This window comes from Ambystoma mexicanum, chromosome 1p (assembly GCF_040938575.1).
Source record: "Ambystoma mexicanum isolate Mex_15411 chromosome 1p, UKY_AmexF1_1, whole genome shotgun sequence".
Classification (NCBI taxonomy): Eukaryota; Metazoa; Chordata; class Amphibia; order Caudata; family Ambystomatidae; genus Ambystoma; species Ambystoma mexicanum.
In genome coordinates this window covers 1443238709-1443382887 of record NC_090921.1, presented here as the reverse complement: position 1 = coordinate 1443382887, position 144179 = coordinate 1443238709, and positions in this window count along the sequence as shown.

Genomic DNA, 144179 nt, shown 5'->3' with positions numbered 1-144179 from the left:
TGACGGGCCAGTTGTTTGCATCCTGGTCTGCTCGCGGGACCCGCTAAGGACGCCTGGTTTTACCAGGCGTCCTTAGCGGGTCCCGCGATGAGACCTCGTAATGAGGTGGTAGGGGGTTAAAAGGGCCTCCAGCTCTACCGGCCCAATTAACCCCTTACCGCCTAACGTGTAATGAGGCCCTAGATGTTTCCCACCAAAAATAGGAGCCAATGAGGTAGGGCGATTGCTCTTCGCTGACGACATAGTTTTGGTGGATCCAGCACCAGTGGATCTTCAGAGGCAATTAGACGCCCTTCAAGTTTATGTTTCATCAAATGCCTTGTTGATGAATCCTATAAAATCTAGGATTATGTCCTTTGGAGAATCCATGAAATGAGGGATGGAAAAATCCAAAGTATGGTACCTAATGGGAGAGAAAATACCTGTAGTGAAATCATGTACCTACCTTGGAGTTTGCTTAAATAAAAGCAGATGCGATGCTCCAAGAATTGAATCCTTGAGAAGGAAAGCAAGGAGTTTGGCTGGTCAAGGCAGATTACTTCTTAAAAGATTCAGCAGATTCTCAATGGGCCGCATTCCGAGATTGGAGGTAGCAATGGCACTATTTGCGCCAGGGCTGCCTCCAATACCGGGTCCGGCACCCGTCTGGTTCAATAGGGACTTACCGGTGCATTCCGACCCTGGAGGGACCGGTAAGTCCCCTTTGAACCAACCATTCTCCATTCCCATTTGAGCCCCGATAGGGCTCAATGGGAATGTGTAAGGCGCTAATTAAGGGCCTGCTCATGGCAGGCCTGTTATTAGCACCCTGGGCCCTTAGCGGGACCCATAAAGGACGTGTGGTCCGACGACGCGTCCTTTACGGTTCCTGCTAAGGGACCTCGGAGTTGGGCGGTAAGGGATTACCGGCACCGGTGTCCTTACCGGTGCCGGTAATCCCTTACTGCCCAACTCAGAATGATCCCCAATGACTCCATTGATCTCTTTTTATCGGATGAAAGTGACGCTCATCTTAACCTATGGATCAGAGAGCTCCCTGAATGTTGGGGTTAAGAACTGGCCAAAAAACAAAGCTATCTTCTACAAGAAAGTACTTGGCCTACCAAGGAACACCCCAATACAGGCAATACGAATGGAACTGGGCCTAACATCATTAAAGGCCATAGCTATTTGGCAATATCTTTCGCTCTTTAGGAAATGTATTGAAGATCAGCCAAAGGGTGGATTCATGGTACTAAACAAGGCACTGAAAGAAAGGTCGGAGTACTCACTCGTAGAATGGGAAGCTGCCTGTAAGACTGTAATATCTGACCTCAGAGAAACACAACAAACTCGCTTACACAACCCTGACAAGATATTAAAAAAAAACAATATATGCAAGATTGAATACATACACAAGATGAAAGGCAAACATAAAAAAATATATGGAAAACCACTACAAGAATCGAGAAGTTTGAAAAGTCTGCTGAAATATCTATAACTCTTTCAAAAAAATGTTTTTCAGGGCACAATTTTTGATATTCTGCCTTAATTTATTTCCTAGTAGGGAAATCCTGAGACCAAGGAAACTAGAAGGTGGAACATTATTATGTACACTATGCCAAGTGGACTCATCGATCGAGTCACTGAAACATCTTGTAATGACCTGTTCGGCAACAAAGAAATTAACACTGAAACTCATGACAGAAGTGATCAATAAATATGGGCCTAGGACAGTGGATGATTGGTGGAAAAGACTTCTGACACGCAACAGCGTTTCGATTACATTGGCACTTGTCAAATTGATCATTGTGATTTTTAAGAAGATCAATGCTTTAAATTATGAACATTGGACCAGACTGACGGGAAGCCAGACTAGTTGTTGATGATACTGTATTTTTATGAAAGCATTTCTTAGATGATGGATTAAATGGCTAAAAGGTTTTTCTTTGTATAAACATGTACAGCCAATATAAAAATAAAGGCCCTAAATATCCCATAGCCTTGTTGACCACATGTCCCCAGCTAGGAAACACAGGTCCTCAGATGAGAAACTGTTGACAATTCTCAAATTCAAAATACAAAGACATGGGAAGGGGAAACATGTGATTACAGCCACATCAATTTCAATGAACTACCCATTTTCCTGTGAACTGAACCCGACTAACACAGGTTCAAGATAACTTTAAAGTCTGTTCTGCTGATGCCAGAATCTCCTGCAAATTTGAGTGGCCTGAGGATATCTGTAGACCTGTCGGGTAATCCTACCGGATTCCTGTATAAGCATTTCCTACTAGGATGGCACCGTTCTCCCAGTTTCTTCCACAAGACTGAACAATCTGAGAGTGATCCTACCCCTTTTTGTAACACAACAGGATGTCAATTTGTACTATCTATTATTGAATGATGTGTCACTATTTTACAATTTACTGTCAAATTGGAATGTTCAGTACTCTGTACTGTACCATGAGTGTTTACATTTACTACCCTTTTCTCCCCCTATTTTGCTCAACACTCTCAGTGCTTTCAAATGACAATATGTTAAGATGGTGTGGTACAAAAAATAAATAAAACAATATAAAATAAAAATTAAATACAATGCTTAAATTCTCAACTGAATCAAAGCTAATGAACATGTCTGAAAAATCTGTTCATTGTTTCAAAATTAAAACAAATTAAAAAATAGTCAAAAATTGAAAAAATAAATGTATCTGTCTAACTGAACAAAATGAATTGTCTTTTGTTGGTTAATAAAATGTGATGACAGCGTGAAAACCAACCTCATTATGCCACTTACGTGGTGCAGCCTCAGGTGTCCAGCCAGCGGAGGTATTCTAAGAAAGGGTTGTTGTTATTTTCTTTTAAAGAACATGTTCAACTTGTGTGTCTTTCTGTTTGAATGACTAGTGTTATTTTAAATATTGGTAGTGAGGAAATATTGGAATATTGATGTGGCTTCATAACCTAGAATGAAACGATGACAATATGACATTAGTACCAAACTCACGGGTAATATGTTCACCTGCTTCAGAGGAATGACCCCTTGTGACAACCATGCCAGTGTTATGATTCAATGTTCGTCTCATCAAATCAGCCACTGGCACAAAAACGAACGTACTGTGTCTGTTGTACGAGGTTGATAGAATTAAGTCTATGTCCTGCTACTACAAAAGAGAAATACTAAGTATAATGACCATCTATTTGTGTCCAGTGAAGAGAGCAAAATTAGCGATCTTCAATAACAAACCCTTTCACTAGCCACACTGAAACACACATGAATGCACACATTTGAATGTCATGCTACAATAGGCATTTCCCCATTTAGAACTTTGAACTAGCTGAACCAAAATTAAACCTGAGATGTATTATCCAGGTCTCAGCTCCGAAGAGCTATGGAATGTAAAGGGCAGCTGTCTATAAAACAGGCCCCTTCATTATACATTGACTAAACCGTTAACAGTGATAAATAGACACAGCTGTGTGTATTAAGATGAAAAAGTCATGTAGGTATACTACAACAAAAATAGGAAACAAATATTCCAAATTGTGAACTCTCATGAATGGACAGATTTTACAAAGGAAGTCAGTTTGGAGATCCCAGATGTGGAAATTCAGTAAATGGTCACTTCAAAAGAACAGATGTCCATTTAAAACACTGAATTGTAACCTTCATTGGGCAATAAGGCATTATCCATTGTACGTCTGCTTCATGAAAATCCCCATTAAATAGAGCTTTTTGTCACAGAATATTTTCTCAGCATATTTTTTGAGTAATGTCAAAATGCCAATAAACTTGTGAGGCAGTTTCTGAAATTGAATCATATGTTATACCAACTAATTAAAACACATATCCACTCTAACTTGTTAACCTGTTGCAGGATATAAAAAACAAGGTCAGATTTGAATTCAGCAACGCAGCTTCTATCACCTACATGTTAACATAATAATTTAACATAAAATAATTATTAATGCACTGAAATATTTTAATAATAGCTGCAAGAACATGGTGGACGTCTGTGAATTCAGCATTTTTCTTGCACTTCGAAATATATAAACCGCAACAGCGCTGCAGGCCCATAGGAGACATTATGAAGGAAAATCATATTTCAGGCCAATCACTCCCTGGGAGAGGAGTAAAGCACACCCTCTTGTGACATGGCAAAATACATTGAGCCAATTGAAAGAAAGGGGGTGAATTTTGTGTATCTCATTGTATGAGGGGTACCTATCTCAGGCCCCATCCAATCAGAAATTGTTGTACAAATGCAAATGAGTGGATAGGTAGTTGGGAGGGTTTGTAGGAAAGCTGCAAAGGAGGAGAGCCAGTCCAATAAGAGAAGGCCTGATTGGGGTTCCCCCTGGATATTGCTATTTGAAATCCTCTTTAAGAAAGGCCTTTTCAGAGGAAGCCAAATGCAGAATCCTTTCCCAAAACAAAACCATATTGCATGAGCAGGGTTTGGGAGAAGGAAACAGACAAAAATAAAAAGGTCCACCTAGAAGAGTTGCCTAGAGCTAATGATTTCCCTACCTGTCCTGGGCCCTTAAAAAGACAAACTAAGTGAGTGAAATAACCCCAGTGCATTTAGATTCATGTTGCAACCAATTAGGTAAAACCCAGCTAGCATCTGAAATTATTTTGGGGAACCCTGTTTACAAGGTATGTCACTAAATGGGGGCACGGCGTATATGCATATCTTTGTGAAGTATATTTAAACTAGAATGCCCTGGGACATATTGTGTGAATGGAGTATTATTCTCAGACATTAGCAAAGTATTAACTCTGAGTTATCACAGGGTCAAGTTATGCCTGGGTTTGGAAACATGTTGTACTATACAGCTCATAGTATTTCAGGGATGTATAGAGTTTTTGACCTGTGAAAGCCATACTTGACATAAAAAGGAACATTCTAAATAGAGTATTCGATCCTTTAATGTGGAATTGGAAGAAAGTTAATTTGTTATCGTTATTTCTGAGAAAATAATATCACTTTAAATAGCCACTGCCATTTTTCCAAATAACGTGATATGGTATAGACATAGAAGGATTCTGAATTACGTGGAATCATACCTTCAATTAAAATACAGTGCTGATTCAATGTTATACTCTCATGCGTGTGTGACCCTTTAAATAAATCAATGAATTTTTATCTTCAAAATAAAAATGTTTACCAATAGCGCAAGCCTGTAGACAAAGAAGCCAAAGGTGCCTTAAGACACACACTTGCCTCTACGTAAATAAATTGTCTCCAACAGTTTAATACGAAACAATTCACACTTGTCACTGGTGTTAGAGAACAGCATGTCAATTGTGTCATTGGAGTCTATTCTAAAAATTCCATTCCACACTAGCACATTTAAATCCTATATAAGACACACATTATGAATACTATCTTAGCCACCGATAGATAGCAATTGGTCAGACATCATAGAATATCAAACAGCAGAACATTACACATCTATAACCAACTTACATAGGACACTCCATGGTATTGCATTCTAGCAACAGGACACACGATTCTCCCCCTTTTGACACAAATATCTTTATGCTCTTGACACAAAAGAACTAAACACAGACTCGCTTGTAGATCTCATAGCACTTCTTGTCTGCATGCATCAATGCAACAGAAAACGTATGTTGCATGTATCATCTTTACCAAATATCTTAAAAAAACTCCCCTTTATTTCAATTTCAATAAAGCGCCTACAGACTATCAATTACAAATCCGAGGGAATCCTAATGATGGCAGAACTATGAATTTGTAAATAAAGACTTGGTAAGCAGAAAAAGCTGATTGTTTTATTAATGGAAACACACATTGGGCCTGATTCATGGAACATTTTCCTATGGGATTGCGCCATTATAAAACACTTTCATGAATCAGGCCCTAAAAAATAGTTATTTGTATATAAATTAGGCGATAGAAAGGTCACAAGTTGGAAGACTGAATAATATCCAGTGGCAGGGAATTTCAGAATCATTGTGCCAACTTGAAGGGCCATTTTGCTGCAGGTGGAGTCCAGATCCTCAGAGATAAACAACTTGAATTAGCTTATTGAATTTAAGGGATGATTTATTTGATGTTTAAACATGCTCAATTGCATTACTGTCAGTATAATTATAATTACATTTTATTTTGCACTTTGGAGGAAAAAAGTGGGGATACGCACATGTTGGATTCCATGAGAGAAGCCAAAATGATCTTAAAATCATAGCTAACAGCATATTTATCATGATCTCCATCTGATGGGCTTGCATCATGTCTGTTATGGGTGATTATGCGTGAACACAGACTTCTTCTTTTGAATTCTAGGTTAAATATTCTTCCTGTAAGGACAGTAAAACAGAAATAGATGAAGGTTCATTCACATGCCATTGCATCTGTGGGGAAATTGAGACAGACTCACTTCATTTTGTTCTGCCCAATCTATGCAGACATAACAAAACACCATTTACTTTGTTTAGTTATAAAAGGCGGAATAAGGTCCCATCATCCGGCAATCACGTTCCTGCTAGGTTCATGGTAGATGAAGGTTAATTGTGTCCTTGCTAGTTATTTGATGAAAGCCTTCAAGGTTTACTACATTGATGCATTGTAATGATCGGCTATTGTATCACTTTGGCATTCAATATTTCGATTATGAATGCATTTTTTTTTACATTATTCTATTGTCATTTTGGGTCCCTTCCAGATGGGCTTGCTCCATTTCCTCACTTTGCCTCAGAAGCTCAATGTCTCCAGAGCCCTGGTCCTCTCTAGGCTTGACTACTGCACCAGTCTCTTCCTCAAACACCCCCTCTCCTCCCTATGCCCCCTTCAGCTAATCCAGAATAGGGCTGCATGGGCTGCAAGACATATTCTTGGCCACAAGCCCAGAAACCATATATCTACAGCCCTAAAATCTCTCCACTGGCTACCTGTGATCGCAAGGATCAAATTCAAAACCTTCAGCATGACCCACTAGGCTTACTGGGGACTGGGATGACACTATCTCCAACTTTTCCTCCCTAAATACTCCCCTGCTGCAGTCCATCGCTCCTCTAATTCCAACTCTTTGATTGTTGAACGCTTCTCCGAGCAGAAAGTGGGGGCAGGTCTCTCTCTTTGGCTGGTGCTTCCCTTTGGAATAGCCTCCCTGCCCCTCTCAGACTTGAGCTAGACCTCCTTACGTTCTGTAAACTTCTAAAAACTCTTCTCTTCCCTACCTCTTTCCTGCTTCCCCTTTCCTTGCTAACTACCCCACTGCCGCAGAAACCGGTGGTCAATGGTTTACTGATTACATATATGCTTTTGGAGTGAAACCGTTTAGAATTTAGTCTGAACTGTGGAAATATTTATGAAAGTATTTTTTGTTTCCACTGGGGTGGCACAGCTAAATTTGTCAAACTGATATACAGTCAACAATCCTGGATAAGAAAAAGAGACAGTGAATTCAAATTCAAAATTGAGGTTCATCTGCCACAGGTGGTCTCCATCTTTATACTATGGACATCACTACAATTTTATTATTGGTACAAAAGAGCATAATCAATTCTAGGTATATGTTATACTCTAAAACATATTAGGCATTTTAAATACACTTCCACTATTATTTCATCTATATAAACAACACAGTCTACTTCAATGAAATGATTACCCCTTTTAACCCAACATATGAATATCTTTAAATGGAAACATTTCATAACTCTTCTAAAAAACGTGATTTTCTTCAGTAGGACAGCATGTTTTGTATCAGAAGAAACTTACGTGAACATATAACCTGTATAAACATATACTATATCTACTTAATTCCCTATAAAAGTGTTGGGTTTTGAATGTATTGGCTACGTGAATGTCATTTAAATGTAGAGAAGAACCGATTGCATCTAACTAATACCATTTTGTATTAGGAACATATAGTTCTTGGGGATTGAGCACTCTTCCCTGAACACATATGTTCAGTCTTCAGCTTTCAATGGACATATTGATGTGTTGTTTCAATCTATTCCTATTTATTTGCCATCTTCTCTATAGGTTTATGTGCTGGAGGTATACTATGTTCCAGTAACAGTGGCACGTTAAAGCACCATTTCCCTGTCACATTACCCATGGATCTACCAAATACATTTTTCAGGATAGCGATAGCATGGATGTTTACAAGTGCATGATTTTCATTGAATAGAATGAATTCACTGTTTATATTTATGTTCTGCAAACATACAATGTATGACTTGGCTTCACTCTGACTGCCAATTCACATGATATCTCATTAGGCTATAGTTGTCATGCCTACACTACAGGCTGTGTGATTCTATGCTGTCAGAAGCCACAGATTCTATTTAATTGCACTTCTTTCTACAAAAAAATATGCATTAAAGAGTCCAAAATTATTTCAGTTTTAAGTTGCCCCTCCCAATACATTGCGTTGAATTAGGTACTAAGGAAATTACATATCACGTGATGCTCAATTTAACTGGGAGACACAGGGCAACACGGTTAACACTACGCTTGTATCTGTCAATTAACCATACCCTTGATTCCAGGCCCCTTTGATTACCGGGATTTTACCATGGATAATACTATTGTCAATTTGGATTTATATTTTGGGGGTTCATATACTAACATTTTAAATATGGCTTCACATTTTGGGAACTCAGTTTAGGCCCACAATCTGGAGCTATTGCCTCAACGAGGACCCTTTTTCATCTGACTATCTAGAACCCAGTTGCTAGTATGGGTTGGCCACCTCTCTCTGGAATAGCTAGTCTACAGCGTGCCTAGGAATCAATCATCCAAATAGTTTTAGCTCTGCTCACACAGGCACATACATCTCCAGTTGTATCCAGAAATATTCTTAAATGTTCATCTCCCAATTCACAATAATAATCCCTATTTTGGTGTCTTCAAGTTGTATTACAATCCTCTGCTCCTACCCACATATTGTGACTGATGTGTGGCTTCTACCAGTCCCATGACTGCAAAGATTGGAGGACAATGCACTCCTCATTTTATATAGAGAGGTATTCATTGCAACAACCTTGAATGTGACTGTGCGAGTTTAATAAAACATTGAAAAAATCTGTTTGTCAGAAGGAATAATTCAATATGTTGAATGCCACTGCTTGTTGTGTAGTTCCAGAGATAATTATTTTTCCCATCAATCTTCCTTTTTTCCATTACGCACTAGGCAATTTTTATATCAAGATATCATTTTTAGGTATACATTACAATGTATTTGAAGTTGGTAAGAACTTTCTTTCTAAATATATGAATTTTCAAATGTTTACATTTTTTATTTGAATTTCACACAAAAAACATTTTCTTTAGTTTGATAAGAATTATAAGTCAAATAAATGCCGATTTTGTCCTCCAGATGATACTGGCGGTGCATGTGAAATCTTCTCTTTGGGCCTCATCGCGAGTCTCGCGGTAACCCTTAAATGCGGCAGTAGCGCTATTACCACTGCATTTAAGGGTCTGCCAGATCATGGGCTTGGCGGATTTGCCCCCAGCTCTCAGCTGGGGACTAATCTGCCGAGTTTTTGCTGATTTTTGTTGCTTTTACCGCTGGCGCTAATACCACCGGTGGTAATAGTACGAAAATTCTCTATTGGGCCCAATGGGGAATGGGGAATTCCCAAAAGGGCCCAATGGGGAATGGGAACCAACCGTTCCACCAAACCCGTGATCCGGCGCTGATAGCACCGGGGGTTTGGCAGTAGGGCTAACAGCCCCGGTAAAGCCCAACTCGTGATGAGGCCCAAAGTAAGCTCAACGTGACTTTAAACATGGTCTTATGACAAGAGCCTTGATAAAAGATTTTGAACAAACCTTACTCTTGATGTGATTCTTACTTGAGCACAGTAAGAAAATCTCAGCTCTTGACCAGTGCTGCTTTGAATGAGCTGAATCCAGTTACTTGTTCATGCATGTTCCATTTCAAATAAAATAAATTAGAGTAATATTCAGAATGGAGATAAGTGCATGCCAAAATACAATGGTACTTTGAATAATGCCTCATTTCTAACTAAACTTTCCATTATTTTATATTGGAATTCACAAGTGCACCTGCACATTAATAAATGTATTTTCACATGAGTTCTCCATTAAAAGGAAGGGAACACATTTTAACATTACAGGTATATTTTCTCTGAGCATAGAATAGGTAGGAATATATTGATAAATTAAGTTCTTTTTAAGTTTCAGGGCTGCAAAACTAAGTGATTGTGGCTCAGCCTGAGTTAGTTTCTGATAGCCACATGCCAAATGTGTAGGCCTTAGTATTGTTCTAAATGTGGCAGAACTTCCAACTTCCATATGAATTTTTCAAGTGTACGGCTGTGTCTGTTAGGTGAAATCAGGCCTTTTGCACTTTTACATGTAGAAACATTAAAACATGTTGAAATGTACACAGTTCTTGATTATTATCCAGTCCATCTCTACATTCAGTTAAAAGGCCTTAGAAATGTTTGCAATTTATCTCTTGAGTGTGGAAGCAGTTATTTGCTTTTGACTTTTTTACAGCGGCACCCTTATTATCATGACAGCAAACAAGATGTGCAATACAACCAACACAGAGCATACTTTTGTGAATGGCACCTCACCCCTTTTTCAGAAAGACTTTTCTGTTGTCAGTTTGCTTTACTCCATTATCATGTATGTCTAAAGTTGGTACAACACCAGTAGTAATTGACTGCATTCCAAACATTCGGATTGGCTTAGAGGATATCTACATTGCCCTCCATGAGAAAATATAATACAATCATTATTGAATGCAATTTTCAGGTGGGACAACTGTGTACACTGAGTCAAATCTGCCAATGTGTTATATTCTTATGTGCTGGAATATCTACTCTATGTTGTATATTTACACGCACCTTCTTGAGGGAAAAAAGCATTTGTGGGCTCTCTGCTTTGGACATATTCTATGCACAGAATATTTGGTACAACTGGCCTATGCAGCAGATTCTCTGCAGCGCATGGACACAATACTGTTGTTCATGGGCACATTGTAATCCTTCTTGTAATCCCCCTTCTATATATAAACTTCTCTTCCTCAGGGATTTCAACATCCACTTGGACTCCTCTGACCTTTCCGGGCCTTTCTTCAATGTCTTTTCAGCCTCTAACAGCACGGCCAAACTTTTTAGAATCTGAAGGAGTTGGCAAATCTGCTTTCCGACTCTACCTCTTCTGTTATTTTCCAGTCCCTCTGTACGGCCCTGGCCTCTCGTTTCACCACTAAAACTCAGGACATACTGTCCATGCTACCCTCCCCTCCTCATATCTCTCCCTCCACCTCTCACAGGTCCCCTCTGGCCACCCTTCCCGCACCTCTCCTTCTCTCCTCTCTCTCTCCTCTTACATCTGATGATGTCTCTAGACATGTCCAGACTTTGAAAGTTTCATCCAAGCATGTGATCCCGTGCTCCTCCAGAATCATTAAGGACAACAGTGATTCCCTCGCTCCAACCCTGGCTGATTTCTGCAATCATTCCTTTGCCACTGGATCTTTCCCCTCTATTCTCAAACAGTTCCTTGTGACCCCCTCCTGAAAAAGGCTTCTTCTGATTCTTTCTGCCCGGCCAATTATCGCCCGATCTCTACCACTCCTTTCCTGGGCAAAATCCTTAAGAAACTGGTCATCTCTCACCTAAGCCTCCACACTGAATCTGCTGGTTATCTCCATAACCATTGGTCTGGCTTCAGATCAGCCAGAGGCAAGGAAACTGCTCTCCTGGACTCCCGTGAAGATCTGCTCTCCAACCTTGACTCGAGCTCTCACTCTGTTTTCATCCTCCTTGACCTCTCCTGTGCCTTTGACACAGTCAATCACGCCACCCCACCATGATAAACGGTGTCAGTGTGAACCTTGGTATCACTGGTCAGGCTCTGGCGTGGCTGAACTCCTTCCTCTTGGACCAATGCTCCCAGGTCCAACTTCGGTCTTTTCTCTCCACCACCTCTCTTTCCCAGGGCTCTATCCTACCACCCTGGCTCTTTAATGTCTATCTTGCCCCTCTGGCCCAGCCGATCTCTACTTTCTCTTCTAACATTCAGTGTTATGACACTTAGCTCTCTTACAGGCTACCCTCAGCCTCCTCTCCCTCCTCGCTCATTCCTGACTGTCTATCCACTATTCAGCGATGGCGCACCTCTAACAAACTCTATCTTAATGCCAGTAAAATAGAGATTCTTCTCATTGGGACCCCTACTCCCGCTTTTCCTCTCTCCCTCTGGCCGCTCTCCTTGGGCCCCCTTCCCTTACCCTCCTGAGAGGCAAAAAACCTTTGCGTCATCTTCGACTCCACTCTCTCTTTCTCTCCACACATCACGGACCTTGCCAAGAGGACCCACCTCTAGCTGCACCTCCTCAGAGGTATCCTACCTTTTCTCACCTTTCCGCAGAAGCTTGCTGTCTCCAGAGCTCTGGTTCTCTCCAGGCTAGACTACTGCAACAGCCACTTTCTTAATCTTCCAATCTCTGCTGTTTGCTCTCTTCAACTAGTCCAGAAAAGGACTGCAAGTCTTATCCTTGGCCTAAAGCCCAGGGACCACATCTCCCCTTCCCTGAAATCTCTACTGGCTCCCTATGGCCGCAAGGATCTAGCTCATGACCCTCTGCATTGTCCACAAGGCTTTCTGGGTCAGTGGTCCTCTCTATATCCAACACTCTCTTCCTAAATACCTTCCTTCTAGAGCCCTCCTCTCAGCTGCCTCTGATGCTTTTTCAAACAGAGGTTCGGGGGTAGATCTCTCTCCTCTGCTGGTGCCTCCCTCTGGAATGGCCTCCCTGCCCCTCTCAGACTTGAGCCAGATTACCTGAATTTCTGGAAGCTGCTCAAGACCGTCCTCTTCTCTTCTTCCTTCTTTCTCCCTCTCCCCTGCTACTCAACTGTCTACTGTCTACTGTCCGCTCGTTCTGACTGGTGGCATGGTTGCCCTCAGAGTCACACAAGGTACCACGCCCACCCCACCTCTTACCAGTAATGTTGCACTGCCTTCTGGTCTACCCCGCAATCCGGTCTGGAACTACACCCATGTAGCCCTCTGCCGTCCTCACACTTACTCAGAGCCCTGCTGCCCTGACTGCACTTCCCCCGTAACCCCTTCCTTGCACTTCTTCCCTCACACTTTCCCCTGCACTTCAAGTTTCACTTGCATGATCTGAATGCCACAAGGCCTAGTAAGATTGTTTGTCTTGTCATCCCGCTGTCTCCCCTCCTTGTCCTGTGGCGCCTAGCAACACTTGTGTATAGGCGTGTTATAAATACCAAATCATATCATATCATTCTCGCCAGGCGTGCTGTTCTTCCTGGAGCTGCTCTCGATACTTTATGAACCCAGCAATCTGTTTGCAGCATGATCGCAGAAACAAGCAAATGCTACGTCTTGAGAAAGAGAAAAAAAAAGAATTGTCAATTTCTAAAACATCTTTGATCTTTTTGTACTTCAGATATCAACCCGCTTAACAGATATTCCGAGCATGTATTTAGTATGTCAGACAGTGGTGTCCTGAATACACTATATATTTCTGCACACACAGACTGCTAGAAACATTTGCTATGTATTTATGTGATACAATTGCAGATGAGCCATGATGTCATTCCATCAGTGGTCTTCATTAACGTGATGTTGAACGGGAAAGGCTATTGATTCAAATATTTTCTGAGCTAGAGCACCTGATTTATAAACATGAATGTAAGAAGCAAAGACATTTATAACAGCCATTTCCCTTTTCCATTAGGTATATATTTCACATGTCACTTACAAGAAAGAAATAGTATTGCTCATGATACTGAACATATTCCTTAATATAATCTGAGATATTTGAAGCCAAACTGCGTTTGTAATGGATGTATTGACAGTAATGACTGCATCCCAACGTAACAAATACAGTCATTCGTTTTCTTTTCTTTTTAGTGAAACATTTCAAGGGGTTGTTCTAGGCCTGCATCACTTCGGGTCATGCTCCTGGTACTTTCTGAATCCAGTTAAGAAATACCCTTCTTGCATTCCGTGGAAAATGATTGTATGTGTGTAGTCCTCATTTGTGCCAGGATGGCTACATGGCATGTGGAAGTCATTGGAGGCGGTGGGGTGACCACTACGATTACTCTCATTAACTTGCTGGTAGAGTGAAGATACTGTTTTTCGTTTTTCGTTTTCCTTCTGCTGTGCTCGCATGTTTAGTTTGGTTTCAGAGATTGTGCTTGGACATGACTTGTCAATGGTCCTGCATGGGCTAGCATGCATTCACAATTACTTCATGCTGACACAGAGGCGCAGCCAGCATTGTCTAACAAGTGGGGCCTGAAGCTAATACGTTGGCCCACCCCAGGGGAGCATGTAGAGGCAAGGGGGCGTATTCTTCCCCTGTCACAATGCACAGATGCAACCGAGAGTGGGGATGGGGCCCGAACCACCCTAGACGGTTTTAGAGATTTCTTCCCCCACCCCTGAGAACATGTTTTAGTCCTAATTTCTGTCAGGGAGCCAACATTGCATGTGGAAGTCATTGGAGGTTATGGGAATGGCCGCTACCAAGCCCCTCATACGCGAGCTGGTACAGAGATACACAGCTGGTGCTGTGCGTGTCTATTTAGTTTTGATTCAGAAATTGTGCGTGCACATGACTTATGCTAGCATGCATTCACTATTACTGTATGCCGATGCAGAGCCATAGCGAGGATAGGGCCCACCCCGAGGGTAGCCTGCAGAGGGACGGGGCTTTGCTCTGCCCCTGCTTTAAAACCCAGATAGCTTTGGTTTCAGAGACTGTGCTTGGCCACGACTTATTCATGTTATGGCCCTGCATAAGTTAGCATACATTTACTACTTCTATACGCCGACGTGACACATTATTAAAATCCCATTTTACTAAGAACTAGAAGCAGTCTTTTGTCTGGTGCACCCAAAGGCAGTATTGGGTAAATGTGAGAGAAGAACAGATGGCAAGGTCTTATACATATCTGCAATAATTCAAAATGGTGATTGTGAATGCACCAATTCGTACCTTAACCAATGCTGTCCTAATGTTTCCAGCACCATCATCATTAATAGAAAACCACACATTTATTACAAGTCAGAACTTTTTGGGCAGAGTTTACTTATTTTATTCCTCAAGACACACAGATTCAGAAGGACATTCGTGTACTTTGCATTGAAAGTTTGGTGTCACCCTTCCCAGTTACCATTACATAAGTCTGAAACCAGAAAGGATCTCAGTTACGCTTCCTTAATGTTGATTATTAACTGCTTATTGTATCAGATGCATATCCATGTTTGTTAAACACTGTATGGGCATTGTCAGAAATGTGCATAATTATGAGCATTGACTATAATATTTATTTCAGGGTCTACTCAAAGAAAACTTTGTAAAATATAACATTAAACGTGAAATACTATGGCCTAGGTCATGAGTTCCGCAGTATTGGTTAACATTGCTGTTATTATTGTTTGATATAGCAGCAGTTGTGACTGCTTGAACAAGGGCATGCTGAATACAATGCATGGGGTATTCCATAGGAGTACCCCATACAGCCAAATTATAAATTAAATTGTATGCATATAATTCTGTATGGATTTCTGAGCATCAGGGACGGCACATTAGCAGAACCCATATGCACAAGCATCCTTACTATGGAACCAAGCATCTATTCTTCTACAATTCTCCAAGGTTCCCAAATTGGGAGGCAACTGTCACAGACATTTTATCATCATATTCAAATTTGGTTCATCCTTTCAAACACTTTAATGATAGGAAATGTTGGTGAAAAATTAAGAAGGCACCATGATCAATGAGGATTTGGTACCTAGTGATATATTAATCAAATATAACGGTCTGTGGCTATGCTCATGTTCCCAAAATGATTTTTGACATTAGGCCAAGGAGCCAGGAATCCCCATCAGTGCTATTGTATTTCTTCCCATTTCTCATTGAGTAGTTCAAAAAAGTTAAAAAGGAGTGTCCCACATTGTCAACCTTAGAATGATAATTTCGTACCAGAAAACAATCAATAATGTTATTAAATAATAAATAAAGTTTGCCCTTATAACAAAGTATAATAATCACAAACAAAAAGGCTGGATGCCTAAGACCCATTGTGCTCTAGAAACAGCCCGAAAGAAATTGCAGGCCCACTATGCAGAAGTAACAGCACACATGGTGGCCAAACCAAACGAGGCTACTACACCAAAAACAACAAGGCAAATAGACTCCTGGTGGTTAAACTGGCTAAGGCAAAGATAAGGAACATCATAATAGGCCCACATGGTCCACATGGCAAAGTCTACTATGCCGAACATGCTAAGCTACAATTGGCAGCAGCCCACCTCTCCGAAACAATGCCAGCATCTCCCCGAAAGAAAGCAGAACAAATGAGTTACCTCCGGGATGCCACCCTTCCACGACTCGAGGAATCGGACAGGGAGGGGTTGGATGCCCCAATTACAGGTGAGGAGGTGGAGGCGGCCATTAAGTCCCTAAAGCCTAGAGCCCCAGGCACGAATGGGTTCACAATGAGCTTTTACAAAGTGTTCCACCCTCAATTAATTGCCCCGCTACCAGCCCTCTTTATTTCCTTTGGCACATCAGGCTCCATTACTTAATCTATGCAAGAATGTGTAACCATTCTCCTGCTTAAAGCCGGTAAAGACCCCACAGAACATTTCTCATATAGACTCATCTCTTTATTAAATATTGACGCCAACATTTATTCAAAAGTTTTGGTAAACCACCTAGCAGCTATTCTTCCTAAACTGATCGATGCAGTTCAAATGGGATTTATAAGAAATCAACCGGGGATAGTATTTGGAGAGCCCTCGAATTTATAGACATAGCAACTGAAGATTCACACAAACTGGCCCTATTGGCTTTGGATGCCTCCAAAGCCTACGATAAAGTATACTGGTCCTTCCGGATTAGGTCGAAATTACCTAAAAAAAATGGTTGCATTAACCAAAAGTTCTGAAAATGCTACCACCAAAGGTTCGTACACCAAAAGTTCGAACCTTTGGTGCTAGCATTGAAAAATAAAATGGTGGCTGCTGGGGTGTCCCCTGCATCACCCCGCTCACTATACTTCATGGTATAGTGAGCGGGGATTGCGGCGGACACCCCGAAGCCTTCCATTTAAAAAAAAGAAAATGGGGGCTGCGGGGGTGTCCCCCGCATTGCCCCGCTCACTGTGCTGTATGGTATAGTGAGCGGAGGCTGCGGGGGACACCGCCGAGGGGTAGGACCTGCAGTCTTTGCAAACTACTACAAGACGACGAGGCCCCCATATATGACACAGTGGGAAACAGACCTGGGGCACTCACTGGATGACCAAACCTGGGTGGACATATGGACTAGAGCCCACTCATCCTCCGTCTGCATTACTTACCGAGAATGTGCCTATAAACTGTTCCTTCGCTGGTATTACTCCCCAACACGTCTTCATCAATGTAATCGTTCCCTTAGTCCCCAATGTTGGCGCAAATGCGGACAGCCCGGGTCAGACCTACATATGTGGTGGACCCAGGGTCGTACTGGCCCGTCGGCCAATCGACCCATGGCCGGTCCGATCCGAGGCCCCCTGGGGCCGGTACCGCCGTTTGCTATAAGTGGGCCAGTGTGCACAGGGCTGGCTGGCTTGCCCGCTCAGCAGCCAGCTCGCGCCTCACGACGCACAGCGGATACATTCATTAAAGAAAGGTAAAACGAAAGTGTTACCTTTCTTTGATGAATGCATCACGTGGGCGTGCTGACCTGGCTGTGCCCAGGGCCCTGAGCCCATCCGGCGGCGGCGTAGCACCAGCATGGCGCCAGTTGTTGCAAATGCAATGATCCCAACAAAAGGAGCGGCTCCTAGGCATGGAGCCGCTCCTTTTGTTGTGATTCATTGCGGACCCTGCACTATGTCCTGGGCTCCTCTGCTCGTGAGTGTGCACTGGTACGTGGTACCAGCAGAAGCCTGGCAGCACCCCTCAGTTGGCATATGATGATGACAGTCACAGCAGGCCCTCGGGGGTCTGACCATCCCAGCGTGATTATCTGGCTCTGGAGAAACGGCCACATTAAGCATCGCCGAGGACGAGGCTGGGTATTGTCTGTCAGACATGGAATAGTGATGCTGCACAGTGGCACATAGCGATGGGTAAGTGAGGCAAAAGCCTGCCCTGTATACTATTGCCCTTCTTGCAGCAGCCCCCTCAAATACTCTGCACTAGTGGTGAGTCGGGTCATGAAGCCCCGTAGTTGTTCAGCTATGCGATGGTTAAAAACATTCTTTAGGTAGCATATGGCGACAGCGATTTCAGAAGCACCTCTCGATATTTAGTGGTGGAGTAAATTACAGCGCTGCGGTTAATCATGCGGTGCTTCATATTAGGACGAGACTGATTCTCCCTGTTGCTCAGATGGACCAAACCTGTTGGCATATATGTTATGGGAAGCAACTGAACGCTTTATCTAGAGGGCACACCCGTGTGGTTACAAGAAAAGGCGTCGGGTAGCAGGGATGCATGGGGGAGCAGACGAGGGAAAAACAGGGGGAAGGTGGAAGGAGCGATTTTCAGTGCCCATTTTAGCATTATAAAATAAAAGAGTTTGTGGTCATGGGACAGCCCAATTATACAAGTTCCTTTTTTTCTTTCCTGATGCCGAGCCAAGCTTTCAATTACAGCCTTAATGAGTGAGTCTGGCATCACCTATTTTCAATCCAGCTGTTACCACCCATAAATACCATTGTGTCATTAATTATGGTGATACATTACCTGACATTGATCCATGTATTTTATTGGTGCACATTTTATAGTAATTCCTGGTATCTTGACCCAAGCATATATTCATTATATAAAAACTCAGACGTTTTATCGGGGGCACCTGCCAACTAATTAAGCCCATAGAGGTGGAGATGTGAAGCATTATTTACACTTGAAGCGTGGGGTCTGCACAGTTGGCCCCTAGATGTTTAATGTACATACTTTAACCCTTGCTTGTGTCAGCTGGGGGCGTGAACTCAGAGACCCAGTGCGCCACACCTAATACACAGGTCAGCGTCATTATAGGTCGACTGCATACAATAAGAGGTTATTCATGAATGTGAACAGGTCTGTGAAGGGCTGTTACATAGACACTAAACAACAGAAAAATACAAAGAGAATAGATTTGTGGATGGGGTAGATGAAACAACACTGTATCAGAGTGATGTGATGCGTGTGATGTGTGTGTTTGACCTATGCCTCCCTCATACGCACAACGACTGCATTGCATGATAATGAATTAAAACCTGTTTTGCACATCTGGTTCGTGAAAACTAAAGTTTTTATGAAAGCAATTTTAGGGCATAGATCATAATGCATGTTTACTATTCCACACGCTAAACAGATGGGAGGGGCCTTTTTGAAAACGATGCGAATGCAAGAACCACCATCCATGCTGTCTTCGGCAAATAACAGAAAGGAATCACCCAAAAGCCAATAAGCATCACAATAGTTGCATTACCCATCTCAGCCATTCAATAACTTAATAGTTGTAATCTACTATTCTGGATGGGGGTCAATTAAAAAAAAAAGGTGTTTAATTATCAACATTAGCTCACTGAAGCGATTTTGTGTGAAAAAAGAACACACATTAAAAATCACATGTAGCACTGTTTACATAGGTTCTAAGCTGTGATAGTCGTATGATAAAAGGGGTGCACATAAATTTGCGCTCCCAAATCACAAAATAACTATGCCACAAAAGGTAATTCTTCATAAAGAGAACATAGACAGAGGACTGACGGAACTGATCTATTGATGCATTGTTCTCATGAATCCCCATCGGAGCCAACATGGCAGCCGCCAGAAGGATCTCTAGCTTAACATATCTTCTATTGCACTCATCTTCCGCTCGGCTTCTCTCGTTTTTAGTCGATAATTTCCATTTTGAATTTGAAACGCACATTCTACTGGACAGGCAAGGTACATATGCATGTTTTTTTTTATTTTACATTTTTAAAGCGCTCACACAGCCCACAGGCATCAAGGCGCTGTTACAGGAATTGTTTGTTTTTTGGATGTGTAACTGTTTTTTTTTTTTTGTCTTAGTTGCGTATTTATAACACGCTTAAACACCCAGAGGTTTCTAAGCGCGGACCCGGAGATCGAACCTGTGTTGCTTCGTGTCGTCTTCCTTCCAAGGCGCGCATGTTGCCGCTGAGCTTTCCTCCCAGGACATTGAATACCTGCTTTTTCGCATTCATTTCTATAGCTTCGAGGCACATAAATGTAATTACATTGTTCTCGTGTGCATGATTACACAATGAGAGGGTTGGCTGCTGCACATACAGGTGCATGTGAGTGTTCTCCTGCAATGTTTTAGAGAGGTTACTCGTCAACAGCAGTGTGCCTCTTCCATAGCACATCAAGTGGCCATTGACTTCATTGTGCCACAATGAATGCTTTTCTGTAATGTGTCTATCTTTCCCATCTCCCTGGCATGCTGTTTAGGATGTTTGCATGAATGAGGTAAAGAGTGCTCAGAGTATGGGATGTCCTGTGAGTGTGCTGCTTTCCCTATTTTGCCAACCTCTGTAGATGCACGCAAGCTTGACATGTGGCCAAATTTGCACCAGACCTGCAGATGAACATAACTGGTCTGCTGTTAAATCTCAGTTACCAGTTTAATGGTATATATACACTACAGAATAATTGCTCATTTGCTATTGCCGATATGTTAGCTCGGTGGGTTGAGCGCTCGCTGCTGCAATTTGTGTGTGATCTGCAGGTTGCAGGTTGGAATCCCAGCAAGGTCATCTCAGCCTTTCATCCTTCTGATGTCGATAAATGAGTACCAACACAGGTTGGGTTATATTGCATGAATATTTGTTCTTTAAAAAATAGCTTAAGTGTAAGGGCTATACAATAACATATTGGGCCTCATTACGAGTCTGGAGGTATCCGTGCCGTTTATAGTGGCATGGCTATCCCCAAACTGGGTACCAGGTCCGGGTTCCAGAAATAGGGAATTACCGTGCCACGCCGACTTTGGTGGGCCCAGTAATTCCCATTCTCGGGACCAGGACCCGGTACATCCCCATTCCCATTTGAACCTCCATAGGGCTCAATGGGAATGGGGAGGATGCTAACAACGGGCCCGTTAATGATGGGCCCGTTGTTAGCATCCTGGTCTACTAGCGTCTGGTCTTGTCAGGCATCCAGAGCGGGACCCACTGTAAACTCGTAACGTGGCGCCCCGGAATGAACGGTGCCGGTCCCTTACTGGCACCATTCATTCCGCGGCCGCCTTCCTCGTAATGAGGCCCATTGTCATTTGGCTTTGGATGTCTGCTTGCATTCACTGTAATTTGACAGTATGGATCTATACACACAGATATTAATGATATATATAGTGATCCATTCTTGTATGCAAAGTTATGTTATTTTATGAGTTGTGTTGTAATGTAAGAGTGAACCCTCCATAAGTAGCATTTTCTGTAAAGTTGTGAATTGACGTAATTCACAGGTGATGGTTTGAGGGCCACTTTTTGAGGCGAGGGGTGGGCCACTTTTGTTTGGGTGTCCGGGCCTATTTCTTGTCCCAGTCCGACCCTGGGTGGACCTGCCCTACTATGCAAACCTTTTGGAACCAATGCATTTCCACTATAAAAGATATCACCAAAGTGACAATCTCCAGTGAACCAGAAATTATATTAATGGGCGCACCAGCACCAGCGTCTTATCCAAGGACTGGGAAGATCTTCTTACGCAAATGCTATTAGCGGCAAGGTTCACGGTGGCCCATACATGGAAAATCACTCAGGCCCCTTGTTGAATCTGTGGTAGACCAAACTCTGGGACATCTTGGTGGCGGAAAAGGTCAAGGAAGTCAAAGCAGGCCTCCTACACCGGTTTACAGACATTTGTGCCCTGCTCATAGATTACGATCAGATGTTGCCAGCACAGACTTGTAAACCTCGGGCTGCCCGATTGGCCCTACGAGACAACGCCTAATTAGCACCGAATTTCCCTGACCTGTGCGGCCAAGAGGATGCCTGAACTGAAAGAGTGAGGGGGGAGAGGGGATGGGGGGAGAAAAAATGGGAGAGCTAATGACTAACTGTTCAGTCCTCAAACAGTTTTTGTGTTATGACAAGATGTATGCATTATATTCATGTATTATCTCCACTGGTGCAACCGTTTCAAAATAAACATGTTAAAAAAAATGGTATGATATGATATCATATGATATGGCATTTATAACGCGCCTATACACAAGTGTTTCAAGGCGCGACAAGGCAAGGGGGGAAAAGAAAGGGAGGACAGACAACGATCCTACTAGACCAAGTGTCATTCAGATCGCGCAAGTGCATGGAAAAATGGTGGGAAAGGAAAAGTGCGCGGGGGAAGGGAGAGGGGAAAGTTCAGTACATGGGAAAAAGTGGAATAAATAAGAAAAAAATAAACGGCCACCTGGTGGCAAATGCAAGGAAGTGCAGACAAAAGTGCTGGTGGGGGACTGTAGGGCTACAGAACAACAGTCCCCTGGTGCAGGGGTTGCCTGGGAGGCAGTGCAAGTGGGCAATTGACGGGGCCTGGGCCAGCGATCAGAAAGGGTGGCCAGGTAACCCGGGCAGTTCCAGTCAGGAAATAAGCAGGGGAAAGGAGAAGAGAAAGCAGAGGCAAAGAGGAAGGTTTTGAGGTGCTTCCGGAACCGGGTTTTAGTACCCAGTTATGTGTTTCTCTGTGGAGAGTAGTGTTTAGAGATGTAGCAATGAAATTTGTGCACGAAATGGTAGGAATGAATGTCCTCCCCATTTTTTTGCATTCGTAGAAATCAATTAATGATCTGGCTACTCAGAAATCGCTGAACTAAATGGAAAGAGCTGTACAGGTATTTGTGATTTGATAAATATATATATATATTTTCATTCCTGCACGCACCATGTTTTTGAATTGTAATTTGTGGTTTTGTGTTTTTGTTTATAGTGGGTAAGTGGCCCTGAGGATGACTAGTCCACATTGTCCATGTCATTCAAACTAGTCGCTTGCCATTAGAGTTGGGAGGAATGGAATGATGTGTAGCGTACATCCCAGTGGTTTTGTCAGACACATTTGTGTTTTCACATCATTATATGAACTGTATTATTGTTCATGACTAGTTGGCCGTCTATGTGTAATTTTGGAATGTACCTCTGACTAGGTTGATGCACACCTAGGGATAGCGCCCCTGCTCTAGACATGGAGTGCATTTAGCACTTTGCACTCTTCAGGCACATTGTAGCACTTTATCCATATTTGCACTTTTCCTACATGTTTTTAACAATTCTTGTGCTGTACATTTTTGTCTTTTGCATTGTTGTGATGATAAATATGTGTGTTTAAGAATTGTTGATGAATAAACGTATCTCTGTGACCATTGGTATGTGGAGGAACGTTAATGATATGTTTGTCCTGCCTTTCGTAACTGTTCAAGACCCATGGTTTATCTTTTCTTACATTAGTAGCGCTATGTAGCTCATAGGGGGAAGATATTCCTTCAAGGCTGGTTCTCATTATGAACACCGAAACTTTATCGTATACAGAGGAACACATTTTTCCACTGATTTGCGGTCCTTCATTTTTTGATAATTTTACAGTAGAATGCAACTATGCCTCTAAAATTAATAGTGACAGACTTCTTAGGCTGAAGAAAGACAATTTAGGACTGGGATGCATGGACACTTGTTAAAAGAGCATTGAAAGGGGAATAGTATCCCACTTGTTTACAGATTGAGAAAGAAAATGTTTCTTTTACAATAATGTGCAATACAAAACCTAATTCTGTCAGATGTCAACTGTAGGGCAACTCTCTGGCAACCAGACCAAGAAAATAAAACCAACTAGGGAAAAACGCTAGGTGCACCCTTTTTCGAGAAGAACAAGAGCTGTATATTGTATACAAAATGGAAGGGTGACAGGGTATTACAGATCCACTGCCACAGAACTCTATCTTCCTCAAAGATGGTGACTAACTCATAAACGTGCAACTTATGCAATGTTTATCTCCTACCTTCATAGGCTTCCGCCTATATACATGCTAATAGTTTCATATAGCCCATCTTCTAATTGGTAGCATTGCCTTCTCCTCCATCTTCATCACACGAGGGTAATGACCTCTCCCGTCCTGAAGCACTGCAAGGCAATTGGTATGACAAAATGACAAAACAGGGGGTTCTGGGAGTCTCTATACTGGCATTGGTCACTAGAGAGTCTCGACCAGATGTTTTAGCTCACTAGCCCATTCACAACAATTCCGTCTTTAACCTGCCCAAGGCAGTCCAGCACCAAAATGCTAGAAAATTATTTTCTAAACTAAAATACCAACAGAAACCACAGACACGTGTTTCAGCATGGCCTCATCAGTGAAGTGGAGCTGTGCGTCACTATAAACAGTAAGCAAGGGGTCCACGTCTGGATTATCCTAGTAACTTAGGGTGTGACCCAAAGTTACTTTTTAATATGAAAAAGAGGGGGTTCTGGGAGTCGCTCCAGTCAGCCTCAGTCGGGGGAGTCTCAAGTAGATTTATTTAACTCACTAGCCCATTCACAGAAGAGAAATATCCATAACAAATCAGTCTTGTCCTACCCAAGGGCAGTCCAGAACCAAAGTGCTAGGAAATTCTGCCAGAACCCACTGTTTTGCATATTAAAAAGTAACTTTGAGTCTCACCCTAAGTTACTAGGGTAATCAGATGTGAATTCCTAGCTCACTGTTCTTAGACAAGCACAGGTGCACCTCACTGATGATGCCCAGCAAGGCAGAAACACGTGTATGGAGATGCTGTTGATGCTCTTTTTCAGAAGCTAAATGCCTAGCATTTAGGTGCTGGACTGCCTTTGGGCAGGACAACAACTGATATGTTGTGGATATTTCTCTTCTGTGAAAGGGATAGTGTGCTAAACAATCTGGATGAAACTCTCCTATGACTGAGGCCAGTAGAGAGACTCCCAGAACCCCCTGTTTTGCATATTAAAAAGTAAGTTACGGTCTCACCCTAAGTTATTAGGGTAATCCAGACGTGGACCCTTTGCCCACTGTTCTTAGAGAGACACAGCTCCATGTCACTGATGAGGCCCAGCCATGCCGAAACATGTGTCAGGGGTTGCTGTTGGTACTCTTGTTCGGAAGAGAATTGACTAGCATTTCGGTGCTGAACTCCCCTTGGGAAGGACAAAGGCCCTCATTACAACCTTGGCGGAGGACCATGGTGCAATTAGCACCATGGTCCATGCCGCTAAGGTTACGATTCCGCCATGGTGGATGGCGGAATTACCGCCCCATTACAAGGTGAGTGGGGCGGTAATTCCCCATTCACCAATGGCCCCTTCCCCATTGCCATTTTTGCCCCATAGGGCATAATGGGAATGGGGAAGGCGATAATTACGGCACCGTAAATTACGGTTGCCGTAATTATCGCCAAGGTCCCTTAGCGGGTTGGTTTTTAATGCCTGCAAAAAGCAGGCGTTAAAGTCACCATCCCGCTAAGGGACCTTGTAATCAGGCGGTAAGTGTTTAACGCCGCCGACGCTCTTTACGGCGCCGTTAAACACTTACCGCCTGGGTTGTAATGAGGACCAAAGACTGATATGTTGTGGATATTTCTCTTCTGGGAAAGAAATAGTGAGCTCAAAAATCTGGTTGAGACTCCCCTGTGACTGAGGCTGGTAGAAAGACTCCCAGAACCCTCTGTTTGGCATATTAAAAAGTAATTTGGGTCTCACTGTACGTTACTAGAGTAATCCAGATATGGACGCCTTGCTCACTGTTCTTAGAGAGGCACAGATACCCTTGAGGCGCAGCCAGGCCAAAACACGTCTCTGGGGTTGCTCTTGGTTCTCTTGTCCAGAAGAGAATTGCCTAGCAGTTCAGTGCTGTACTGCCCTTGGACAGGACAAAGACTGATATGTTGTGGATATTTCATTTCTGTGAAAGGGATAGTGAGCTACAAAATCTGGTTGATAAACCAGCGATTGAGGCTGGTAGAGAGACTCTCAGAATCCCCTGATTTGCATATTAAAAAGTAACTTTGGAACTCACCTTAAGTTAATAGGGTAATCCAGACATGGAGACCATGCTCACTGTTCTTAGCGCGGCACAGCTCCACCTCACCTATGATGCCCAGCCAGGCCAAAACAGGTGTCTGGGGTTGTTGTTGGTGGTACTCATGTTAAGAAGGGAATTGCCTAGCATTTCGGTTCCCTTGGGCAGGACAAAGACTGATATGTTGTGGATATTTCTCTTCTGTGAAAGGCATAGTGCACTTAACAATCTGATGAGACTCCCCTATGACTGAGGCCAGTAGAGGGACTCCCAGAACCCCCTGTTTTGCATATAAAAAAGTAAATTTTGGTCTCACACTAAGTTATTAGGGTAATCCAGACGTGGACCCTTTGCTCACTGTTCTTAGAGAGACACAGATCCATGTCACTGATGAGGCCCAGCCATGCCGAAACATGTGTCTGCGGTATCTGTTTAAACTCTTGTTTTGAAAAGAACCACCTAGCATTTCAGTACTGAACTGCCCTTGGGCAGGACAAAGTCGGATATGCTGTGGATATCTCTCTTCTGTGAAAGGGATAGTGAGCCAAAAACTGAGGCTGGTAGAGAGACTCCCAGAACCCACTGTTTTGCATATTAAAATGTAACTATGAGTCTCACCCTAAGTTACTAGGGTAATCCAGACATGGACACCTTGCTCACTATTCTTGGCAAGGCACAGCTCCACCTCGATGATAAGGCCCAGCAAGGCCAAAACAGGTGTCTGGTGTTGTTGTTGGTGGTACTCATGTTAAGAAGGGAATTGCCTAGCATTTTGGTGCTGGACTGCCCTTGGGCAGGATAACAACTGATATGTTGTGGATATTTCTCTTCTGTCAAAGGGATAGTGCGCTAAACAATCTGGATGAGACTCCACTATGACTGAGGCCAGTAGAGAGACTCCCAGAACCCCCTGTTTTGTGTATTAAAAAGTATGTTTGGGTCTCACCCTAAGTTATTAGGGTAATCCAGACGTGGACCCTTTGCTCACTGTTCTTAGAGAGACACAGCTCCATGTCACTGATGAGGCACAGCCATGCCGAAACATGTGTCAGGGGTTGCTGTTGGTACTCTTGTTCAGAAGAGAATTGACTAGCATTTTGGTGCTGAACTCCCCTTGGGCAGGACGAAGACTGATATGTTGTGGATATTTCTCTTCTGTGAAAGGAATAGTGAACTAAAAAATATGGTTGAGACTCCCACGTGACTGAGGCTGCTAGAGAGACTCCCAGAACCCCCTGTTTGGCAGATTAAAAAGTAATTTGGGTTTCACCTTACGTTACTAGAGTAATCCAGACGTGGATGCCTTGGTCACTGTTCTTAGAGAGGCACAGATACCCCTCACTGATGAGGCGCAGCCAGGCCGAAACACATGTCTGGGGTTGCTCTTGGTACACTTGTCCACAAGGGAATTGACTAGCACTTCAGTGCTGTACTGCCCTTGGACAGAACAAAGACTGATATGTTGTGGATATTTCTCTTCTGTGAAAGGGATAGTGAGCTAAATAATCTGTTTGGGGCTCCCCCATGACTGAGGCTGACAGACAGACTCCCAGAACACCCTGTTTTGCATATTAAAAAGTAATTTTGGGTCTCACCCTATGTTACTAGGGTAATCCAAATGTGGACCCTTTGCTAACTGTTCTTTGTGAGGAACAGCTCATCCTCACTGATGAGGCCCAGCCAGGCCAAAACATGTTTCTGGGGTTGCTATTGGTACTCCTGTTCAGAAGAGAATTGCCTAGCATTTCAGCACTGGATTGCTCTGGGGCAGGACACAGACTGATATGTTGTGGATACTTCTCTTCTGTGAAAGGGATAGTTAGCTAAAATATCTGGTTGAGACTCAGCCATGACTGAGGCTGGTAGAGAGACTCCCTGAACCCCCTGTTTTGCATTTTAAAAAGTAACTTCGGGTCTCACCCTAAGCTCCTAGGCTAATCAAGATGTGAACCCCTTGCTCCCTGTTTTTAGAGAGGCACAGCCAGACCAAAACAAGTGTTTGGGGTTGCTATTGGCAGTCTTGTTCAGAAGAGAATTGCCTAGCATTTCGGTGCTGGACTGCCCTTGGGCAGGACAATGGCTGATATGTTGTGGATATTTCTCTTCTGTGAACGGGATAGTAAGCTAGAAGATCTGGCTGAGATTCCCCCGCAACTGATGCTGGTATAGAGACTCCAAGAACCCCCTGTTTTGCATATTAAAAAGTAACTTTGAGTCTCACCCTAAATTACCAGGGAAATCCAGACATGGACCCCTTGCTCACTGTTCTTCGAGAGGCACAGCTCCAACTCACAGATAAGGGCTAGCCAAGCCGAAACATTTGGATGGGGTTGCTGTTGGTACTCTTGTTCAGAAGAGAATTGCCTAGAATGTCGGTGCTGGACTGCCCTTGGGCAGGATAACAACTGATATGTTATGGATATTTCTCTTCTGTGAAAAATGATAGTGTGCTAAACAATCTGGATGAGACTCCACTATGACTGAGGCCAGTAGAGAGACCCCCAGAACCCCCTTTTTGCGTATTAAAAAGTAACTTTGAGTCTCACCCTAAGTTACTGGGGTAATCCAGACATGGACACCTTGATCACTGTTCTTAGCAAGGCATGGCTCCACCTCACTGATGAGGCCCAGCCAGGCCAAAACAGGTGTCTGGGGTTGTTGTTGGTGGTACTCATGTTAAGAAGGGAATTGCCTAGCATTTCGGTTCCCTTGGGCAGGACAAAGACTGATATGTTGTGGATATTTCTCTTCTGTGAAAGGCATAGTGCACTTAACAATCTGATGAGACTCCCCTATGACTGAGGCCAGTAGAGAGACTCCCAGAACCCCCTGTTTTGCATATAAAAAAGTAAATTTTGGTCTCACGCTAAGTTATTAGGGTAATCCAGACGTGGACCCTTTGCTCACTGTTCTTAGAGAGACACAGATCCATGTCACTGATGAGGCCCAGCCATGCCGAAACATGTGTCAGTGGTTGCTGCTGGTACTCTTGTTCAGAAGAGAATTGACTAGCATTTTGGTGCTGAACTCCCCTTGGGCAGGACAATGACCGATATGCAGGGATATTTGTTCTCTGTAAAAGGGACAGTGAGCTAAAGACTTGCTTGAGTCTCTCCCAGGGGCCATCCACCAAAGAAAGGGTCAATGGGCTGTGTTCGTGCTGGTAGAGAGACTCCCAGAACCCCCTTTCTTTTGCATATTAAGTAACTGTGGGTCTCACCCAAAGTTACCATGGGAATCCAGATGTGGACCCCTTGCTCAATGTTCTCAGACAGGCACAGCTCCACCTCACTGATGATGCCCAACAAGGCTGAAACACGTGTATGGGGTTGCTCTTGGTATTCTTGTCCAGAAGAGAATTGCCTAGCAGTTCAGTGCTGTACTGCCCTTGGACAGGACAAAGACTGATATGTTGTGGATATTTCTCTCCTGTGAAAGGGATAGTGAGCTACAAAATCTGGTTGATAAGCCCACGACTGAGGCTGGTAGAGAGACTCCCAGAATCTCATGTTTTGCATATTAAAAAGTAACTTTGGATCGCACCGTAAATTACTAGGGTAATCCAGACATGAACATCATGCTCACTGTTCTTAGCCAGGCCAAAACACGTGTCTGGGTTGCTGTTGGTACTCTTGTACAGAAGAGAATTGCCTAGTATTTCGGTGCTGGGCTTCCCTCGAGCAGGACAAGGATTGATATGTTGTGGAGATTCTTTTTTTGGTTTACGTTCAAACCTCTCATCTTGTTGTCTACTCATCTGTTTGTTAGTCAGACAAAAGACGCGAGTATGGCTCCGGTTGTATCTTTCTTTGTGGTTATTAGCCTTTGCTTCTGCATTTGCTTTTTTGTATGTTAGTTTCCTTATCCTGTTTGTCTGTTGTTCATTATGTTGTTCCAGAATGATATTAGGGCAAAAAACATTTTTTTTTCATTTCCAGCAATCATTGTCACCCAGCGGTCTTCAGGTGATAATGTCGTTTGATTTTTCATAAACCATCCGCTGGAGAGATGCCTTTTTTCATTCAGGCTAGGGCATATCATAATTATGTGATGTAGGCTCTCAATCGTCATTCTATCCTTGCAAAATGGACAATGTTTTTTGGTTTCCGGGATTTGCTTCCTCGCTGCCATTATTTCTTGTGTCGGTAGGATGTTTAACCGTAATCTCATGAATGTGTCTTTTATTTTAGATGAGGGAAAAATGTTCAAGTACAATGGCAGTTGGTTAATTGATCTAGTATCAAGTGTACAAGGTATGTCATGTCGGTACTTAACTTTGGTTTTAGTCATTTTTATCCAGTCATTCTCTTTGACTTTTATCTTTGCTTTTTGGGGTCTTTCTATCAGCATTTCTTGTGAGATGTCGTGTTCTTCTCTTTTGGTTTCAAATGATCTTTTCAAGATTTCTAAAGCTTGTTCTGTGTTATCAGTTTTTTCAGATCAGAGTATTTCGAGTGGTGAGGCGTAAATTTTACTTATGATTTTCCGATATAGATCAAATTGTTTCCACAGTACGATGGATTCCAGTGATTGGAGGGCAAGTTCTGCTCATATGCGTGGTATGGGAAGCAACATAGGTAGGTTTAACACTTTCTTCCAGAATCTTCCTTCCAATTGGGCCCAGATGGATTTGTCGATGTTTATCATAGTCTCCGCTCCGTATGTTAATACAGCAGTTACTTTTTGTTTGTAAAATGTCACAACTGGAGTCAAGGAGAATTTTCCGTATTTCCGATGTATTGTTTTGGCCTGTCGCGCTAGGGATAGGGCTTTTTATTTAAGATCTTGTGCCCATTCTTCCTCGGTTGGAGATTGAGATATCCATACTCAAGGTATTTTATGTTCTTTGCTTGCTCCACTTTTATTTTTCCTATGTGGAATGAGAGCGACAGTCCGTCTTTTCTGGTTTGTTTCTTTAATGACATGATTTTGGTTTTCTGTGTGTTTATTTCGAGCTGGTTATTTATCATGTATTCTTCTAGTTTTTGTAGCGCAATCTGCAATCCTCTGGGTGTTTTTGCCAGTATCACTATGTAGTCTGCATACAAGATTCAAGGTATTGCTGTGTTGTTTATTTTCGGCAGATTCATTTGTGGCGTGTGTATGCTATTTTCGAGGTCTGCCATATATAGGTGGAAAAGGGTGGCTGCCAGGGGGCATCCTTGTTTCAGCCCGTTCCATGTCCTGATTTGATCCGTGAGTGTGCCGTCTTTTGATAATATGATTCTTATACTGGTGTTTATGGTATAGAAGTTTGATGGGTTCAATGATGTTGGTCGGGCACATCCATGTATTTAGTTTCTCCCAAAGAGAGTCTCTGCTCACAGAGTCGAAGGCCAGTCTTAAATCTACGAATACAGCATAAGTCTGCGTTGTTGTTCTTATGGCTTCATGTTTCAGTAGATTTAATAAAAGGAGATTGACATTGGTTCCTATCGTTTTCACGAACCCTGTGTGTCTGGTTGCGTATTTCTTTTCTTTTGTTGCCCACCTGTCCAGTTTCCCTAGTAGTAGTTTTGCAAAGATCTTCCCCAAAGGGTCAAGTAATGCCAGTGGTCGATAGTTTTGCAGTTCTTTTGTGGATCCTTGCTTGAATATGGGTGTTATTGTGGCTTGCCTCCATGTGTTTGGGATCGATTTTGTGCTCTGTATAATCTTGAATATGCTTTTGCTTATTGATGGTTTTGTTTGATTATCGTATTTGATAGGCCGTCCAGGCCTGGGGCTCTAGAAATGTTTAGGGATCGCATTGCTTTTTTTATATCTTCGGGATCCCATTCCCATTGCCATGTTATGTTTTTCGTTGTCTGAGTTTTTTCTTTGAAAGATTTGTTCTTTCCATATAACTCTGAGAAGTATGCCGTCCAGCTTGCCTCTGGTACATCGATGATCATTGTGTTTTGCATTTGGCTTTGTTCATGCAATAATGCCCATAGTTGTCTTGTATTTCTTTTCTTTAAAGTTTGCAGCATTTTCTCTGCATCTTCTTGCATTATTGTGTGTCTGTTGTTCTTTATCCAGTTTTTGTATTTTTGTTTTGCCATTTTGAGTTGCTTGAATTTATCGCCTGCGTTTTGTTTCATGATCAATTTTGTTTTTAATCTCAGTTCCTTTTTTTTTGTTATTATTTTCTGATTGTAGGCATGAGAGTGCTTTTTTGTTGCTAGCTCTTGGTTTGTTTTGTTCTGGCATTTGAAGGGTCGGAGTAACCATTCGTAGTTGATTTTTTTGGTGTCATCTAATATTGAGATTTTCATTCTGTTTGGTATTTTTTCTATCATTTTTTGTCCAATTCTTAGTCTGTTTCCACCGTTGTTTATCTCCATTTCTGTACATTTCTTTTTTTCATTAGCATTTTTCGTGGTGTTCCATGCTCTCTTCATTATGTAGTGATCCCTGTTTTCTGTTTTGATGTTTTGAGCATAACTGAGTTTGTCATGTATACCTTTGGTCATATAGATATAGTCGATTGTGGCAGTAGAGTTTCCTCTTGCCCAAGTTTCCATCATTCTTCCCGTTGTTATATCAATGCTGTCCGACCTTCTCATGTTCCTGCATGTTATTTATTTCGACCAGTTTTTAGCACGGGGCGTGAGATAATGTTCGTCTGTTTCCTTGCCTTCTTTGTCAAATATGTGGATGTTTAAGTCACCACATATTATAAATTCTTTATAAGTATTTTTCTGTGGCATTGTCTATTGCGGAGAATACCATGTCTATAAATTCTCATCTGTTATGCTTACTGGGTTCCAGTATAGGTTCATTAGGCCCCATATTTGGTTCAGTCTGTAGTTCTTGATTGTTGTTTCTTTCTCTGTTTTCTGTTTTTCTGTTTTGCTTCTGATTGTAGTTATTTGTATCCACGGATTCAAATTTTCATATTCGATCATGTTGATCTTCCACCTATTTTTGATTATTGTTAGGAGGCCCAATGAGGGTCGGCCCTTTTTCTTCTGGATTGCTGGATTCATTATTACAGTGTAGCCGTCACATATGGGTTGCTCTGTTATCAAAGATTCCTGTATACAGATTATGCCAGCCGACACGAGTTTCTGATTTGTTGTGTTGAATAAATGGCTATGACCCCGTGTGTTCCATGAGCATAGCGTGGTGTTAGATGTGTTTTCTTCGTTTGGTTGTTATCTTCTTTGCTTATGTTCTTCTTCACTCTCCGAAGTAGTGTCATCCCATTGTCTCCAGTTTCCGTAATTTCTGTATAGCTCATGCCGGTTTTGAAAATCTTTGTCTCTGTTTCCTTTTTTCTTATTCTTTCCCTTTGTGTTCTCATGGTCCGGCGAATTGCTCTGATGTTCAGGGGCATTAGTATATATGCTTTCATTGTGATCAGAATGTCTCCTTCTCGACTGTGGCAATTGTTTATTCTTTTCTGTGTTTAGTGTTTCTTCAAGTAAAGTTAGCTCAAAACCTATCTGCTTGAAGATCGATTTGTTATCTATCATTCCGTTCACTACTTTTTCTGTGCTGAATTTGATCTTTACTTGGTCCGTTGTTGTCTCATCGCAAAATTCGACGGTGTGTTTGTCTTTTGTTGTTATTTCCTTCATGTTTGGTATTGCTTGTGTCAATCGTAATACATTGGTGCGATTCATTATCAAATTGTCGCTTTTTGTTGCTATTCTTGTTAGGCTTATTTTTTTGTCCTTTTTTTTTCCTTGTTTGCTTTGTGGATGAACAAAAGTTGGTAATTTTATTGTGTTTTCTATTTGCCTTTTGATTGCTTCGTTCTGGTCTTTGTTGTTTCCTTGGTTCCCTGTTGGTGATGGCTCTTCGTTCAGGCATATGTTTTCGGCTGGTGTTAGTTATTCATCTTCTTCCTAGTCTACTTTTGATATCTCGTCAAGGGTCAGTTCAATCCTAGAGCTTTCTTGAATTAGGTCTTCTTCTGATTTCTCTTCTTCATATTCGTCCAATTTGATCATGGAATCCTCAGTGATTTTGATTTGTGCTTCTTCTAATTCGTCTGTCCCATCTTCCATGTATGTTGAGAGGTTGATTAGTTCTCCTATTTCTGCTTCGTCGATATAGGAGACTGGTGTTTGCTTCTTTTACTTGGGTTTATTAATTTCTAATTTCGTCTGCTGCAGTGATTTTCTATTTTTCAGTATGTTATTAATCTCGCTTGTCTGGGGCTCTTTTGCAGGATTTGTCATGTTCCTTAAAAAGGCGCAAGAGCCTCTTTGCTTTTTTTTCCTCTGGGTTATTCCTTTTTTGGCTGGTTCTTTTTTTGCTTGTGTCTTGTTTCCTTTGGAGAAGATCTCATAAGTTTCTAGGCCTTTCAGTTTTTGTTTTGTTCTGTTGCTGTCTACTGGCATGTGGCCATCTTCTTTCTTTCTCAATGTTAGGTTATCGGTCTTTGTTGCCATGAGAGGTTCCTCACTTAGGTCTATCAGGTTTGCTTCATCGATAGCTGTCTTGTTTTTGTTTCTTTTCTGTGAAAGGGATAGTCAGCTAAAATATCTGACAGAGACTCCCCCATGACTGTGGCCGGTAGAGAGACTCCCACAACCCCCTGTTTTACATAGACTCAAATGACACCACCCTACCTTTACTCCTAACTATGTGATGGTCATCAACATAATCTCGCAGACAACTTTGAGGTCAGTCTGTTCCTTGCGAACAAAGCAACCATTTTCTCATCCCAGACATGACGGCACCCCCACCATGCCTCCCCTCTGTATGGGCATCTCTCTGGCTCTCCCTGGTAAAAATCACAGATCATGTTGTTTTCTGCTCCCCCGTGTATCAGTTCTCCACGCAAGGGGTGAAACTAATGCCCACTAATCAATCCAGTTCACAAAGGATTTAAGACCCATTTTTCTAAACATGTGGTCATTTCAATAGAATAACCATCTGTCTGGGGGGGTCGCTAGCGTCTTAAATCTTGGTTTGTGTTTTGGCAACCCAAGACCTCTTCCTTGACTCTCAAGAGTATGTCCTTCATGCTAGGCTGCAGTTGTTTGTCTATCTGCACACATTCCTGCCTAATTGTTCAAAGGCCTAACTGAATATATTGATATGTGGGTGTACGTGCATGTTCCTTGCTGCACCTGGGAATCAGAATGTGATGGTGAAGCAAGGGATGAGGCCTCCTTGCTCTGTGTCTCCAACAGGGCCTGTGAGGATTCAGGCCTACTCTTAAATGCAGCACTATATAGCGATCATGCATATATAGTATATTCTACGTAACTCTATTGCAACACTACTAGTTAGTTCCACCCTATGTGATTTCCCTCTCCCGCCAGTTATGTCCATCCGTAAAGCACCCTCTCCCCTCTACACTATTGTGTACCCATTCTCCATATTTTAAAATATTTTCTGCAATGTAAATTGTCTAGGAGGGGGGTAATCTGAACATTCATCCTAACACCACCACCTGTAGTCGATATCTCTTTGTCCCCATATTATGATAGTACAATCAGAAAGCTGTAAGGTTTTGACAGAGATACAACTAGCAGAACAAGCATTCAAAACAGATCCTTTGATTACTGATCTAAAGGGCAAATTAGCAAGCATTCCAAAACAAACTGATGAGTTCAAAACACAGACTACGTATAATAAAATTGACAAATTGAAATAAGACTTGGCACATTTAAAAAAGTATTTTTTATTCCCTTATTTGGCGGATGATTTTCAACCCAAACCAAGGTGATCCTTCGCAGACTTCCAAAGAAACTACCAGATCAAAAGGAATTGGGGGACTTTTTCCAATAGCTCATCTAATTCTGAGCAGGAATATGAAGGTCCATCAACCTCCAATGTCCCTACAGCTACAAATTGAAGAGAAGTGGGTCTTACTTCCCTTAATACTTAATGGAAAATCCAGCAGTGTAAACTATATGTGAGACTTACGTATATTAGATCTTTCGAAGATTCTCTCATGAGAGTGATGAACAGAGAATACCAAGGTAATACATGTAATCCTTTAATGGATAACATTCAATTAACCTCTGAAGCCCTCTTACAGAATCTTTGTTAATCTCTGCGTATGGGCCAGAACTGATGACAAGCTTTTTTATAAGAGTACAAAATAAAGTGAGAGAATGGGATATCTCATTGAACATAGATCAGCGTGTGCTTAAAAAGCATTGCAAACAATACATTACAGTCTGGGAGGCATGCACAACTACCTCATGAAATTGTGTAGTCATGATTTTAAATGTTTTATAATGTATTTAAGGTTTAATAATTTACCATGCATTGAATATACAGGTGTGTGGGTAGGTATGCCTCTTGAGGATAGAAAATGTCATTACTGTTAATCTGACATTAAAACCTCAAAGGCACCTACTCAACTGCTGTCATTCACTGACCCAATATTATCTAAAAGTATACGCAGACTTGGTCAGTGATATTTCCTTTATATCTCACGATCAATTTTGGAGTTCAATATACTCTGCAAGATCCTTGGTTATAAATGGGGCAGATTATTAGATCGGGAAAAGAGTGTTTTTTAACAAAAGTAGAAGGTGACATTAAATAACTACTTTCAAATCTATAAATGGGTAATCGTGACCTATCATCCCTGGACCAAATTGTGTTTGAGCAAGAACATAAGACTAATCTTGATGTATCACATTGAAATGTGGTGGAAAACTTTATTGTGCGATTGACATATGAATAGTTATTTCATAGTTAGCAAACTGATGAATAACTTATGCTGTGTAATGTGATTGATTATTGATTATGAATTTTTTAATGTGACCTCATTTTTTTTCAATGTTAACCATATGCACGGAAATAAATACAAGATAAATATTTAAAAAATAGATTGTTTAGAACATATATTTGGAGAAAGTGATATATGGTGCACCTTTTACAATGTGATTTACCCTGAGCACTTCATCATGAGCTTCTAAGCACCTTGTCCCTCACCCCATTGGCACTTGCATGTTCTGAGCACTCACAAGGCATATCAGGTTTATCTCCTCTCCCCTTTTTTCCCATTATTTGTTGTACTATTAATTCAATTATTTATCCTTGCTGTATTACCTTCCCCTGTCCCCACCCTTTTTGTCCTGTGGGCGCTTTTAAACAGTTTTGGTAATTGTATAAGTGCCTAATAAGTGAACAATACAATTTAAAAAAATGATGCCTTGCTGTTGTAAAGCTTTTTCAGAACTGAACCTGGCTATTCGAGTTCTAAATTGACTTTGAAAAGTGCCCTAAAATGATATAAAGTGTGTTCATTTTAGATTTGTTTTTGTTTAGCATTTTGCCGAGATAGAGAAGCTGGGTAAACAGGGAAAAAGAGTAAACTTATACATTGAGATGTGGTAATCAGTATGATAGCTAGTTAGAGGAAGGTGAGTTTTTCAAGTAAATTTTGGATTGTTTTGTTTTTAAATGTATATGCATTTTTTTAAATTGCTTTCCAAATTAAATTAAAATGTGTACGGTTTGATAGTAAGGTGATTTAACATCTCACGTTTTTGTACTGAGATCTAGAACTGTGTTTTTTTACATTTTTGTTATATTTTCATGTTTTCTTTTTTTTTTTAACTGTCATCGAAAAACAAACCTGAAAAGGGGAATAAAAAGCGACCAAAAAACAAAAACAAAAAATGATTGGGAATTTCACCCATGCTCCACCCAGCAATCCTTGATTGAGTCAAAAAGTTGCTGCATCTAGTTCTATTGGCATATAGCACTTCCTTGCGGTGAATTTATCTCTGTGCCCACTGCTTCTTTCCCAAAACTAACAGCACTACTCGACCCCCTTTATAGCCCTTATATCCACCCTAAATAAAACATTAAACTATCCCAAAAGCAACTTTTCAAACTTCTGTACTTCGAGAACCACCCCATAACCCTTTTAAAAAAAAGAAACATCGAACAATCGTAAAAGCATATTTTCAATTTTTAAAACTTCTCTACAAAATTCTGGCTTCAAGAACCAATCCAAAAGAAACACCGGATTAAAAAGCACCTTTGAGACCACCAGGGGGCGCGGAACATGCTGGACGTGTAAGTCCTGCACTCCTGAATGCACCGCAGGGCCTAGTGGACACAACCAGTCCCCGGCATGGATTACCGAGCCCAGCCAGTAGGGAGCTCCTCTGAATGCAGTGGGCCCCACCCGGAGACCCGCAGCGAAGACCTTCCGGGGTGAGACCGGGAAGCGGAGCCCCAAGAAAGGCCCACAGAGCGCTTCCAAGCACCGGAGGCTAGTGTGCACCGGAGACGCCAGAGGCCCAAGACACCGAGGCCGACCGACCCCACGGCACCGCGACGAGGATTAGTGGAGCCGCTCGCCCCCACCCTGCGCTCACTGTGTCGGACAGTCGGGTCCCGGAGGAGGCGCGACGACAGAAGAGATAGAGAGCCGCGGGCTCTGGAGAAGCGCTTCTTGGTCCCGGGGAGACCCAGGGCCCCACCCGAGGACCCGCAGACGGCTGACCCCACAGGAGGAAACGGCCAACCCAGGATACTGGACCAGAGCACCACTTAGGGATACACGGGGCGAGGACCCTCCTCACGTGTTCCCTGCCGACACGGGGTACTGGACGGGTGTTGCGGTCCCTGGGGGACATGGCCCGGGTCCCCACTGGCTACGGAGAGGAGCAGTTGAGGAGCAGTTGAGCGCCAGTCAGCACTCCGGAGATAGCCCACCCAGAGTCCGATCTACCGCAGCCCTCGACCCCCCCACAGTGACTGGGAAGTGAGGAGGTGAGGAGAGCGTGGGCGGGAAGAGACAGACTGGATGCCGTGAAAGCGGGCTCCCCTCAAGCGCAATCTTTCCATTGCAGCACCCCCGCTCCCCACCTAGTTGGGGAGTAGGCCGGAGGCACCGAAGGGGCCGGGGATCGGACACCCTACTCCCCGAAGGTCCCACCTGTCGACACAGCACAGCCCCCCCACACAAGGAGCTCCACGCAGGACCTTAGGCACGGGAGGGGCCTTGTACACCATAGAGTCCCCCGCGAGAGGACCCCAAACGGAGGCACCACCCCTGGATGCGTCAAGACACCCAGATCCTGGAGAGCACGCCGACATTGGGGGCGATCTCGTCTCTCCAGCGCTTCCGACGGCCCCACTCAGCCACGAGGGAGGCCCACAGAGACACCATGCCCTCAGGCGGCGAACCCCCCCTGCACCTCTCACGAGGGAGGATCTCAAGGACATCCTCCACGAGATCAAGGCAATCCGGACAGATATACAAGCGCCCATAGTGGATCTCAAGGGGAGGGTGGACACCTTAGAGGAGAAAATGGAGGGGATGGAAAAAAACAACCCCAGACGGACCTCCTGGACATGAAATATGAGGCAAGGCTAACGGACCTAGAGATGAGGACATAACCTTGAAGATAGACGATTTGGAAAACAGAGAGCGCCGGAACAACCTGCGTATCATGGGTGTGTTGCAGGAGAGAGGGGAGACAGCGACTGATGTGGGGAGGAAGGTCCAGGGCCTGATAAACCAGCTCTTCACTTTAGAGGGGGCAAAAAGGTCCAGCTGGAGAGAGCGCATCGAGGTGGAGGGGGTGCGGGTGGAGGCCCGAAGTCCATCGTGGTGAGGTTCCTCCGCTATAGGGAAAAAATGGAGGTCCTGGAGAAGGCAAAGAGGCTGGGGAGCTTTATTTTTGAAGGCGACACAATTAAGATTTACCAGGACTTATCGTATCTTACGCTCACCCGCAGAAGAGAATGTCGTCCGCTCACCCAGTGGCTAACTGCTCAAGACATAAGATACAGATGGTCCTTCCCCTTCGCCCTGTCCTTTGAACGTGCTGGGGTGGACTACAGAGTGACCAGTGGCAAGGAGGCCTCGCAAGTACTGCAAGTGATCCAGGGGGTCGCCCTGGGTGAGGAAGACGAGGTGGGCACCCAAGCATCGGGTGACACCAGGAGAGAACCGGTTGGCCCTTGGGCCACGAAGAAGAAGACAAAGGGCAGGAGGAAATTCAGGAAACCAAACACCCCGACATCGGAGGCCGAAGGGGACCAGGTGGAGTAAGACAAACCAACGTGGAGACCAAGATTATTTTATTAGCAACTCCGGCCGGGGACGCGAGTTTCATCAAGAGAACTGCGGTGCAGGAACATGTTCACACCCTGGTGGCTTGCCCGTTGGCAGGCGTCATGCAAGAGGGAGAGAAAAGGGAGGGGGGAGGTGAGGGGAGGGGTGACAAAGTCCTTGGGGCACAGGACATATCCAGTGTGGTAAAGAAGTGGGACGGCTCTTACAGGACCGGGAAAACAAATAACCCATCAGAGAGAAGCAATGGCAGACAATGAAGAGAGGGGCCGGGTCGAGTCGCTTAGGATGGGCTCCCTCAACGTCAAGGGGCTTAACTCCCCAACAAACCACTCCCTCCTAGGAAGGGAAATGGGAAACGGGAGAGTGGAGATCATGTTTGTACAAGAAACCAGGACGGTGAGGGGGGAGGAGAGGGCCATCCCTGGTCCACACGTGGGTCAGACCTTCTGGGCATCCGGCCACATAAAGAAAGGAGGAGTCGGTATCCTGCTCCATAGGAATCAGAAATTAATGGAAGTGTCCACTTGGGAGAGGGAGGATGGGAGGGCCCTGGTAGTGTCCGGTAAGTTACATAATACCAGAGTCACCCTTGCAACAATATATTGCCCCAATACGGGTCAGAGGGAATTCGTCCAAGAGGCCCTGGGGGAGGTGATGGCTAAAGCAGATGGCCTTTTGCTCCTGGGGGGACTTTAATATGTGGGCGGACCGAGAGCTGGACCATAGTGGAAACGCAGGCCCTCTGAACAGCAGTGGGGGAACGCCTCACGGGGCGTTGCGGGAAATAATGTGGGCGCAGGGGCTGGTAGACATATGGCGGGAGCTGCACCCGAGGCGCAAGGGATACACTTTCCACTATGCGGCCGACAGCACCAGAACTAGAATAGATTATCTTTTCATTGGAAACTAGCACATGAGCAGAATAGAGGTCTGTGAGATTCGGCCCGTTAGCTGGTCAGACCACGACATGGTCTGGTCAGACGTCTGTATGGCAGGCCTGAAATCCAGGGAATCACTATGGAAATGCAACGATTTCCTGTTGAGAGACACGGTCTTTAAGGAAGAAATGGCAACAGCGATCAGGGAATTTTTTGAGGTAAATGACACGGGGGAAGTCAACAGGGAGATTGTGTGGGAGGCGGCAAAGGCAACCTGGAGAGGTAGACTAATCAGTGAAGGGGCCTCCAAAAAAAGGGTTAGGACCCTCCTGACCCACAGATTGAGATCGGAGATAATTATGTTAGAAAGGTCGGAGGGGAAGATGGAGACGGAGAGAGAGAGGGACCTGGGCATCGCTAGGGAAAAGAGACAAGAATTGCGGGAAATGGAGATGGGCAAAATTGTAGCGGGACTCCAACATTTACGCCAAAAATACTATGAAAAAGGGGACAAGGCGGATGCCATGCTGGCAGCAAAACTTCGAGGCCAGAGGGCGGATAGATGAGTGGCGAGGTTAAGTAGTGGGGAAGAAGGGGACGTATCCAACCCGGAAGAGATTGCAGAGAAATTTGCGTCCTTCTATGAGGCTCTGTACGGGAGTGAGGGGGAGACGGAGAAGGAAGCCTTGGATGAATATCTCAAGGGGGTTACCCGCCCAGCTTTTGAACCCCTAGAAGCATCAATCCTCGATGCCCAGATAACGGAGGAGGAGGTACTAAGAGCCATAGCGGGCCTGAAGAGGGGTAGGGCCCCAGGAGAGGATGGGTTTACGGCAGGCTTTTACAACGCCTTCTCGGGCCTCCTGGCAGGGTTCCTGGCAGGTCTCTTCTCGCACATAATGGAGACAGGCAGAGCGCCCACATCCTTTGGCAAAGCGCTAATTACGGTAATCCCGAAGGAGGGGAAGGACCCGGCGGACAGCCGCTCCTATAGACCCATTTCCCTCTTGAATGTGGATGCAAAGCTATTCACCAGAATTATTGCTACTAGGCTGGACGGTCATATGCCGAGGCTAATTCATCCCGATCAGGTGGGTTTTATACAGGGTAGGCAGGGGGCGGACACAATGCGGAAGACCCTACATCTGATGAGGGAGGCAGCGACAAGGGGTGGAAACCCAGTTCTGGTCTCTATCGACGCAGAGAAGGCGTTTGACCGGGTCGCCTGGGGATTCCTCCAGGGGGTACTCAAGAAACTGGGGCTGGAAACTGGGATCATACGAGCGATCAAAGCCTTATATGTGTCACCAACCGCCAGAGTCACAGTCAATGGGCGTCTGTCACGAGTCTTCCACCTCCAAAGAGGTACGAGGCAGGGCTGCCCTCTTTCCCCAATCCTCTTCGCCATGACAATGGAAGTATTAGCAGAGTATGTCAGGGGCTCCCCAGAGGTTCAGGGTATTGAGGTGGGGGAACGTACCTTTAAAATGGGTCTTTACGCAGATGATATCTTGCTCCACCTCCAGGAACCGACAAGGTCGGTCCCGGCAGCCCTGCAGGAAATTGAACGGTATGGTCGATTTTAAGGCTTTAAGGTGAATATTAGCAAGTCCATGATTTTCCCATTTGCCTCTGATACGGATAGAAATGTTACTGAGCTTATCCCGCCACGCCTGCAGATCTGTACAGAAGGGATAAAATACCTGGGGATTAACATAGTACGCCCCGGGGAGGATCTGAACCAGGCCAACTACCCCCCACTAAAAACTGTTCAGAGAAATGGAGAGTTGGGGGAAGGGACAGATCTCCTGGATGGGAAGGATAAATGCTATAAAAATGAACCTGCTCCCCAGGGTGCTGTATGTCTTCCAGATGCTCCCCCAGACACATACCTCAGAGAAGCCAAGAGGCGCATAATGAAGTTTATATGGCAGGGCAGGAGACACAGAATTGGGTATGAGACCCTCACCCTCCCCAAAGAAGAGGGGGGGTCGCCTTGCCGGACCTGACAGTCTACCATAGGGCAGCCCAGCTCAGGGCCTTGGCCCCACATCTTAGAGAGGACCCCAATAAACAATGGGTATACATCGAAAATCACTACCTGCACCCAGTCACTGTAGGCGAATGGCTATGGGTCCCCTTAAAAAAGCTCCCCAAAAGAATCAGGGATCACTCGATACTGGGTACAATGTGGAAAGCGCTAGCGGGTAAGGGAAATAGAGAGAAAGTCACAACATGGCCCTCGCCACTGAGCCACATCTGGTCCACTCCAGTGCTAGAGGACATCCCAGGCCACGAACACTATCAGTCATGGTTTGACGCAGGCCTCTGCAGGGTCGGCCAACTGGTGAGGGAGGACACCTTCATAAGCATCCAGGAACTCGAGGAGGCTCTGGGGATTGACAGGCTCTCCCCACTTCTATACCTTCGCCTTAAGGGAATTCTCATGAAACCAAAGATAAAGCCCTGCATACAAAGGAAGCTCACCCCAGTCGAGAAAATCCTAGACTCCCACACAGAAATGAAAGGCCTTATCTCCCTCCTGTACGGGGCTCTCTTAATCCCCCGTGAGCGATCGATTAAAAGTCTTAGAGGGAAATGGGAAAGGGACATTGGCCGGGACATCGGGGATGGGCTCTGGTGGAAATTATGTAGCAGGGCATTCAAGACATCTATTTCCTGCCAGTACAAGACACATGCCATCAAACTTCTCCATAGGTGGCAATATGACCTGATCACCCTCTCCAGGATGTTCCCAGACGTTGTCCCATTGTGTTGGCACGGTTGCGGTGAGAGGGCCAACTACTGGCACATGTGGTGGTCCTGCGAGAAGGTCCAAGTTTATTGATCGGAGGTGCTCAGTTGGCTTAAGGATGCGGGAGAAGGGGTCTATCCATTGGAGCCACTCACACTATTATTTGGGCTACAGCAAAAGGATGAGCACTGGGAGAAGCTCCCGGACTTGACACACTCCTTACTCCTAGCAGCTAGGGCTGCACGGGCCAGGGCATGGAAGAGAGCAGCGCTCCCCTCGAGGAGAGAATGGGTGACAGTGGCCAAGGATATTTATTTTATGGATAAACTAACAGCAGCACTTCATGGCTCAAGCTCGCAACTCGAGGCCGACTGGTTACAATTCATGGAGGTGTTCGCCAGCACAAACTGAGAGCCAGTAAGGTGATACGGCCACTCCACCCGGCCCGAAACCAGTTTCAGGATTGAACTTATTTTTTTCTAAGCAAAACTGACTCATTGCGTCTGTTTATTTGCCCGGTCGGCGCCGCCCGAAGAATTTATCCACGGAAACGTGGAGCCTGTGCCCCAAGACGGGGGATTTGGAGGGGAGGGGGGTGGAGGGGAGGGTGAATACAGTGGAGAGTTACGGTCTTTGTTTGAAGTTGATAGGGGCATGTGCCCTAATGTAATCTTTTTTCAGAGCTCTTTGTTGTTCAGAAAACAAATAAAAATATATTATGAAAAAAAGCACCTTTTTTATATTGTATACTCTTTATTGGTTGCGAAAGAAAATAGAGAAACCAAGCAAAAAATTGTGGATTTATTTCTGTGCCCAAGGTCTCTTTCCCAAAACTACCATCATGGGCACAGACATAAATCAGCACTTTTATACATGATTTCTCTATTTGTTAGTCGGAGCTAAAGAGTATACAATATAAAAAAAGTGCCTTTTGATCTAGTGTTCACTATGGATTGATTCTTGAAGTCAGAATTTGTAGAGAAGTTTTAAACGTTGAAAAGTTGCTTTTACGATTGTTCAAAGTTTCTTTTTTTTAGAAAGTCTATGGAGTGCTTCTCAAAGTCGGGATTTGTACCGAAGTTTGAAAAGTTGCTTTTAGGATTGTTTAATGTTTGATTTGTTTGAAGGGTGGATGTAAGGGGTATAAAGGAGGGAGACTACTGTTGTTAGTTTTGGGAAATAGGCTGTGGGCACGGAGATAAATTCCCACTATTTCACATGATTTCTCGATTGATAAGATGCTAGTAATGAAGACTATATGATGTAAAAATTAGAAGTTTATTTTCCAAAAGTAAAATATGTATGAACATTGGTTCATAAAATGTGATTCTCGATTGACATTGTATATTTGTATATTTGAAGTTGATGGTGTTGAGTTAACTTTATTATGTTTATATTTATATGAAAAAGAGTTCAGGTAGATTGGGCAGTTGTGTAGCCACTACTTTTCATTACGTTTATGAAAGGAGCCCCAGTCAATCAAGATACCTGGTACATGGGCTGTATTATCTGGTATAAACCTGTAATATGAGCAGTCTCAGTGCAGCTGGCCAGCTCTCCGTCCACTGTTCATACTTCTCCTCCACACTCCTCCCTCACCAATTAACATGTGTGTAGGTTAATATGTGTGTGCTAAGTGTGTTCAGTAAAAACAATATATATGACCATAGCCATATTTTCTAATTTTCTGAAGTTCTTTTTGATGTTGATGATTTCACGGTCATCAACAGAGAAAATGGATTTCAGGAAGTAGGACATGGTGTCCAATTGCACCAGAATGTAAGTGTGTTTTTTTTCAAATTAAACACCCTTAGAAACTGGATGGTGCTAACAGTGTTCAATTAAAACAAATACATCTATGAACTTGCGGTGTGGCATTGTGCCATGTCCTACTTTGATATGATATGATATGATATTTTATTTATATCACGCTCGTACGCAAGTGTTTCAGAGTACGCACGTGTTACTTTCTGAAGTTTGTTTCCCTGTTGATGATGTCAAGGTCATCAACCGAGAAAATGGATTTGAGGAAGTTGAGTGTGGCACTGAAATGTACGGCTGGGTAATTGTGTTTGCTTTCCAATCTGCATGGTGTTAAGGGTGTTCAATAAAAAAATAAATATGACCATGCGGTATAATATGTGGCTGCGGGCAGAAACTGCTGTTAATGGTACCAGTGCCTGCGATTAGAGACCCTTGTTTTCTTTGGGCCTTGAACTTGCATTGCAGGTGTTTACCAGTAGGGTTAGTCAATTGCTGTGGTGCTTAATATTAAACCCTCCTCCCCCCTTTTTGGATCTTTTTGAACTTTCATGGTGGTTATGAAAATTACCTTTCTGTGGTTAAGGAGGGGATGGGAGGCTGAGGGAATGGATGCTGGGAAGATAGGTCAAAAGTAGACCATTTTATTTAAAAGTGTTATATTTTCATGTTTTTAATTAAATCGACTGTCATGAACAAGCAAACCTGAAAAGGGGAGTAAAAAAATGACCAAAAAACAAAACAAAAAATGTTTGGGAATTTCACCCATGCTCCACCCAGGTATCCTTCATTGACTCAAAAGTTGCTGAATTTAGTTTTATTGGAATACAGCACTTCCTGTATGTGATTATGCTAGCTACTGCAGACCTGCATTGGCATGGAGGGACCTACGCTGGGGCAGCAGAAACGACACTCCCATCATTGATGTCAGATAGTCGAAGTTCAGCAGAAGACACAGCTGGTGACGATGGTCCTGCTTTCCCCTGTGGCATTGCAGGGTATTTTAACTAAGGCAGATTTCCTGTTGTCAGAACCTGCTCCTGAAACGTTCATTCACTTGCCGCCAGTGGTAACAGATCAGGTGGTTGACGAATGCTGTGGTGCCAAGGCTCTGTGCAGGATCCATGGGAAATCCTCTCCTACTGATCTCAATGCAATATGTTCACTCTCCCTTCTCGACGTCTGAAAATGGAGGGTGTTTTGGCACCTTAAAGCATTGCCAGCACCCGGACTTTGTGAAGCTCCTGCAGCAGTACTTCTTTGGTGGAGCTGGCTGCTCTACCCACTCAATGTCTTCCAGGTCTTCAACGACAGTGACAAGTTCAATCTCTTCATTACTGCAGGGTGCCTCGAGATGTTCTGCCGCCATCTCCAAATAATATTCGAACTGAAACACAAACGAAAAAATAAAGAAAAGAAAAAGTATAACAAATTCCATAAAATGGGAGTAAGAAAAACCAATATAAAATAAACAGAAATAAAACAAGTTACAACTAGTGGAAAACACAAAGGGAAATGCTTGAATAGGAAATTGTGCCAAAAAGCTCATTTGGTAGGCAAAGTCTTCACTGATTCTACCTGAATTTGCCTCCAAAGCAAGGAGGAAATGTAAGGATTTCTGCAGTATATCTATATACATATATTTCAACACACATCCTTACAGTTTGCATGAGAATTATTCACCAAACTAGCAAGGAAGATTTCTCTCAGTACTCCACTGATCATTGTGAAGTTCATTTTATTGAATTCTTTTCTTCATAAAAAGCTACAGAAACATAGCAGAGCAGAGTAACTCCTGCAAAATCACTCCATGCTCCTCAGGTCTTCGTGTATATATGTGTGATTCAAAAGCTGTGTCTCTATGAACCAATCAGCGCTCGACTTTCATACCGTACAGTGCTCTGAGGACAATCCATTTGCAGGGGTTTTGTCTCTGAATCATGAATTGGAAAGAATATAGTCTGTTTTTTCTCTATTATTATTAAACTTTGTCCAAATGAGAGTGCATGTATCAATGTTTTTTGTAGTGTTTACATTCTCTCTTTACATAAAATAAAGTTATTGGAAGATTAGGATGCAGCTCCATTTTTTGAACTGATTGAAGGTGATATAGCTATTTATAGCTTACACTCGTTTCTTTTAAACTTACAGGTTGTACCGTTTTACCCCTTCTCCATTTGTACTTACTGAATAGAATTCTGTTGTACTACTATCCTCCTGATGAATGTTCTGTATTCAATTCTCCCGAACAGAAACATGTTGACATATTAACTCTCAGGATTGTAACAGAGACAAACAAGTATTATACATGTTAATGAATTGTGATTGTATGCATTCCGAACTTTCTCACTGTAACAAGAATCATCTATTGGTCTTGAAAAATTCCTATCAGAGTTTCTGTTTAATATGTGTATTGTTGTAACTAGCATAATGAGTGCAATTGAATGTATGGTGTAATTGAATGTATAGTGATTTAATATATGTTTTAACGATTTGTTTACATTTAATAAAGTACCTTTATTTTTTAGTAAGGCGTGCTAACTTGCTACCTCAGACAACAGAACATGTTACCTATAGCTCCATCTCTATTTATAATTATTATTCAAGAAAGAGAGATGCAACATATGAAAAGTATGTTTCTACATATAAGGGTGGATTCATGATGCCATAAATGATGCCATAGGCAGTTTCTGGCATTAAATCATCACCTTAACATCACTTCAACAAAAGTTTTTTCACTGAATTGCTAGTGTTTTTTGTAGTACTGAACTTATTCACCTGATCTAAAGTTTTTTTTTAATACTGAATCTAACCATATATAACATAGGCCTTGCTCTTGAGACAGCCACTTACAAACAGATTCACATTCAGAGATCAGGATACTTCTGGTACGCAAGCATCAACACAACAGCACAGAGCTCTGCTTTTTCCTCATCTCTGCCTCCAGGCACATGGAAGTGGTGCTCTGTTCAAATCACATGAAATAACATAAGTAAAGCGAGGGGGACCCGAAGGGAGCTTACTTTATGGAACATGGACATGTCCTTTAGAATCAGGATGAATGGCTCTTATGATACGTTTGTTAATAGAAAAGCTCAATTCCAAGGCCTCGTAGAAGTTTTCCCAAATCCAACCTTGTAATTCCCACCGTCTAGTGGTCTGGGCTTGCAGGGAGGTTCTGGAAGGAATCTAGGCATGGAGATGTGGGAGGAGGGAACTCTTTATATAATTGTTTGCTTCCCTTGTGACCAAAGGGTTTGCTACATGTTGTTATTTCCAGAGGTGTTCAAACTTCATATGTTTGCTAATTAACTGTTTTTAGTACTCCAAATTACATTTTCTGGTTGTTCCTCCTCTCTCTTTGTGACAGTACAAACATATTTGCAAGCTCCAGTTTGGAAATTTCTGTCTATCAACTTTTATCAGGAAGACATAATTTCCAGCAAGAGCAATTGTGTTTTATCTGATGTTCGCTGCTATTTACTGCAATCTACAGCTGACTGGTTTATCATACTTTTATCAAATACTGTCATTTGAAAACCGAGCAGAAACAACAATTTGCTTGAGCATATATTATCTTAATGCTAATAAAAATGTAGGCATCATGTTGTGAGAATAGTAGTTTTATAGCATCAACCTGTGTGAAAAGTATAATTCAGTACACCGAACACAGCCTTTCTTTACCATTTTCATCTATCAAAATAAATATGTAAAATGACAAATACTCTAATGAATTCAGAACTATATATTGTCTTGTACCTTTGACAGCATTACTTATATGTGTATACAAGCTGTTGCTCTCGGCTTCACATGTGGATTTTGGGATTTGAAACAATAGTGGTACTCCCTTCAGGTGCTAGGATTACCAGAGAGTTAGGCGAGCTCATTCTGGAACAGGCCACGTAAAATTACTCATGTGAGAAGCAGTCTTCCCTTAGGTCAATCCCTGCTTTCACTCGCAATCTGTTGCCATTACAAAGATTAGGTCAGTTGAGGTTCTGCAATAATGTCACAGGTGCTCCCACTGTGAGAAGAAGTTTGTGTTCGGGAGGACAGGAGGATTTAAAGAACTCAACGGGGTTGTTGACTGCATCATCACTATGAACCACTGAGTTTATAGATTTGTACTCCATTTGGACTCCTCCGAAAGAATTAATAAGTATCTTATTGATTATGGCAGTCATGCTGTTCTTTTGCATTAAAATGGCTCGATCACATAACCATTCTGCAGATTTCTCCAATAGATTTCCTATGTCAGCGTCCATTTTGAATGTGAGGTCTACTAGGGAATTACCCACTGTGCCTACGACAGAAGGGATGACTATTTTGCTCTCAAATACGGGATACTCTCAATTACCAATTTTAAGAAGCAGTTCAGACATTTACTTTATAATGAAGATTTAAAATGTGAATTTTTACTTTTCTAACATCTTCGGTTTTTGAGGGGTATCTTTCATAAAGAATTCACCCCCCTTTTCCACCTACATTAACTGGATTTTTTGAAAATGGAAAACCACTTGTTACTCTATTTTTGAAAATACCAATGTTCACGTCTGTATCATCTTTGGTTTTTGAGATATAGGTAACCTCCTAAAAAAATGCACCCCCACTTTTCACCCGCTTGGTGATGTAGTTTCCCCAAATCCTTGCTAATTTTATTTATTGCATTCAGATATATGCCCAAACCCTTGGGTGTCACGGCATAGGTTACATACATCTTAGGCATCTTGAGCAGTTGCATACATCTTGTACTTCTTGAGCAGTTACATGGGTGTATAAAGGACAGGTGGGTTACATAGTTAGAGCTGAAGAAGACATAGTAAAGTTTGTCTAGCGCTGTTAGAATTTGTTGAAGAGCCAGGTTTTTAGAAGCTTCTTAAACTTCGGGAAGGAGGTTTCGTTGCTTAGGTGGGTGGGAAGCGAGTTCCAAATGTGCGGGGCAGCAATGGGGAAGCTAGTGTTACCTGCTTTAGAGGTAGTGAAATGTGTGATGTGGAGATGTGTGTTAGCGCTGGATCTGAGTGTTCTGGCCGAGGTTTTGCGAGAAATGCATTGACTGAGGTAGATGGGGGCATTGTCAGATATACATTTGTGAGTGATAGTGAGAGTTTTATGTAGAATTCTTGCTTGGACTGAGAGCCAATGGGCATCTCTTCTGTGTTGAGATATGTGGTCACTTCCATTGATGGCCCAGGCTGCTCTAAGGACTTTGTTTTGAAGGAGTTGCAATAGTCTATCTTGGTTAAGATAAGGGTTCTGGCAAGTGTGAGACAATTATCAGTGGAGAGGAGGGGCATGCTTAGTGTAATGAGTTTTGCTGTGTGAGCCATGGAGGAAGCAAGTGCATTGATATGCTTGTTCATTGTGAGACTAGAGTCCAGGTGTACACCTAGGGTTTTGATTTCATGGGATATGGTGATAGGAATACCATCTATTTCTATGGAGATGTACTCCGGCTGGAGCTTGCTAGGTCTGGCTGGAGAGCCTACTATGAGGATCTCCGTTTTTTCTCCATTGAGGCAAAGACTGTTGTTAGCCATTCAATTTTGGATAAGGGAGTAGATTTTGTTTATGCATGCTGTGTCCTTTTTGAGGTTACCTGTAATGGGTTTAAGTATTTGTGTGTCAACTGCAAAGTTAGTATAAATTACTCCCATGGCGTCTAGTGCCGCAAAGAGTAACTTTCTGTAGCCATTGTATAGAGTGTGGGAGAGACAGGATCCTTGTGGTACTCCCAGCGGTACTGGGATGGGATCAGCTGCTTCATCGCCTCTGGTAACTCTTGAGGTGCGGTCGGGGAGGAAACATTTTATCCACGTAGTGGCTTTCTTGGAGAAGTGAAAGTTGGTATTTAGGTTTTGGCATAGTTTGTCGTGATCGACTAAATCAAAGGCCGCCGATAGGTCTAGTAGAAGCAGGATACCCAATTTACCGGAATCCCTGATGGAGTCCATCTGGTTTTTTACATCCAGAAGGTCAGTCTCAGTACTATGTCTCGGACGGAAACCTGATTGTCTGTCCCCTAGTAGGTGGTTCTGTTCTAAGTGGCTTTATACTTGTGTGTATGCTATTTTGTTGATGATTTTGAGAAGAAATTGCACCGTTGTAATGGGCCTATAATTTGGGTACGACATCCTTTCGTCGTGGGATGTTTTTTTGCATGGTTTTTTACCATTAATTTTTTTTTTGTAAAAAACCCATCAAATTTTTTCGATAATGGGGGGCTTGGGGAAGACCCCCACCAAAAAAAATGCGATTGGTTTAAAAAAAAAATCACGATAGAAAACCCAGCGAAAAAACATCCCGCGATGAAATGACATCGAACCATAATTTGTTGGGATTGTTGGGTATAAAGTGGGTTTTTTAAGTAGGGGAGTAACCCACGCTACTTTTATGGATGCTGGTATTTCGCTAGAGTTGAAGGATGAGTTAACACATTTGGTAATGGTGGGTGCTAGAATGGCGGTGCAGGCTTTGTTAACTTTAGCAGGGACACTGTTACCTTTGCAGTTGGATGGCTTAAGAGACGCTATTGTTTTAAGGATCTGGTTGCTGGTAACTTGGGTGAAGTGGAATTCGGGTGTGTCCAACCTTGTCACTGTACCTGAGGGGTGGTGTGAATTGGTTGTGAGTTCTAGGATCTTTTTTTGCAAGGCTATTTTATTTTGGAGTGTGTTCACTTTAGAAGACAGAGCATCCTGAATACTGGTGCAAATGGCTTTGCTGGCAATAATTGAGCAGATGGGTGTGATGGGGGAATTCTAGTGCTCTGATGATAGTAAATAGTACTTTTGTATAAGATGCAGCATTAGCAATGCGTCTGTTAAGAGAGTCTGCTTTGTGCGAGAGAACGCTGAGTTTATAGGCTTTGAACAGTTGTTGGAGTTTGATTTGGAGTTCTGGGGAGTGTTTGTTTCTGGATAGGTGTTCTAATGCTCTTTTTTTCTTTCTGAGTTCTATGAGTTCTTCGTTGAACCAGGGGGTGCTGTGTTTGGGCTTAGGTATCTTGGTTTTGAGTGGTGCTACTTCATCAATGACAGATTTTAGTCATTGGTGATAGTGATCTGAAATGCTGTCTGGATTGGTAGTGTCTAGTGTTTTGGGATTTAGCAAATCATTAAGTAGTGGGTTGAGGTACTCAGGGGTGAGTTTATGTGAGTTTTGATCAGAACAGGTGCCGGGGTACATGTTTTAGCTATTGGGTCAGTGGCCAAGTTAATGATAAGTTTGATTAAGAAGTGGTCAGTCCATTGCATCATATAAGGATATCTACTATGGATACTGTGGCGTTCAAGGTGAGTATCCAGTCAAGGGTTCTACCTTTTGAGTGGGTGCGTGCATTCACCATTTGTATGAATTGCATTTCTTGAAATGCATTGTTGAAGGCTGTTGCTTTGTTATCCATTGGGTCATTATATCCTAGATTGAGGTCTCCTAGGAGGATGGATTTAGTTCTGGGTTTGAGGAGGGGTGTGATTGGGAGGGGTAGGTCTATATCTGGATTATCCGAGGAACTTGGCGCTCTGTATACTATTAGGAAGTTGATGGTTACCTTAGGGCTAAAAGTTAGCTTGGGGTAGAGGACTTTGTAACCTGGTAGTGATTCCATTTTACATTCCCTGAATTGGAGAGGAGTTTTGAAGATGATTACCACCCCACCACCTATGGCACCTATGGCATCTTGGTGATCTACTCTGAGAAGAGTCTATTCGGGAGGGATGGCTAGTGTGATCTGACGACCTGAGGCTCAGTGTTGCCAGGTTTCAGTGAGCACTAAGCAATCTAATTTGAGTTATAGTATGCTATCGTGTATATCGATGGCATGGGCGCCTAGGGACCTGAAATTAAGTAGGGCTCCTAATAGTGGTTGGCTGATTTTGGGAGAGCTCCAAGTAAGGGTTTGGTGGGTCTGAGGGTGGATGGCTTTGCTGTTAGGTGTTTTTGCGAGGTCTCATTAGGGGTGGTGATTCTCTGGGTGTTGATATTGGGCTTTTTCTGAGTCACATGAGGTTTGGGCCATGGTGTCATATTGAAGCGTGGAAGGACATGCTGGTTTTTGGTGTAAGGGTGTTAATGATATGTGCCTTCTGTGAGTCTGACATTTCGTTTGGGAGCAGTAATGGGTCTTGTTTGGGTGGTGATGTGTGTGGTTCTGGAGGAAAGGCGTGTGTGGTGTGTTCTGCCTAGTAGCAGCATGGTTTGGATGTGAGGTTCTGGTGTGGTAGGGAAGGCTTGTGTGCTAGGAAGGAATGGGGTAGGGCTGGGGGTGATGTCTAAGGCAGTGTAGCCGGGCAAGTCTTGAGTTGAGGAAGATGGATGTGCCTTTTGTGCAAGCTGTGTTGTAGTTAGTCATGTCTACTAGGTGAGCAGGCGTATTTTTATGAAGTGTGATGTTTTTGGCACTGGCTGAGAGAGTTTGATGTTGTGAGGCACTGAGTGAGTGGAGGATGTAACTGAAGAAGGAGAGGGCTGTGTAGCATCGGATCTGGAGTGCCAGACCTATTGTAAAGATGGTCCTTGGTAGGGGAAGAGTGTGAGTGGACGCAGGGGGCTAGGTGTGTATCTGCATTGGGGCGGTCGCTCTGGAAGAGTACATGAGGTGCGGTAGAGCCAACGCATTAGCGCGGCGAGTATGCAGATGGTGGCATGAATGCTAGTTACAGCAGTATGCTGAGCAATATGAAAGCACTTCAAAAAACATGGGTGCCTATATCATGAAATCAATGTACCTTCTAAATTTCACATTCCTATGTTAAACAGTTTCAGCTGGGTGTTGATGAATCAGTCAGTCAGTCAGTCAAGAATTCTTCTTGTATATATAGATTTACTTGTGTTCATTAATGATATTTAAGGTATAATGCTTAATTCATTTACACATGTCTATGCATGTTAGGACCTTTATTAAAACAAACCTAGGCAATTCACTACAATAGATAGTTCTGTCCCACTGCTTCCTGATCCGGCATTATATGTTGCCCCAGTTCACCGTTTCATCAGTGTGTCCTTGACTGTTAGGAAAGATTTATCTTTTGGCAACTTTCCATCAATATTCTATCAACTCCCAAACTTTTGCTTTTGTTTTTGAACCTGTCCTGACTTTTTACAGGAAAGCAGATGGGAGCAGGTGCAAGTGGATCTATGTCACCTGGCCTAAGCCCAGCCCACCTGGTGCCTTCCTGGTTGCCGCTCTTTTTCCCTACTTAAGGAGTCCTCCTGGCCTAAGCCCTGCCCACCTGGTGCCTTCCGGGTTGCCACTCTTTTTCCATATTTAAGGAGCCCTCCAGCCTCTTTTCCTTTGCAGATGGGGATCAGGTAGAAGTGAATCTAGGTCACCTGGCCTAAGCAGCACCCACCTTCTTAGCCCTGCCGCTTCCTTTCTGCTCTTAACTCTAAGATCAAGTGTGTCTCTAGCCCGGGCATCCCAAGCTAAGGGTTTTGGACCTGTTCGGACCAGGAGGACCCAGGACACAAACTCCTGCCCAGAAAGCAGGTAAGCATACACCAACATGTGTTTACTCCCTCTGTTCCCACAGGCCATCCCCACCACCATCAGGCAACGCCAATGTCAACTTCTCCGGTGCTGGGGTGAGGACAGGTGCTCCGTGGCACAGTAAGTGGTGCATTTGTAAAAGTTATATTCTTGCGCTGTAGCGTGTGTGTGGAGTTTGCTCACAGTGGCGCCTCCCTAACTGTGTGGTCCCTCACAACTCTGTGTTGTGTGTGCCTTATGCCCCTTTTCTCCAGCATCTTGCACCCACATGTCCCCTTTGCTCTTCCTCATTGACTGCCCTGTTTTGCATTGTATTGCTTTGTATTCTGCTGCATTCTTCCTTCTTCTAGGTTTACATTTGTTGACTGATTTATTCTTTAATATATTGTTCTATGTTCTGCTGTTCCTTGACCCAGTTAACCTGATTTGCTTACTGAACTGCCTTGTTTTCTGCAAGCTCTTCCATCTGAGTTCTTGTCTACTTAGTCAATCATCCACTATGTCTTGTCCCTTTCTGTCTCGGCTGCTTGCACCACTCCTTGTGTCCTCCCCTAGTGCCTACCCCCCACCTTTTCCCTCCATACTGCTTCCTCTGTCCTCTTACCCCACCAACTATCCTGCTCTCCTCACTAAGTATGGTAGGAAGAAATTCAAAAGGATATCCTGGTCTCCAAGCCAGGCCTCCCTATTACTGACACCTATACCAGTGCTTCCTCCAGACAGACCCTCACCGACATCCTCTTTGTCATTCCCTCGTCAGACCTATGGACTCTTCATATGGTCTCTGTGCTCTCTCTTTTCTCTTCTTTTCCCATTAATGATGGCAACCGGTTGGAGGCCCTCCTGGCCCCCTTCCGCTTCTCTAAGTTAATCATTAATGTTTACCTGAATGGCACTATCTTGGTCCATGGCCCTCAGGCCAATCTTCTCCTTTTTGATAGATGCTTCCTGCCCCTCATCAATTTCCTTTCTTCTCCTGCTGTCCCTTCTTTCCCTTCTTCAGCTTCCTTGATCCTCCTTCTGCCTCCTCCTTGGCTACCTTGCCCTCTCCTCCTTCCTCTTCTACCCCCATGCAGGCTCCTTCTACATCTCCACAGGGTGTACCTCTGATTTGTACCCCTACCCAGAAGGTTGGCAACCTTCTCCATATTTCCACTCACAAATCTTGCTCAGCTGTCAAACACTCCTCTGACATCTGCTGCCTCCTGGAAGAACTTGATCTCGATGTCCTCGGCCTCACTGAGAAATGGTTCATGGCCAGCACTGTCACAAGCTTTAACACCCTCCTAGCTGGTGGCTACAAGATCCTCTCCGCACCCAGATCGAACCGTTCTGGAGGGGGTGCAGCCTTGATCTTCCCGGAGTGGATTCCTGCCTCTGTCATTCCTATGCAGCCCTACTGCTCTTTCAAATGCCTTGTCTGCAGGGTATCTCTCTCCTGGCCACACTCTTACCATGGCTACTATCTATCGGCCAATGGTGGGATCTCCTCCTTCCTCTCTGAGTGGGCGGACCTCTCCTCTTCCCTCCTGGCCTCGACCACTCCACTCCTTCTTCTTGGAGACTTTAACATCCACCTGGATGTATCCTGTCCCTCCTCTGGACTCTTTTGTGACCTCTGCAACTCTCTATCTTTCAATTCTCCCCTCTGGGACGACTCACTCTGCAGGGAACACACTGGATATTCTGATCTCCTCAGACCTCCTTTCTCTAGACCCCTCAAAACTCCTCTCTCCTGAAGTGATCACTTTCTCCTTTCCTCCCATCTCTCCCTCTCTACCCCTCATGCCAAGCCAACTCCAACACTGCCACATACCTTCTCAGTCATCCGACCCATGAAATGTGTGTCAGTTGAGGCTTTCGCCGACACTTTCTCTCCCCCTCCTTCTACTCTGGCTGTCTGACATCCTGACACAGCCCTTTCCATGCTCTACTCTTCTATTTCTGATACTCTTGCTCTTGATGTTCTTGCCCCTGTCATGAGGTTTCGCTTGAAGCCCAAAGCCAAGCGCAATTCCTGGTATGACTCTGACCTTGTGACCCTTAAATACAAGTGCAGGTTGGCTGAAAGTAAATGGCTAGCTTCCTTCGCATCCTCTGACAAATTGACCTGCCGCCTGCTCCAAAGGCAATACTGGCTCTCTGTTTGCACTATGAAGAGAGCCCACATCCAAACCTGCATCTCTGCAGCATCTAACAACTCTTTAAAATCTGCACAGATCTGGCCAATCCTTCTGCAGTCTCTACCTCTCCTGTCCCCTCCCAGGGCATATACACTGCCCTGTTCTCATTTCATGTCAGGACATCAAGTCCACCCTCTCCTCCTCTCCTCCTCCTCCTTCTACTCTCTCCTCTACCTCTGGCCCCCCTGTGTCACCTCTCCTCCCTCTTTCGCTTCCTTTCCTTTGTTCTCCCCAGACGAGGTTTCTAGACAAGTCCGAGCTATGAAAGTCTTGTCAAAACAGGTTCTTCCCTGTTCTCCAAAAACCATCAAAGACCACGTTGACATCCTCACTCCTGCCCTGGCTCACTTCTGCAACCACTCCTTTGCCACTGGAGCCTTCCCTTCCCCCCTCAAGCACTCACTTGGGCACCCTCTTCTCAAGAAACCCTCAGCTGACCCCTCTTGCCCGGCTAACTATCGCCCGATCTCCATCACTCCTTTCCTGGGCAAGCTCCTGGAAAAGCTGGCCATCTCCCAGCTTAATCTTCATACTGAATCTGTTGGTTGCATCCATGACCATCAGTCTGGCTTCAAAGCAGCCAGAAGCATGGAAACGGCTCACCTGAATATCCGTGAAGACCTGCTCTCTAACCTTGATTCTAATCTCCCCTCTGTCCTCATTTTACTCAATCTCTCTTCTGCCTTTGATGCGGTCAACCATGCCATCCTGCTCAATTGTCTCCATGATGACCTGGGTATTGCCGATCAGGCCCTGGCCTGGGTGACCTCGTTCCTCTCTGATCGACCCTCCCAGATCCAACTTGGGTCCTTCCTTTCCTCCATCTCACTCTCTACCTGTGGTGTTCCCCAAGGGTCTAACCTCTCTCCCTGGCTGTTCAACCAATAGCTGGCACCTCTCACCCACCGCATTGCCACACTCTGCTCCAACTTTCAGTGCTAAGCCAATGACACTCAGCTTGTTTCCAGGCTCCCCTCTGCCATCTCTTCTTCTTCCCTCAACTCTGACTGTCTGTCTGCTATCCAGGAGTGGTGTGCCACCAACGATCTCTGCCTTAATGCCAGTAAGACAGTGATTCTCCTCATTGGCACACCTGCACCCTCTTTTCCTGTCACTTTCTGGCCGGCCTCCCTTTGCCCTCTTCCTGCTCCCAACTGTGAGGCTAAGAACCTTGGGGTCATCTTCGACTCCACACTCTCCTTCTTCTCCTCACATCTCTGACATCTCTAAGAAGCCAAACTACCAACTGCACCTCCTCACTGGTATTCTTCCTTTCCTCTCCTTCCCTCAGAAGCTCACTGTCTCTAGGTCGCTGGTTCTGTGGAGGGTTTTGACCCATGTGGAATCATTAGACGGGGTAAATGTGGGGATTAAGCTGTCGCTGCCCATCATTTTACCCCAGAACAAAAATAAATCATTGGAGTGGGTAAAGATGGGGATGCGCTGTCGCCGCCCATCATTTCATCCCAGAATCCAGGAGAGCTGCGCAGTTGTGCGCACACCAAAATGGGTTGCCAAAGGAAAAACAGTAGCGCCGGTTAGCTCAAAACAGCGCTTCAAAAACCACCCTGGTTTCCCTGAATGCAAGCTTCAAATGCCCATTTTCAACATTGCACATATGCAAAATGTTCACTGAACACCAGCAGACATTTGGCAGAAGGAAATTTTGTGTGCATACTAAATCTGGGAAGATGAAGAGCCCAAAACAATGTTTATAACAAGACTGGCTGAGCTGTGGATTTCAGCAGTTTAAGTAAATGTGGACTGAAAGACACTAAAAATCTAAATGTTTAAAAAAAATGAGTGACCTATTTCTGAGTGTCACATTGGTTGCAATTGTTTAAATGTCATAGTTTTAAACTTAGAATCAGCATTCTAGCTGCATATGTAAAATTGTTAGTTGTATTTGAATGCAGAAAACTGGGGAACAGAAATGACATGTAGCTAAAAACTGGCTTAAAGAGATTCCAATTTTGCCTGGCAACTACCCCCCATCAGGAGTGAAACTTGAGTCACAGCTGTATTCCCAGGCCTATCTGCCTTTTGCTGGCCACACTAAGGATATGCCATCTCTCTGATAATTGAATTAAGGGGAGCCCCCACAGAATACAGGAGCTCTGAACAAAGCCCTGTCCTGACTCAGGCAAATGTTTTATTGGCGGGAGTCGTAAATGGAGCTTCCTCCTGGAAGGAAAGGGGAGGGGCACTGCCTGTGAGAGCAAGCTGGCTTGGCAGAACTGGAAAAACCAGAAATTCAACCTTGTGCTGGGGGGAAACCACACCCCTTTGGGGCCAGATCATAACTTTAAAAAGATGGATCATTCATAGAGCGGACATGTGAACATTTTATAAATGATACCATAATTCTTGTGATTTTTCTGCCCACATTTTAAGAGGTTGTTAGAACCGGTGGTATGTTCAGGGGGGTTTTAGCGGAAAAGAGGATATTACTCTAAATGTATGCATGTTAAAAATCTGACACTTCATCAATTAATGTCCATACTCCTTGCGCACATGTGTGTAAGTTTGGGTTAATGTCCGATATTGCAAAATCAGTTAAAAAGTGAAATATGTGCCATTTCTGAATGCAAGCCCCCAGGAAGAGCAGAGTTTGAACAGGGGATACCTCCTGTGATATGTGAGGGGTGCATGTAATTTTAAACAAATGTGTACCTGTACACATATGTCTTTTATTTATCAAATATAGATTGTGTGCAATTTGACAGGGGAGTGTCCTCTCTGCAAGCCATAAAATGACATCGCTCTGACTCACAGTTCCTTCCCCAATCATGGGAGAGGGGAGAATTGGGCCAATGGCAAGTGTAGAGGGGTAGGGTCTAGTGATGCTGCACACACACCCATTTTAAAAACAGATAAAAGCAGACAGATAGGACAGATAGGGACATTCATTTCCATCTGCTGCGGGACGCTCTGCCGGAAAAATCCATACTTTACCTCCATCAACCTTCAGAGAGCCAACCTAGAGACTTCAATCTATCCACCTTCAGAGGCCCAGACCAGACCAGAGGCAGAGCAGAGCTGACCCAGACCGCTGTTAGCAGAACCAGAGAGCTGAACCGGAGTCCAGTCCAAAACCTGACCAGATCCGTGGCGAGGCATATTTCTAAATATATTGTGAGTACATAGTAGAACTGTGCAGAACCAATCTCTTAGTTAAAGTAATATAATTCAATCTATTTTAATCTAACCAGAACTGTCTCCTAGAAGTTGTACCTTGTCATTTTGCAAAACTGTCACTTGTCACTTTGAACTTTGAACTTTAAAATTTCAAATCTGAAAAACGACCTTTACAAAATCGCTCATATCTCCGTGACCGTTTGTCTTAGAGACGTGCAGTAACTTTCATCTGGAAGCTGTGATCCTAGGCTGTCCTAGGACCCCAAAACGATAGTGATAGTCCTTGTAGTTCCTCTGTAATCGCGCCCAGCGCACTCGCGAATTTTACGGCGATTTGCAAATTTCTCCACGTGTAAAAATCTGCTGCTGCTTGCCTTCCGTTGCAAAAATTCGTTTGCAACCTGACAACCATTATAGAGCATTGCTAAAGTGATCCTGAACTTATTCAAAGCATATACCACTCACCCTAAACCTCTAGAGGGAATTAAAAGCATTTTAGCATATTTTTCACTTCATTGCCAGCACATATAAAAGCATTTTGGGCCTGTGTTTTAAACATCTGTAGTCCAAGCTTGCTGGGGGGAACTGAATTACAGTTGATTGCATTTCTGAGAACTGTGTGCTTTCCTTCCATTTCCTTGCATTGCATAAAAGGGGGGGGGATGAATTGTCCAAGAAAGTGATTACATTGTCTTTTGCTGAAATCCTATCAAGTTATTTTCTGTACTGCATTTCATTCCACATTGCATCCATTTGAAACCATAAAAGTATTGTTGCTATCTTATCCATTTCATGTCAACTCCTTAGTGATTATAAAGAAGTGTGCTAGTGCCAGATTCTCCGTTGTTAATCTTTATCATATCAGATTAAGTGTGCTATTCAATTATTAATTTATTCTAAAGTGTGATATATATATCTATTGTTTAAATTATCAATTAAACCTTTCAACTTTCAAAACAGAACTACTTCTTGGCTCAGTGGGGTCAGGAGGATTCCAAGAGAGGGGTGTTATATAGGGGTAGTCATCCAGAACGCATGAACTGGACATAAAGATATATCAATAAGGGTTTTCATTCAGTATTATAGACTAGGCGTTGACTTAGCTGTAGTGTTGAATTGAATCCTCTTACAAATTGGGGGCTCGTGCCGGACGTTTGGGTTAGATCTACCATTTGTGCAGATTAATACAGCGTGCCAGCTGACCAGATACACTTATCCGGTCGGATCACCACGCTGTGTTATGCTGTAAAGCACTCCTCAAAGGAACGCTCTTAGGAAAAGGTCTGTTTTGCAAAAATAAAATACAAACTTCTGTAAGTCAGGACAGAGACCAATCTCTAGAATGACGACCTTAGTAGACATGAAAATAGCCAGAGAGCACTTCTTACATAAGTTATTTGTGAGAGGTGAGTGGACTCACCAGGACCAAACAGTCTGGTTGCAGGCCATCACGCAACAGGTCACGGAAACAGGGTCAGATAAATGGAGAGATCAGGGTCCCTTACATGTGGCCCTGAGTGAACTATATATATCCTCTAAGGCCAAGGATGAGCACAAGAAGATTGCCAGGGTAGCGGCATATTTATATTTACATATGGGAGCCATGCAGGGCAAATGTGCTGAAGGCTAAGATTTGGCGAGTAGGCAACTGCTGGCATTACAGAAGGCCCAATCTGATCTGGACTCTTCTGAGCAGAGGCTGCAGGGGGGCCAGGAGTCAGAAAATGAGAGTAGACAGCACATCATTAAAATAAAAGAGGATATGGACATCCTGCAACAGGAAAAGGCAGAACAGGATACCAGATTTCTGGCCTTGCAGAAGGAGTACCAAGAAGGTTTGGACTCCCTACTGCAGAGCCAGAAAAAGCTGGAGCAACAGTTAGATTTCAATAGGGTATGTGCTGAGCAGGTAGTCACCCTGCAAAGCCACCTAGATAGGGAGAAGGCAGAGAGCAATAAACTGATTCTGAAAGACCTGGATACCCAGGCAGAGTTTGATCAGGAGCGCCAGAAAGCTGGTGCCTTTCAACGGCAGAGGGACGACCTGGCAGCACAGATGCAGGCTCTCAGTCAGGAAAGAGACACTTTAGGCCAGGAAGTCTGCCACTTACAAAGGAAATGGAAGAAAATCACCTGGCCCTCCAGGGGCTGGGTGACCTCCAAAAAGAAAACCAGAACTTGGTAGAGCACACCAGAAGGGTGGAAGAGGCTCTGGCAAGAAAGGAGCAGGCCAGTAGGGATGGGACTCAGGAGGTAAACCTCCTGCAGCAAAGACTGGCCCAGTTCTCCAGGACCAACCAGGAAGCACAGAGGGAAAATGAGGCCCTCTGTCAACACAATGATAGGCTCCAACAACAGGTAGCGATGCAGGAGAGACTGATAGAGTCTAGTAAGGCCTTAACTGAGGAACTGAAGGCACAAATGCAGGCTCTTGCATTGCAACAGGGAGCAGGGGCGGATAGAGCTGAGGTTCGCTGGGAAAGGGAAACTCCGGAGCATAACCTCAGGAGCCCTAGTACCAGAGGCCCTCATACCTCTCAGTCCCTGGACTCTGCCACCCGCACATGAGCACCGGGCCACAGGGATGGCAGACTACTATCCAGACAAAAGTATGGGGCTCATAGGCCAGTACCACCCAGGAATGGAGGGGCGGGCATCCGGGTATGGGCACCCAAGCACAGTGCAATTTGATGGGGAACCTCAGGTGAGTAGGCCCATTAAGGGCATCCTGAAAACCTCTGCCCAGTTAGGTCAGTGGGGGGGGTACCCATCAAATCCTGGCAGCAAGGAGGGATCTGAAGACTCCTCTGAGCACCACAGGAAACAGGAGACCAGGTCCCCACATTCTGCCAGCCATTCCCAGGCTCGCAGAATCCGGGAAAACCTGGAAGATCTGACGGGAACCTCTGGGAGCAGTGCCTCTGAGTCAGAAGATGAATGGACCAGGGTTACCCGAACCAAAAGGGCCAGTAAGGCAAAAAGGGCCTTGCTTAAGGACCCCTTAAAGCAGATTAAGGTGATCAGGAGCGTCATCACGCCTTACCATAAGAACGCTAAGTATTCTGTTTGGGAGCACTTAGAGTTGTTTGAGCAAATGATGGAGACTTTCCATTTGAAGGACAGCCAAAGCTGTATTCAATACGAAAAGTGGACCTTCTCCCCGGAATACTCCAGTTTCTTTGCGGGGCTGGAGGACCAAAATCATTTAAGATGGTCCACCTATAAGGCGGCCATCTTGAAACATTTTTCTGTTCACAGAAATCCTCAAGAGGCTCGCAAGGCAGCCTACAATTTGCAATGTGGGGAGGATCAGGCCCCACAAGAATTTGTGCAAGAACTGAACGTGCTTTTGCGCAGACCACCAGAAGGGTGCGCACAGACAGTAGAGAATTCATTAATACATTTTTTCATGCCTTGCCCAAATACATAATGACCCAGCTCGTGAGGGATTTTCACGAGAAAAGATCTTTAGACTGGGTCATTGAACAGGCTACCTGGATCTATGAGGTGCAGAAACCGGTAGATAGCAAAAGTAATGCCCAGAAAAACCCCAAAGCCAACAGCACCCCTGCTGCTGCCAAGGTGGCAGAGGTAAAGGTCACCCCCGTTTTGGATTTGGAGATGGGGGGGCCTAAAAACCTACCTGCACCTAATAATCCTAGGCCCAGAAGGTCCTCGGGCCAGTCACAGACAGGGAGCCAGGGAGGCAGCCCCACAAATGGGGTCCCTCGCTCTCCTGATTATGTAAGTCCCCGTTACAAGGGAAATCGACCCATCCTGGGTTATGTGTGGACTCCTCCAGCCTAAGGGGGGGGATCCAGCCAAGCACCTAACCCAGGGAACTTCCCTCCTAACTTCCTAAAGGAGGGCAGAAATTCTCCAAATCCTGGGCAGAACTTTTTCCCCAGGTATCCACCCAACTTTCAGCCCCAAAACCATCCACAGTTCCTTCCCCAATTCCCTGAGCCCAGACCACTGAATCCGGGAGAGGGGAGGCCAAGGGTGGAGGGGTACCCAAATCTTCCCAACCCGGGGTATTACCAGAGGAGGGACAGCTACCCTTCCCGGGATCAGCCCAGGGGAGAAAACAGGGCCCCGTATCAGCCTGAGCGGGTTTCCCAGTTAGAGCGCCAGGTTCAAAACATGGCGCGGGATCTGGGTCACATACTGAGGGCTCAGCAGAACCCTCAGATGGGCGTGCCCGCGCAGAACGCACCCAACTCTGGACCTGGTGCTCCAGAACAATGACGGGGGCAGCACCCGATAACTCACCAGTTCCCAGGGAGGAGGCACAAAGGGAAGGGGGGTGTAAAGCCTTGGAGGAAGCTTCCTTCCTCACTTGTAAACAGCCCCTGGAAACCCAGGAACCGGAAACAAAATCTCCTACCCCTGAAAGTCTGCCACCCAAGGAGCAGAGAGGGGGTAGGAGAAACAAAAGACCCAAACAGACTCAGTTTGAGGAGGAGGTACAGATCTTGCAATTTGAGGGAGAGGGATCCTCAGAGGATCCTGGGAAAAGGATCTTCTCCTTCAGAGAGGGGGGAACTCCTCCCAAAGAAAAATGGGTCCCTAGGGATGCAAATCCAGACTGGGGAGATGTGGAGGCTGAGCTACCGCCGCCCACCATCTCATCCCAGAACCAACAGCAAGAAAATCCCCTGGTTCAAACCCATCCTGGTGACTGCCTCAAAAAAGGGGGGGGTGGCCCAGAACCGGAGCCAGGGGAACCCACAATGGCTCTGATCTCCAGTTGCCAAATTTTTCTTTCAGATTCCCAAGGCTCTCCACAGAATTCTGCCCAAAATTCTTCTCTCGCGATGTCCAAAACCAGAAAGTTAGCCCGCCAGTTGTCCAAAAATGTGCATTATCTCTGCCCCCTTGAGGAGAAGGAGGGAAGATACTATGCCCCCGTACAAGTACAGGGGCAGGGTACAATTTTGGAAATGGTGGACACTGGATCTCAAGCCACCCTTCTGTCCAGAAGGGCCTTTGACGAACTAAATGCAGGAAGGGGAGAGAATTACAAATTCCTCTCACCTCTCTTCCTGGACAACTGCAGAACTTTGACGGGAAGGAAATTCCCGTCGAAGGGACGGCATATTTGGACATTAAAATTGGGCGACACAAGTTGAAACACCCGGTCATAATAGTGACCCCAGAGGGCACCCCTTGTTTACTAGGGAATGACCTCCTGAGAAGGTTGTCACCCCTAATAGATTGTGTAAACAAGGTCCTCTGGACCCAGACTAGCCGACCAATAAAATTAAAACAGAGTGTCAACCATGTTAGTTTAAATGGCACCTGCCACATGGTTGAACAAAAATCTGACCAAGTAGAATTTCACTTCCAGAATAGCCAAATTCCAGACGTGACAGTAATAGCAGTAGGACAACAGACTGGTGATGGGGGGTCCTCTCTATTTCTGAAAATCAACCTTCCTTCCAGTTCAAGGTGGTATTCCACACTGGAAGGAAACACCCTGAAATTCTTTACTAATCCACAATCAGAAGAAATTCCCACTGCTATAGTCCAGAAAGATGTGAAATCAGCTCAGAGCCTGGCTGATATTCAGAAAATTGGAGAGCAGTTGTTCATCCCTGTTCAAGTAAATGATGGGAAGGACTCTGTTCTCGTTTGAGTGTGTGTGAACAACGGTAAGAGCTTCATCAGCGAAGCCATGTTTCGCCAACTCCCAAATGATCCAGCCATTCCCACCTTCAAACTGATAGACAAATGGGAAATGGACCTGGAAGCACCTAATTCCAAACATCTCCTGCCAAGCAGGTTTATGCTCAAAATCTCCATTGGCAACAAGAGCATAGTCCACAATTGTTGGGTCGTGCGAGACGTCCCTGCCGCCTTGTACTTAGGCAGTGACATTCTCAATCGCTTTGCCATTAGTTTGGACCTAATAAACTTCAAAACTTGGTCCCGATTAGCGGATAATCCCATGGGCTTTGATGATCCAGAAAAAGCATTTAGGTCAGCTCAATTGCTACCTTATGCAGTTGAAATTCAGGTTAAAGAGGAAGTCACCATCCCAGAAAGGACCCGACAATTCTCCCTGGAAGTGAAAGTTAAAAGGGGACAAGAGTTGAAAAACCCTGATGCTTACATACATCTAAATGCTTCTCTCCAACAACAAGGGTTGGGGGTAAACCCAACACCATTAGTCAACATAGAACATGACACCATTCCAATAGAGGTGGATAATAGCGACTTAAAGAGTATTACTCTAGCCGCAGGCACCATTATTGGAATGGCGGTTGATGACCGACATTTTTCCATAGATTAGGTAATGAACTGTTAGGGCCAATCCCCAAGGACTGCTTTGACAGTGACAGTGATGACAATACGACACCAGACAGGATTTTTACCCGGCATGGGGGGAACTTCCTGGTGTACACTTCTTGCCCTTATGGTAAGGAAGATGTGACTTGTGACTTCAGGAGGGATGAGGTGATTTTCCAGGTCCATGAGGGCTGCCTTTCCCACCTGAAGCCTCCGGTCCAAATCAGCACTCTGACCAGGGACTTCTCCACCCAGCTGGAGGAGGCCGCGGAGATAGCCAAACCAGAAGTCTTTCCAGGCTTCAGGCAGATGGTGGAAGAGAGAGTCAACCTAGCTGATGCCTGTGTGACTCTGGAACAAAAGCAAAAGTTGAAACAAGTTTTCTTGGATTTCCAAGATCTCTTTGCGGTAGACTCATATGACTGTGGTCGCACTGACATCCACACAACAACAATCCCCACGGACCCTGGCATGACTCCTGTGTTTGTGAAGCAATATCGCTTGCCTCTCGCATCAATGGAGTCCCTTACTGAAATAATTAAGAACCTTGAGTCCCGGGGAATAATCCGTCCAGTCCACAGCACCTTCAATAATCCGGTGCTGGGAATATTGAAGCCAAACGGCCAGTGGAGACTCTGTGCCGACCTCAGGGAGCTCAACAAACGGGTCCATACTTCCCGATGGCCTCTTCCCTACATTGACCAAGGGCTGGCCCAGATTCAGGGGTCACAGGTATTCACTGCAATAGACCTGACCAATGGATACTGGACTGTGCCTGTCAGTAGGGAGGACCAATACAAACTGGCTTTTACCTTTGGGGGCCAGCAGTACACATGGACTCGGACTCCCTTCGGATACCTTAACTCCGGTAATGAGTTCAATATCTTCCTACGTAAGGCCAGTCCCGACCTGGGTGCGAGGGGTAACCTGGCTTATGTAGATGATGTGCTCATCAAAATCTCAACTGTTGAGGAACACATAGCGGAGATCCGTTATGTTCTGACACAGTTGAGGGCCGCCGGAGCAAAACTTTCCTTTCAAAAAGCACAGTGGTGTAGAACCCGTGTTAATTTCTTGGGGCATGAGATTACTCCTCAGGGTCTCTGTCCCCAGGAAAAGAAAGTGGAACGCTACAACCGGACAATTGTGAGCATCTTAAAAAGGTTTGTGGCAGATTCTGGGCCAAGTTGGGATATCCGATTACCTCTGGTCCTAATGGCCATCAGATCTACCCCTTCATCTGCAACCAAAATGTCACCATTTGAGTTGATGACTGGGCGCAAGATGGTGCTTCCTCAGCATTTGCTCTACAGGACCCAAGAGCAGACACTGATAAATGCCTCCACTACTCATGAGTATGTGGAGAATTTAAGGAAACACCTCCAACATGCTTTTGCTTACGCTCAGCGGAATCTAGAAAGATCGGCTGATAGCATGAAGACCCACTATGACCTGAAGACTTCCAGGAAGGAATATCAGGTGGGGGACCGGGTCTATCTATACAACTTCCAAAGGAACCAGGCCAAGCAGCGCACATTTTTGCCTACATGGAAGGGACCCTTTGAGATCATCGACAAGATCTCCCCTGTGGCCTACAAAATCCACATCCCCAAAGGTCCTTTGGCAGCGGGGGAAGACAAGTGGGTCCACATAAACCAGTTGAAATGTTGCCATCCCAGGCACACTCTGCAACAACTGAGGAATCCTCTGGAATCCTAGCGGGTACTGTCTCAGACTAATTCAGTTCCAACCATAAAACATACCACATCTAGTCTCTAAAATATTGTGATTTGCATGAAACTGTCTCTTAGTTATACTGTTTTTTTTTCAAAATAAGAATGTAATGTTTCGTTATGATGAAATGCATATGCTGCCCCACTATCTCAACAGTGGTGGAAAAATGTCTATGAATAGGTATTGCCGCTCTTCCTTTGTCGTCCTAGGAGAAAGAAAACCTGGAGAACGGCCAAGGAGGATGACCCGGAGACTGGGAGCATGACGCAAGGGGGCCCAGGGTACCGCCCAATATTCCCATCAGGACCGGCGAGGAGAACCGATCGATCCGACCGGGTGGAGAGGAAGATGCTGAACTGTGCCATCTACAGAATTGGAAGATGTTAATGTGGACATACCAGCGCCAGGGTTCAAAACCTCCCTTGCAACCGACTTCCCCTCGACTCAAGTCAAAGCGCAGTCGGGCGGGAGGGTTTGTGGAGGGTTTTGACCCATGTGGAATCATTAGACGGGGTAAATGTGGGGATTAAGCTGTCGATGCCCATCATTTTACCACAGAACAAAAATAAATCATTGGAGTGGGTAAAGATGGGGATGCCCTGTCGCCGCCCATCATTTCATCCCAGAATCCAGGAGAGCTGCGCAGTTGTGCGCACACCAAAATGGGTTGCCAAAGGAAAAACAGTAGCGCCGGTTAGCTCAAAACAGCGCTTCAAAAACCACCCTGGTTTCACTGAATGCAAGCTTCAAATGCCCATTTTCAACATTGCACATATGCAAAATGTTCACTGAACACCAGCAGACATTTGGCAGAAGGAAATTTTGTGTGCATACTAAATCTGGGAAGATGAAGAGCCCAAAACAATGTTTATAACAAGACTGGCTGAGCTGTGGATTTCAGCAGTTTAAGTAAATGTGGACTGAAAGACACTAAAAATCTAAATGTTTAAAAAAAATGAGTGACCTATTTCTGAGTGTCACATTGGTTGCAATTGTTTAAATGTCATAGTTTTAAACTTAGAATCAGCATTCTAGCTGCATATGTAAAATTGTTAGTTGTATTTGAATGCAGAAAACTGGGGAACAGAAATGACATGTAGCTAAAAACTGGCTTAAAGAGATTCCAATTTTGCCTGGCAACTACCCCCCATCAGGAGTGAAACTTGAGTCACAGCTGTATTCCCAGGCCTATCTGCCTTTTGCTGGCCACACTAAGGATATGCCATCTCTCTGATAATTGAATTAAGGGGAGCCCCCACAGAATACAGGAGCTCTGAACAAAGCCCTGTCCTGACTCAGGCAAATGTTTTATTGGCGGGAGTCGTAAATGGAGCTTCCTCCTGGAAGGAAAGGGGAGGGGCACTGCCTGTGAGAGCAAGCTGGCTTGGCAGAACTGGAAAAACCAGAAATTCAACCTTGTGCTGGGGGGAAACCACACCCCTTTGGGGCCAGAACATAACTTTAAAAAGATGGATCATTCATAGAGCGGACATGTGAAAATTTTATAAATGATACCATAATTCTTGTGATTTTTCTGCCCACATTTTAAGAGGTTGTTAGAACCGGTGGTATGTTCAGGGGGGTTTTAGCGGAAAAGAGGATATTACTCTAAATGTATGCATGTTGAAAATCTGACACTTCATCAATTAATGTCCATACTCCTTGCGCACATGTGTGTAAATTTGGGTTAATGTCCGATATTGCAAAATCAGTTAAAAAGTGAAATATGTGCCATTTCTGAATGCAAGACCCCAGGAAGAGCAGAGTTTGAACAGGGGATACCTCCTGTGATATGTGAGGGGTGCATGTAATTTTAAACAAATGTGTACCTGTACAAATATGTCTTTTTTTATCAAATATAGATTGTGTGCAATTTGACAGGGGAGTGTCCTCTCTGCAAGCCATAAAATGACATCGCTCTGACTCACAGTTCCTTCCCCAATCATGGGAGAGGGGAGAATTGGGCCAATGGCAAGTGTAGAGGGGTAGGGTCTAGTGATGCTGCACACACACCCATTTTAAAAACAGATAAAAGCAGACAGACAGGACAGATAGGGACATTCATTTCCATCTGCTGCGGGACGCTCTGCCGGAAAAATCCATACTTTACCTCCATCAACCTTCAGAGAGCCAACCTAGAGACTTCAATCTATCCACCTTCAGAGACCCAGACCAGACCAGAGGCAGAGCAGAGCTGACCCAGACCGCTGTTAGCAGAACCAGAGAGCTGAACCGGAGTCCAGTCCAAAACCTGACCAGATCCGTGTCGAGGCATATTTCTAAATATATTGTGAGTACATAGTAGAACTGTGCAGAACCAATCTCTTAGTTAAAGTAATATAATTCAATCTATTTTAATCTAACCAGAACTGTCTCCCAGAAGTTGTACCTTGTCATTTTGCAAAACTGTCACTTGTCACTTTGAACTTTAAAATTTCATATCTCCGCGACCGTTTGTCTTAGAGACTTGCAGTAACTTTCATCTGGAAGCTGAGATCCTAGGCTGTCCTAGGACCCCAAAACAATAGTGATAGTCCTTGTAGTTCCTCTGTAATCGCGCCCGGCACACTCGCGAATTTTACCGCGATTTGCAAATTTCTCCACGCAAATTTCTCCACGTGAAAAATCTGCTGCTGCTTGCCTTCCGTTGCAAAAATTCGTTTGCAACCTGACAACCATTATAGAGCATTGCTAAAGTGATCCTGAACTTATTCAAAGCATATACCACTCACCCTAAACCTCTAGAGGGAATTAAAAGCATTTTAGCATATTTTTCACTTCATTGCCAGCACATATAAAAGCATTTTGGGCCTGTGTTTTAAACTTCTGTAGTCCAAGCTTGCTGGGGGGAACTGAATTACAGTTGATTGCATTTCTGAGAACTGTGTGCTTTCCTTCCATTTCCTTGCATTGCATAAAAGGGGGGGGGGTGAATTGTCCAAGAAAGTGATTACATTGGGCCTCATTACGACCCTGGCGGATTTTTTCCGCCATCGGCGGACTTTTCCGCCATGGCGTAAAGTCCGTTTACGCCATGGCGGATGGTGGACTTACCGCCCCATTCCGAGGTCGGCGGGGCGGTAAGTCCCCATTGACCCATTTACCCTTCCCCATTCCCATTTCGGCCCCATAGGGTATAATGGGAGTGGGGAAGGAGTTAATTACGCCACCGTAAATTACGGTGGCGTAATTAACACCAAGGTCCCATAGCGCCATGGATTTTTACGCCCGCAAAAAGCGGGCGGAAAAATGACCATGGCGCTCTGGGAACTCGAAATTGGCGGTAAGGGGTCGGCGCAGCTAACGCTAGCGTAAACCCCTTACCGCCAGGGTCCTAATGAGGCCCATTGTCTTTTGCTGAAATCCTATCAAGTTATTTTCTGTACTGCATTTCATTCCACTTTGCATCCATTTGAAACCATAAAAGTATTGTTGCTATCTTATCCATTTCATGTCAACTCCTTAGTGATTATAAAGAAGTGTGCTAGTGCCAGATTCTCTGTTGTTAATCTTTATCATATCAGATTAAGTGTGCTATTCAATTATTAATTTATTCTAAAGTGTGTTATATATATCTATTGTTTAAATTATCAATTAAACCTTTTAACTTGCAAAACAGAACTACTTCTTGGCTCAGTGGGGTCAGGAGGATTCCAAGAGAGGGGTGTTATATAGGGGTAGTCATCCAGAACGCATGAACTGGACATAAAGATATATCAATAAGGGTTTTCATTCAGTATTATAGACTAGGCGTTGACTTAGCTGTAGTGTTGAATTGAATCCTCTTACAGTTCTCTCTAGGCTGGACTACTGCAATAGCCTCTTTCTAAATCTGCACGCTTCTACTCTCCGCCCTCTGCAACTAGAAAAGGACTGCGAGACTTGTCCTTGGCCTTAAAACCAGGGATCATATTTCTCCGTGACTGACATTTCTGCATTGGCTCCCAGTGGCTGAAAGGATTAAGTTCAAGACCCTCTGCATTGTCCACAAGGCCTTCTGGTGCCTGGGTCCTCAATACCTCCAACTCTCTCTTCGTAAATACCTTCCTACTCAAGCTCTTTGCTGCTCCATCTCGAACTCCCTCAGGGTCAGTCACTTCTCCAAGCAACGAGTTGGGGGTAGATCTCTTTCTTCGCTGGGGCCTCTTTCTGGAGCAGCCGCCTTGCCTCTCTGAAACTCGAGCAGAACCATCTCCGGTTCGGGGAAGCACCTCAACACCTTCCTCTTTGCTTTTGCATTCTCTCTACCTCTCCTCTGCTGATTTCCTGTCTGATACTGCACTGATCACCTGGATGCCCTCTGATTTCGTGCCCAGTTCCCTACCCGCCCAGTTGCACACCTGCACTGCCTCCCGGTAACCCTTGCACTTGGGTCTGTATCTGTAACCCTACGGTCCCCCTACATGCACTATTGGATACCTGGTGGCCGCACTTCTTGTTATTGTTTTGATCCCATGTACAGCACTGCCCTTCCCCTGTCTCCTGGCACTTTTGCCCTCCCCCCTGCACTTGCGCAATCTCAATGTCACTTGGCCTAGTAAGATCGTTGTCTCTGTCCTCCTTCTGATCCCCCTTCCTTGCTTCATCGTGCCTTGAAACACTTGTGCATAGTTGCGTTACAAATGCCATATCATATCATATCAAGTGAAGCCTTCAGATTCACTCCCCTGGCCTTTTGCTCATTTTGTCATGGGGAAACTGATCAGTATTTCCGTCTATGACTACTGGAAACTATGTTTCCCTTTTTGTCTTTTTACTATTTTACCAGTTCACAAAGCATCTTGCAATGCAGTGCACTCTCAATACTTTTGTAGTATCCTAGCCTTTTACACTTTGGTTGATTTTTTTCATACTTTTTTATGTGTATAAAGACACGCTGGTGGCAACACATTTTTACAATTGTTGCATTATTTCTTGTGGGCTCCTTCGTATTTACCATGTATGGCTACTAAATATGTCCAGTCCCTAAAATGGCCATGCCACAATATTTTCACTTGTTCTTTGGCCATAGTGTTGTTTGGCCTTCTTCCTGCTTTCTGATGTCAGGAAAACCCATAAAAGGTCATTCACTTTCCCTGCTGCTTTGGTGAGCTTCTGTTGTCTTTGTGTGTGCTTGGCCCAGGAAGGGATGGGACTGTCTGGTCCCACTCCACATTGGTGATGGCAGAAAATCTGAGGGTGTGACATAAGTGAAATTCACAGTGGTCTCTGTTTGGACCACTGCTGGCTGTTTCAATGTTTCATATTCTTACCATTAGTGTGCTTGAACTTTCTTCCAGTTAGGATTTAGGATAAGAAGAGGACACGTTCAGGCATTTCTTCAGATCAGCATTGAAGCCAAGTATGCTGTGTAGATGAACAGATGACTGAAGATCCATGGACAACTCCAGAAAAGGACCAGCAACATTTCCTGTGTTTGGCACAGTGAAGCCCTGCTGGACTACCTGATCTGCAAAGGCCCTCAGCGGTGCTTCAACCCACGGACTTATGGGACCAACCATTCTCAGCATATTCCCAAGGATCCAGCTGTGCTGAGTATTTGGAAGAGTCCCAGGACCACCCATTGTACTGGCCAGCTCTCCAAAGGGCTACCTTGGTAGAATGATTCAAATTTCACATTCATCACCAGAACTTTGGTGGTCGCCAGCTTGTGGTATAAGTCACCTTTCTGTCGAATTTCAGACTCACAGATTCAAGAGATCCTGCTATGGACAGTATTATTCAACCGCGACTGGAAGGACACCTGCTGTCACCTGTGTGTGGTTGTTGTGACTTCCCCCATCTGGTGAAGTTTCCTCAGTGACATCTGCACTTTGTCTTTGCAAAGGGCTGCACTCTGCTATTGGAACCGACCAGATGAATCCTTGCACCCTCAGCTCATGGGCACCACACATTGGAACCAACAGCGGGAACCCCTACCTCCAGTGACCCCCAGTCGACCCACCTAGTCATTTGGGAAAATCGGAGTCAGTGGGTTAAGTTATTGCAACACATTCATCTACCGCTGTTCTCTTCATATTAAACCTTAGAATAAACATTGGTTATTCCATTCCATTGCTTTTTGATCATCAGATCTAAAATCTTGTATCTAACATAGGAATATAATTGTATATACCTGTAACTTGGTTGAATATCTTCTGGAACATTTCCCCACCACAATAATTCTTCCTACATCAGTCCCTTTTTCCTAAGAAGAAGCTTTGTGACTTTTGGTCACAAGCCCCCATAAGTCTTAGGGATTAGATTTATAAAGTTAGGGCATCATTCTTTTTAACTGGTTTCATTCTACTACATCACTAATTACCTTCTTTTTGTTGCCTATGTTATTGATTGCATTTCTAAAAACCAAAGGTAACTGTTTATATGTCTGATAATTGAGTATTGTGTGAAATCTTTGGGGCTTAGAATATAGTATTTTTGTCCTTACTTTTCTAAATTGAATTATTGTGTGCCTCACTGTGTGGGCTCATTGGGGACCCCTGATCCCACTTGCACTCTCCTTAGAATAAGCCCTGACCACTCTCAATGCTTAACTTGATTGGGTTTGGCTAACCTCTCAGAGTTCCCCTGCTCACTATAACTAGGGTGACCTCCTAAAATCTGTCCACCAGTCTTGATTCTAGAAATCCACCTTACTACTTGATATCTTGAATAAGGGTGTGTTACTCCCATACCCTCATGCTTACTGCTCTGTCTGGGTTTGACTGATATAGTGCCTTTCCCACTATCACAAGGTAACTCTCCCCCTTTACCTTTAAGTCTAAAAATGCTCTCCTTGTTAGTTGGGATAGGCTGACCTTCAAAGATGAAAGTTCAAGATGCAAAAGAAGTCCATGCATAAAGAGTTATTTTCCTGGGCTTGTCTACCATTTGAAGGTGCTCTTTCGTAGGGACTTCAGGGTTCCAGTGGATTCTGTTGCCCCTCTTGGTAGCGCTCTGCTGAAGCTGCTGTCTCCGGTTAACCCACTCCTGCATTGTCCACATGGCATTAGGGCCTAGGATACCTTGCTTGATACTTCTTGACTCAAGTGGCTCTTCTACCTTCTCACCTACTCTTCCCATATCATCCCCAACTACCTTCATTTACATAAATATCCTTTCATTCTCTTTCCCTGCTGGGTATTTGTTGACTCAACTCTTCTTTTGTAACACGTGTTTGTGTTGGCTACCTTCAGTCCTACTTCAGTAGCCCACATGTGACAAATTTAATAAAAAGGCTGGTGGATACCTTGAGATCTGGAGAAAGCCGTGCCTGTTTTGGGGCATTATATTGGTCCCTGCATGGTTCCTCTCCTTCACTGTTGTATCTGTCTGTGGAATGTGGCATCTCCTATGAGCCGTTTCTCCTTTAGAGTCGTTTTCTTTCTGGCTCATGTGTAAGTGTGCAGGTTGAATGTCTTCTCCTTAATTTTTTACTTATGGCAGTTTCTGACTCCCCCACTCCCCCACGCCCCCCCCCCCCATCCCACTATACTAACTACCATTCACTGTGGGTTTTGCTCTTTTGGCTTTGTGGCACAACAAGCTGTTATCTATGTACATTCCATTACTCAGCTCAGGCCATGCACGTATTGCGGGAGGCAGTTTTGGCCATGTTCCCACTACACTGCTCCCAGGAAGATCACAGTTCTTGTCCTTGGCTCCTCGTAATCCAGCTGCCCTGTTCTGCCTAGAACACTCTGTGTCTCATGGCAACGGTCAAACCTTGACGTCATTACTGGTGTTACTGGTGAAACACGTGTGTATAGGCGCGTTATAAATGCCATATCATATCATATCGGTAAATAAATGCAATATTGTAAAGACCACTTTCTTAACATACCACCTAATAATGAGTTGGAATTGCATGGCATATTTACAGCATACAGCACATAGAAAGTGCAACGAGAGATAAACAGCCCACATTTATTCCATGCTGTCATTACTATGTACTCTCTGTGGTAAATATTTATTAAGATCCTAACTCATAATTAGGTGTCATTTCTTAAATAAGTGATCATTTAAACATTTCACTTGTTTAAAATTGTCAGTGCATTCTCAAAATGAAGCCCCTGTGGTGTATGGCACACTATCACCACAATGCTTAAAATCGAAAAGATCAATCCATTCACAATTGGCGTGCAGCTCTGGATGGAAGAAATGCATTGCTTCATGTATTGAAATATATACAAATAGACGGCACCTTTTCAATTAACTAATTCATTTCACATTAAAACAAGGAAATGCTTGCCACTATTTCATTCATGTCTGTAGTGCCACCTACAGCTCCCAGGAAAGGAAGGGAACTTAAATAGCATATTCATTTTAAAAATAAGAAGGGTGAGGGTGGTGTTGTGTTTATGATGGGGAACTTTCCCACTGTGCTTCTACTAAATGAAAATATGCTTACTAGTATTGATTGCCTGCAAGGTCATATGTGGGGAATTCGAAAGTAGCAAGTAAAGCATTTCTTTTTCAAATGTAGGTATAATACAGTCAATTAAAACGTTGTGTATTCGCACAATAATTTATACACCATATGAAAGATACATCTAAGAAAATCATATATAAAACACATCATTTACAAGCATTCACGAATCATTTACAAACACGTTTCAGGTATATTTCAATGTTAACAATCAGTCAAGATTGTGTAAGGAATAATCCGCAATTTAGTGAGGTGGTAGATGAGATTAATGTCATTTCCCTGCATAAAGCATTTCCACAGACCTTCCGTGCCACTGTTCAGAAGGTTCACATTACTATAGGCAAGTCAGCAATATCCTTCAGAGGTGGGTCAAGATTTCACATTCTAGCAACAAGTGCTTGATGGTTTTCATCTCCACTCCCCCACAAAGTGTACATAGTATTTCCTTACAGGAAATCCCAGTTTTGGCCCCATTTATTTCCACTTTCTCTGCCTGGTTACATTTAATTTTCATATAAACACGCAATGCAGCTTTATTTTAAGATGACAATAGCCATAATCCATTTAGTCCCTGTTCCTCTATTGCCTACTCTTACTTTTACCTTAGTATTGGAATACAGGGACCTTATCATATCCAGAAAACCGTCAGGGTTTTTCCCCTGAACAAGCTAATTCCAGAGAAACTCTTTCCATACGTTGCCAAAAGCCAAACTAAAATCGATTAATGACGCATTAATAGGTTGTTTGTGAGTGCACTGGGCAGTCTGTACAATAGTCACTAGAGTTAATATATTATCAGTGTAGACCTTTGATGACTACTTGAAATAATAAAGAGAGGCCTGAGTTGTAAAAACACAGCTTTAATACAATGTAATAACTGCATGTGAGACCGGAACATTGAACTCTCAACCCGCCCATATCGGGCAGCAGTATTTGAAGGCAAAAACCACAAAATTAGAATACATACCAATAAACGAGGGTATGCTAATTCCACCCCTTCTACTATTATGCTACCCATTCACATCTAAGACCACAGAAATTAACCTATGCTGATTGGCTAATACAGTAACATGTTATTTCATATGCATCCCACAGCAGAGGTCTACCATGCAGTTAATACGAAGAGCAACATCTACGCTGCATAGCAACAAACTAGATACAGTACTATCCCATACCTTGCAAACACATTTTGGCACAATATGCTATTCCCAAGCCCTGCTGCTCCTCCACATTGGAGCCCGTCCTTGTAACAATTGTGTGCTCGTCTGCCTATGCCAAGGACACAAACCGCTAGTTCTTTGAACATTCTCCTCTCTGGGAAAGGTTCCTTGAGTAAATATGATAGAAGCCTAACTCTAGCAACAATTACTTCACATTGTGTGCTACTAATTCACCCCGCTGCTCCTTTGGCTACCTTGGTGACTCTTTAGAATGTGGTAGAAATTATACACAATTCAATAAATGGTGAAGTGAATACAATAAATGGCAGACATATTCACTTCAGTAATATTCAATAATATTCACAAAGCCTATATTTTCTATTATGTTTAAAACGTGCACCTGCATATTTAAATTCCCATCTTTCTCTTTCATCTTTTCAAAGGGAGTCTTCAGTATGCACACTTTCATCACATTGTGCAAATCATCTGTATACTCTTGTAGGCTACATTGCTAAAAACAAAAATCACCATCACGCAAAATATGTTTCAAAATAGTTTTCAGGGTCGTAAGGGAATTCAAACAGTGTTTCCTCTGGGCCAATTGGGTGTGAGATGCAAGACTCCAATTGTTCAGTTTGGGTGTGAGCGTGTTTCACAAGAGGGGTAGCATCAACATATTTTATAGTGAATGACATCATAGGTGCTACTTTCAGTTTTTTGCAACACCCCAGGAACAGTTGATCAATGCAATTAAGAACAAGTAGCAACACAATGATAGGAATCAACACTTTGAGGAGACTACTCATCCAAAAGGGCATCCGTGAAAAACAAATTGATGTGAACCAGTCATTGTTCTACACCCCACCCTCATTTTCCATGGTGGTGTACAGATTGTGCCTTGCTTGTATCACCTGTGTAAGATTTCCGTTATCTGCATCATTGGGGGGGGATGGAATGTGTAGCATGAACTGCCAAGTTGGGCAGAACCCTCCCCCACCCTCCTTGGCTGTTTTCAAATCAAGCACATAAGGGTTCTGCAATGTGGTCAGTCTTATGGCTCGAAGTTCTTCCTAATTGAATTCCACCCCTTTTCTGTCTCATTGGCCATTTGAATAAGCTCACATCTGGTTATTTGCAGGCACTTAGCGTTAGCTGCTGCTTGCACCCCAGGAGCAAGAAATTATGCATAAAACATTTCAGCATGACTGAACAATCTGTATTCTTGGTGTACCACATCCAGCTTGTCACATGAAGCTTGAGTAAAATAGTTACAATGGTGGCGGCAATACAGGCTCAGAGACCAGCAAACACACTGATGCAACAGGTACATTGGGCCTCATTACAAGTATGGCAGTAAGGCAACAACAGCGCCGGAATTGCTACAGGCACCGTTGCTACCTTACCGCCATACTAGGAGTTCTTCTTGCGGGTGCCCTTGAAGCCACCAGGCCTGACCTGGCACCCGTGAGCAGAACATGATGGTAGCACGGGTACTGTTATAAATGGTACCGGTGCTACCACCCTCCCCATTCCACTGAGCCCTATGGGGCTCAAATGGGAATGCCTATGGGGCTCAAATGGGAATGGGGATATACCGGGCCCAGCACCCACGAAAGGGCAATTACTGCTTCTGGCTGGCCCGAAATAGTCCGGTAATTGCCCATTCGTGGGTGCTGGACCCGTATGCGAGTTTGGAGGTAGCTTTGCCAGTATAACTGGCAAGGCTACCTCCAACCTCGTAATTAGGCCCATTGACTTGTTCTCAGGTACCCACAGTATGCTGTGATGTTAACACTGGGTATCACCAGGATGAGAGCTATCAGTGTCACCATGGAACAAAGACCTCTCCAGGATGGCAGCAGTTGCACAGAGGCCAATGCTCCACATACCCAGTAGAGGTCCATGAGGGCTGGGTTACCCCATTGAATATTGGAAATATTGACAATCACATTGCACTTCAGATTCTCCCCCACAAACACACTGCTATTACTTCTGAAACATAAGTAGAACTGTGATGGTTTGATGACTTTGGTAGGGCCCTGCATCCATGTGTCTCTGGGACCCATTTGCCTTTGTAACGCCTGGCACCTTTCACCAGAAAATCAGGTCTACTTCCACAATGAGACTGGTTCAAAACTGTGCCAATGAACACTTTGACTCGGGTGATGTTGTTCAAAAGAGCTACTTTTCATGACAAACTTCTCCCATGCCTCAGTTATGTGACCTGCCCTCTCTTGTGATACATTTTTATAAGGTCACTTAACCCATTTTATTTTGTTATCATATTCTGTTCCTCATAATTGTTATCATATATTGTTACATTGACTGCCCTCTACTGTATATAAACCTTATTTGCCTGAAAGATGCCTCTCACACTATGCATAAAGCCACTTGGGCTAGACAGTGTGCTATGTCTGGTGGCAATTCATCAGGTAGAAACACCTGAGTGTGGTTGCCACATAGAGAATCAATGAACAAACAAAACAGGGGTCACTCAATTTCTCAAACACCACTACCCACATGTGATGGTATTAGAGGTTGTCCTCTCTGCGGTGATGCATATCATTAGATCCACCTGGACGAACATGTGGGTCATTAATATCCCTCTTAATTCCAGGCACAGGGACAATACAACTCCCTAGAGTTCAGTGTGTTCAGAAACATTAATGCTCTTTGTCAATTCAATGTGTGTAGCATTAGTAACGTTACACTCAGCATGCTGCCGGGGGGAGAGAAAACACAAAAAATATAACATGAGAAAACACAAAGTGCAAAAATGAATAACACTACAAGGCATATAAAATTGAGTCTATCAGTGTTCTTTTGAGAATTCAGTAGGCACCAGTCTCCTGCCATCCAAATGGATGTATACTCATAGAAATCACACTCCCCTTGATCTCTCCACCCCGCTTCTTCCTCCTGCTGGTGGGGGTTGAGGGAAGACTTGTCTTTAGGGACATTAGCGAGGTGGATCCACTGCTTCCTTCCTGAAAACTTGATGGAGCTGGGAGTTGCGTAGATCAATTTGAATGGCCTGTCGAATTTAGAGTCCTTCCACACAAAGTTCCTGATGAAAATGCGATTGCTTGGGAAGAGCTGTGGTTGATGACTCTTTGAAGACTCCTTTTGCACTGCTGATGACTTGTCTACTGGTGGATCATGATCATGTTGTTGGGGCCCAACCTGGCGAGCTATACACATGACAGCTTTTGTTAGTTCCCTCAAGTACTCCTGGAATTTGTTCCCTAAATTGTGAGCAGAACTGTGTGCATGCAGGTATGAGAGGGGTTTTGAATCCTCCTGCCTTTGATTATTAATGTGATGGTCCCACCCTGGCTGATTCCTTAGAGCAAATCAAGCAAGAGGCAAACAGTGCAGCCAACTCTTGTGCAGTTTGTCACATCATTTTTCCAAGTCTCTGTTTCTATAAACCATTCATGCATTCAATAATTCATTTGGCCTGTAGGTGATAACTAGTACATTGTTTGTACTTTATACCCACAAAATAACATAGATCCCTAATCAATTAATTGAAAAAAGGAGTTCTGTTGTCAGACCTGATAACAGCACACATTTCCCACCATGAAAACACCTCACATACTAGATATTTTGCTGCAGACTTAGCATCTGGGTGTACACAGGTACCTGCTTTGACCCAATGTGAGAAGGGGAAAACCACAACAATAAGATAGTGAAAGTTACTGCACCTGTTAACCATATCCACGCAGTCAATTTAGAGGTGTCTGAAAGGTCCAGAAGTGTGGGGCACTGCTGTTTTATGCATACTAAGAGTGCGACAAGTAGTGCATCTTTGACAAGTAGTATAATTTGCTATGTAATTAGAAACAATCTCTTGAAGGTTTTGAATAAACAACTCCTTATGCAAGTCTGCAGCAAGATACTGTTTGGACGTGTGTGTTGGAAAGTTCAGCTGATTGAGGGCGATGGAAAACAATGCTCTGGCATAACTGGTTTCCCAGAAACATTTTGCCTACATATGAGGTAATTAGGAGAAAGCGAACACCCCCCTATTATAAGTGGATGGGCCTTCTCTAATTTCCCTCAGTATCCCACATTTATAGAACGGGGTGCAAACTCTAATATATTGCCTCCTAATTGATATAAGGAATTGGTGGAATGTAGAAAATATAGCTGTGATCTGGCAGTCAGAAAGCACCATTATACCAGTGGTATTTCTGGTGAATGAGGAACCATAAGGCAAATTATCAAAATCTAGCCTAATGATACATTTATAGGAGTGGATAATGATAATAGATTCAAATTGCCACTAAAAAACCATTATGGAGTTCGTTTGATGATAGGTAGCTTTGAGAACATTATTGAACGTAGCCCTCTTCCAGAGTGAGTTCTGATAGCTTATGTAGAGATCAGGGCATGCTACATATGAACCAGGATTATAAGAAAAACAAGTTAGTATGTTTATGTATGTTTGTGTATGTCTGCAAACACAATTTGACCTCTTGCATGAGTTAAAGTATCTGATCAGGGAGCATGGGGCTGCCCAGGAATTCACAGGAATATCTTGTGAAATAGTGTATTTGATCAAAATCCATAAACCAGTGCAAACATTCAAATACACGCAGTTCAATATAAAAATACAGTTAACATGAGCAGGGTAAAAAATGTGCAATCCAGACTAATAACATGCAATTTATGAAAAAAATATTAAAAAATCAGCAATATAAAACCTTGCATCTTGATAGGAAGAGAAGAGTTGCAATTTTTGTATGAAACTATTTATGTTAGAGCGTCCACAATGTGGTTTCTTCTATTCCATGCCGTCCTCAAATATTCTGACAGGCCCCAGGCAACAATCAGGGGTTCGGCATGCAACAAGCACATAAGCACCAGATGGAACTGAGTAAAATTATCTTCTCTCAAGAGCGGGATAATGGTTTGTTTCCTAATTTCATGATAACACGAGCAAAATAAGACAAAGTGTACAAGGTCTTCTTTCACAGCCCCACAACCGTATAAGTCAAATTCTGCTCATACCCCTGCCAATTCTTTGTTGTATCTCTCAACAGCAGTAAAATAAAATGCGCCCTGGTCAGTGGCCAGTGATCCACCTGTGTGTCGCTATGCGTCAAGGAGGGCTGCATGATGTCCAGCTTTGTAAGAGGCAAGTGTTGCCTATTAGACTCAAGAGGCTAATGGATTCTCGTTTTATTGAGGTAAACAAGCAAAAAGCCCTCCTATACATTCTGCTCCCCGCTATTGCTAACATTTAAGCCGGACATTGTAAATTTGGGGAGTTAACCTGTCTCACACATTTTAGCTGTATTTTTGCCCATAGGAACCTCGCATCAGGGATCTAATGATTTACTGTGTCCCAGAGGCTCTCGGATTTGATCAAATCCCTAGCCAGTGCAAACGTGGCAGTCATCACCAATATGGGTTATACCCAGTTCTGCGTGCACAGCCTAGTTGGGGCAGAACTTGGAACGCACACAATTTTTTCAGAAAGTTCTTCTCAATTACTTCAATGGCCAATGTGTTTTCGGTCCCCCAAAGTTCTGCCCCATAGTTGTTGACAGCCTTTGTTTGTGCCTGATACACTTCCATGATAATACCCAATGGTTGCCTTTGCACATGTTTATGAATCTTGTAATGCCCCCCAGAGCCTATTCCATTTTAATGCTTTGTCTATGGACATGGGCCATCCCCCTCCAATTTTCCAAGAAGCAAATGCCTAGATAGTCAAACTTGGTTACCCTGGGGAAAATAGGCCCATTATTTATTACAATGGGCATTTCTATGTTTCCCCCTCTCCCAGGGCTGCATGCCATCACTGCTGACTTGCTGGTGTTTATTGTTATTTTTAAGGCTGTTGTAAAATCGGTGTAGGCATTAATAAGCTTTTGAAGGGCTACCGGTGTCCGAGCCATGAGGACTGTATTGTTGGCATATGCAAGCAAAGGAAATGCTTTAGCACCCATCCAGGGATATGCACATTTGTGTTCACAAAGGCTTTAAACAGGCCATTTATTTAAAGGTTAAATAGGACTGATGCAAGAACGCAGCCTTGGTGCACTCCAGTATCAACCTCAAAATAGCCAGTACATTGGCCCTGTTCCCAAAAGCAGACACAGGCCCTAGTGTCTTCATGAATCAATTGAAGGACCTTTAATAGCTCAGGCATATCCACATACTCAAATCAAAAATAAATCCTTGTGTTAGTTAAAAACAGGGTGGTGAACAGCTGTTAAATGTGATTGAGCAGGCCAAGTCTAACACCTTTGGAGATCCAGTGACAAAATGGAGCAAACACCATTAGTCAACCAATGAGGTGGAAGTATCCATTAGGAAGATGGAAGACATTCTAGAAACATTCGCAATGGAAGAGTGGATGAGTCTATGCAGGAAAAACAGAGTTTAGAACATGTATGACCACTAATGGTACTGCAGCATCTGCAGAACCTCTGGCATGGGCTGCATCCCGTTTATTATCAAAGATATACATTTGCATTTAGCCTAACTGTCTATGGTAGCCTTACCTTGTTTTGCATTTAGCCTAATAGTTTAAGGTAGCCTTACCTTGTGTTTAGCTCTTCTGCTTAAGGTAGCAATATTTCGCATTAAACCCAATTGTGTAAGGCAGCCTTAACTTGTGTTTAGCCCATTTGTGTTAGTCAGCCATATCTCACATTTAGCCTAATTGTGTAATGTGACCTTACCTTGGTTTTAGCCATTTTGTGTAAGGTCATGATAAATCGCATTTAGCCTAATTGTGTAAGGTATTATTCATGTATTTACTTGTTAACCGTTTTACATTCGTAGCCGTGCACATGCCCTGAGGCTGTTAAAGTACATGTGTAGTATCGCAGTCCACAGAATGCAGGACCAAGAATATAGTTTAATCAACGGGAACCATGTGAGTGAAATGCACAGTCCGGCAAAGCCTTGCAGCATGGTGTGGGGGGCTGTGTCGGTGTGCATGTAGGCATAAAAATAAATTTGAGTGAAATGCACAGTCCGGAAAAAGCCTCGCCTCATGGTACGGGGGCTATGTCAGTGTGCAAGTAGGAATAAAATAACTTTTGAGTGAAATGCACAGCCCGGAAAATCCTTGCCTCATGGTGCAGGAGGCTACATCGGTGTGCAAATAGGTATCACGATAAGGTGGTATGAACAGAACATCATCAATACTGGCACAATAATCAAGGTTACATTGGGGGGAGTTACAGGCAAGAAATCATCTATACGAGGTGGGGGAGAGGAGAACAGGTAAGATGAGGATTCAGAAACATGAAATAGTGATTGATTAACAATTAACAACTAATGCTTACACAGATAAATCTCTCATTCTGTAGAATAAAGAGGGGCTAGCTGCCTCTACGGCCCTCTGAATTGACATGTGTTTTTACAGATGCAGTTACTACAGGCCAGCAAGCTTCGGCATGAGGTGGGGCACAGTGAGACATAGTCAAAGCCAGACAATGTAAGGGCACAGTGGCAATTGTTAAATGGAGATCACACTTCATAGTAGATATTACAATCAGAGCACAATCAGGGAAGACATCATACCACACATTTATAGGCAAATGGCAGCAATGAAGGTTTACCTAAGCAGTGCACCAGGAGGCATGTGGCTAGGGTAGCCATCGTAGGGCAGGGCGAAGTGGTCTGGAGGGTTAAGCAGGCAATTCCAGGAGGAGCCGGCACACCTACCAGGGGACAGTAAAGGTATAGACCTCGGAGGCAGGTGTCACAGTGGGGTGGCACCATTCAGCTGGTCCAGTGCAGACAGGCTCAGACAAGAACTGACAAGTGCCTTTGACATGGGATGGCAATACCTTCCGGCTTGCTGGAGACAGGCTAGAAAGATCCTGAGGTGGCCAATCAGGTTGTGTTAGTGTCACAGCACCCAGCCAGTCCTAGTTGGGAGCTAGCAGTCGATGATGTAGGAACGGTGGTAGCCTCTGCCATCTTTGGATGGAGCTGAAGTTCCTTGTTGTGGGTGGAATGAAGGGGCTGCAGAGTCTGCATGCAGCAAAGGGCATCTCCCAAGCCTGATGGAAGAGGGTCTGGGACCTTACAAAACAAGTAACCTTTTGATGCATTCATCTAGCACTTAGATTGTCTGTGAAACATAGCACTGCTCCATCTACATGGATGGAAACCAGGAAGTAGACATTGTTTGTAAAATGAATCCTTTTCACCTCTGGCACACTGCACCTTGGCAACTTATCGGAAAGCACAGGCTCACTTTCACACACTCTGCACTCACATATAACACAAACACTATTGCACATCACCTCTGTCAAAAGAATGAAGTAACTTTTAACCACAAAAGTTCGAGCTATAGCTTCCCACATAAATCTCTATCTCCTTAAACACAATTCCACCCTTTAGTCCAAAGCATACCTCCCCCATACACACTCCATTTAGATATGAGTCACTACCAGGATCTTGGCCACCCTCACACTACTTTAATGGCTCATATGCACACACGCATGATAGCACCGCCAAAGTTCTCGCAAATATTTGGACTCTGGCCCCTCTGGGGCCATTGACCCAAATGCGCTTGGGGACCATAACTATGGTGAAAGGAGCTATAACAAATGACAAAATTAATGCATTCATGAATTAACTAATGGTACTACAGCATCTGCAGGCACTCTGGGATGGGCTACATCCAGTTCATTGTCAAAGATCCAGTCGGAGAATTTGACCTGCACGAATCTCTAAGAGAGCGCTGGCCATTCATCTCAGACGTAACAGAAGTCCAATTGTATGGGTGTTAGTTCTTATGAGCTACTCAGTTCTGTGAAAGCACTAGCCTGATGCCGGAAACTTGTCAGGGTGCCTTAGAAGTACATTTTTGAGAAGGTGTTAAGGGATACCACAGGCTATCATTTACCATTGTTCTTCTTAAACACCCATGGGAAGTTGCTGGGACAGGTCATGGTGGGTAGAATGAATAACCCGTTGGAGAACACAAGGCATTTGTGCTTTAGTGGAAACCTATGAACAATAGATCAAAGTTGCAATCGACACATGCTGCCTACAAAACAAACAAGCCAATGTAAGAAAGCATTATTCATGGCATTTGAGGATATTGGAATGGAATTGTATAAAGTTAATGGATCAAGAATGCAGATTCACATGCCCCACTTGGGGTGTGTGACCATTTAAGTCTTGCTAACTTAGTGCACTTTCTCAAATTGCTGTATTCAATGAATCCATACACTATACACTTTGTAATGAATGGTTAGCTGCTGCCACTCATCAACGAGAAGTTGTCAAGAGAAGGATACTGGAGGGATGTGTCCTCTCCACATCATTTTTCATATGCATTTTAGTGGCATGACTGATTGCTTGAAAGCTGCAATAGCCATACACCTAGGGAAAGTGGTAGATTAATACAGTTCCCAAATGTTGCAGTGGATTTGCAAGTCAAGAAATTGCACTGCAAAAAATGGATTACTATCTATTAAGTATAGGGTGCAGATGTATATATTTGAGTTAATGAGGAGAAATGGATCTGGTTAGATGCAAACAGGTTCAACTCGTGCTTTTCTACTGGAAAAAGTAGATTTGCAATAGTAAAGGGGCTATAACTATCTTTGCTTCTAAATGGATCCTGGCCAGGCAATTTTGCCAAAACAAGAGTTATAATGAAGCAAATATTGCCTTTATACTTCTTGACTGAAATCATTCCTCGTCACTTATACATTTTTGTTTGAACTTGTTGAAAGGTCATGCAGGTGGCACGGGCCGATCTTCATGTTCATGCAGCCACCATGAGATTTGATATTCTCTTCTGTGAGGAGAAGAAAATTTCACCAAGTGCGTCTTCACATCCATGGTGAAGTGAACGATCTGGTCCCAGCACTGATATGGCTGCCTCGCTGTGAAACTTACCTCTTCATACAACTATGTTACTGACTTGCCTGAAAAGTGCTGTCAACGGGGATTACCCAGCAGTGTTTGCCTTTTCTCAAAAATGCTTGAAAACAGAATGTATAACAAAATTATACGGCAAGAGGTCCATTATCAGATTAGCGGTATTCACAATCAACACAACTACAGGAGCTTCTGGATGTGGCCTTCACACGTTGGCGCATGGAACACTTGATTTTATATTCACAGGTTGCTCACGACACAGCAACAGTGGGCAGGGGTTAAGATGAGGTTGTGGATTGGTTTGGGTGAGTTAGGGTATCCAGAATGTGCCCTAGGGGAAAGGTATTGTTGAGGAAGATTTCTTTCGAAACACAAATATTGCTATGCATTCATTTTGTATATTTAGTGATTACTCTCACGTTCTCTTTCTCTTTCACTCTCCTCTCTCACTATCTATATCTCACACACACACACACACATAGACCTGCAGGCACAAACATACACATACACACACACACACACATTGAGTATATGTCTCAGATCGGTTATTCACATGGTCCAACACATCACAGGTTATTATGCCTGCTCACAGCTCATGTTATTTATCATATAAATATTTGCCTAGGCAAACTGCATGTTGGGTTGTGGTATGAGTTTTTTCACCAGTATTGTCAAACTCTGATAACCTAAAACACAAACAAAAGTGGACAAATACTCAGCATTATATATATAGTGTTTAGTGTAATTGCAAGCACAATGTTTTGATTTCTAACTTTCACTCATCCCATCGTATTGCGTATGAGATACACTTCACATTCTTTTTTTTCAACATGGTAGTTTATTGACATTTATGAATAACAGTAGCTTTGTTCGTCTTTATGACCTGCTATTAAGAACATAATAAGACAAATATAAAAGTTAAATCGCCTCAACTGAGGCTAACATAAACATAAATGGGGGAGTGCTCCGGGGTGGACCGGAGGGGATTGCAGCCGACTTGTTTCAGTGTTACAGAGCCTCAGTTCGCTGGACACGGTTGGGGAGACCGCTGCGTGCCCAGGCTGGGGCGCCCCTAGCTTGTTAGTCCACCTTTGTCAGCCATCTGAGTGATGGTGGTTGTCTGGCTATGCCTGGACATTTCTGTACAAAGTCAAAAAATGGGTCCCAGGTGTTTTGTTCCTGTTTCCCTGGCTGTATGGCAGTGATTTTTTCGGCTGCAGCAATGTCCCAACATTTTACCCACCACAATGGGATTGCTGGGCCTTCAGGGAGTTTCCATAGTTTGGCCATCAAAATTTTGGCTGCCGTCAGTAGGTGTGTGTAGAGGACTGCCAGGTTGCCGGTCAAAGGAAATTGTCCTTCTTCTGTGTCTCCAAGTAGGATAATGCCTGGGTCCCATGTGATTGCTAGGCCTGTGATCTGTCAAATATGTTCCAGGACCTCCCTCCAGAATCTTTCTGCTTTCGGGCATGTCCAGAGGAGGTGTAACAGTGAGCCTGTGGGCCTCATTCCGAGTATGGCGGTAAGGGATACCGGTCACCGTTAACGAGACCGGTGCCGGTAATCCCTTACCGCCACATTCCGAGTTCCCTTTGCGCCCTCGTCCTTAACGCCTGCTTTTAGCAGGCGTTAGGGACGAGGGCGCAAAGGGGCTTTTTAGCCAATAACGGTGACCGTAAGGTACGGTCACCGTTATTTGCAATTTCCCCATTCCCATTGAGTCCTATGGGGGCTCATTTGGGAATGGGGAAGAGCCCTGGGGAATGGGAAATTACCGCCCTGGTCAACTCGGAATAGGGCGGTAATTTCCCATTCCACCAGGGCGGTGCCGGTACGGGTCCGGTGCCGACCAAGGCGCTACTACCGCCATTCGTTAGCGCCGTACTCGGAATGAGGCCCTGTGTCTTTGCAGCCTCACCAGCATTGGGGTGGAATAGCGGGGTTGCATTTGTGTAAAATTTCGGGGGTCATGTACCACCTGTAGCAGACCTTAATGGCTCCTTCTTTATTCATTACGCATCTGGAGGCCTTGTGAGTTCTTGCCCAAATGTGGGTACAGCTGGTAAAGTCCAGTTCTCTCCCCAGGTCTCTCTCCCAAAGCTTCATGTAGGGTTCCTTGGATTCTGGGTCTGTCCTGTCCAGTAGCATGCACAGGGTCGCAATCTTTCCTTTGGGCGGGGTTGACGTTAATGTGTGTTCCAGTGCCGTGAGTACTCTGTTTCCGTGCGTCCACATCGTGTCGTGGGATAGCTAGTGTCGGAGCTCGGCGTATCGGAACCTCTTGGTCTCTGGTATCTGAAATTTCCTTTTGCAGTCCTCAAATGTGAGTAGGGAGTCCCCTTCGTAGAAGTCCACCACATGCTTCAGCACCCCCACCTTCCATTTGGAGAAGACATTTTGCCCCTGGCCTTGGGTGAAGTCCGGGTTCTCCCAGATTGGTGAAAGCGGGCCTGTCCTGCTTCTGCACTTCCACTTCCTTGCTGCCTGCTTCCAGCTGCATACTGTGTTCCTCGTGGTTGACAGTGGCCCGGCGTTTGGGGAGTATTTAGGCCATCTGATGTGTGGTAGGGATTCCTGAGGGTGTTGGCTCCAGTCTTCTTCCAGTTTCAGCCAGCGTGGTTTTCTGTCTCCCTGTTGCCACATGAATGCCGCTGCGAGCTGAGCCAACAGGTAGTACCTCTCGACCTCGAGAACTCCCATGCCTCCAGACCCAGGGCTTCTGAGCATGACCTTCCTAGTTACTTGGGGTTTCTTACCCCCCCCAGACGAATTTTGGCATATTTGCTTGCAGTTTCTGTTTGGCTTTTTTAGGGAACGTCACTGGGAGAGCCTGGCAGTGATATAACAGTCTGGGGATCAGGTTCATTTTGAGCGTTGTGATCCTCCCAACCAGGATATCACTTGGTCTTGCCAACGGGCCATGCCTGCTTGCAGGTCTTTCAGTAGGGCCAGGAATTCAGTTTATAGGTGCGTTCTGAGTGTTTGAGTAGGCGGACGCCTAGCTAGTTCAGGTGTGATTTGGCCCATGGGATCGGGAGGTTAGCAGCTAATGAGTCCAGTGTTGTTTTAGGGATATTGGTACTCAGTGCTAAAGACTTTTTAGGATTGATTGAGAGCCCCAAGGTCTCTTTGACGTGGCTCAGTTCTTCCCATAGTGCTCTCAGGGATGTGTCTGGGTGCTCTAATGTTAACAACACATCATCGCATACAAGGCTACTTTATAATTGTCGTTCTTGAACTTGAGACCCTGGATTGCGGTGTTTTGTCGAGTCCTGGCTGTGAATGGTTCCATTGATAGGGCAAAGACGAGAGGTGATAGGGGGCAGCCTTGGCGGGTGCCTCCAGTGATTGTGATCCTAGGGGACATGGCTCTGTTGATTCTCAGGTTTGTGAAGGGATGCTGGTAATTTGCCATTGTCCATTTCCGGAATTTTGGGCCCAGCCCATAGTGTTTCAGTGTTTCCCCTATATATCCCCAGTTTAGCATATCAAACGCCTTATGTGCATCGAGCGATACTATTGCTAGTTCCCTTCTCGCTTTGTAGGCCGTGTTCATGATGTTCAAGGTGCGTCTGATGTTGTCCATGGTGTTACATCCTGGGATGAAACCCTGCCTGATCTGGGTGAATAAGGTCTGGGAGAAGCCTGGCGAGCCTGCTTGCTAGTAGTTTCGAGAAGATTTTAGAGTCCACGTTCATTAAGGCTATGGGGCGGTATGACGAGCAAAGTTCTGGGTTCGCACCAGGTTTTGGACTCAGGATCGTGATTGATTCTTCCATTGAGGGGGTGTTAGTTCCCGTTTCCAGAAACAAATGAAAGAGTGAGGCCAGTTGGGGGGCCAGGATGTAGTTGAATTTTTTGTAGAAAGGTGCCGGAACTCCATCCGGGCCAGGGGCTGTCTTCTTCAATGAACGGATTACTTCATATACCTCTTCCAGGGTTATAGGGTCTTCCAGGGAGTCGATCTGTGGATGGCGTGCCGGGCTTGGGACCTTACCAAGGTAGGCTGGGTGTGCGGTTATCTCTGTGGGTTTCCCCGAAATCACGTTTCTGTGGTATTCGGACATGATGGCCAGTTTCTCTGGGTCTGAGCAGCGGAGGGTCTCATCTCGATCCCGCAGGGATGCGATGTTGTTTCTGGTGTGGACTTTTTTAAGCTTATGTACCAGCAGTCGGTTGGCCTTGTTGCTGTTCATATAGTAGTACTGTTTCGTGTATGTTAGTGCTCGGGCTGTTTGGTCTGCCAGGTGCATTTCCATAATTACTTTCGCTTTGCGAAGCTCGTTCCATGACTTTGTTGATAGGCACTTTTTGTGGTTTGATTCCTTCTGAGCCACCTCCGCTTCTAGTGCTTCCAATCTGTGCTGGTGCCTGCGCCTGTGCGCCACTGCACAGTTCATGGCCATCCCCGGATCACCGGCTTCATGGCGTGCCAAACTGTGACTTCTGTGGGTCCTTTGCCCAAATTCTCCACAAAATAGTTGGTTAAAGATTCCGGTAGTTCTTGGCTATCCGCTGTGTCCGTGAGGAGGTAGTCTTGCATTTTCCAGGTCCTATACCGTGGTGCTGGTAGGCCTTCTGTTTGGAGCTGTGCTACTACTGGGGCATGATCAGAGATTACCCTTAGCCCAATGTGAATGTCAGCGATGCAGGGGAATAATACGCTTAATATGAGTATAGGGTCTATCCTGGAAAAGCCCCTATGGACATGAGAGAAGAAGGTGTAGTCACTATCTTTGTCATGGGCCAGACTCCAGGCATCTACTGTGCCCGTCTCTCTCAGAAACTCTTTGAAGTCCAGTGCTTTCGAAAAGTCTGATCCAGAGGGTGGAAGGGTTTTGTCTGTAGATGGGTCCGGGGTGAGGTTGAAGTCCCCTCCGATTAGCAGGTTGCCTTCTGCAAAGGCTGTTATTACTGGGAGAATGCTATGCAGGAAGGTTTTCCTGGGCTTCGTTTGGGCAGTAGATTGCTATGATGGTTATTGGGAGGTCGACCATGAGGCCCTTGATTAGCAAAAACCTTCCCTTAGGATCCCGCTTCACTGTGACCCTTGATAGGATTGTTGTTTGACTGATCAGGATCGCTACCACTCCTCTCTTCTGACCGGAGGACGCAAAGTATTTATTCAGAAACCTTTGGTATTTGATGCGCTGCTCGTCCGTTGCCAGGAGTTGAGTTTCCTGTAGGCAGACTTTATCTGCCTTTAGTTGGGCCAGGCGGTGTTTCATGGACTTCCGTTTTCTGGGAGAGTTTAAGCCCTGGACGTTCCAGGTAGTCATAGTTAACATTTTTATGGTTGTGCCCATTTGGGTATGATCTGGGTGTGGATGATGGGACCTGTTAAGCTCAATCTATCCCGGTCCGCTCGGGCGGACCTTGTTTGCTTTGGATTCTGCACTGCTGAATTGCGTCCCCTTCGGTGTCCACCTCATTTCCCCCCATATAGAACAAAGTTTGGTTGTCTGGGCCAGCCTTCGACCACTGGGGACTCCGGCTGGGCCAACACATCTTGCTGTGAGTGTGGCCCTTGGGCCTCTGCTGTCTGGCGGTGATAATTGCCTGTAGTTTTTCTGTGTTGCTTTGCTTCAGGTAAACTATATGTAGTTTGCGGTTGCGGTTCTCGGCTGGAGTTTGGAGGTTCTTATTTGGTCCTTTAGCCAACTATGCCTGGGCATCCACCTTTGAGTGGAGGGCCCCTGATTCTCCTGCGTCGCCTCTCCGCGCGTGACCACAAGTTGTTCGGCTCCTGTGGTTCTTCCTCTTCTGAGAGCTCATCCTCATTGTTACTTCCCTTTCTCGCTTCTGGGATCAAGAGTTTCTCTGCTCCCTGCACTTTGCATATATGGCAGACACTCCCGTTCCAGGTGAAGATTAAGGCTGTGGGGAAGCCCCAGTGGTATGATGTGCCTTTCTCTCTTAACCACTCCGTGACTGGCTTTAGTGCTTTCCTTTTCCGAAGTGTGCTGGAGGCAAGGTCTTGGTATAGGGAGATAGAGGCGTCTCGGAACAATATTCGCGGGGAGTTTCTTGCTTCTCGCATGATTTCTTCCTTGACCTTGAAGTAGTGTAGTCTGGCTAGGACATCCGGCGGAGTTGAGGAGTTGGTCTGGACTATGGTAAGGTGGACTCTGTCAAGCATTATGGGGGGAGTCATCCAGTAGCAAAAGGATGAAGTGGAAGAGGTCACGTACGTAATGTTGCAATTCTGCTTCTGCTATGGATTTGGGGATACCTCTCAGACGTATATTATTCTGGCGGGAGCGCTTTTCTGCATCTTCCTGTTTGAGTTCCAGGGCATCACATTTAGCTTCTAACATTGCTAGCCGGTCCGCTCCTTTTTGAATCTCATAGCCATGTTTGCACACAGATGTTTTGACTTCTGCTGTCCTGGTTTCCAAGTCTCCCACTCTCCCTTCAAGGAGCATGATGGTGCTCTTCACCTCTTCGGTGCCCCTTTGGAATTCCATGGTTAAGGCTGTCAGGAGGTCCTGTAGGTCCGATTTTGTGACCGATTGGTTTGGGGCTTCCCGGTGTGGTTCCACTTGTGTGTTTTCGGCGATCGTTTTGCCTAATTCTGGACGGCCCCCTCCTCTGGACCTGTCTGGTGTGGGGGTAGCTAGCAGCGTCGCAATGTCAGCTTGCTTTGTCACTTTTTTGGCCATGGTGGTGACTGGGGAGTTGCTCGGACCGGTGTATGGTGTGCTGGAGGAATCGGGGCGCAGGACAGCCCTGCGTGTAATTGCTGGGTTGGGTTGCTGCTCTGCGTCCGTGTATGCCTGGTTGACTCTTGATGCGTACCTCCCCAGACCGGGGCTCTCCTGTTTTGGGGGGTTATCCCTAGAAGTAATCTGGGTGGGGCGCCTGCCCCTATTTGTAATGCTGGCTCTGGTGCTCTGGGCTTATGGCTGTTGGGCAGTGGTGTGCTTCCCAGGCTCTGGTTCCGTTCAGCTCGAGTCGTCTAGGCGAGTGTGTTTGGTGGTGGCCCCAGGACCTTTCTAGGCTTGGATTGCCTGTTGATTAGCATTGTCCTGTGAGCCTGGGTGTCGTAGGGGTCCCCCAGTCCCCTGCGTAGTTAGTGGACTTCAGGCTTCCCGGGTTCGATCCCTGCTGGTATTGTAGCCTCTTACTTCGCCGTGCACCATCTGAATGGTGCCTGGTGTTGCTGTGGCCCCTCCTGCGGGACATCCCACTCGTCCCCGGGGATCGCCAGCAGTAAGGATTGCTGATTCCCTGGGATTGTTTGGCTCTGTTACTGCGCTGGTGGGGGTGGGAGACTCCCCGGGCTGCTCTCACTGCCCGCCCGCTGCGTGCGACTACGGGCAGGGCCACGGAGGGGGAGGGAGGCCCGGCACCTGCTTGTGGCTGCTTGTCTGGTGGCTTCTCCCCTTGCACCGGGTGCTGTCGGCTCATAGGGGAATGCCGGAAGGCGAGTTGGGCGCCGGCCGCTTTCTTGGTTTCACTCTCGGGGCCTCTGCAGTGCCACAATGTGTCTCCAGCTCTCTGGCTGGGCGTGGTGGCTTCTCAGCGTACCGGGGCTCAATGGACCAGGGTGCTCCCCTTGCCGGGTGTCTGCGCTGTGGTCAGAGCAGTGGGGAGCGCCTCTGCCTCCACGCTGCGCCAGCTGCTGCATTGTAGAAATGGCTTACCTCGCTGTGCTCTGTCTGGTTGGGGCCCCGGGCTGCTGTAGCTGCTTCTGCGGGGCGTCGCGTCTCTTCACATTTTACAATGTTTCTAATATGACTAGTAAGGGGTCACCGATCTGCACATGACTTATCTAGTGCTCCTGGTTCCTTACTTCAACCCCAACGATGCATAGAGCAAAATATCTTGCAGGGTTGAAATGCCTGGTGTTGCCTGCTGATGCTCTCTATAAAGTTAACATTCCAACAGGAGGGCCCAGGTGACTCCCTGGTAGATGCTCAGTCAGTAACAAAGAAAAGCTTCTACCTCATATGTCTGCACTTTGAATCACGGGTGCTCTACGTAAGCTGGGCATGGCTTAAGAGGTCAATTACTTTCCGAGATTTCCACCCTCAAAGAATCATGTGAATTGTAGATCCTGACCAAAGAATAATCCCCTGTCTGCTTTTGGGTGTGGCACACGCCACAGAGCGACCTTCACTGCCCCATAAATGACTTGTGAGACCGCAAGCCATCCTTTCCTGTTGTTGCTGTGCTACAGATAGCATGTGTTGCCAGGCTTGCCTGACATCTATAGACAACATAACCACCAAGTTAGAATTGAGAAAGTGCATTCATCCTATATTTTTGTCCATGCTCAAATGACTCCTTTACACTGACCTACCAAAAAATGTATCATAGCTGGAAGTGGGTAAGGTGTTTGGCATCTGGAATTATATTTGCAGAGAGGACATATTTTATGAGTTGACAGTACAAGATGGTGTTGGTATGGACTATTTGTGGCAGAGTTGTACTTGATGACTTGTGAGTTTCTCCCAGTACTTTGCATGGTACCTCATCATATTAAACCACATGAATGTGGTACCCAATTTGGTACCTGGTTATTTCCTCTCCCACAGGCAGTAAATGTCATCTGAATTAATTTCATTCAGGTAGTCATGTGAGTCTCTCTTCCCTAATACTAACAGCCACAAGATGTTTTAACATATGTTGTATACTCAATTGTAGCCAGTCAGTGTGGATCCTGCATCCAAAGAATTCTATGAATTTCATGTTTCTACTTATATTTTGTCCAGTCGAAAACATTTGTCACACTCAGATACAACCACAGAAGGTAATCTCAGACCACCAAATCATTCAATGTTTTTTTTTCTAGTCAATTTGTCCGATCACAAACAGTTTGCATGCTTGGTCACAGCCACTCCATTTAGTGTCCTGCCTCCAAATAATTCTATAATTTTGTTTTTGCTAGTAGTATTGTATATCATCACAAAAACAAGGGATATTCAGCTTCAGGCATTAAATATATATCCTGCCAGCAAACAATTGTAGGATTATATTTGTGCTTCTAGTATTTAAACAACGCACACAGTTCCAGCTGCTGAATGAACGCCCGCACAATGCTATGGTTTTCTTTTTGCTTTAAGTGTTTTTCTTCCATAACATTTCTTTCATTTGCAAACACAGTTACCGTAAATGAATGTAATCTGCCTGCAAAATATTTTAAAATGTTCTTTTCAGTATCAGTATGTTGTCTTGTCACTGGTTCACTGAGTTAGAGGCATTAATTGTGATCTTCTATTCCCAAAAAATTCTATGATTTTATTTATCGACACAAGTATTTGGCACACTCAGCTCTAGTCATGGGTTGTGTATGTTGACACCAAACTACTGTATGATTTCATCCCAGCGTTGTGTTACTAGTATTATTTTATTATTATATATTAACTATATATTGATTTATTAAATATACTTATTTATAGTGTTTGAATGCAAGTGCAACGTCCCAGGCAAGCAAAGAGATTCTCACTGTGCAAAACATATTAGCAGGCAGAATGCACATGTATCCATTTGAAGTTAGCTTTGACACATATTAGAACACCATATAGCCACACAGAAAGAGCAACACTGCATTCACATTGCGGATGCAGAAGTTAAAGATATGGTGATGTATTTTGCATTTAGTAATATTATATAGGGTTATGTTTGAAGAGATGTGCAAATTGGTAGCTGACATAGGTAGGCATGGGATATGGAGTCAGAGAAGTGTTGCAGCAAAGGCAAGATCCGTTTTGTAAGGTGGCGGGAGTTCCTCCATGTTGGAATTAGGGCACCTTACAGGATGCATTTTGTAAAAGTATGAGAAATAGGCCTAATGTGGAGATGCGGCTCTGTCTAGTTGATCCAGAGACAAGTCCCCCTCCTATCCCACCATAGGGAAGTTAAGCTATCAAGGCCCTAGGCAGCTGTACTGTACCAATAACAGTTAATTGAGTCCAGCTGCAGAACTCAGAGGAGCTGGGAAAGGAATGTTGGTTCCAAGGATGGCGGGTAGAGATGTGCCTTTTGAAGGTTGAATTCATGTGAATAGGGCACAGGGTTCTGTGATGTCAAGAGACATGGTGAAGATTTAGAGCCCTACTGCCCTCACCCTAAGAGAGGTCATCCTATTTGAACTGGAGGTGCTGCACAGTAGGGATCAATTAATAAGCGAAATTCATATGAGTGGTGTCCCAATTACTTAATTCATGGGCACCTGGGTTCACAGGGAGATAAAGGAGCAAACGTGCTAGAGCTGAAACGTGATTTGGGATGAGTGGAGCAAAGATGATGTCAATAAATGTATCTACAAGGGCAGGGCGCTGTTTGTGCATGGTGCAGTGTCTGTTATAGTAAGGAAGCCCATTGTGAATCAAAGCAGAGTTGACCTCTCTAATCATATTTCGATCAGGCTTTGATGGAGGAGTGAACATCACATGATAGTCAAGAATATTTACTTGTTAAAGAAATGCATTATGGTAGCAATGTACCTGGTAGTCAATCAACGTCTAAGTTTCACAATGACGATGTAGCAGGTCAAATGTTTGGGGGAATGTGTTTTAGATAATGTCTGACCAATAGGGTAATGGACTACAGGGGGTCATTAGAATTATATACAGGTGTTAGCAAATGGGGAGTGCAGAATCATGTTGTAATCTTTATTATGCATAGTTTTGTTGATTTGCAGTTTTCCACTATAAACAATGTAACTCCCTTGGGTGAGGTGATCTCTGTGTTAGTTCCGCCCTATGGAACCGTCTGCATGTAATTAAACTTTGTTTTCCTTGCAAACGGTGCATTGATTGTTTGGCCTACTTGGGATTGTTTATCATTCGGGTTTTAGGTCATTCACCTTACAATTATAAGTATTACTTTGCATTAACAAAAGATGATACACTCAGTTTGTTCTGCATCCAAACTGTTCTATGATTTGTTGTTTGCTATTATTAGTTTTGACTCCTCCCTCACAAAACGTTGGTACATTCAGTTGCAGACACAGCATTTCATCTCTTGCTACAAAGGGAGTCCATTTTCGAGACTTCTTGCTCAGTGAACTATCTGCATCCAAACACTGTTTATCAGCTTGGACAGTCAATGGTAATACCATTGGATGATACTTGCTCAGAGAACTAACTGGCTCCAAATGCTGTTTGAACACCTGGATAGCCAAAGGAGGTCGTTGTCCGGGCATACTTGACTTCAACAATTTCAGTGAAGGAATACCGCCTATAAACAGCTCTTAGCATAGTGAGTAGCATGTGATTATATATGACTTTCAACAGATCCCAAGAGGTGTGTCAGAGACAGCAAACATTTGATGTAAGAGCGTGTATATTGGCTTAAGATTTTGAATACATTTCCATAATTGTATTGGCCTTAAATAAAGGCTTTGACAGAAATCATTCCAGATCAGGGAGTCTTGGGTTGCAGATTTCAGAGCTCCGTAGTTCCTGACATCAGTGATGCACTTCTACAGGCACTTAAGGAACAACTTTCCTGCTGTATTGAATGCTATCCTACAACTGGAACTGAAAGTATGGACGCCTCGAGCCCAGGTATATTTTGGTGGTGCTGCTCCTCGTGGAATTGATGCACCTTTAATCTGCAAGAATGACTGGAGAGAGGGAACTGAAGATTTGTTAGTGCCTTTAGATACTCCTCAAAATTTTAACATAATGTTTAATTGAACCCTTCCAAAACTTGAGAAGAGAAAGGTATGTCCTTAAAACCACATAGACATGTATGTTCTGAGCATTAAACCTCCTCTTTCCTCTACATCTGAAGACAAGAGTGAACCAATACAATTGAGAGGAACGTGTCCTGCTATTACCCTACACTTGTGTTTAGGTGTGTTATAAATGCCATAAATGCCATATAATATCATATCATACCCTAGAGGAAGGAAACAGTTGCTTTATGGGACCGGTGTGCTTATATTGCGTGGAGAAGTGATGTTCTCATAATGGAATTAAGAATACAGACAAATCATGATGTATTCATGTGGTCTAGAGAATTGCAGTAGGGTTAATGGAAAAAACCCTGTATTTACGAAGGATCAACCATCAGACAGAACCATTAGTTATGTTTTGTGAAGATCATTCAGTAAAATTAACTTTTGATTCAGTCCGTGATTTGGGTTAGACTGGCTAGCTAAACACAATCCCTACATTGATTGGAATCAACATACCCTTACTCTGAAATGTACCCACTGCAAGGAACATTGTTCCACCAAAGAGAATAGTGTGCTTAGGACAGTTCCTGTGTTGCAACAAGTTATTTCAAACAAAATGCTGTCCAGTGCTTCTGTTGCCGAAGCCGTTATGCCTTTTCACAATGTTTTAAGTGGAAAGGAATCAGAATCTCTGGGCCTTATTACACGGACGGCGGTAAGGGTTGCCGGTCTCCGTTAATGGCAACGGTGACCGTTAACCCTTACCGCCGTACTACGAGGTCCCTTAGCGGGTTGGTGCTTTAACGCCTGCTTTTTGCAGGCGTTAAAAACCAAAAATTGCGGTGCCGTAATTAGCGCCTTCCCCATTCCCATAGAGCCCTATGGGGCAGAAATGGGAATGGGGAAGGGCAATGGCGGAAGGGGGATTTACCGCCCCACCAACCTTGGAATGGGGCGGTAAATCCCCTTTCCGCCAAGGCGGTGCCGGTATTTTACCGGCATGAGCCATGGCGCTAATAGCGCCATGGCTCACCGCCTTCCGTGTAATGAGGCCCTCTGTCCCCACAAAGAACATAAAACTGTCTTGTGGACATACAACCAGGAGTTGTACTTTCTCCTCGCAGGATATACGCTCTCACTGGAAAAGAAAGGTAAAAAATTGAAGAATGTCTGGGAAAGTCTTCCTAAGGGCCAACTTCCTCTCCAGCCTTATCTCAATTTTTTCAATTCCAAGAGGTATGGGTAGTCCGTCCCTGTGTAGAAGACAAAGGGCCTCATTACACGGATGGCGGAGAACCATGGCGCTATTAGCGCCATGGTTCATGCCGGTAAAATACCGGCACCGCCTTGGCGGAAAGGGGAATTACCGCCCCATTCCAAGGTTGGCGGGGCGGGAATTCCCCCTTCCACCATTGCCCTTCCCCATTCCCATTTTTGCCCCATAGGACAAGCTTGAGGACAAGCTTCTAGAAGACTGGCTTCTGTCATAGCCATCACGGTTGGATGTGCACATAAGGCCCCATGCACTACCATATAAAATATCTGGTCATGCGGATTTGGAGTCTGGAAGTCTCAGAAGAGCATATACAAGGAGAGTTTTATGAAAAGAAACCAAGGCAAACACTTGTTAGGTCTGCAACTCTATTGCTGCCTGGCTGATGCTTCATGATGCCTGTTCTTCTTGGCCTCCTGGATGCTGCCCATTTCCTTTACCTTAATGTTTGTCCCATGTTTCCTGTAGCTGGCTGCCATACTTCATGGTAAGAGCGCCACACTGACCCTGGTTTTCATCTGAGAGTCATCTTTTCTCCAATGTTCATGATGATGCCCAGAGATTGATCTGGATCCAAACGCTGTCCAGCAGCCTGGATCTCCCAAGGGATTCAACGAAGCTGGACCACACGCTTTTTGGCAGCCTGATAATTTGAGTCTTTGCCCAAGGATACTTGATCAAAGCAATTCCAGTTAAGGAATACCTCCTATGAACAGTATTGTAAAATGTAATTTGTCAAACAAAGGGCATTTTGGGGCCTTAATGTTAAGCGGCATGATGCCATTTAACTCTTCCGCTCTTAGCATAAAAAAGAGTAGGGCATTATGTACATGTTTAAATAGATCTCAGAGAGGCTCCAAAAATGGAGCCAGCAACGCTTTTTAGTAAAATGGTATGTGCTGGTTTAAGTTACTCCATAGTGTTCCATAATTTTATTGGCCTCAAGTAAAAACTTTGGCAGAAATCATTCTCTGTTTGAAAGTCTTGGATGTGCTCCGACCCCCTACAAGCAGTTCTATATTTTTTGTTATCTCATCACAAATAGATCATATATTCCACTGTGGACCCATAATTTACATCCTGCCTGCAAGCAATGGTAAGGTGTTCTAATCAATAGTATTGTTTTGTCTCATGAGAAAAGAGTGGAACACTCAGTCACAGCTACTGAGTTGAAGCCCACTGTCTGATTTTGGAGACCAATAAAGCTGTGGCTCAGAGGGTGAGCGAAACACTGTGCAAATATGGGGTGGATCCCATGGTCACCTTACATTGGTCCCAATTACATGGCATGGCACAATCGCATTGCCTCAATGGAGGACAATAATGTGTGCTAGGAACTTGCCCACTCTGGGCAGCCCATTTCTAAAAGCCTAAACAATCCCCAGACCCTGTTTGAGACTATACCTGTCAATCATAGCTCACCTCCTCCTGAAATGAGAGAGCCTACATTTCTCTCTGAACTGTATACTCAAATATTCGTTTTCCCGTTAAAAGAAATAACGTCATTAATTTGACATCAGTAATGGGTGCTTGAATGTGTTACAGCCTCCCAGAGAAATAATTTCAAAGAGTTAGGAGGTTCCACAGTGGGAATTCAGTGGATAAAATGTTGCAAGTCTGCCGCTTTCGGAATGATACGAATGCAATTAGCAAAACAGAATTACAGAGGTTTTGTTCTTTAGGGCAATGCTTTCGTGCTGGGGATACAATGTTCCCACCATTCGCCATTTGGACAGTACTTTGAAGGAAACAAATAGTATACATAACTTATCTAAGTTGTGTGGTTAGAGCATCAAATTCACATGGTGAAAGCACAGGAAACCTCAGCTCAGCACAAGCAACACGAGCAACGGTCATAGGTGGAATCTACCTGTCAAGATGGCAGACAGCCAATTTATTGGTCTAGCACCTTAAGCCCAAAGCAGTATCATGCGCAGTTATGCACAACAATCAATCTCAGCCCTCACCCAATTACAAGGCACCCATGCAAACCGTCAGTAAGAGTCTGAACATGGAAGAGGAAAACACCCATTATTAAAGCACCAAGCACCAGTTGATCAGTGTTGGTTGCACAAGCTTAAGGCCTCGAAATTGGCATTGGCTGAAGATTGGGAATCGTGGAAGAAACTGGAGGGATGGGGAGAGTGGCAAGGTGATGCAGAGGAGCACAGCAGGAGGTGGTGAGTGCCAAGTGGTAATGGAGGCGATGGTAACACAAGGAGGACAGTTTCAGGAGGAGGAGGTATAATCCGAAAGAGGCTGGTTGCAGGAGGGCATCAAACAATCAGGAGACAGGAGTGAGTAAACAGGAGGGTTTGTGAGACTCAAAGTGCAAGAAGTGCTGGTAAAATCTAAGTGGAATTGGTAGTGACAACGAGGAGTAACATCACAGCGATAGAGTGGCACAGAGGAGGTGGATGAAGGAATCCCATGAGATGGTGATGGTAGTGAACGATTCTAACACCAGAGGAGACCAAGCACAGAGGAGAAGGAGAGTTAATAACAGACCAAGGGGGTCATTACGGGTTGGGTGGAGTGGTAAAAATGTGGCAGTAATGCTATTACCGCCGCATTACCACTCTGCCCAATCCCGAGTTTGGAGAGAAAGTTGGAGATTTACGCCCAGCTTTGAGCTGGAGTAAAATCGTGCCACTTTTCACCCATTTTCGGTGCAATAGCTGTGGCACTAATAGCCAATAGCCAATAGCTAATAGCCAATGGAGCCAATGGGAATGGGGACTTGCTGTCCCCTCCCCCACAACTTGGGATATGGTGCTAACAGCGCCGGACCGAGTTGCGGTAATGCAATTGGCCTTGGGTGGTATGCTGATTTACCACCAGGATAACACACAACTTGTGATAGAGCCTCGAGTGTTGACAGCCTGAGAGTTTGAAGACAGAGTGACATCAGGAGGTGAAGGAGAAGCAGGAGTAGAAGATGCAATTAACAGCAGGTAGCGATGGAGGTACAGAGATGAAGGCAGAGAGCAAACCCCTAGAAAACCAGAGCAGGAAGGTGTTGATGGGGCCATTCAGCCATAGACATGACCAGATAGTGGGAGTATCAAAGAGACTGGGTTTGGGAGACTGTTGTCAGGGTTCTGAGAGGAGTGAACTGGGTAGAAACCCAGGTGAGACTATACTCTCTGCGGTCCACATCCACTGGCCTGTCTACTGTAAAGACTTTGGGCCTCATCAGGAGCTGGGTAAATCCGAGTTTGGAGGAAACTGAGAGCGTTCACCTCCAGCTTACAACTGGAGGTGAATGTGCTGACTTTCCGCCCAATTTTGGTGCAATTACCACAGCGCAATTACCGTCGTTGCAATTGTGCTGAAACTGTCCCATGTATTCTGAAAAAATGTGGCTTACCCCGTCACCATAAATTGTGATCCAGCGCCGGACCAAGTTGCAGTAACGCTAATTGTGTTGGGCGATATCCTAGCAGTTTTACCGCTGGGATATCACCCATCTTCTGATAGAGCCCTTTGTGCCTGATTGAATTATAGGTTATGACTCCCAGGAACATCTTTACTTAGACCCAACTCAAAAGAAAGGTTCAGATCAGTGCCAGGAAGGGTGACAACCCCTAATCCCCCTTTGACCAATTCGAATGATGACAAATACTACAGACTCCAGGAAAGCGCGTAGGAGCCTATACAAATGTAAAATACCAATGTTCTGTTTGGGAAGATCCTATCTGAATTTAAGTAGAGAACTTCTTGTAATGAATCTCCACAAAAAAACACTCAATGTCAATGCATAGTTTTGCAGCACTTTTTGAATTCCAGGTGTAACCCGTGGCACCATGGAATGCACTGTACAAACATTTGTACAATTTGTTTTGTCTCATCACAAATGTTTGGCACACACTTTTACTGACTGTGGGCCTCATTCCGAGAAGGGCGGTAAGGGTTAACGGTCACCAGTAACAAGACCGGTGCTGTTAAACCCTTACCGCCCTACTACGAGTTCCCTTTGTGGGTCCTTCCTTAACGCCTGCTTTTAGCAGGCGTTAAGGACGAGACCTGCAAAGGCACTTTAGTGCTAATAACGGTACCGTAATTTACGGTACCGTTATTAGCGTCTTCCCCATTCCCATTGAGCTCTATGGGGGCTCAAATGGGAATGGGGAAGGGCCCTGGTGAATGGGGAATTACCGGTCCCTCCAACCTTGGAATGGACCGGTAATTACTCCATTCACCAGGGCAGAGTCCGAACGATTTTGGAGGCAGCCATGCCGCAAATAGCAGCGTGGTTACCTCCAAAGTCGGAATGAGGCCCTGTGACTTTCTGCCTCCAAATAATTCCATACATTTATTTTCACTACTGCTATGTTGTTCACCTTAAGACATGTGAACGTTTAAGACACTGGATGCATTTCACTACTTAGAAACCATTCTATGATGTTTGTGTTTCTGCAAGTATTTTATTTCATCACAACAAGATAGCACATTCAATAACAGCTACTGAATGTATTCCACTGCCCCAAACAGTTGTATGATATTCATTCAGCTAGCAGTCTTTTCTTTTATCACGAAAATGTTGCACATTCTGTAACATGCATTGAATGTAATCTCGTGCCTCCACAATATTTAGGAAATTCTTTTCAGCACTACTATTTTGTCTCATCACAAACACATGTATAGTTGCGGTCACCGAGTGTAATCTCCTCCTGTGCTCGAACAATCGTAAATTTACCTTGGCTAGTAATGTTTGTCATGTAACAAAAACGTGACACACTTAGTTGTAGCCACTTAATATATTCCACTACCTCGAAACAAATCTTTGATTTTCTTTCTGCTTACATATATTGTTTTTTTACCAAAAAGACAGCTGGCATCCACTAAAGGTATACATGCCATCTACCAATTGTGTGACTTGTTCTTGCTTCTAATATTTTTCTCTCATCATAAAAAAGTTGCATCATTCAGTTAGAAGCACTTCATTTATATTGTACCTTCAAACACATATATCTTTATTTTGTATTTCTAGTATTTCACTTCAACACAAAACAGCCTCAGAATGGAGTAACCTGTCTCCAAACAATTCTACTGTTTTGTTTGTTCGCCTAATATTTAATCATCACAAAAAAAATGGCAAGCTCAGTTTCATTAATGCGCATCTTGGCTTAAAACAATGCTCGGGTGTTCTTTTGGCTATTGGTCTTGTGTCTCATCCCAAAAGGATGACACACGCAATTATGTATTTCCTGCTTCGAAGCACTTTTATGATTTTGTTTTTATTACTAACACTTTTTCTGCATCTTAAGAAGTCGGCAAACTGAGTTAAAAACAATGTTCCTTCAAATTATGTAGAAACTGATTTCTACACATGCACACCTACAGGGTAATTCATAGAATTCAGCGCACAAGTGGCACACGCGGCTGGCGCACAGTGTGCGCGTGCGACTTTCTGCGCCAGCTGCATGCGCTAAAATCCATTTCCACGCACAGCGTACTCATGGATTTTAGCTACCAAAGCCAGCCGTGGCGCACAGTGGCGCAGCGACCCTGCAGCAGCTCCAGTTACGCCCCCAAGAACGCCCCTCGCGCAAGGAAAAACCATCAAAATCCCCAATCCAGCGCAAAGGGCTGCGCTAACCTTATACCAGTACACAGGGCCACCACACAGCAAGCCGGGAACGTGTATTACTGGGGTTCGCAGGAAGTTTCACACGCGATAGGCCTTGGTCGAGCGGGGTACGTGTATTTGTGGGGTACGCAGGAAGTTTCACATGCGACAGGCCCTGTGCGAGTGGGGTGCGTGTATCCCTGGGGTGTGCGGGATGTTTCACACGCGATCAGAGCGGGTACGTGTAAATCGGGGGTGCACGGGAAGTTTCACACGCGATTGGCCCTGTGCGAGTGGGGTGCATGTATTCCTGGGGTGCGTGTGAGGTTTCACACACGATCGGTGCGGGGTACATGTAAATCGGGGGTGCAGGGGAGGTTTCACACGCGATTGGCCCTGTGCGAGTGGGGTACGTGTATTCCTTGGGAGCGCGGGAGGTTTCACACGCGATAGGCCCTGTGCGAGTGGGGTGCGTGTATCCCTGGGGTGCGCGGGAGGTTTCACACACGATCGGAGCAGGGTACATGTAAATTGGGGGTGCACAAGAAGTTTCACATGTGATTGGCCCCTTGCGAGTGGGGTGCGTGTATTCCTGGGGTGCGCGGGAGGTTTCACACGCGATCGGAGCAGGGTACGTGTAAATCGGGGGTGCGCGGGAAGTTTCACATGCGATTGGCCCTGTGCGAGTGGGGTACGTGTATTCCTGGGGTGCGCGGGAGGTTTCACACGCGATCGGAGCAGGGTACGTGTAAATCGGGGGTGCGCAGGAAGTTTCACATGCTATAGGCCCTGTGCGAGTGGGGTACGTGTATAACGGGGGTGCGCGGGAAGTTACACATGCGATTGGCCCTGTGCGAGTGGGGTACGTGTATTCCTGGGGTGCGCGGGAAGTTTCACACACGATTGGCCCTGTGCGAGTGGGGTAGGTGTATAACTGGGGTGCGCGGGAAGTTTCACACGTGATTGGAGAGGGGAACGTGTATTTCGGGGGTTTGCGGGAAATTTCACACGTGATAGGCCCTGTGCAAGTGGGGTACGTGGATTATTGGGGTTCGCGGGAAGTTACACACGCGATTGGCCCTGTGCGAGTGGGGTACATGTATTCCTGGGGTGTACGGGAGGTTTCACACGCGATCGGAGCAGGGTACGTGTAAATTGGGGGTGCGCAGGAAGTTTCACACGCGATTGGCCCTGTGCGAGTGGGGTACGTGGATTACTGGGGTTCGCACACGATCGGAATGGGGTACGTGTAAATTGGGGGTGCGTGGGAAGTTTCACACGCAATTGGCCCTGTGCGAGTGGGGTACGTGTATAACTGGGGTGTGCAGGAAGTTTCATACGCGATTGAAGAGGGGAACGTGTATTTCGGGGGTTCGCGGGAAGTTTCACACGTGATAGGCCCTGTGCGAGTGGGGTACATGTATTCCTGGGGTGTACGGGAGGTTTCACACGCGATCGGAGCAGGGTACGTGTAAATTGGGGGTGCACAGGAAGTTTCACACGCGATTGGCCCTGTGCGAGTGGGGTACGTGGATTACTGGGGTTCGCACACGATCGGAATGGGGTACGTGTAAATTGGGGGTGCGTGGGAACTTTCACACGCGATTGGCCCTGTGCGAGTGGGGTACGTGTATAACTGGGGTGCGCGGGAAGTTTCATACGCGATTGAAGAGGGGACCGTGTATTTCGGGGGTTCCCGGGAAGTTTCACACGCGATAGGCCCTGTGCGAGTGGGGTATGTGTATTCCTGGGGTGCGTGGGAAGTTTCACACGCTATTTTGCTGTCAGAGTGGGGTACGTGATTTTCGGGGGTGCGCGGGGAGTCCTACACGTGAATTGGCAGTGTGGATCCTCCCAGGTGTTCCCTCTACATCCTCCACGGCCCCTGCATGCAGCCCACACCACAGGGGACTACCCTGCACCCCTGGTCATGTCCCGCAGGCAGCCCATCCACCATGGGCATGCCCCCCAGCCAAGCCAAATGTGAACTTGCACTACTGATAACCAACTCATGTCCCCCAGCACCCCCACCACCAAGCAGTCAGGGGCACCTGCCAGCAGGCCCCCACTAATGTCCCACACATGTCCCTCAGAACCCCCACCCCCAAGCAGTCAGGGGCACCTGCCAGCAGGCCCCCACTCATGTTCCACACATGTCCCCCAGGACCCCCACCCCCCCGGCAGTCAGGGGCACCTGCCAGCAGGCCCCAACTCATGTCCCACACATGTCCCCCAGAACGCCCACCCCCAAGCAGTCAGGGGCACCTGCCAGCAGGCCCCCACTCATGTTCCACACATGTCCCCCAGCACCCCCACCCCCCAGCAGCCAGGGGCACCTTCCAGCAGGCCCCCACTCATGTGCCCCAGCACCCCCACCACCCAGCAGTCAGGGACACCTGCCAGCAGGCCCCCACTCATGTCCCCCAGCACCCCTACCCCCAAGCAGTTAGGGGCACCTGCCAGCAGGCCCCCACTCATGTCCCACACATGTCCCCCAGCACCCCGACCCTCCAGCAGTCAGGGGCATCTGCCAGCAGGCCCCCACTCATGTCCCCTAGCACCCCCACCCCTAAGCCGTCAGGGGCACCTGCCAGCAGGCCCACACTCATGTCCCCCAGCACCCCCACCCCCCAGCAGTCAGGGACACCTACCAACAGGCCCCCATTCATGTCCCACACATGTCCCCCAGCACCCCCACCCCCCAGCAGTCAGGGGCACCTGCCAGCAGTCCCCCACTCATGTCCCCCAGCACCCCCACCCCCCAGCAGTCAGGGGCACCTGCCGGCAGGCCCCCACTCATGTCCCACTCATGTCCCCCAGCACCCCCACCCCCAAGCAGTCAGCGGCACCTGCAAGCAGGCCCCCACTCATGTCCCACACATGTCCCCCAGCACCCCCACCCCCCTGCAGTCAGGGGCACCTGCCAGCAGGCCCCCACTCATGTCCCCCAGCACCCGCACCCCCCAGCAGTCAGGGGCACCTGCCAGCAGGCCCCCACTCATGTCCCACACATGTCCCCCAGCACCCCCACTGCCCAGCAGTCAGGGGCACCTGCCAGCAGGCCCCCACTCATGTCCCCCAGCACCCCCACCACCCAGCAGTCAGGGACACCTGCCAGCAGGACCCCACTCATGTCCCCCAGCACCCCTACCCCTAAGCAGTCAGGGGCACCTGTCAGCAGGCCCCCACTCATGTCCCACACATGTCCCCCAGCACCCCCACCCTCCAGCAGTCAGGGGCATCTGCCAGCAGGCCCCCACTCATGTCCCCTAGCACCCCCACCCCTAAGCAGTCAGGGGCACCTGCCAGCAGGCCCCCACTCATGCCCTCCAGCACCCCCACCCCCCAGCAGTCAGGGACACCTGCCAGCAGATCCCCACTTATGTCCCCCAGCACCCCCACCCCCAAGCAGTCAGGGGCACCTGCCAGCAGGCCCCCACGCATGTCCCACACATGTCCCCCAGCACACCCCACCCTCCAGCAGTCAGGGGCATCTGCCAGCAGGCCCCCACTCATGTCCCCTAGCACCTCCACCCCCAAGCAGTCAGGGGCACCTGCCAGCAGGCCCCCACTCATGTCCCACACATGTCCCCCAGCACCCCCACCCCCCAGCAGTCAGGGGCACCTGCCAGCAGGCCCCGACTCATGTCCCCCAGCACCCCCACCCCCCAGCAGTCAGGGGCACCTGCCAGCAGGCCCCCACTCATGTCCCACACATGTCCACCAGCACCCCCCAGCAGTCAGCGGCACCTGCCAGCAGGCCACCATTCATGTCCCCCAGCACCCCCACCCCCAAGCAGTCAGGGGCACCTGCCAACAGGCCCCCACTCAGGTCCCACACATGTCCCTCAGCACCCCTACCCCCCAGCAGTCAGGGGCATCTGCCAGCAGGCACCCACTCATGTCCCACACATGTCCCCCAGCACCCCACCCCCAAGCAGTCAGGGGCACCTGCCAACAGTCCCCCACTCATGTCCCACTCATGTCCCACAGCACCCCCACCCCCCAGCAGTCAAGGGCACCTGCCAGCAAGCACCCACTCATGTCCCACACATGTCCCCAAGCACCCCCACCCCCAAGCAGTCAGGGGCAACTGCCAGCAGGCCCCCACTCATGTCCCACACATGTCCCCCAGCAGCCCCACCCCCCAGCAGTCAGGGGCACCTGCCAGCAGGCCCGCACTCATGTCCCACACATGTCCCCCAGCACCCCCACCCCCAGCAGTCAGGGGCACCTGCCATCAGGCCCCCACTCAGGTCCCCCAGCACCCCCACCTCCCAGCAGTCAGGGGCACCTGCCAGCAGGCCCCCACTCATATCCGAAACATGTTCCCCAGCACCCACACCCCCCAGCAGTCAGGGGCACCTGCCAACAGGCCCCCACTCACGTCCCATACATGTCCCCCAGCACCCTCACCCCCCAGCAGTCAGGGGCACCTGCCAGCAGGCCCCCACTCATGTCCCGCAGCACCCCCACCCCCAAGCAGATAGGGGCACCTGCCAGCAGGCCCCCACTCATGTCCCACACATGTCCCCCAGCACCCCCACCCCCCAGCAGTCAGGGGCACATGCCAGCAGGCCCTCACTCATGTCCCCCAGCACCTCACCCCCCAGCAGTCAGGGGCACCTGCCAGCAGGCCCCCACTCATGTCCCACACATGTCCCCCAGCACCCCCACCCCCAAGCAGTCAGGGGCACCTGCCAGCAGGCCCCCACTCATGTCCCACACATGTCCCCCAGTCCCCACCCCCCAGAAGTCAGAGGCACCTGCCAGCAGTCCCCCACTCATGTCCCACACATGTCCCCCAGCAACCCCACCCCCCAGCAGTCAGGGGCACCTGCCAGCAGGCCCCTACTCATGTCCCCCAGCACCTCCACCCCCAGCAGTCAGTGGCACCTGCCAGCAGGCCCCCACTCATGTCCCACACATGTCCCCCACACATGTCCCCCAGCACCCCCACCCCCCAGCAGTCAGGGGCACCTGCCAGCAGACCCCCACTCACGTCCCACACATGTCCCCCAGCACCCCCACCCCCAAGCAGTCAGGGGCACCTGCCAGTAGGCCCCCACTCATGCCCCACACATGTTCCCCAGCACCCCCAACCCCCAGAAGTCAGGGGCACCTGCCAGCAGGCCCCCATTCATGTCCCACACATGTTCCCCAGCACTCCCACCCCCCAGCAGTCAGGGGCACCTGCCAGCAGGGCCCCACTCATGTCCCCCAGCACCGCCACCCCCAAGCAGTCAGGGGCACCTGCCAGCAGGCCCCCACTCATGTCCCACACATGTCCCCTAGCACCCCCACCCCACAGCAGTCAGGGGTACCTGCCAGCAGGCCCCCACTCATGTCCCACACATGTCCCCCAGCACCCCCACCCCCCAGCAGTCAGGGGCACCTACCAGCAGGCCCCTACTCATGTCCCCCAGCACCCCCACCCCCAAGCAGTCAGGGGCACCTGCCAGCAGGCCCTACTCATGTCCCACACATGTCCCCCAGCACCCCCACCGCCCAGCCGTCAGGGCACCTGCCAGCAGGCCCCCACTCATGTCCCCCAGCATCCCCACCCCCCAGCAGTCAGGGGCACCTGCCAGCAGGCCCACACTCATGTCCCACACATGTCCCCAAGCACCCCCACCCCCCAGCAGTCAGGGGCACCTGCCAGCAGACCCCACTCATGTCCCACACATGTCCCCCAGCACCCCCACCCACAAGCAGTCAGGGGCACCTGCCAGCAGGCCCCCACTCATGTCCCCCAGCACCCCCACCCCCAAGCAGTCAGGGGCACCTGCCAGCAGGCCCCCACTCATGTCCCACACATGTCCCCCAGCACCCCCACCCCCCAGCAGTCAGGGGCACCTGCCAGCAGGCCCTCACTCATGTCTCCCAGCACCCCACCCACAAGCAGTCAGGAGCACCTGCCAGCAGGCCCCCACTCATGTCCCACAGATGTCCCCCAGCACCCCCACCCCCCAGCAGTCAGGGGCACCTGCCATCAGGCCCCCACTCATGTCCCCCAGCACCCCCACCCACTAGCAGTCAGGGGCACCTGCCAGCAGGCCCCCACTCATGTCCCCCTGCTCCCACGTCATGACGATCCTCAATCATGGGCCTAATGGCCTGCCACATCACACCCCATGCCACCCCAGCCCAAAGACCCAACCAAGTATTGCATCCACCCACATAGAAATGCCCATTACATGGTACAAGTATGTAAATGAACACATGTCCGTCTCACACACACACAATGGGTGCAAGTGAATGTGAAAACCCACATCATGACATGCATGAAATCAATGAGAGAATACCACACATCGAAGTATGAAACAAAAATGTATTGAACCCAAAATGAATGTAATGAAAAGAAAACACACAATAATGTGAAGAAGAAATAAAATGCAGCATGTCCAGAAAATAATCAAAAATATGAAATCAGAATTCAAAGAAATCCAAATGAAAATGTGTCCAAAGTCTCAGTCCAACAAAGCAAATCCAAGGGAAAAAAATAAGTGAAATCCATTGCTCGATGGTGAAATGAAAAAAAAGTAATAAATCCATAGTTCAACTATATACAAATCACCAACCCAGGGTCAGTGACCCCAACAAATTAAATGAAACCTACAAAAAAGACTACCTAATAAAGAACTATATACAAAAACATGGTGCATTGTCCAATCGCCCCAAAATAAACAAAAACAGAAAGGAACCTAACACTATCTATCTATATACAATGATGGCGGGCAAGTCCTGCGGCTCACTCTGTGCTGTCCCGGGCATACTCGAACTCCATGTTGATGTCCCGGATAGCGGGCCTCTGCCCTAGCCCCAAGGTCTCGCAGGGAGGCACTCATGGCCTGTTCCAACTCCCTGCGATTTGCCTCGAGGCACTCTGCCCGCCTCAACGCCCGACGCATGGAGAACTCCGCCCTGACCATGGTGAGCCGCGCCTCTTCCGCCCGCCGCCGCTCCACATCTATCCTCTGGCCCAACCGCTGTCACACGGAAGAAACTCCCATTCCTGGGTCCTCCTGCCCTCTGGCCGATGCCTGCCCCTCTGATGTTGATGGCCCCGAGTCATCATTGCTCCAACCTACAGCCTGCTCCAGCTGCTGCTATCCATGTGCCCCGTCTGATGGTGCCTGCAAATCCTCCATCAGCTGGTCTCCAGTTGTGGTGTCTACCCCTGCTGGACCGCCGACTCCCGACTGTGGCAAGGGATGTGAGCTCCACAGCTGTAGTCTGTACAGGATGTCGTCTCCACAGAGGAGGAGAGGTCCACCAGAGTGCGTGACACATGTAGGAACCCACCGACCAGGGCCCCTCCCAACAGTACCACATTGCGACGCTGCTCTTCATGATGGCGTGCGTTCGCCGCCCAGGACGAACGCACGTCATCACGAATGTCACGTGTGCGCAACGCGAAACCAATCAGGACAGAGCCCATACGGTCATGGGACCCCTCGTCTGCAGGTAGTGGAGAGGCAGATGACATGGCACTCTCCCCTACCTGCGGACGGGCCCGGGGCGGGGCATCCCTGCTGGTGCATGGTGGTGCAGTCACAGGGTCAAGGACAGGGACATGCACAGGCCCCTCTGCGGTGACCTGTGCTGTCTCCTGACCCTGGCCCTGGACTGCACCACTTGCACCAGTGGTACTACCCCCACCAACCCCCATGTGCGGCTCAGTAGCGGGCTCCTCCTCCTCTGTGTTGACCACCAACCTTGATGTCTCTGTACCATCTTCCGCCATTGCAAACCCCTGTGGGGGCTCACCCGGCCCTCCCTCCACAGCCGTAGTGGTAGATGTGGCACCAGCCCCCTTGCTCCCGGATGATGGCAAGTCCTGGGAGGGTGGCTGGGCCTTGCGTCGCCGCCTGGTGGAGGCATCCCCGCCGCTTTGCTCCACAGTGCCGTCTCCGCCCTCTTCTTCACTTGAAGCTGCGTAGAGGGAGACGTAGAACACAAGAATCAGGGTACAGTACAACATTTCCCTAGACAGGAAGCAATGACACATGAGTTGCAGTGTCTAACGTCACTTCCATCCTGTCCCTCCACAGCACATGGGTGAATGCACGAAGCACACATGCATGAACAGGCACGGCGCCTGCAATCAACACCAGCATCCATGTACAAGGGCCTCTATTAACCAAAATCTTGCCTTCAAACTCACATGTATCATGGCTCACACTGATCCCATGCACACACATCACTGGAGGGTCATGCATCATGCCTTGCACACCACAGACACAGTGGATAGACACAGTGCATACAACGGTTACCACACTGCATAAGTGAATTTACACATCATCACATACATGTGTCATGAATACATGGCATACCTAAGTCACACACACACTTCTCAGACACACACACATGTACACCATACATGTACATGACAGCAGCAATCATCCCTCACACCCCATCCATGTGCAAGAACAGACACTGGCATGCTTTCATGTGTGCATTTGCCATACAGCTACCCATGTTGCATTGTAACTCATGCACCAACCATGTGGTTCACACATTACTGGTCTCACATGCATGACCATGATGTCCCTGCACAAACACATCCATACTTGGCCTATCTCATACAGGCAAGTATCAGACTACCAGCACACTTCAACATGCCCTGTCTCACACACCAATGCTTGGCCACGTACCGCTCAACTCCAGACGGGTCTTCCTCTGGAGGATCTGGGCGTGGAGTGCTAGGCCTACGCGTTCCAGGACCCTCATCTGGATGTCACTCATGCTGACCCGGCCCCACTCCGCGAGGCGCCGGGCCTTATAGAGGGTCCTGGACCTCAAGTCCTCCCAGCGCTTCTTGGCATGCATGATGTCACGGGTTGCCACCCCCTCCGCATTGATGGCAACCACTACGACATCCCAGATCCTCTCCCGTCCTTCTTGTTGGCGCATGATGTTCCGAAGAGGGCATCAAAATGCCCCAGGGCATGCTCCACCAGGACACCAACTTCCTTCACACTGAAGCTGGTGGCCCTCTGCCTCTCTGGCTGGGGGTCGCCAGTGGTCTCAGATGGTGTTTGCCCAAACATGGCGACCCCCGAGGCAGGCGTGGGTGGGCAACTGGGTCATGGGGCTGGGCTGTGGAGCGATGGTATCCCAGTCGGAGTCTTCTGTTCCAGCAGGGGTGGACACAGCAACTGGAACCCTGGCTGATGTGCAGGCACCAAATAGCAGGGCACGTGGGCAGCAGACAGGCAGGCAGCAGCAGATGGCAGGTGGGAGCATGCTCAGGGCTCTGGGGGGCAGTAATTCGGCCTTTTGGGCAGGAGCGTGGTCTTCTGTGTGTTGTTGCATGGCCAGCTTAATACGGAGTGATTGGGCACGTGAAAATCCTGCATGTCAATGTGTAATTCGAGGAAAGGCCCTACGCGTGTAAGCGCGTCAGCACACGTACGCGGTTTCATTGGACCAAAGGCCCTTAGCGCGTAAGCGCTTCTGTGACGTGACTCACGCGGGCGTTTCCCTCGTGACGTGGGCATAGTGGTTCAGCGCGCATGAAAAAACTGCACATCCACATGTGGATGTGTGTAATCTGAGAAAAGGGCCTACGCGCGTAAGTGACGTGAATCGCGCGGGCATTTCCATTAACACGGGTGCATGTTCATCGTACACGTCCAAAAACTGCATGTCCGAGTGGCAGCTCGTGTAATTGGAGGAAAGGGCCTTAGCGCGTAAACGCGTAAGTGACTCTGTACGTGTGGGCCGCTTTAAAAGGTACGTGTATGACCCCATTCCCTTGTACGTGCTTTTCGTGGAGAGCGAGTGGGTGAATTCTGTACTTCTTGTCAGTTCACACAGCGTTTCAAGTTCATACTCCCTGTTACCTCTGACAGCGTTCTTTATTCTTTTTGGGCCTGTTTCCTCAAACAGCGTTCACTTCTTCTTTTGTCCTGTCTCCTCAGACAGCGTACAATTCTTCTTTTGGCGGGGGTGTTGCCAACGCGCACATGCGCGTCTTTTTCACGTTCTTTTTCTAGGCAGACGGTGAGTCACGCACGTATTTACCAACTGTGCTTGCCCCATGTGTCGCATACCCCTTCAGAGGTCATTGTAGGCTGCGTGTATTACGTGTACGCTTATTTTTGTGTTTCTGGGTGCCACAGCGTAGTGCAGGTTCATTTTTTCATGCACGTGGTCTACGAGGGGTTGCATGCACGTTATTTTTTGGTTTTGGGCTGCCTGTGCATTGCGGGACCCGTCATCTTCCCCCAGGGATCACGGACAGCATTGTTAGAGCACTAGGGTACGAATTCCATCTAGTACACTACCCCTTTCACCCCCAATTGCCCAGGACAATAGTTTACTGCTACTCCCATACGCACAACAACATCAGTGCCATGGTTGGGAGGCGACCAAGCGGTAAGGGAGGCAAAGGTGGCCGACCTTCAAAAGGTCCACATGGTGGGCGCGGTAGAGGACATGGCCAGGATTTGCAGGGTGCCCCTAGAAGCCCCATGTGTGGAGGACCAATCAGGGACACCTATGCCCCCCATGGTTGAGGGAAACTTGGCTGACACCATCCCAGCTCAGCCCTTGTTGGACCAGCCCATTGTGGCACTTGACCTGGCACAGGATGACTCCCAGGCTGACTTCCAGGTCATCAAGTCTAGGCCACGTGTGGCGGTGCAAGTTGGTGTCACCAAGCCACATGGATCTGGGGTAGCTATGTCATCTGCTGCCCCAAGTAGGCAGGGTGGGGAGGCTGCAGGGGCAGCTGCAGCTCCATCCACTCCAGCTCTGAGTCTCCCAGCCAGGACAGTATCGGTCCAGGTCCATCAAACTGACGTTCCCCTTGCCAACATCACACTTCTGCCAATGCCTGCACCAAGGCCTATGGTCATTGTGCATTTGCACACTCCTACTACCCAGTCCACCGGTGCTTCTGCCCCTACTGAGCAGAGCAGCGTAAGCCACTCAGGCTCCGCTCCACATTTGAAAAAGAGGAAGAAGGGTGCTCTGGCACAATAGGCTGAGACCCCAGACATGGCTAGACACTCCAGCACGTCAAGGAAGCCTAGCTTTAATGACCCGCAACTTGATGCACTTGTGACCTATGTGTCGGCACATAGCCACAAAATGTTGGTGACTGCAGGGTGCAAGACCACACCTGGTCAACGTAGGGCACACTGGCAGACCATCGCGGACTGCATAAGTGCCCTTGGATTTGTGAGGCGCACAGCTGATGATTGCTACAAGCGGTGGAATGACCTGAAACACAGAGCAAAGAAGAAGCTGGCCTCAAATCATGCCGCTACTCTGTTGACTGGCGCTGGGTCTCCACAAGAGGACAACAAACTCACTGAACATGAGTCTGTTGCTGGGACCTTCGTCACAGAGGAACAGATCCAAGGTGTGGGAGAACTACCTGATTACGAGGCATTTTTCCGGTGAGTGGCCATGCGTGTGTGTGTGTAATCCATGTGTATGTTGTTTGGGTGACGGGTTCTGATTGAGTGCCAGGTGAGGGTGTGTACACCTGAGTATTATGGGTCACCCATTTGCTTCCCCCCATACATTCACATGCCTTGGATTCGGGTATAACTGTATCCCTTCTGCCCACAGTTGCCAATTACCCCCTGATTAGTGCACTTTACCTTGAACTGTCATCTTGCAAGTACATTGTTCAGATTTTGTAAGTGTTCATTCAGGCTGATTGTTTTCACCCTCCCATTTTTAGTACACATTATTCTGCCCTATTGCAACATATGTGATATGCTTTGGTCATTGTTTACAGCCCACACTGGGCCACTACTTTTACCTGGTTATGTTAATGATTACACCATTCAGGCCGATGGAGTATTGGGCTGGAGAAATTCTTTATTAAGGCCTGTTTGCATGTGGAAGATGACAGGTGTTTCCTGTAATGTTAAAGTGACCAACCATTGATCAGCCCACAATGACTGTGTTATTGGACACTGGATGTGTTTCAGTGTGTGGCACATGCATATTTTGCAACACTATTCAGCATCAATCTTTGCATCATGTCGATGTGACATGGATGTGTGACAGTACTCATTCACTGACATATTGCTGTAGTTTTGTAATTTACCGTGGCTATGCTACATGACATCTGTGTGGTGGCATGTATCATGTGTGTGTATTGGACATGCCACTCACAGCCTGATGTGTGATGCCAGTGCTACCCAACATGCTGCAAATGTGTTGCATATCCATCTTGCTCTCCCCAGTGTCTTCCTTTTTGACTCCACTTCCAACTCTTTGACAGTGATTGCATTGGCAGGGTTATAGTCATGTGGGACATGTGTAATTCATGTACTGGATCTCTGGATTGTCACGGCCTATGTGTGTGCTATGGTGCTCATGCCTGTTTCCATTTGTTGTCTTTCATGTTTTTGCAGGTGATGACACACTTGGTGCTGTTGAGGAGATGGTGCAGACCCAGGAGGAATCTCAGGCACGACCGGGCACCAGTGGGGGACGTGGTGTTGTGGTGGGTGAAAACCCAATGTTACTGCACACCATACTGTCCAGGGGTGCCTCTGGGTGCACCTCCCCACACCTCTATTCAGGTGCTGAGTCGGATGATGAGACTTATGTGCAGTCGCAGGTAAGTGTTTCTGGCAGGAATTCTGTTCTGTCCAACCCACCTGGACCAGGGGTAGAACCCTCTATGGGGATGTCAGTGTTGGTAGGTCTGCCTTTGGCGGTTACGGATGCAGGGTCACACTCCACAGCATCTGATCCTGTTCCTGGGCCAGCAGATCAGAGGGGGAATGCAGTCCTGCAGCCTCAGGCAGTGCCAGCACAGCACGGTGTAGATCGCCTTGCCCCAAACAGGTGCAGTGCCCATCGACGCGGTGGCTGTGCCCCACCAGGCAATACTGTATGGGAAAACTCCATGTACAGTATGGCAATCCAACAGGCAGCACCAGTAGAAATGATGGCTCAGGCAATGGAGAGGGTGGACACTTCCATTATCCCCCCTGAAAGGCAGATGGAGCAACAACAGCAGACAACAGACTCCATGTGCCAATCACACAGGGAAGACATGTTGGCGGCCAACAGAGATTGACGGGCAGCACTGGAGACTCTGCGCAAATCCATATCAATAGAGTCCCAGGGCCACAGGGAAGCCCTGAGGGTAGAACTACATAACCTCAGGCATTCTCTGGTTGCACTTGAGGCTTCCAGTAATTTAAGGGCAGAACAGCAGCTGGAGCAGCTCACATGTTCGCTCTCAGCTGAGCTACATGCAACACATGAGGAGATCCAGGCATCACGCAAGGCCATGCATGCAGAAATGCAGGCCACCCGTGATGTGCTGCATGGGGATCTCTGCACTTTAATCCTCCAGAATCAGACCTTCCAGACCCGCATGCTTGCTGCCATGGAGGACCATACCAGGGCTTTGTGTGGGCTGCCTCCCATAGTGCCACCGCCTCTTGATGCAACAAGCAAAGGATGAGCAGAGCGACAGCAGTTCTCCCACAATGGCATAGCCGTGCAGGCCATGAGCCCAAGGAGGTATTTTTTTTTCTCGAAACATTCACGCAGGTGGGTGTTGGTGTGCACCCTGTCCTCGAACCTTCTGGGTGGCCCCTCCCACCCCCCTGGTCCCCACATGGCCATTTTTTTTTTTACAGTGTGTTGCCTTGTGTGGCTCCCGTGGGCATCCACTGTATTCCGGTTGGGCACATGCAGGCGTGTCCTGAGTTTGGGTTAGATGCTTGAGTTCGTGAGACACACACCCCTCCTGCTTCATGTTTCCATGGGCTTGCAAAGGGTGTGACTAAGTGACAGTGAATTACACAGTGACGTTGGGCTCCCATGAGCTGTGTGGGCAGTCTGTAGTCAATACTTTGTAGACATCCCTAGTGGATATTGTTGTTGTATTGTACACTGCATGGTGTATTGATATGTGCTTGTGCATCCATGTCTTCCTCCTAATCTGCAGGTTCCTTCCTCATGTCTTCACAAGGCCGTCTACTTTGCAGATGCAGTTCATTGAGACATTTGCGTGGCAGCAACACTCTACAGTTGTAAGGGGCTGATGTGCTGGCGTATTCAGGTTGTAAGACTACCACTACTTGAACTTAGTACTGTCATGTTTTTGCATTTTTCCATGTTGTGTTGCAGCATTGTGTTGGTGGTAAGTATTTGGTAATGTGTGCTGTTAGTTATACATTACTGGGAGCATATTGTGTGTGGGCAGTTTCCATTAGGGACAGTGTACTTTGTGACACTTGTGTCAGGTCTTGTGCATTGCTGCTTTTTTTGCTTTCACATTGCATGACATGCCATGGTGTGTTTGGTGGTGAAGCTGGGGAGGGGTTGGGTGACATGGCACTGTTCTCATGTTCTCATGTTGTATTTCGCAAGGGGGTAATGAAGTTAGCAGCATAGATGTATGTCTTTTGATGACACAGCATTGGTGGTGTTTGGGTAGGTAGGGATGCACACAATGTAACACTTCCAGGTGACCAATCTCAGGCTGGTATGGTTGTGGCAGTTGAGTGTCCCTTATGTCATCATCATTGATTGTCAGCTGGTATGTGCCAGGGCTGTGTGCACTCCACAGCCACCAGCTGCGTACGGGCTGCCTCACTACGTGCCCTTTCCCCTCACATGCGCAGCGGGCGTGCATGTGTTGGGGATGTGGGGGCACCACCATGTCCACCGGCAGGCCCCGGCGTGTTGCAACGTTGTGCAGGACACATGCTGCCACTATGATCCTGTACACTACTCGGGGAGCATGTAACAGCTGCCCACCAGAGCGATTAAGGGAGCGAAAGCGTGACTTGAGCACTCCGAATGTGCGCTCCACTATGCCCCGGGTTGCAATATGGGCTGTGTTGTATCTTACCTCGGGTGGCGTGGTGGGGTTCCGAATTGGCGTCATCATGTGGGTGCTCAGAGTGTAGGCACTGTCCCCTGGGGAGGTGTTGATGGGTATCATTAGTGGGGTTGTGACATTACTCAGTATCTGACATGCATGCATGTGCAGAGGCATTTATACTCACCAAGCAGCCATGTATCGCAATGCCGCCCAGCTTCTAGGTCCCGGTTTAGGGTTCACATTCTGGACCCTGGATAGTTGGCATATACTGAGGTGATGATTCCCTTGGCATCACATACTACCTGCACGTTGATGGAATGCCAGTGCTTGCGGTTTCTATAGATGTGCTCAGATGCCCTGGGGGGACATAGAGCCACATGGGTGCAATTAATGGCACCTAGCACTTTGGGGAATTGTGCCACCCCATAGAAATCCTGGACGGCAGCCTGCCTTTCTGCAGGTGTTCTGGGCAGGTATATGTGCCTGCGGACTGATGGGCGTGCAGTCATTATGGCCAACACCTGGTGTAGGCAGCGTGACTGCGTGGCCTGTGACACCCCCCCACTATAGCACTTGTCCGCTGAAATGATCCAGTGGCCAAGAAGTGCAGTACATTGAGGACCTTCTCCAGGGGGCTGAGTGCTTGGGAGCACAAGGTCGGTGATGTGAGGTCATCCTCCCACTCACTCACCAGGTCGAGTATTATGCGAGGGGAAAACCTGTACCTTCTATACACCTGATCATCAGACATCCCAAAAAGGCCGGCTCTGTGTGTAAAAATTCTGGGCCTGACTATCCTCCTCCTCCTCCTGCGGTATCCCACGACCACTGCTGCTAGTAACGGTATATTCATCTTGGCGTCTGGGCTTGTTTGTTGTTTGCGCGCACTTTTATGCTGCGCGGGTCCATGTACGCCTGCTTCCTGCTGGCGTACGTCTTTCCGGATTAGCATGTCTTTTTTGACGCACGCATTAGCCCCATTCAATTCCATGAATACGTGTTGTAGACGAGCGTGTGGGCGTTCCGCGCATTTGCCTCCTATACTTCCCCCGTGACGCCCACATTTTCATGCGTTGTTCCCCATTCCGCGTGTTACTCCCCCTGTTCCGCCTACTTTTGTTGTGTGCACTGCGCTGTTTGGAGACGCGTGCGCCAGCGTGCGCCACGCAGAATCTTAGCGCACATCCAGGGATTTACATGCGCATGGACTTCCATGAATCGCTGTGCGTGTGTTTCGCTGCGATTTTCACACTTGCACTGCGATTCGCACGCTTTCGCATGCTTGCGCCGAAAATTTCAGCGCACATTAATTCCATGAATCGGCCTCCTAATTGTCCATCTACACAACTGACTAATGGGGTAAGCCACTTGTGAGTATGCATAGTAAGTGATCATTCGTCTCAGAAGGGAGAGTGGAAGAGAATTACCTCCTCCCCAACCACTGCAATTCTTTGCAAATCAATATAAAAGTTATAACTTACAACACCTTTTCCACATACATTCAATTAAAAACAAATGTTTTATAGTTGAGAGACATCATACACACACCACGAATTTAACAGCATGGTTTATGCCACTTGAATAAATGTTTCTCTTAAAATGTATTACAAAGAACAAATATTGTGATGATAACTTATGTGGCTTTCTAGACAACATAATGGCATCCAAATGGAGTGTGCCAGAAAATATGGCAAGAAGAAGAAGACTTCATGTCCAGGCAGCTAGGATTAAGAAATGCGGTGGTCAGGGGAACATGCGCCTGCAAATTATGGGGCTGATTCATGGAATTTGTGCGCCGAAAAACGGGGATTTGTGTGCCATTCTGGCCAGATATCCCTGAGTAACAAATGGGGATTTGCGGGCAGAATGGCGCACAAATCCCTGTTTTTCGGCAAACACATTCCATGAATCAGCCCCTATGTTTTAAGGGAATAATTGCCGAGAAATGCTGCCCATTTGAATTCACCTACCACATTTTACCATTTCCCTGAGAATGGAGCACTTGCAACACTTAGAAGTCCTAGAGATAATCAGAGCATCATGCACTTTCACTCACTAAAAACAGTTAAATATCACAAACCAAAAAAGTACAAATACGCCCAGCCAAATATAGGGGTTAATGGACGCATAAACGCCTGCCCCTGATTTCAACCACACATTTCCACTGAACTATTTAGAGCAGTGGTAACATCAGAGCAATGCAAAGGGTGGAGCTGGAGTAATACTACTGACTGATCCGTAGGGGAGCTTTATGGGACAATAATAACATTTTAATTGTTATGAATTACTAGGTAGAAACAGTGTTTCCACTTGTTTGTAAAGGGCTCCGAATCACAAGGTGAGTTAGCTTTTATTCCATGATATATGATATGAGTTGGTATTTATAACGCACCTTTACACATGTGTTTATAGGTGCCATGAGAGATCATCTTACTTAAACCTCAAAAATACGAGCCATGTATGTAGATATATCATATTGTAAGGTCAAATCAGAAGAGAATTCCAGCGTAGATGCTGGCGCACAAACACCTGGGAGTGTATAACCTACAACAACTCATGCACACTGTTACTCTCATAACACCCCTCGAGGAAAGGTGCAGTGGATTAATAAAAAATCGCACATTCTACCTGACTGCTTGGGTATGCAATGAGAGAGGAACAAGAAAGGTTCTGAACAAAGTTACTGTGCTATCGGTTCCCCCGACTGGCCATTCCCCCTGGTAATCCTCCATTCCCGGACGCCTCGCAATAGATTCAGGAAGCCGCGCGTGTTTATGTCTTCTTCACTGCCTGTTCTCATTCACTTACTGGCACAGCAGACTGCACACATTGAACTGACTAACCAGAACACCGCTGAAGAGTTGATTTTGGGATAGTTTGTACAGCCACAATGAGTTTCTTTTCAGATTAATAACTTTCTTTCTAATGCTAATATGTACTAGGCCATCTGGCTGGTGTTTTAATACAATTCTGCTTTCCTCTAACTAACTTATCCTAAACTACACGCATGCTTACTAACTGTACACTAAATGAACGTGGTCCACTGTATTTAAAGTCATTAGGTTTAATATGGTCTGCTTGAAAAGTGGTCTCTAAACCACACAAGCTGAGGACATGGTTCATTGTTTCTCCATCTCAGAGAAAAACACTTCTCACATACCAGCAGTCCTGGCACTTTCACGTTGTGCAATGGGAACCTGTTTGCAGTAGTGTGTATGAGGGAAATGTTTAATCTCACTGGATATAGTGTTCCTTTTTCTTCTGCTAAGGGCCTGAGGTGACGATGGTTTCCTGAGTGTTGTCTTGTTCTGGGACCTGTGGATTAATAGTGAATATTAAAGTCTATTTAGAGTGGCAGTGTCGGCATATTTTGGTGAGGGATCAGTGCCCAACTATACACATGTGCAGAACAGTGTTTCACTTCTTAGCGTGGGAGATGAGCTCTGGATCAGAGCTGACATATTGTGGTAGCTAGCACTTCTCCTGGAGCCACCTGAAGCTGGCTAACCGTGTACCCCAAAAGGGATGTATGTTTGTAACCACTGAAGACTTGGTTCAGCAGGCTTCAGTACATGATTTGCTCATATCTTGGAAGGTCATGCAAGGCAGTGACAGAATGTTTGCAAACATTCTATACTGACTTGCATGAGCTGTTTTCATCATCTGATCCATGGGGAGTAAGAAGATCAGGGAGGAACACTTAATACAAACCCTCACAATCACACAACTAGACGTTGATTATATCGACCATACAATCATATTTTGTATTATATTTTTTACAAACACCGGTGAGAAAATACCCACTTCCCTATGAATTGGAGCTGCCCGGCTAAAAATAGTGAGCTTCTGAGGACCCCGACACATGTGATGCGAACTGAATAGGCACAAAATATGGTTGATAGTTGTTTTGCCCACTCTTCCTCACCTTAGCATAAACGAATATGAGCCTCACAGAGGTCTCTCAGGTTGATCCTTAAACTAAATCACATAGGGGTGACTTATGCGTTAATATCCGCACTGCTCAAATATATTATTATTATTATGGTATTTATTGAGCACAGGCACTTTACAATCATGGGGGAAGAGCATAGTAAGGGAAGCAGAGAAGAAGGGAGCAGGGAGCTAACAACAAGATAAGGTGGGCCATAGGCAGCAAGAGATCTACATAAAGCACCCCATTTATAGAATTATTTGCGCAGTAAACAGGGACTTTGCGTGCCAAACTGCATGCAAAATTCCATTTGTCGGTTCATGGAATCGACTGCATGGCACTTTTTCCTACTTTGCAGGGACTTTGCACAGGCTCAGCAAGTCTTTGCGAGTGTGTGAGACCCTTGCGCGAGACACCACGCAGAGCATGGGCATGGCTTGCCAGAGGGCAGGGAAGGGCGCAGAACTTGTAAAATGAGCAAGAAAAATAGAAAATGTGGGTGTTATGAGGGACGGCACGCAGGCAGTACATCACATGCCCACTGTTGCACAGAATGATATGTATTTATGGATCCGACTGGCAACCTCTTGGCAGGGAAATGGCCATGCAAAGCCCTCGTACTAGGCAGGCGTAAAGATACTTGTGCATAGTATTCACCACACAGAGGTAAGATCAGGTGTCAGATTTATGGGTGTGTGTATGCAGCTGGGGTCCTGATCTAACTTAGGGGTTTGCATATGCACTGAAACAGGGTGCAGGAATGGGTCACAGGTGTTTGCACAAAGTTTTTCCAAGTTTTACCAGAGTTATGATAAATCGTACGCATGTTGTCGGGGTGCAGGTAACAGTTACGGGGGACCACACTCAGGGTCCCCGAGATGCAGGCCTGCTTGCAGGGGACCACACACACACTGTTTTGAGGGTGCATTGATTTGTGCACAGGGAGCACGAAAAGGTAGCTCTTTTTGTCTGTTTTTGCTTTGCGTGAGGGCGTGTCAGGTGCATTTCAGCCACGACTTTTGTATACGGTCACCTTGCATGAACAATTTCATGATAACGTATGCGTGCAGGCTCACGTAGAGGTGTTCTCGGCGCACAGGCTTTTCAGAATTTCTGCGCTCTTTTCCATGAACCTGGCCGAAAATATAAAACAGGTCTAATACCTTTGCTTGTGCCTAGGATCCCTCTTCTGCAATTCACAGTTAACAGTTAAAAAAGATGCAGGATATGCTTCAGGATCTAAAACAGACCACTTGTATTCTTTGAGAAGTTTCAGCAGGTGAGCACAGCAAGAAATATAAAGGTCCAGTGTCCTAGACTAATAACAGAGGCTGCTGTCCTTCAATGAATTAAACAGCTGTTCATTCACAATTCACAATACTGTCAAAACATCTGTCTTTGATTTTGAAAAGGGTTACATTGGCCTACACCTACAAGAAATATGTTCCTGTGCATCCGTAACCACCCCACAACTCCTCCTGTCCCCCTACCCACATGTTTCTCCTGTGCTTGCTTTTAAATCTAGTTAACAGTTCTGGCAAGAATGTCAGCTAGGCTCGTGTGTTGATCATATCATTAAAACACTCTCTGGAATATGTGCATGCAAACACAATGTAATGCCTCATAATGATTTGAGTTGTTTTTATTTAAAAGAGAGCACATGCCATAAACCTGTATACATATGATTATTTTGAAATGCAAACAAGACTGTTTCCAACATCCCACCTAATATTATTGGGCAGGATGATACAGGTGGATTTATATGAGAGATGTAAGTAACCAAGGCATTTCTTAACATGTGTGCCCAATATTCAGATTGCCTAAAAAGCATTGTAGATTTCTGAACATGTATTGCCATATTGCTAGGTATGAGTAGTGCCAAACATATGTGCATACCCATAATCCTCTGTAGACTAATCAAATGGTATTGAAATGTTGTTCTCCCTTATAGGGTAATGTTAGCGCTGCTAAAGTAGGAGAAGCTGAGCATGACATTTGTCTTACCCACATTCTTTAAATAGGTGTGTCCAGTCACCTGCACATACTGAGGACAATGTAAACAAGGGTAGGCCAAGATATTCAGACTAGTTAATCTGCCTTTGTTAAGTGCTTTGACTTCTACTATACAAAGTGGAATTTCTCTGTTTGTTACTGGGTATGCTGCATTGTCCATATCAGTTTCCTGAAATTCAGCTGTGTCAGGTCAGTGAGAATAGCACTACAGTTCTCCCACTGGTACAATTTTTCTAAACATTGCCATACATGTAGTATGGGTCACTTACATATTGTACAACATATATGAGATGCAGAGAGCTGTGGGAGGCCAGAAGGAGTAATATCCAGAATGAGGTTCCAATTCATGGAGGATGTATTAGGAACTCATGGGAGGATGACAAGTAATCAATTGGAGACATAAAAACAGGAACATGTGAGATGATATACACAGTTGACAAATGACAAACTATGGCAGATAAAAGACATGGTAACGTGTATAACATCTAACAGCACAGGGAAGCACCTGTGCAACACTTGATGGCACAAACCAATAATAAGATAACTGGTTAATATAATTTAGTGTCACAGTGTAGAAAGCGCATGACAGTTAACTGCCGTGACATTCGCATTGAGAATGTAGTAGTTGTCTATTAGTGCTGCAATCGCTCCGCTGAGCAGCATCCAGTGGGACCTGGGAAGCTGGGCAACCATACATCCGTGTAGCCGGGCAGGAACATAGGAAACAAGTACTGAATATAATGTTTCTTTTACATTTTAATATTTCTTTTTTATTTCAATGCCCCTCTCCTTCAACAGAAATGCTGTCGCTGTGACTCATGTCCAATTGCAGGGCACCAAGCCATGGGTCTTCCCAGCATGATCTTATACAGAGATGTTGTGGTGCATCTCTTCTCATGATTCAAACAAATCCAAAATCCAAATTCAAATAACATGAGGGCACAATGTATGTTATGCTATATGAGAGGATTTTTGTGTAGTCAGTATACACTGGAAAATAAATATTAGATTCATTTGTTGGAGCCGTGTAAAGGATACATTTGATGTGACCTCCAATTCTGAAATAAGCAGGATACCTCAATTAAACATTGTGAATAAAGGAAGGATACACATCATTAAATCGTGCATATATTGCTGGCAAATTGCGCATGAACTTGCCCACTGCAAATAATTGCCATACATCATTGGCCGGGATTGCCATCTAATGCCCAACTACTCACACCATCGTCAGTAATTGCCAACAAGAATCATCGAGATAATGATGTCATTTGCTATCCAATTTCCAGGAAAGAATTGACAGATTGTTCACCAGTTCTTGCTTTTTAGATTGCCTATAGGCACCGCGTTTTTGAGGGTTTGTTCATCACATTAGCATGTTTTTAAGTATTTGTTATCAGCAGGTTTGTGTAATGTGTAAAGGCATCCCTAGTACATGTATCAATGGTGCCATTCAATGCAACATGTTCTTTAGTGTTTTACTGCACTAAGTAGCTACTTTGAGGTAGGAACACTTTGTTGAAGGAGGTTTGTGTGTGGCAGGTGTTTACCGTTCAGTATTTCTGACTAAAGTAGAGGTACACATTCCCAGGCTCCTCTCATGTTGTAAAGCATGTGGTTGTCACCAGCTTGTGGATAGAATTCACTGCCTAATTCACAGCTCATTTTCAATCATTTGTATGGTGGAGAGAGGGGAGGGGGTTCCCACAACTTGTATTTCAGCTTCTCCCTTCCTGTCTATCATACAAATGCGCCAGCACGGATTTTCATGCCGGCGCAAATGTTAGGGACCCCTATGGGTTCCGCCAGCTTTATGCACAGGCAGAAAACAAGCAGACCCCATAGGGATCCATTGTACACACTCCCTGCCATGCGCGCATGGAGGGCACAGTGTTCCAGTTACAATTAAACACTCCCCGAGATGCAAGAATTTGAATTGGGAACACTGCTTATAATGCTCAGGGTAGGCAGTGTTCCTAATTGAAATTAAAACCTCCCCGACATTCCAGCGTATCGGGGAGGCTTTAATTGTAATTGTGAGTGCTGCTTGCCATGCAATAATAAGAGCCCTCACAATGAAAAGTGAACATTGCCTGGCACGCCAGGGTGCCAGGCAGCATTTACTCACTTTGCTCACGCGTGTACGCCACCTTTTGCCCTTTACATTGGCAACCTGTAGTGCAAATGCCAAAGACTTGTCAGCAGGTTTTCGTTTAGGTTACAGTTTAAAGGTACTGGCTCTCCGCCAGCAAATGACCGAATTTAGGAACATGAGCCGCAATGTGTTTTCATTTCTCCTCTAGTGGTGTACCTTGTAACAGCTGACTTTCAGCCTTTCTTGCTTCGGAGGAAGGAGAGGTATTTCACAGATAATAAGGTTCTAGCTGCATGGCATTTAATCCCAGGACATTCTTTTGTGAGAAGGTAGCGCTATAGTTATTTTTTAGAGCACTACACATCTTCTCATGCTGCACCATTGAATTCTGTACTTAGTTCAGCTAATTTTCTCAGCCCTCTCTGCTTGCACTGACTGAATGTGTCAATAGAATGCTGTTCCACTAATCAGCCAAAACGTAAGGACTATAGGTGGAGGAATCGAGTAGGCAATTACTTGTGATGTAGACATGTTCACTCTGCGTAAAGGTTTTTAAAGAGAATATTATTTTTACCTTTTTGCCAATGCTCTTTTTCTGCAGGGTGGGGATGTATTTTGATAAAAAAATGGTTCATGACTTAATTTGTATGCAATAACTTTTGCAGTTTATGAAATTAGAAAACCCTGCCTTTTTTCGATCAGGCCATGCTAGTATTCGGGTTTTGTATGTTTGTGAGAATGAATGCATTTGCTGCTCGCATGTGTAGTGCACTTGTTTAACTTTCTGGAGATTGGCAGCTACCTTATTAGGCTTCATTTTTCTAGAGGCTTCTGTGAGATTTTAGAACAATGACAGTTGGTGAAATATTCTGGTTTGGTTTGCTCTTTTGTAGAAACAAAAGTCAAAACACACTTTCATGTGGTGTTTCTGATAGTTTCTATGCTTCAGAGTAATGTCTTGGGTTTACAGTTAGTACCCACAGGAGTATGTGGACATTTAAACGATGCTGTCCTATATGTACCATTAGGATAATAAAATGCAAACAAGTACGGAAGATCTGGCTCTTATTTGAAGCCATGCATTCTTATCCATCACAATGCTGCTCCTGCTGAACATGTTTGTTTTCCTCCTGCATGTGATGTGAGGCAAACATGCCTAACCATGTTACACACTGACAACATGCACAATTACATCTGACGTGGCGTCACTCCAATACCTGTTTAAGAGCAAGGAGAAGAAGGAGCGCATCAGCCATGTGTGGCAATGCCAGTGGCGAGGGAGAATTCTACCCACATGTAGGAAGGTAGCATTTGAAGAAAGCCAGGGCAACATTGCTGATACGTTGGCCCAGTGCAAGTGCAATGTGCATTAATGCAAACATGTCCCTAGTGCGCACATCATATTCGTCCAATTCCTTTTCGCACAACGGCGTTGCTAGTGTGAACTTCGCCCTCGTGCAAAGATGTATTCAAATAATATTTTTGTTGTTGTTGCGCCCAGGCACTTTTTTGCCTTAGTGCTCTTTGCACTTGCACAAGTGCAAAGTTTGTAATACCACCCTAGCTAGCATCCCAAAATCGGAAACGCTGCTGAATCTATATGTTATGTGTGCATGCAAACACACCAATCCAGAAAGAGAAGGATTCAGAAAATAAATATACCCCTTGCATGTTACCAAACGTTATGCAGTAACATAGGACACAGAAGCATCTCTACTTACTCAATTCGACAATTCTTAAATGTCCCATACCAACCATATGTTACAGTAACATTCTTTGAGCCATGTGTTCAAACAACTGTTGTAATTATTTGACAGGGACTCCTTGAACTAGTACCAAAGTTGTCTCATTAGCATTTAGCACCAGTGCCATGGGAGGCTAGAAAATGGAAAATGCAGTTGGAGCACAGGAAATAAAGGGTGATCGGTGACAAGTATGAACATGTTTCTAATTGTATAGTGACCTTTCCTGCACACTTTCTATTCCTACTAAGTTCTTCCATCCAATTTCACAAAAGCCAATTGTAGCAGCAGAGAGCGACCGCTCACAATGTTCCCTAATCAGACGTGCATCTATGCCTCCTCCTGCCGCCCCCGGTCCATACTAGCGAACAAGAGGAAAGTTACTGGACTGGAAAGTTCACTCTATCTTTCACCCATGGATACATCATACTTTTTAATGATTCGTTTTTAATGATAATGATAATTTGCATAGCGTTTTCGCCAAAGCGCTGAACGGAGGACATATATTAACATAGAATTATCACCAAACAAAGTTGGTACTCATTTATCAACCTCGCAAGGATGAAAGGCTGAGTTGGCTGTGCTGTGATTCGAACCTGGAACCTGCACATCACACACAGATCACAGCAGTGAGCGTTCCTCCTGCTCAGTTATCTTACCAGTAAATCCTACCTGTTTGCAGTAATACAGATCTGACAGCTCCATCTTGCAAGCATATTTCTATTGATCTGTAGCCAAATGTGTTGATTCGCAGTGTGGGTGTATGTTCTGTACTTTGGGTTAGAGATGTCGAGGCCGCTTATTTACTGGATCATACCGAATCTTAGGATACCGGACTGTGGTTATGTCCATAAAGTTACATCTGCAAGGTCACATTATGATTTCGATGGGCCTCATTACAAGTGTGCCGGTCCGTAAACAATGGTGCCGGTAACCCTACCATTGTTTCCGGTTCGGCACAATTCAGGTTTGCCTGCCAGAGCCACTGTGCCCGACAGGGCAGACCCTGCGGACACAGAGGCCATGGTAGGCAAGCGTCACGGAAGCACCGGCACCGGTAGGAACGGTGCAGGTGCTTCCATGTTCCCTAGTCCCATGGAGTCCTATGGGACTTCATGGGAATGGGGAATTACAATTTACCGCCGCCTGACTTTCTGCAATGCCGGGGTTGTAATCCCGCTGAGTTACTAGCAAGCCAGGTACCGGTAAATTTTAAAAGTCTGGCGCCAACCTGCCAGTTTCACCGGCAGGGTTACCACCTGACTTGTAATGAAGCCCAATGTATCTTACGGACATCACAAGATATTTGAAACATGGGACTTCATTACAAGTTTTGCGGTAGCCTTGCTGGTAAAACCGGCAAGCTGCCGCCAAACTTGCAAAAAAATCTGTCACCCAGCAATGAGGAATTACCGGTGTATTACAACTTTGCTGGACCCGCTAATTCCTCCATTGCCGGGTGCCGGTGACTGTCAGTCCCCATTCCCATTTGAGCCCCATAGCGCTCAATGGGAATGGGGACGTCAGATGCACCGGCACCGTTGTCCATCCGGCATGCTGTGCTTGCGGGTGCCACTCTGCCCGCTAGGTTAGACCTGGTGGGCTGACAGGCACTCACGAGCACAGCTCGTAGTATGGCGGTACAGTAGCAACAGTGCCGGTAGCTTACCGTCACCGTTGTTACCATACCACCACACTTGTAATGAGGCCCACGGTCTTTGTCAACCTATACAAACACATTGCTGCACAAACAACAAGACTTGCTTTTGCATGCAATGAATCATTTTACACCATGACAAATGTAATGTCTATGACATTTATTAAACATGTATAACCAAAACGAGTTTTGTATGAAATAATATTGAAATATTGCTGTCGTTGCCATTTAATCTGCCCTCTTCTTTGAAAATGATCTTGATAATTTGATTCTGAATTTCATGTTATTTTTTTTAGCGTGTAGGCATCATCCTTGTAAAAGTGTTTTTGATCCTCGTCCACCGATAGTAAGTAGTTAATTGGACACTGCTGGTCACCCCGTGCCTCGCGATACTCCTTGAGAAGCTGGCCTGGGCTGACAGGGGAGAAACAAAACAGCGATCTTACTAGCCCAGTGACATTGAGAATGTGCATGTGCATGGGGGAGGAGGAAGAGGAAAGTGCAAGGAAGGGGGAAAAGTGGAAAGTGGGGGGGCAAAAGGAGAACAGAAACAATTATAATAATAATAAATAAATAAATAAATTATAAAAGCAACAAAAATGGTAGTGCAGCCAGCAAGTGGCAAATGCTGGGTTTAAGGGAGCAGACAGGGTCGGTCAGATAAGTGTACACAGAAAAAAGGGGGGGACTGTATGGGTACAGATACAGACCCCAGTGCAAGGGGTGGCCGGAGGCCCGTCCGGGAGGGTGGCAGGGTGAGCAGGAACCTGGGCCCAGAGGACAGAGGGTGGCCAGGTGCACGGTGCCTGGAGAGAACAGATCAGTAGGGGAGAGGAGGTGCAAAGACAGAGGTAAAGAGGAAAGTCTTGAGGTTGGTTCTCCCCAGTGCTACGCAGATGTCACTGAACTATTTCTTCAAACTTCCTGCTGACTCTCTTGCTTCTTCCATCATCCCGGACTGCCTATCTGCCATCTAGTCCTGGTGCACTTCCAATGATCTTTGCCTCAATGCCAGCAAGACTGAGAACCTTCATATTGGGACCCCTCGTCCTCTTTCTTCCCCTCACTCTGGCCATCCTCTACAGGCTCTCCCCCTTCTCCTATATCTGAAGCCAGAAACCTTGGAGTCATCTTTGACTCCTCTCTTTCCATCTTCCCTCACATCCAGGTCAGTGGCAAAAAGTCCAACTTTCAACTCTTCTTTCTCAAAAGAATTCTCCCTTTTCTCATTTTCCCCCAGAAGCTCAATGTGACCAGAGGTCTAGTTCTCTCTAAGTTTGACTACTGCAACAGCCTTCTATTGAATGTACCCTCTTCCTCTCTTTGATCCCTTCAGGCTGTCTGGGACCGGGCACCACGCTCTCTGCAACTTGCTATTACTAAATATTCTCCCTCTAGACCGATACGTTCCTCTGGAACCAACTGTCTGTGTGTGAAGCATTTTGCTAACCAGAGGGCCGAGGGCCGATCTCTTGCTTCTGCTGGCTCCCTCTTGTGGAACACACACGCTTCCTCTTCGTCTTGAGCCAGATCCCCTCAATTCCAGAAGCTCTTCAAGACTTTACTGTTCACTCCCTCCCTCCCATCTTCCCTCCTTTGCTAACCTCACAGTCACTGTGATTGATGACCAGTGTCCTTATGTGTTCTCGGGGCCCTGGCCTCCCACACCCAGTCACATCAGCTTCTATTAAACACAAAACACTTGCCTCGGCACCCACTGGCCTACACCATTGTAGGCCTGCACATACCCCCTTTTGCAGTTCAACGCTCCCTAGCACTTATATTTTTGGCACTTAAATCTGCTGCTCACCCATGAGCATGTACACTCCAGAAACTACCCCCACTCCCTCTTCCCCTCTTCTCTCTCTGCACTTGCATGTTCTGAATACTCACAAGACATAGTAGATTTGTCTTTATCCTCCAGTGTCTATATTGTTTTTCAATCGCATATTCCCTCCCTGTTGCAATGCGGGCGCTTTGAAACACAATTTACTTGTTGTATAAGCACCTAACAAATGCACAATAAATAATAAATAAAGGAAATATTAACAATTACGGCCAGGCAAACATATTTCAACTTCCTTTGGGACTCTGATAAAGGGGTTCCTGCCAGTTCAGCCTCAAAGTACATAAATAAGTCTCCTTGTTTTCCATTTTTACTGTTTTTTACACATGAATACAAATGAAAATCACTATTTTTCCTTTCTGTTTTTATTTGCAAAAAAATTGTACAAACTGAAATGCTTGCTTCTTGTTTGCATCGTTAAGTTGTGAAATATGTATTGCAGTTCAGTGGTTGTGCTGAGTAACATGAGAGAAAGGTTAAAAGGGAGTTTAATTCATTTTAAATGGTTAAAATGGCTGCAGGTATGCAGACCTTCACTTCTTGTGCAAGAATGCAGCTCCAGGAGCTCGACATTATGGGCATCTAAGTGCTAATGTGTTTTATTCATGCAAATAAATGTGGAAAATTTGACTTAAGAATAACTTTTTTACATAGGTGAGATGACAAACCTTGTTGAGTGTGGGCGCTGGCAGTTGGTGGTTGTTCAGTTTCTGTGAGGTTATCTTTGTATTAAGTTTAGCCAGTTTGTTGGAATTATAGACACATCAACCCTGAGTTGTTTTTATACATGTTTTAATGTACTTAAGGACATGGGGTAATTCATTTATTATTTGCGCTGAAAAAAACGGGATTTGTGCGCCATTCTGCCTGCAAATCCTCATTTGTTAAACAGGTATTTGCGGGCAGAATGGCGCACACAACCCAGTTTTTTTCAGTGCAAATAAATCATGAATTACCCCCATGTCTCAATGTCTGGCAACATAAGCCATGTGAGGTGAAACAAAAGGCCTATGCACGTTTCGACTGTAGTCTTTATCAAGGCAGATAATTGTTGGTGTCTTTGGTTTCTGTGTGCGCTGAGACTTCAACAAATTATGAGATAATTGGTTGAAGTATCAGCGCACACAGAAACTAGGTACGCCACACATTCAGATCCGCAGTGTACCCTGTATTCTGTGCTGTAGATAATGCCTCCTATAAGTGTCAAAGAGATGTCTGAAAAAGAGGGGAGAAAAGCCACTTACATTCAGGTTCTACCCTAGTGATCTCTCTGTACAATCTCACACATAGTCAGGTCCTCACTTACCTCTATTTGGAATGTTCTGGCATTTAGTGTCTGCAAATCAGACAGCAGACGTAGGCTTCTCTCTTATCTCTCTCGTGGTGCCCTACAAGTATTTGCCACACTTATGTTTTTGGAAGCATAAGATTTGTATAAGTAGACCAGTATCTGTGGTTTCTGAAGGGATGTAACAGAAAATGTATTTTTGAAACAATTGTAAAACAGTGGCATCACTGTGATGGCCAAATTTGGGAGCATCTCTTATCCACAAACGCATGTGGATGTGCGATACTCCTCTGGATTGAGAGTTGTTTCTTCAAAGAAAGTGTTCCATTTCTCAGAGTGGAGGGGTAATGTTGTTGCAGATGAAGTGCAGCATGGCAATAACGCTATGTTGAAAGTACTTTGATAAATTAACAGGTTCAAGTGAACAGAGTTCTCCTGGTGTTTTTATATCTATTCCTTCTATATTTTGGTTTGCAGTGCGTAAGAAGTCCTGCAAGTCATACTGTGCATATTTTGCACAACTTAAAGTACCAGACCATGTTGGTGGGCCTGGGTTCCTTAGCAAACAACGTACATCATCCTGATGTTGGGACCAGTATCCTTTTGTACCACGCATGTTTTCCAAGAGATTTGTGATAGTTGACGGCAAAGCCTAATCTTTGTCTTTAATCTTTTGAAGCAGTTGGGTAGTGGATATGTTTGAAAAATTAGGGGAATGGTTTGGTAAATGGGGACTTACCGGTCCCTCCAAGGTCGGAATGGACCGGTAAGTCCCCATCTCACCAAACCGGAGTCTGACCCGGTTTTGGAGGCAGCCATGGTGCAAATACCGCCATGGCTACCTCCAAACTCGGAATGAGGCCGATAGAGTTTCTACATTTCCTTTAAGATCTAATGGAAAATATGCTACTTTGCCACACATGCCTTTTAGTAACTCAGATGGAGGCAATTTGCCCGTTTTCAATTGAAGGTACATTATAGCTTCAAATGGGTGTTTGGATTATAATTCTCTCATACAAGTTAAGTTGTTGGAGAGGTTTTGGAAGTGGAAACATTCCTAAGTAAATAGTAAAAGCATGTGATGGTATTTGGTTATTGTCCAGCTTTCTATTGCAGTATGTGAAAACTATTGAGGGGTCAGTTAGTATGTATTTATTTTCTGCTGTTAGATATAACGCTAATTGGAACCATTGAGATTCCTGATTGTCTCCTATTTTGTAGGCCTTATCTACTATCTCATTGCTCTTTTTATAAAATGTTCTGCAACAAAATACTTTGTCGGGTATTTCACCAGATGGGTGCTGTTTGTGAGGTTTTTGCTAATGTTTTCAAAAGTTACTGAATTTCGTAAGTCAACTTCAGTTCCAACATATTTACTTTGGATCTGTTCTATTTGTCGAAGGAATTTGTGTCAGTGCCATGTAGGAGAATGCTATTTAAATTTTGCTGTTCAAGAGCATGACTTTTTGCATAGTATATTCTTTGCACAAGATTTTGTATAGTGCAATGTTGTGTTGCTAACATTTTGATGTGATGGAATGTGCTTTTGCAAGCAGTTCCAGAAATGCAGGTTAATGAATGTCCTTGCAGTCCTGTATGGATAGACACTCGGCTGGAGTCCATGTTTTGTAAAGTTTGTATTCTACTTTTGTCTTTTAATTTCACATAGTGATTTAGGAACTGTCGAAAATATTTTAAGGATTGTTGTCAGACATTACATATTGAGCTGCACCTCCATTTGCATACTGTATGGTTTGTTTGGGCAAAAAGAACATTGGGTTGAAAGTTTGTTGCAGGTGTTTTCTCTATAAGGGTTTCTTTTGCCATAATGGTGTTTCCTACTATGTCATAGCTTCAGCCATTATTGTCTGCGACAATAGGGTTTCTTTGTTCTTGTTTATAAGTGTCTTCTTTGAAATGTGGCTCTGTGCTGTGTGTGTGAATCCATTCACTGTCAAAGAAACTTGAAAAGGTATCTCTGTTGAAATTGCGCATGTTTTTAATTACTTTTTGTAATGTTTTGATTAATTGTGAGTGGTTTATTCTGTTTAATATTGATATAAACCACTTTCTCTTCAGTGGAAATGCGCCGTCAATTAGAGCATTGAGGATACATTTTCTGCGGTCGTTTTTAAGGGTAGATTGTGACTTTGTAGCTGTTTTTAAAAAATATTTTAGAACTCTACTGTGGGGGGCAGTGTTGCACAATGCGGAAATGGCTGCCTCAACGAGGAGCTGGACGGCGTTCTACACAACTAATTATCCTGATTGGTGCCACTTCAAGCCATGGAAGCTAAAAATGGTTTTCTGAAGGCCTCGAGCGAATCCCGCTTTATTCATGAGCATTTATAATAAGGGACAGCTTGGGAATCATGCCCTACAGGCATTGGCCAATACCCAGAAGGCTGAATACTCATGCATCCAGGCAGTGCAGGATCTCTGTGGCCACGAGAGTGCAGCTTTTATGGCCAGAAAGTGAGAGGCGCCATCAAAGAGTCCCTGTGCTGCTGCAAACTACTCTGCCTACAGACATCTTCCTTCCACGGAGCTGATCCCTGGGAAACTAGGGGAGGACTGTGCAGGCGTCGGTCACCCCTGTCCCACCCTTACTGACTGGGAGCACTAGTACTTTCTACTAAACTGCCCAGACCGCTTGCAGGTGAAGATTTCTGGCCCTGAGTGGATGGCTGGGGGTACGGGCTATGCTTCCCTAGCCCGACAGTGTGACACGACTAGGATCCCCACCCCCTGTGGGTGTGAGCTGCAATCCAGACGTTAGCACAAAGTGGTTAAGCCTCGGTCCCACCGATATGTGAGATGTACTGAGATGATTGTCCCACTACTGCATTACAGCAAGGCTGCCGCAATGGACTGGGGATCGCCATCGGACCCTGCTGCACTTACCCAACCCCTACACCCTACCTCTTGTGGGAGGTGGTCTTGAAACTGGGCTGCCTCTGGCATGGAGAGGATCCCCTCCCTGTCTTACGTACTCGACAGAATAACATAGATCCTATGCACCTCGCCCTGCGGGACCTGCCTGACGGGGCACCCTTTACTATTGCAACTACCCACAGAGCGTGGCTAAAAGAGGCCCTTCCCAATCTGTGGAGAACATGGGAGCAACACCGGTCACATGTTGGAGCCTGCCATGCCTTCTCCCTACAGACCCACATGGACCCTACCCCATGTCTTCTCTGCAGGCCGCTCAAGTACACGCGAACCAAGATATGTTCAGCCCTGTACGTGAAATGAATACTTCTCCCTGTGGATAAACAGTGACTTCCTGGTCTCTGCGAAGTGTGGCTGGTGAGTCATGTGTGGGTTTCGGTTGCAGCAGGATTAGTTCCAGACTTTAAATGCCATAACACTCCGCAATGTGAAGTTCATCTCCCCTGCAGCTCTCTTCACATGTTGTTTCCTGCTATTTATAGGGCCATCTGGCCTACCTGTCATTTGTTCTTTGCCTGCAGTTAGGGTTCACAGTAACCACATGGACAAACTTGATGTAAAGTCTAGTAAACTTCACTCTATGATCTGTGAAATGAGTGAGCTGCTCGAAACACGTGGAGGCTACAATCCATTCCACTGTTCTATGAGCAGTATTTACTAGCCTTATGCCTCACGGCAGTTGACCTGGCTCCCGTCACAACAAAGCCCAAAGGACACGGAGGAGGTATGGCTATTATCGACTTGACAAGCACTCCCATTTCTCAATGATAAGGTAGATAGCGCCCTCTGGTTGAGGTTGTAGAACCTGATACTTACCCTGGCACAAGCACTGTAAGCGAATGCGAGCTGGCCCTTCCCCTGCATCCTAGGATCCTGAGCTGGCTCCCCTGAGGGCTCCTACCACCGAGTGTTCTCCAAATTGCCATGCTTACTGGCATCCTCTGCACCTCCTTCAGTGTGTATGCTCTCCAACTAATCTGAACTGCTCAGTCCTATCGGCTGGTATCATTGCCACGAATACTGAGGGCCAGCCCATTCTTCTCTGATCCTCACATTACCAGTTAAACTGCCCCTGTTATTGAGTCCTATCATACGCATATATATAACCAAGTATGGTCATGACTAAGAGGTCCAGCAAAAAGCAGAGCTCTATCAACATGTTCGCCAAGTCAACTGTAAAGCCCGGAGAGTCCCAGCCGGAAGCTGCCGCCCCCCTGCAATATCCACAGAACCTACAAAACTCCAAAAGATGATGGAGTATATGCGGCAGGGGTTTACCACACTTCACACTAAGCTTGATGATATCAGCAGGACTATCAGCTCCATGAAAGCTCAGATGAAAAAGACTGATACTCAAGTGACGGAGGTGGAGTCCAGTGTCGGCATGGCAGAGGATGATACCTCGAAACTTCGATCAGAGGTGGCCTCGCTATCCAGGCAAGTCCAGGCAGTCAACAAGAAGTATGAAGATTTGCAGTCAAGGTCCAAGCGCAACAACTTGCGCATTATCAGTGTGCCTGAGGAGAAAATTGACGGCCCCATGGAGGATTACGTGAAGCAAATACTTCTCTCCATAGTAGACTCTCCTAAACAATCGCCACACTTTGCGATCAAGCGGGCCCACCGCTCATTGGCAGCGAAGCCCGAACCCAGGGCTCTCCCTCCCATCCTATAATAGCTACACTGCTAAATTATTGCAAAAGAGATGCCTTGTTGCGTGCGGCCAGAACTAAGGGTGAACTGCCACTAGGCTCTGTCAGGATCCATTTGTATCCAGACTTCTCTGTTGCTATTCAGCAGGAACGAAAAACCTTTCTGGCCGCCAAGAAACGTCTTCGAGAATTGGGTGTCAAATACTCCATGATGTATCCCGCAAAATTGAGGATCGAACATTCGGACAGTGTCTACTTTTTGACTATCCCACAGGAAGCCACTAAATGTATTGATGAACATTGTCCTGGTTAGTTGCTGTATCTCATTCCCATTGTCGACTTTTTCTGATTCCTGTAATTGCAAGGCCTTCTCATGCTGGTTTGAGATCGGGGCAGGGTCCACCTGTGTGATTTCCTCTTACCGTTATTTGATACTCATCCACATTTTTGAATTGCTCAGGAGCTCACGCCGCACTTGTTAGCATCCCGTACAATGCTATCTTATCAATCATTGTATTGTGCTCCACGCTATGCTTCTTTATACCCTACGTCAGTGTGGATGCCGTTCTTGGCCAGCGCTCAGCCCCCATGAAGTGCTGCGATTGTTGTTGTTTTGGGTTGTTCTATTGGGGTTTCACCCTTCTGATTGGGAGGGGGATGGGGGCTGGGGGATGCGGGTGGATGGGAGGGACAAAAGTTTGAAAAATTGCTTGCCTTGTGACTGCAGAGATGAGTTACAATTTACCGTCGAATCAACAGCACCTTGATTCAACCCTTTCCAATCTGGTTCAGACCTTGTTGGGCATGTGGTCATCTGGCAATTCTTCTGTTAATGCGAACCTACCATCTAAATGGTAGATAACAACATTGTGTATATGAGTTGTAAGTGATTTCAATCCAGCACTCCAACTAAGTCAATGCCTAGTATGGGATGCCGAATGGAAACCCTTATTTATATATTTTTATGTCAAAAGTTCTTTTAATTCTGGATGATGTACCCTTATATACCGCCCCTCTCTTTGAATACCCCGGTCTCACTGAACCAAGAAGAAGGTTTGTTTTGCAAATTAAAAGATTTATTTGAGGAATTGCACAATATATTTATATCAAACTTTTATGATTATGAACAATATCTGAATATCACACTTAGGAATATTTATGCAATGATGAGCAATGGGTAATATGACAATATCAACAATCTCTTTAATCAATTAGGAGTAGGAATAGGAAGATTAATGTAGCAGAGAATAACTTTGTATGGGTTCAAGAAAATGCAAGAATAGGAAAGAATGCAACACAGAAATAAACTTGATATGAATTCAACCAAAGAAAATATAATCACTCTTTCCCTCTGTTATTACTCACTCCCCCCAATATGCAATATGAAGAGATGGAATGATGGCACACAGGTATCAGGAATAACAATCAACAATTGCGGTTTCAATCCCGACTCCCCCCTCCCCCAGCAAGCTTAGAGAGAACAGTAATGATCACTTGCTTTTAGATGTGGTTTGAATAGGATGGGAAAAATGCTAAAATTATTTTAATTCACTAAATTGAATTCAGAACTAGTGAGAGAGGCTTTTGATTGATTCAGGTCAACACTAGCAATGATTGTAGAATAATTAGCAGATGGAAAACGAAATTCAGAAGTTGAAATCAAGAAATAGCTCTTTTATATGGAGTGAAATTGAGCCAAATGCAAATTCGAGGCAACTTTTCCACGTTCGAGAAATGCAATCACGGAAGAACTATAAGGAATTGGAATGTCCTTTTGGGTTCGTTTGAAAGCTGAGGATGTTAGCTTCAAAATGACATTTCCAGGACGTACGGCTCAACAGTTACAGAGGTTTTAGTGAAAGTAGATTATTCTCAGAAAAGAATCACAATTTCAAAATGAAAGATGCGCTTTAAAGATTAGGAACCAAGATGGACTTATACTAAGGGGCTATGAAAGTGCAAGATACCCAATGGGACAGCCACCAGAACAGGGCGTCTTCCGCTCTTACTTTTGTCCACCCGGGCACTTGACTTTCTTCAGAAAAATATCAGCGCACAGATGGTTATCGCTACAATTATCACAGACTATATAATGAGAAGGATTCAGGGTGGACACAAGATTCTATAATGCAGTTCTGGATAGGTGGAAATGGATTGAATAGGATTACTTTAAACTAAGAGATGACTATGGACAGTTCTATACTAAATATTCACTACTATGGCTTTGGAATGGAATGGGCCCGTCAAAGATCTGGTCAAGGTTTTGGCTGGGATTCGCTCGCCACCGGACAGGTTCCAGGCACTTGGTTCTGCTCTCAGCAAGGCACTATGGTCTGCACGGCCTCTTGGACTGGATCTGACAGGTTCTGGGTTACAGCACTGCTCTACCGGTTTGGATCTCTGGGTTCTAGAATGGTTTCTTGGCTAGAAGCAGCAAAACAGCTCAGCCAGGCTGTTGGATTTTGGGGTGCCCCTTGGAAGTTTGGGGTTAAAATCAGGTTGCAAAAGGTTTTAAAGGCCAGCTGAGAATAGTTCAGCTCTTTGGATTGGGCCTTTCTGCTTCAGAGTTCTGGAGTCTGGATTCTGGATTCTGGAGTCTGGATCTTCCTTCAGGGTGCTTCGCCAGTGGATCAGTTGATGAGTGAATGTGTGTGTCTGCTTCTGGGTCCTCAACAGTCCCTATTTATCCATCTTCCAAAGAGGTGGGGAGGCTGATTCTACAATGCCCAACCCTCTAAGGATCTGATAGGTCAAAGAATCCCCCCTCTCCTGATTTGAGAAAGGAACAGTGTGTCATGAGGTATCATGATGTGTCAGAGTGACACTGTGTTTATGGTCCAAAGAAAAAAAAAACTGCCCTTTGTGTCTAACCAGAAAATCAATTTTTCATAAAAAAACATATTTCCAATATCACAAACTTGTTGATAATACATATACACATCACAGATTGCCTAAGGTACATTTCTGTCCAAATATTATCTTCCTACGAGTTTTGGTTCATAAATGACAATTTTTCGCGCTTTTGGTTGGTTACACATTTTCAGATCTGTACAATTTTTTACACATACATGTACATACCCTCTGCGATACTCCTGTAATTTTTCATGTTCCTAGCATTATTACAATAGCTATTATATTAAAAATGTCGTGGTTCAGTCTCAGAACATCGCACAGATTCCAAATTAGTTTTAAACTGTGAGCGAATTTTTCATTTTAATACCCTATAAATGCCATATTTTTATCGGTTCCATACAATTTACTATAAGTCTTTTTCTAAAACATACTGTTACTTTAGTTTCAAATCCACATTTTCAGTCTGGCCCGCCTCCAAGGCTCGGCTGAGTCAGAGAGTCACATGGGCTTCTTCCTGCCAGGGCAGCTGGTGTCAATCACACCCGAATTAGCATTTTCATTCAGCTCAAGGGAGTCCTTTGTCTACACTCAGAGCAAAATGCAGAGCGCACCTCCCAGTTCCTTTCACACCAGCCTGCCAGTTTCTTAGCAGAGAGCAGGGGGAAGATTCCTTTGTTGGGTAAAAGGGTGTGGAATGTCTTTGAAGCTCAGTGTGGCTAACTTTAACTTTTAAACACAGTGGGCCTAATTAAACGTTAGGCGGTAAGGGTTTACCGGTACTGGTAAGGGCACCGGTACCGGTAAACCCTTACCGCCTTACTACGAGTTCCCTTTGCGGGACCCGACCTTAACGGCTGGTTTTACCAGCCATTAAAGTAGGGTGCCGCAAAGGGACCTTGGAGTTAATTACGGTACCACAATTTGCGGTACCGTAATTAGCGCCTTCCCCATTCCCATTATGCCCTATGGGGGCAAAAATGGGAATGGGGAAGTGCCTTGGTGAATGGGGAATTACTGCCCCCGCTCACTTTGGAGTAGGGCGGTAATTCCGCCATCCACCAAGGCGGACACGGTAAAATACCGGCAGCGACTAAACTAGACCCCGACTACAATTCATTTATTATCGATGGAAACACCATTATAGTGTCCACGAAACAAAAACACTAGGTATTTAACTTG